The 144179-nt window shown below is 34.2% G+C and overlaps 1 protein-coding gene across 4 annotated transcripts; it reads left to right on the forward strand.

Moving 5' to 3' along the window:
* Positions 1–6350: 6350 nt before the first annotated feature.
* On the forward strand, positions 6351–94217 carry CDH9 (cadherin 9). Of its 4 annotated transcripts, none has more exons than XM_049648251.1 (11): positions 6351–6605; positions 60116–60410; positions 66989–67108; positions 67698–67865; positions 69913–70100; positions 71051–71304; positions 82387–82559; positions 82973–83094; positions 88344–88461; positions 88558–88809; positions 93730–94217. In XM_049648251.1, exons 1-11 carry the CDS (start codon positions 6378–6380, stop codon positions 94215–94217), a joined length of 2406 nt encoding a protein of 801 aa, XP_049504208.1. In that variant the 5' UTR covers positions 6351–6377. The 4 variants fall into 4 exon arrangements, with proteins under 4 accessions (XP_049504208.1, XP_049504209.1, XP_049504210.1 ...); XM_049648252.1 differs by having other exon boundaries at positions 82387–82523; XM_049648253.1 differs by having other exon boundaries at positions 82387–82523; positions 93736–94217.
* The last annotated feature ends 49962 nt before the right edge of the window (positions 94218–144179 follow it).

Raw genomic sequence — 144179 nt, forward strand, 5'->3', positions numbered from 1 at the left:
TAAGACTAATTTTAATGTCTATTTAAATTCATAGAATTTGTTCTTTACATTTGTGTCACTTAATTTTTTTTTTCAACGTTTTTTTTTATTTTTGGGACAGAGAGAGACAGAGCATGAACGGGGGAGGGGCAGAGAGAGAGGGAGACACAGAATCGGAAACAGGCTCCAGGCTCCGAGCCATCAGCCCAGAGCCTGACGCGGGGCTCGAACTCACGGACCGCGAGATCGTGACCTGGCTGAAGTCGGACGCTTAACCGACTGCGCCACCCAGGCGCCCCTACATTTGTGTCACTTAAATGAGTTGTCAGACTTGTCTCTCCAACTGATATATACATCGATATATCTCTATCTATCTATCTATCTATCTATGTAAAACAAAACACAATGCTATGTTGGAAAGATCACTGGCCAAGGAATCAGATAACATGTATATGACTTTTGCCCAAACCATAAAATAATTGTGTAATCAGAAACAGCTTTCTTCATTTCTCTTATCCTCATATATCTTACTGAAAAAATTTTAAATTATGTGACCAAATCCAAATTTTCTAAAAAGATAAGTGGTTAATATATGTGCAAGTACTTTGTTGATTACAAACAGTATAATACGATATAAGTATACAATTGTGTTATAGTTACATTTCATTTGAGAAATTACCTGAAAGACATGATTGGAATTATTAAAATACTTTATCTGAGTTTACACTATAGGGATAAGAAATAATGATACAATTTAGTTTAGATGTGGATTTTATATACTGAACATCCTACTTAATTACAATAATGCACAGTTGTTGTTTTGTTTTGTTTTGTTTTTTTTTGGATTCACAAATAGCCAACAGCCTTTTTTCACAAATGCAATTGAAATATAATTATGGGAACAAGGGAATAATAATAAAACAATTTTCAGTTTTTAAAGTTAACAAGATTCAAGTGAATTCCCTGATTACAAAATCAAAGTTAAAGCAAATTTAAAATATTGTACTTTATAATGCATCTGATGGTATTTACTTATCAACAAAAAATATGATTAAAATGCAGAACATTTAAGGCTGATAGAGATAATTAAGCATAGAAAATTTAGTAATCAGCTTGTTGCTATTGAATGAATAAAGGATAGGAAGAATTTTTAATAAACCCCATGAGATAAGAGCTTGCTAACTTTAAAACAAAGTGCAATAAAAAAACGTTTTATAATGTGTACTTTTGTCTAAAAGCAGAGGAATGTGCGGGTGTTAAATTGGCCACAGGAGGCATACACTATTATTCCTAAATGTGAAAGAATTATGCTAAGAATTATGAGGAAAAGAATCTACTTAGTGAAAGGGATTCAAGTTCAAACAAACAGTCTATAATTTATATGAATCATGTTCTAAAGTTCATATTTAATCCCACATTATGCAAATGTTTATGCACATTGCTCTTATTTTACTGAAAAAATGGACTGTAGTCCATTTGTTGGGAAGAAAACCAACAGAGTTCTTTTAAGGCATATTTCCTCCCAGCTGAGCTCTTTCCTTATCTCTATTAGCTTGTTTAGGCAATGGAATATTAAGTCAATCTCATTTGTGATCCCAGACTCAAATTGAGGATTATCTATTTAGGCGTGAGTCAACTAATTTTATAAATACGTATTAAGCACCTACTATATATCAATAACTATTTTATGCAGAATACAGTGACTTACAGAGTATCTCACCACCATACAAGTTACATCATAACTAGAAAAAACCATCAATAAATACATAATCCACTAAAACGAAAGAGATCATTAAAATCGTGGTAAATACTATATAGGAAATAAATGGATGGTATGAAAGAAATCAATAAAGACTGAAGTGGGGTAGGGTGTTTTTGAAAAAGTTGTTATAGAAGACTCCTCAAGAAAGCAGAATATGATAGAGAAACTGAAAATAATAAAACGGAGATGGCTATGGATGAACCAAGTAAGACTGTTCCAGGTCACACTGGGAGGAAAGAAAGACCCTGAATAGGGCAAAAGCAGGTGAAGGAGGCCCCAGGTGGGCGCACGTGGAGCATCATTATCTAGCAACAGTACAATTCATACCAGGAGCACTGACATCAGTCCAACAGAATTGAAATCCTGAATGCCTTCCACCTTTCCCACAGGTGTCTACCACCTTGTGATAACAGCAGGTTACTTAAACAAGCAAAGCCTCAGTTTGCCCCTTTGTCCAATGTGACATCCCTTCCTGGTAATATTTCTGTGATGGGAGTTAAAGAAACGATGCTTGAAAAAAGACTCAGAATAGTGTCTAGAACACAGAATGTACGTTAAGATAAACGTTGGTTGCCAGCCTCACAGATGTCAGGAGGCTATTTCTGGAGCAGTGCAGCCCAAGGCAAGGGGGTACCTGGATTTAATTCTCAGTTCTCCTGGGTCTGCTTATATAAACTTGGGCAAGCCAATTAACCTCTCTGTGCCTCAGTTTCCTCATCATAATATAAGGGATTATGGAAGAACTCATTTAAAATTTTTTTTTCAACGTTTTTTATTTATTTTTGGGACAGAGAGAGACAGAGCATGAACGAGGGAGGGGCAGAGAGAGAGGGAGACACAGAATCGGAAACAGGCTCCAGGCTCCGAGCCATCAGCCCAGAGCCTGACGCGGGGCTCGAACTCACAGACCACGAGATCGTGACCTGGCTGAAGTCGGACGCTTAACCGACTGCGCCACCCAGGCGCCCCTGGAAGAACTCATTTTAAAGAGTTGTCATAAATATATACATTGAATTAGTAGGACAGCGAATCATTTTGCTTCCTACGATTAATATGTTAGTAATAGTACCAGTATAAAAGTGGCCAAAAATAAGAAAAAACTTGATTCTTCATTTTCCTAATAGATCATCTTTTATAAGAGGTGTCCCTGCTATAAGCGACACCACAAAAATGGCACAATAATTTACTCAACACACAAACTAATAATCTAAAAGCTATACTTTATGTATCTTTTTTCACCTTCAATATTTAGAACATAAGCAGGTAGCATCTACTCTTATTGACGTGTCAATACTTGGATTGTATTCATGCCTTAGGTCCATTTCTCCAGAGTTGGATCCTGAAGCAAGGATTAGTATACAATTGATTGGTTAACAAATTGCTTCCAGGTCAGAAAGTGAGAAAGAGCATGGGAAAACAGAATCCAAACAGGGTGTGATTTCAAAGTTTCAGCCTAGCATGAGTCTGTAGGGGAACTCTGGGATGTAAATAAAGTGTGAATTTCCACATTTTTGCACCTGTTAGACAATGGCTCAGGGATTTCATGGGAGATGATTGTAAACTTGTAGGAACTTTAGGCACCCTGTGTGTGTGAGCAGAGTGGTTCCAGTAGCCAAAGGAAGTCCTCCAAAGAGAGTTGCAGGTGCAGGTCATTAGAGGCAAAAGCCTGAAAAAATTTTAGTGCATGTGATGTGTATGCATGTGTGTTTGTGTGTGTGTGTGTGTGTGTGTCCGTATTAAAGAATGAAGGGAACCTGAGCACAGTGTCAGTGTCCACTGGAAACCACTTCTCCATATGCCACTGCCATCTTTTTCTTAACTTGAGAGATAGACTCTAACTGATCTCCCCCTTAACCAAATTTCTTGCTTAGCCTCTAACCTACTTTCCACTCTGCAGCCAGATTGATCTTTTCTAACCATTTCATGTTAAAAATCTTCCAACTGATTTCCATTGCACTGAAAATGAATGCATTTTTTTTTACTCTAGCTTATAAAGACCTATGGGATCCTGGCCTCTGCCTAAGTCTCTGGCTCCACCAAATACAACTTAACTTTTCTGCTTAAACGCTTATTTCCATCTAAAGTGGGCATCACAATTAGAACAGACCACAGGAAATGAAGAATGCTCTCTAATTTCTCTTGCAAGAGTGGTCAGTAAAAATGATGGTGAAAAGAGATTTCCCACTGGGGGGAAAACAGGTGGCCAGTGTGGTCAACTAAGGAATTTGTCGTATTTTATCAAAGTGAGACACCAGCTGTTCTTGAGATCCTTCGGCTGCTCATTTCCTACTGCACCATCACTGTTCCAACCATGCAGGGCATGTTCTGAGCTAGTGGCCACCAGATGGTACTTTTCCATTGCACTTTTTCTAAGCACTTTTTGACACTGTAGTTTTCTGATATTTATTTCAGAGTTTTACATCTGTTGTGGTTAAATTTACCAATTTTCTGTAGTTTACAGGATTACGAATAGCCACATAAAGTACTAAGAAAGACAAGTACCTGAGATTTCAGAGTCAAAAAGTAATGGATTTTAATTTCTCTCATTTTGCAGTGTGAGGATTTGTGATTATATATGTGTATTTTGTTAAGTAAGAAGTTTTTTTAAATAATAGGTATGGAAATTAGAGTACATGTGTGCTGGACAGAGCCAATAGCTGTGGACCATAGCAAGCATCCGTACCATTATCTGCCAATCACCGTTCCTTATCTGCTATATGACTATGACTATAGTGGAAGCAACCATGGATGATGATGATGATGATGATGATGATGATGATGGCATTAACATGTTGACAATTTGTATGCTAGCACTATGCTAACTTCTTTACATATATTATCTTTTGTAAAACATTGTTTAAGGCTGTGTATCTAGTTCCAATACTTACTACTTGTGCATTTGCCAGATTACTTAAATTCTTCACATGCAGTTTTCTCATGGGTATACATTGTTGTAGAAATAAAATAAATTTTTGTGATACAAATAAGTATTACTTTGTATTCCTAAAGGTTTAAAATAAAATTAATAACAATGTTTTGTGAGTCAGGTAATAATTATTCTACCTTTCTAGGAGTAAGTAGTTGAGACCAAGTAAATATCACCAAATCTCACAGATAATAATGGAAAAGCCAAGTTAGAGGCACATGTTTGACCTTTATGCCTTGATAACAACAACTGACTCCAGAGACTTATGGTCCAGTGTTGGGCATCTGGCCTAAGCCAGGTAAATTAGAGTCCATTCCCACAATTTTTCAAACTCAAATTAGAAAACACTGTCAGTTTCTTTCTGGATTGGAAGATGTTAAATCTGAACTTTATATATTCCTATATGCCATCAGGTCGAGGAGGCTTAGTTGAAAGCAAGAGAGGAGAGAGGAGTGATTAAGAGAGAATAGTATTAAAGTACCCACGCCCCTGATTCCTGTTTTCATGAGCAGGAAAGGCCCAATTGCTTCTTTGCTCCTTTCATTTCTTCCTTTCCCCATTTAGTTTGATTTTATATTCCAGTGAATTCTTCCTTTGCCTACATTAGTTTGAGATGGGTTTCTATCGCTCACCAATATCATTACCATCAGCAGCAGCATTATTAGGATTTCACATCTTCTGAATGTTTCCAAATGAAACCAATTTGTTTTGCTAATAAACAAAATTAATTCTGAAATACCAAATGAACTAGTGTTTTTTTCGCTTCAAGAAAATTCAACTTACCATATCAACAGAGAGACAGTGTTGCAAAATTCTCGATCAAGTCATCTCATAGCTAATACCCCCATATCGAATTTTACCACATCAATTTTGTGCACTCATTTTTCCTATTATTTTAGGAAATAAATATGTGTTGTTGTTTTTAATTATCAGGTAAAGTGTGTCCATTTAGAGCATGCTCTTTTCAGCCTCAAGTAAATTTGAGTGAGTTATTCAACTGACTGTCAGGAAAAATACAGTTATCAATTATAAAGGATCAACATAGTATGGTGTTACGAATTGCAGGACACAGTCCAAAGTGTATTTGGTACAAGTTAGTTTGCCTTGAGGAAATACCTTATCATGGTACAGAAAAACAAGGAGGAAGAAGATGAAGAGGAGGAAGAGGAGAGGGAAAAGGAAAAGGTGGAGGAGAAGAAACATTGTAAAAGTTGATAGCTTATGCACTGAAAACAGTGTTACTAAAGGTATATAAGCTCATATATATGTATATATTAATAAATACACTAGTTTTTATTAGTCTTTAAGACTCAGGAACATTCAGTATGATCTTTGGTATATGGTAGAGCTTAATTTTTTTTCAAATACTTGGTATTTTAAATTACAAATATGTTCTCATTTATATGCTGCAATATAGTGATATTAAAGTCACCTGTTAAATTTCTGTTTAGTTTATTTGTGCTACACGTCTCCTCACCTCGCTATATGATATGTGAGCTATATGATGTGATATGTTTAATGATAAGTTCACTGATGTAACATGGAAAAATAATGTATATATATTATTTATAAAATCTTAATAATTAGAAAAGTTTTATAGCTTACAGGTTATGTGAAAATGAAACAACCTAATAAGCCATTTTTCTCTCTCTACTCCTCAGGGGAATTGGACAGTACATTGAATTTGATATCCTACTGAAGCTGCTTATAATGAGGACATACTATTGCCTATCACTATTCATCTGGACCTATATGTTTCATACAGTTGATGCTATTCCATTAGAAGAAAAAGCTAGTAGGGATTTGCCAAGCAAAAGGGTTGTGGATCTGACAAAAGATGATAGTAAAATGTTACATCGTACCAAGCGTGGCTGGATGTGGAATCAGTTCTTCTTGTTGGAAGAGTACACAGGTACAGACACACAGTATGTTGGCAAGGTAAGAATTTTTATGTGATAAATCTAGAAGCTGAAAGTGATGGCAATTTATTTACTTTTTACAGCAACTTCCCATATTATTAATGATTATTTTACAATATTTGACTAATTATGATGTGCAGAAGGCATAATATTGCAAATGTTTTCAGTAGGGTAGTATGGGTAATGTGATTTACTCAGGTAGCTAAATGTGGGTCAGTGTCCATAGCATTATTAGTCAGCAATATATGATTTATATTTATATGTTTATGGATGTGCATCTAAAATGTTTTAAAAACGTTCTTTGAAATTTAATTTAAAGCATCGGATAAAGAATAACTTAGTGTGCTATGTGAGGCAAAACAAAATGCAATTATAGTACACCAAAAATTACTAAACTATATTGGTGACTACTAATAAACAATTTATCATAATTAAGAATAGTCTGCTGTGTATGAGAAGTAAATAAGTATAAATACTTCTCTCTCAGTAGTCTGTTTCTTAATATCAGTCAAACTGAACGACTTCTCGCCTGTAATCCAGACCAAAGGGCTCAAGGAGAAGGAGAAAGAAAACAGAAGTAGAAAGAAGGCAGTACCTTCGGGAAGGTTAAAACCATCCTAACAGCAATAGCGGCTCATTAGCAGTCTGGAACAAACCGCGATAGAGAATACGTAACTCTCCTTCTTGTATTCAACTTTGAGAAAATAGACTCGTAAACTTTCTCTTCCTCTTTTCTGTCTTCCTCAAAATAGATGACATGATCGTTCCAACATCCAGAATTTTCTATTTATCTAATATCTACCAGCCTCACTCATACCATTCTACATGCAAGACAAATCCTTTGTTTATTGGATTATTCCAGATATGTGCCTAATGCTGAGATACGTTCAAATTCTAAAAATAAAACAAAATAAACAATGATGAATACTAATATTGCTCATAAATCACACACTTTTTTTTCTTGATTCTTTGCACATGATACTAGAAATGACTGTGATGGTCACAGTATTTTTTGAGTTACTAGCAACATGAGGCAGATGAGATAGAATGGGCCAAAAATAAAAACATAAAAAGCATCTGATATCACAAAAGTCATGCCTATATTGCTTTTAAACTAGAAACACATTTATTCTGTGAAATTGCCAAAATCTTGATCTAATTTTTCAGTGTGTGTGTGTGTGTGTGTGTGTGCGTGTGGCAGTGTATTTTTTCAACTGCAGCTTCTTTTATCAGAAGCCTATTATTTCCTCTTCTTTTGATACGTCCTCCCCTGGTTCCATAGGTCACACTCATTTTGCCCCATATAGTTCACTTGCTGATTCTTTTTTTTTTTTCCCTCTTATTTCTCCTCAGGTTAGTCATAGGGCATCCCCCAGCATCCCTCATTTAACATCACTTCTCACACCATAGTTAATAACTAACATCAGGATATTTCAAGTTCAACTGACAAATGTTTGTGTCTAAGGACTTGAAATTGCCTTATGATTCTTTTTCTAAGGCAGTGTATAAAGGGCACATTCAGTTCGCAAGGTCTTACATAGAGGGTTTCATCCTTGGAGATTCACAGATGCAGAAGAATAGCTACAGATAAAAAGAGCTGCTCAATCGTAAGGCAATCAAGACTCCACTACAAGCATTTATTTTTAGCTGTAAACAAAGATGCTTCCTTCTAAAAATTATGTGTGCATTGATTAACAGACACCATTACTGCACCGACATTTTAAAATATGCACTATGGTTTAGAACTTTTTGTACCATCCTGCTTTTTTTTAATTAGTTCTGTAATCTGTCAAAAATAGTTACTAAAATGTGTGCATAGTTTTATTTAATTAGTTTTCATAAAATATTTGATCACTTGTCTTTGGACAATAACCTGTTTTTTTTAAGCCATACACAAGTTAAGGTGTTCAATTTTTTACTGGCTATTTATCCTTGACAACCAGATTATGAGCCAAAGGTAGAAAACCGATTATAATAATAAGAATTTTTGTCAAATGAAGATAATCAAACCAAAAGGTTATGTCAACTATTTTTATATTATATTTGGAAAGCAATATATATACGAAAGAGAAGCTTCAACAAAATAAAACACTCATTACTTTTTCGAAAAAAAATGATTTCTCTGTTTTGAAATAGGGCCTTTTCTTAGATATGCCATGCACCATATATGGAGTTCACTATAAAAGTAGGCTTCCAACTACTGTTTACTTTCATTAACTTCTTAAGGGTCTGTGAACTCCTAACCTGTTCTCTTGGCTTTCAACATTATTATTCATTTGCATATGCAGAGCCTAGCTAGGACTCTACTTGGTCAAACTTGAGTCCTTCATTTAGGACTCAACTTGGTCAAACACATGAACACCAAACAGATGGTCTTTTTGACCACATTGCTCTGTTTGCCTAGTCTTCTGGGATCCACTACCGTGGCAACCTCCATGTGATGTAAAGGCCTACCATATTTACCGTGTACCGTGATTCAAAAAGAATAATGTAGCCTCTAATGCAAAGAAATTTTCGTATTTTTTCCTAGTTTTGCAGAGGCTTGGCATTGCAGACAATATTAAGGCCTATTGTAATTTATAGGTGACATAAAATTGTATAAAGTTGGAAGGATATATAATCCTTGGATGAAAAATTTAGGGTTTGATCCTGAATTTAAATGAAGAAGTTTTAAAACAAGTAAGAAAATAGTAGCAGTAAAATGTAACAAAATGTACATGCACATAAACATGCAACTTACAAGGGTCAGTCCTGGTTTTGCAATTTAGTAATCGCATAAAATTTAGAAATTAACTAAAGTTTCCAAACCTCAAATTCTTGTTAGGTTAAATTGTTATTAAGATCTCTTTAACTTTAAAATTCTGATGTTTTCTAGGATTGCGGATGGGACTGCATTTGTGTACAAGAAGGGATAGTAAAAATTTAACAAAATTTGCATGTGGATAAATCCAAGGAGGTGGGATTGCACATGGCATGATATGCATGTGAAACACTTGTGTGCACATGCACACACACACACACACACACACAGAATAGCTTAACAGGATGAAGTTAGACTACTACTGTCAAAGGCTCAGAATTCCATGCTGAGTTGTTTTATATACAGCATGGAAGCTGAACCCTGTTGAAAGCTTTTGTACTAGTTCATTATTGGTAGAGCACAAGTCTGGGATGCTTGGTTTGCTTTCATTGTTAGGATGGACTGGAGGAGCAAACAAAATGAATCACAATGATATTTTTAAAAGGAAAAATAAGGGGATATTTCTGTATGTCATTTCGTATTTTTTGCAAGACAGGACAGAAAAGTGAGGAATGTTAAAATTAAGAGTAGTTTTTGTATGTTAACTATACTGGATTTAAAATTTTTAAAGAAATGAAAAATAAAAATAAAATTAAGAGTAATTTTCGTTTTCCACAATAATTCAGTCTGAAGTTTGGTTGCTCATTTTTGATGGATGCTATCAGAGATATATTAATTCTGTTTTCTGTAATGAGGGAAATTTTTGGTTCTTACTTAAGAGGATTACAAAGTTATGACAATCGCCATGTAGCTTCCCCATAATTTGAATAGAAGCATGTGGCTGAATTACTTAAGCAAAAGAGTAATACTGCTCAAGAGAAGAATTTAAATAAATTTAACAAGAAGTATAGCAAAGGCTCCTACAACTCTGTTAGAGAAACTTCATATGCACTTGCTTTCTTACACAATAGGTCGAGATCCTGAGGAATCCCTAGTTGTCATGAATTAATAATTAATAGATCACATGCCTATTATTGAGAATTTATAATTAATATCTGATTAAAACACATTTATTACTTGGAGAGATACCAAACTTAAAAGTATAGTGTTTATTCCTTCTGAAAGAAAGCACTGGTATTTATAAAATAATTGAAATATCAGCTTAACCGACCATTACACTTTAATTCAAAGCATTTGCTTTGCTCACAGCAATCAATATTGTGCTATGGAAATGCCTATAACCAGTCACCATTTAAATACAACATATTTTTACCGAGTTAGCTCTATATGTTTTTATGTTTTAATTCAAAACCTTTTACTATACCATAGCCAAAATTACCATGAGTATAATCAGAATCTCAAATTGGAATGGGATTTTAACATTTATCAAGCTCTTGGTTACAACTGGATACAATTTACTTCTTACTAAAACAGTGGAAAACACAGGTACCAACTGGAAAATGGATGGGAGTGTGGTTTATATCAGATTGAGTAATGAAACTGTGGGATGACTCTCCTTTACACTTACAGATATTGACATATGCACTAAATATTGATATCCCCCCAAAGCATACATAAAATAATGTACTTGGATAGGCAATTTTCTCTTAGGCTTTCAGAAAATGGCACTTTGATGTGTACAGAAACAGAAATAAAGTCTCAAAGTTCCTGAAGGATGTTTGATAAATTTTTATAGTGTATTATAGTGTTTTTCAGCATCTAAATAAATTATCTTTGTAAAGCTTTACTATGGTGCAGTACATGTAGCAGCTGTTTCAGATTTATGGGCACATTGTATCCCAAAATTCTCTTTATAGGTTAGTTGTTTAAAACTGAAAACACATGAGAAAAATATTAAGCATTAAGGCTAGGTTCTCTGGAAAGTCTACAATGGCTTATTTCACACTGAGATCTCTAAAACTCTGCCTTTGTACTAGAATGCTAGTATTTAATTCTTACTGTCAAGCCCCTCATCGCTTGCACTGCATTATCACTTCCCCGAACCACTGCATTAGCACACCTAATGACTTTTTACTTGACTTCATTATTTTTTTTTTAATTCTTAAAAACCCATTACACACTGTTTCTTGAATGATACCAACCTCTTGGACAAAATATCTATAGAAAAATTGACTTAAGTAGATTCAAAGTATTCGATATCATTGTACATTCCAGCCCGTATTCTATGTTCCCACAACAGTGTAATATGGCTTTAGTTCTAGACAAAGTGAAACCTTTCCTCTTCCATAGGCTTCACTTCTATTTTATCATGGTCACAGGCACTTTTACAGGGAGTATCTAACCTGCTTTTTCATAATTTCATCTCTTCTCCTTGCTTTAAGTCCTATCTCAACGGCATCCTCTTATATAAAGCCCATCCCCATTCTTCTTGGCTAGAATTTCCCATCAAAATTTAACCACCTATCAAAATCTTATTCAAGGCATAATTTAAATTATTCTGGTCTAATATTTTACCATCTAGAATCTGTGGCCTTTGGGCTTTCAATCTGTGTTTGATTTCATTTTTTTCTTCCCCCAAATGTTTGACAAAATATATTTATTTACTCAAAATTAATATTCAGTTGCTATCTTTATTAAGCACTTATTACTCTGGATCCTGAGAGACTGGCACTTTGAAACATAGAAACAGCAGAGAAGGTTTAAAATAAATATATCTCATTTTTCCTGGCACATTTTGCAAAAAGTCAGTTCCTTTCCTGTATTTCCATTATCCTTGAAGCCCCTAATTGCAGCTGCAACCCTCTCATTTTGCTCTATGCCAAAACAGCACACACTTTAGAATCATTTGCATTCCAACAATTTCTCTTCCCTGAATACAGGTAATTCAAACAGGCATTAAGAATTAAAAGATAAGATGAAACAAATTCTGACTGATTAAGGAAACATAACTACTTCTAGAAAAATTTACATTTAAAATTTAACTAAACTTTTTTTCCCCCTGGAATATAGTAACCGTTAAACCATTTAAAATATTAGAGTATGGTAGAAATGTTTATTAGTACGATTACCAAATATATGTGTGATTTTCCCTGACATCTTCCACCAACTTCAGTGCTTGTGAAATATTTCTAATATTTTAACAGTCTCTTCCTCTATTGCCAAACTTGCAAAAGATCCACGCTTACATATTCATCAGTGTTTAAAAAACAAACAAACAAAACAAAGAAACTTAAGAAGTAGTAGAAACTCTAGGAAGGTCTAGAGGGAGGACTGTGAAAAAATATTTAAGCACAAGCATCATTTAATAATAAGCATTATTATTTTAATAAAAGTTATTAGTGTTCCTTACAAAAAACTAGGTCCATAAAATTAAAAGTTAATGTAAAAAATCTCAAAGATAACTATAATCACACTATGAAGATAAGGTTAAAAGTTTACATATTTCTGCTTATTTCCAGTTATATATTTTAGCACTGTTGATTTCATATTACTTACATATATTTTAATTTGTCTTTCTCAGTTAATTCTGTGTTTCTGCACATTGTTAAAATTTCAGTATTTGCCATATAATATCATACATATAATTTTTAAATTAAATTTATGTGTTTTCTGAAATTTCTATTTAGACTGGTATTACACACACACACACATTTCTGTGATGAAAATTTGGTAGCTAATAACTTTGAGTGTATTTTAAATTACACTTACTAGATTACTTTATTACTGAAAGTAGAATTCCAAGAGTAATAGATATGAATGGATTTTAAAGCTCTGGGTATGCATTAGTCAGTTGCATTTCAGAAAATTTATGATGCTTATCTTCCAAAAATATGCCAACGTAAGGCATTAGTGTGTTTATTTGTAAAGTTTTTTTACAAATTTATTTTACAAATAAAAAGAATAACAAAGTTATTTTACAAATAAAGATATTTATTTGTAAAGTTATGACTATGTTAATGTGGATCTTAACCCTGTGTATTATTATTCAATTAGTTTTAGAAACTGAACACCTACAATGCAGGACACCAAGACTGAATCCTAAACTAAGAGTAAATAAGATGTACTGGTCTCTATCTTAGAAATAGATAGAAATAATTTGTTGTAAATAAAATAGTCTCTATCTATAATAAGCAAAATGCTATTATTGCTGGCCTGTTGGAGAAATACCTGATAGAAGTTTCAATTTAGATGATGGAAAATACTTTTTTCCTTATCTACTAGACTGAATTCCTAATAGCTAAATTCTACCTAGCCTAATTTAGCACTAGAATCACCCTCCAAGTTAATAACGTACGCATGTTTGTTTCTTTGTTAATTTAGGACTGCCATATTTCCCTATTCCCATGAACGTAGACTATTTTTTTTACCAGATTTTAACAAAATATTCAAACTTTGCTTGTGCAAACTTTTTGTAATGTGTCCACAGTAAATTCTAATGACTCATACTAATAGTCTTATAGCTATTGTGGTATTGTTCATGGAAAAGGAATTAGGACAATATCCTAAAAGATGTTCAGCCTTTTTTGCACTGACTTCATAAAGTAAATGAGGCCACTCTAGATATGCCACTGAATATACATTTAGTGGAACTCCCTCAGTAAGTATCCTGTTTCACAGCCAGAATGTTTTAGGGATGCTATTACAATAAATCATCATACTCAGAACTATACGCTAACAGACAGAAACACAAAAGTGAGTTCAAGATCAGTAAATAAATGTATTGGCAAATCTAAGAGGAAAAAGGCCTTTCTTTTTCCTACAATGGGAAGGGATATATTTGTATGTGGCCATTTTGTGAAAGTTTCAGCTCCTTTAATGGTTACTATAACAAAAGCTTTTCTTGAAAAATTAAAACATTGCCCCACAGTTATGTTCTATTGATCTTACTCTACAAATACAATAGGATACATCGCTATTGCATATTAATGGTTTTTAAAAATGCAATTTAAAAACTATTTTCGTAAATGTGTCTTCTATATTTAAAAGGAATTATTGCATACCTACTGGGTACAGTATTTTGCAATCTTATATAAGCTTGATGATAGTATTATTCAGTTCTCTATGGTTAAAAGTTTTGTGTCTCCTTATTCCAATTCTTACTGTGAGAAGAATATTAAAAAGTTCAATATTTTAATTTCTCTCTTTACTTCTGTCAAATATTCTTTATTTGTTTTTATGCAATTATCAGATGCATGGCCAATTATCTCTTAGGTTTCTGATTAATTGATGCTCTATTATTATGAAATATCACCCTGCATCTTTCATAATACTACTTGCTTGAAGTTTACTTTGCCTGGTACAAACTTGCCACACCAATTCATTTATGATAATATTTGTATGGTTGATCACTTACATCATTTTGCTTTCAGCCCTTCTGTACAATTTAATATAAAAAACAGCTCTTGTAAACATCTCAGAAGTGGTTTGTGCTTTTCTATCCAATCTGACAATCCTTAACATTTAATTAGTGTTAAGTCCACTCATAAACAATGTAATCATTGACATAATTGGATCTAAGTGTATCATTTTCTTGTTTTCATTTGTTCCATTTATTCTTTCTACCTTGGTTTTTGCTTTCCTACCATATTTTGGGTCAACTGAGTGTTTTCTTAAATGTCTAAATTTGGTCTCCTTAACCTACTATAATATAAATCAAATAAATATTATATATTTTTAGCATGCAATGCAATCATCTTACAACAGTATGATTTTATTTCCTCTGTAGGGTTTTAGTCTATATTTGTCAGATATTTTCTCTCTGTATATATTATAAATTGCACCCTGTGTTGCTAATACTTTATTATTTAAGCATTCCATTATTTATTAAAAATTTAAAAAAAAACAATATCTTAGGTTACATTATGTTACATTATGTTGTGTTATATTTACTTATGTAGTTACCATTTCCAGTCAGTGCTTTTTATTCTTTCATATTGATCTGAATTTCTGTGTACTATCATTTTCTTTCAACCTGAAGATTTCCTTTAACATTAATTGTAGTTTGTATCTGATGGAAACAAATTTTTTGTTTTTTTTTAATCTGAAAATATCATTATTTCACAAGTGATGAATGGATAAAGAAGATGTGGTAGATATATACAATGGAATATTATTCAGCCATCAAAAAGAATGAAATCTTGCCATTTGCAACAGCATGGATGGATCTAGAGTATATTGTACTAAGTGAAACAAGTCAGTCAGGGAAAGACCAATACCATATGATTTCAGTCGTATGTGGAATCCAAGAAAGAAAACAGATGAACATAGGGGAAGAGAAAAAAAGAGAGGGAAACAAACTATAAGAGACTTTTAACTATAGATAACAAACTGAGGGTTGCTCAAGGGGAGGTGGGCGACATGGGTGATAGCTATTAAGGAAGGCACTTGTGATCAGCACTGGGTATTATATGTGAGTGATGAGTCACTAAATTCTCCTGAAACCAATATTACACTAGATGTTAAATAAGTAGAATTAAAAAAAAAAAACGTGAAACAAACAAGAAAAAGAAAAAAAAATACTTGTTTTACTTTTTATTTTTTTAAGTTTATTTATTTTGAGAGAGAGAGAAAAAGAGAGGGCAAGCAGGGGAGGGGGAGAGAGAAAGGAAGAGAGAATCCCAAGCAGGCTCCTTACTATCAGCAAGGAGTCCAACATGGGGCTTGATCCCATGAACCTTGAGATCATGACCTGAGCTGAAATCAAAGGTAGGACACTTAACCAACTGAGCTACCCAGGCACCCCTAAAAAGAAAAATATTTTAATTGAATGTAGAAATATAGATTTACCTGTTTTTTTTTTCTTTTTGTACTTAAAATTTTTGCTACATTGCATTGTGGATTTCATTACTTTTGGTAGTAATGCATGTATGTCATGTGTATTTGTCTCTGGTTGCTTTTAAAGGTCTGTGTCCTCAGCTCTCTGACTGTCTGTTTCAACAGGGGTTGTACTTTGATACCTAGATGTGTTTTGTTTAACCTGTTTGGGACTCACTGGCCTTCTTAGACCAGTGTGTCCGTTTTCATCCAATTTTTAAATTGTATGTTTATTTGTATTTTTATGGCCTGCTCTCTCTTCTTTGGAGGAGGAGAACTCCAAATACAAGTATATTAGAGCATTGTACATTGTCCCATACATCATTGAGACTGTGTTCTATATTTTTATATCTGTGTCAATATATTTTTATATTGGTGCTTTAATATGGATCATTTATTTTTGGTGTCATCAAATATATTGTTTATTTTGTTTCTGTGTCCACACCACCATTGCACATTTTTATTACAGAAGCTATAATTTCCAGTTCTAGGTTTTCTTTTCTGTTTGATTTTGCATGTAATTTATGAAATCCCTAATATATTATGTCCATTATTTTAGTATGCCATAAACATTCTTTAATATACTTATGATAGCTATATTTAAAGTCTTTGCCTGTTAAATTTAACACCTGAGTCTTATTTTCATCTATTTCTATTGACTATTCTGTTTTGCTGTATTTTTCTGCTTGTTAAGTCTCTACAAAATTTAGATTACATACTGGGTATTAAGGGTAACATATTGTGGAGATTCTGGATTTTGTTTTCTTCCTCTGAAGATTGTTGACTTTTGTCCCAGAAGGAAGTGAAATTATGGGATTCTACTTTGATTGTATGTAGGCTTTTAGGATTTTCAAGGAAGACTATTTTGTTTATTCCCTTAGCCCTGTGGTATAACCCTAAATCCTAGCATATCTTCCTGGCTCCTAAGTTATCACTTTTCTGCTGTTTTACTGGAAATCTCAAAGTGTTCACCAAACACATTTACCTACAAGGAGCTTTAATCTTAAACTCTTCATTCCTAGTAGCTGGAATGGCTAACCTCTCTGCTTAGTTAATCTTCAGACTGTTCCTTTTCTCTGGATTCCTTGGAGTCTTAGTCTGTACATGGTCAGTTTAGAAGTCAGCTACATGTTACATGCAATGTATATTCAAGGTTTAGGGCTCTCTCTTCTGTGGCTTCCTCTATTCCTGGATTTCTTCTCTCAATTTTTAGCCATTATGATGTCCCTGAATCCTGACCTCCGATGCCTCATCATAGAGACTGCTGATTTCTGCTTGAACCCTGTCTTCTTCATGACATATGAAATGTGGTATACTTGCAAGAAAAAAAGGGGTTAATGTGGAAATCACTTTATTCCCTATTTGCTAGTAAGCCTCTGAATTTTTGCTCCTGGTTCTTATCTACTACCTTTATAAAGTGTTTTGTATTTTTAGTTTGTTGTTTTTTTTGTTGTTTTTTAACTAATTTGTAAACAGTTAATTATTTCAAGAAGAGTGTTGTTCCCACACAAATTATGTTCCATGACTAAAATCAACTTCTATGTATTATTCCCTTCTTAAAACTTGTGTTTCCTTTAAATAAATGTCTTATGATTGAATATATGTATAAAATGAAGCCCTATGAGACAAAGTCAGTGATGAAAATATAATTCAGAGCATATAGATTAAAAATTATTTTATTCTAGGGCACTTGGGTAGCTCAGTCAGTTAAGTGTACAACTTTTGATTTTGGCTTAGGTCATGATAACATGGTTTGTGAGATCGAGTATGCATTGGGTTCTGTGACGATAGCATGCAGCCTGCTTAGGATTCTCTCTCTTTCTGCCTCTGCTTCACTCTCTCTCTCTCTCTCCCTCACTCAAAATAAATAAACATTTTAAAAAGGAAAAAAACTATTTTATTTCATTTTCTTTTCTTGAATAATTTTTCTTTTCCACAGTAGAAGGAACTGAAGAAGGGGCTGGGCATTCCTATAAAAGGCCCTAAGAATATCACATAATAAATTTTAATTTTCTGCTGTAAATAACTATTTTAAGATTGTTAATTGGAATAGTATTGTCAATATGTTAAGAATGAAGCAAATTGCTTGAAGAGAACATTAAGTCATTAGATAATATTAAGTCATTAGGTAATAGTAAGTCCTAACACTATACAGGAATAATGGCAGTGACAAGGCAGAAGTCTTTATATCCACCACTGTTCTTTATATCCACCACTTTTTCTGGGTGTGTTGTCTCTTTTCTTCTCTTTTCTTTTCTTTTCTTTTCTCTTCTTTTCTTTTCTTTTCTCTTTCTTTTCTTTTCATTTTTCTTTTTTTTTTTAAAAAAACATTTAACATGTATTTATTATTGAGAAACAGAGAGAGAAGAGCATGAGCAGAGGAGGGGCAGAGAGAGGAGGAGACACAGCATCTGAAGCAGGTTCCAGGCTCTGAGCTGTCAGCACAGAGCCTGCCACGGGGCTCAAACTCAGAAACCACGAAATCATGACCTGAGCCGAAGTTGGACACTTAACTGACTGAGCCACCCAGGTGCCCCTGGGTGTGTTGTTTCTTCATCTGTCAACCACTGTTGAAATTCAGTCACTATATTTAATAAATTAAAGGATAATAAACTTTTAGGGAAAAAAAACAATATTTCCAGTAATTATGTTAATGTATGTTTTAAAAACACATTTTTAAGTTCTTACTTGCAACACATTTTTAAGTTCTTACTTGCTTAGAAAATCATTCTTTGTAGTTGCTGTAGTATATTTCACTTTAATAATAATCAATAAAAATGCAACATTCAATATCTTTAAAGGCCCAAAATACTAGGTTACTGACAAAAGCTTTACATTTACGAATCTCTGAATAAAAAGTTTTATTGACTTTTCTATGCTTACCTCAATAAAGCATGTCTTAAACTGTCAAAAAAAATCTTCACTTCAAGTAAGTGAAGTCATTTTTTATGTGTATATGAAAAAATAAGTGTCTTGGTCAAACCACAGACAAATAAGTATTTGTTTAAACATGTTATGAAATCAGTTTTATAATATACAACAAAAATCATAAAGTATATTCCATTTTCCCAAAATTTGTCATTAAATACATTTTTTATAAGTTTAATTTCTAATTTACAATGAGCTAAATTTAGCAAGTGTTTTTCACATAAATGAATATGTATATTTTACTTCAAAATTAATGTGAACAAAACAATGGTGAACATTTATTATAAAATGGATATTAGGAATACAATGAAATATAAAATATCATAAATACAAAGTTATGTCACTACTATTTCCCATAAATTCTCATAATAACTCCTCTAAAGTAAGTCAGGAAACTTCAGTATCTTCAAATTATATAAACCTGAGGTACTAGAAAAATTTCATTTTTCTTCTTCCTAGTTCTATTAGGCTAATATTAGCAAAGAACTTGCTTTGTTGGTGATAAATTGGAAGATTAAATTGAAAGTTAAAATCTTTGACCAAGAGACGAAAGATAGGGACAGAGATGAGAAGGGTAGACATTCCCTTAGACATTGCCTAGCCCCTATTCCACAAAGTGCCTTGTCTGGTTAGTGCTTATGGGAGGAATACACAAAAAATGCTTTAGTCAAAAAAGTTACTTACTTACTTACTTACGTACTTACCTATTTATTTTTTTGGTGTATTCCCAATAGTTTATTTTTGCTTTTGTTTCCCTTGCCTAAAGAGAAATATACATAAATATATTGCTAAGGCCAAAGGTCAAGTATTTACTGGCCCGTGCTGTTTATGGTTTCAGGTCTCACATTTAGGTCTTTAATCAATTCGAGTTTATTTTTGTGTATGGTGTAAGAAAGTGCCCCCTTTCATTCTTTTGCATGTAGCTTTTCAGTTTTCCCAACACCATTTATTGAAAAGACTTTTCTTTTTTCCCATTGTATTATTTTTGTCTCTTGTCATAGATTAGTTGACCATTTAAGCATGGATTTATTTCTGGGCTGTCTATCCTGTTCTACTGATCTATATGCCTGCTTTTGTGCCTATACCATACTGTTGTGATTACTATAGCTTTTTAGTATATCTTGAAATCTGGGATTGTGATACCTCCAGCCTTGTCCTTTCTCAAGACTGCTTTGGCTATTTGAAGTCTTTGGTGGTTCCATACAAATTTTAGGATTATTTATTCTAGTTTTGTGAAAAATGATATTGGTATTTTGAGAGGGATTGCATTGAATCTGTAGATTGCTTTGGGTAGTATAGACATTTTAATGACATTCATTCTTCTAATTCATGAGCATGGTATATCGTATTTGTGCCATGTTCAATTTCTTTCATCAGTGTCTTAGTTTTCAGAATATAGGTTTTTCACTTCCTTGGTTAAATTTATTCTTAGGTATTTTATTCTTTTTGGTGCAGTTTTAAATGGGATCATTTTTTGAAATTCCTCTCTCTGACACTTTGTTATCAGTGTATTTAAATGCAACAGATTTCTGTATGTTAATTTTGTATCCTGCAACTTTACTGAATTCATTTATTAGTTCTAAAAGTAGCCATTGATAGATGAATGGATAGAGAAGATGTAGTCTACATATATAATGGAATATTATTCAACCATAAAAAGAATGAAATCTCGCCATTTGCAGCAACATGGATAGACCTAGATGGTATTATGCGAAGTGAAATAAATCAGAGAAAGACAAATACCATATGAATTCACCTACATGTGAAATGTAAAAAAAACAAAACAAATGAGCAGGCTCTTAATACAGAAGGGAGATGGGAAGGAATGGGCAAAATAGTTGAAGGAGATTAAGAGGTACAGTTTTCTAGTTATAAAATGAAATAGGTGAGCCATGGAGGTGAAAGGCACAGCATAGGAATACAGTCAATAATATTATAATAATGTTGTATGTTGACTTACGGTGACTATTGAGTAGTGTACAGAGTTGCCAAATCACCATGTCATATACCTGAACTAATATGACATTGTATGTCAACCATACTTCAATATTTTTTTAATATACTGAAACTGTGACATTCAGAGTGCCAGTAAGTTCAAAACAACAGTGCTAGAGTGATTCTTTGACTATGAGAATTAATAACATTTAGAATTAATTTCATAGACATTATTTTTGACCATTTCTTAGAAGCTTTAGAGGAATTGAAAGAAAGTCAGTGAGGCATAAACACAAATTTAAAAATAACTCTTAGAGATGCCAGGAAATTGGTGTTACATATTTGCCCCTCAACTTTTGCCTGCTAATGTTACTCTCTTTGCCTTGGATCATTTAGCTGTTATCTCTGTGTCCTCTGATACTCTTTAAGTTCTAAGTCAAAGGCAGTAATATAAAATGTGACGATTTGGGATGAGAGTGTAAAAGTGCCATTAGAAAATTGTAAATAATTTTAAAACTAGACCATTAATAAATTGGTCTCCTTTGTGAAATGATAACACTCCTCCTCTTAAAGTGTGCAAGGAGAGGATAAATGTACACTGAGAGTGGAAAATTTATAAATGATGAACAAAGCAAAGAAGAAAATATAACCCCCAAACTCACTGATAATTATGGTTATAATGAGATAATTTTTTTGGTATTCTTTTTTGTCATAAAATTTGTATATAGTAAATATCTGAAAATTAGAAATGGTGTTCTGCCTATGTACCTAAGATTTTATATATATACATATATATATATATATTTTTTTTTTTGAGAGAAAGAGAGAGAGAGAGAGAGAGAGAGAGAGAGAGAGAGAGAGGCAGAGACAGATGAGAGAGAGAATCCCAAGCAGGATCTACGCTGTCAGCATGGGGCCCAATGTGGGACTCAATCTCACGAACTGTGAGATCATGACCTGAGCCAAAATCAAAAGTTGGAGGCTTAACCAACTGAGCCACATAGGCACCTGGGCTGTGTACCTAAGATTAAAGTGCGAACATATTTTGATGTCCCAGAATGATTTTCCAGAAATAGTTTTCAATTGCTGTGTAACATTGTGTCAAATAAAAATAGTATTATGAAAAACCCCATTACAAGTCACAAAATAGTGACTGTAAACATAAATGATCCTGAAACAACAGAAAAACATTTTAAAGAATGCCTGTGTTTGTATGGGTATGTGTTGCCAACTTGGTTTGTTTAAGATGTACATGTGCAAACTGATGTATGCACATCTTAACTGTACAGCTCAACGAGATTTTATATTTCTATTTGCCTATGTTAATATGACCAAGATCACAATATAAAAAATGTTTGGCATCCAAGAAGACACCCTCTCATTTAGCCTTTCCTAATCAATGACCTCCCATAGGTTACCGCTTTGCTGACCCCAATCCCTACTGATAAGTTTGCAAGTAGTTGAATTTTATATGCATGGGATTACACAGTATGTCTGGATTCTGTATTTCAATTTTATACAGGATAACTTCATCCATGACATTATATGTAGAATTAATTCTTTTAATGGCTACACAGTATGCCATTGCTTAAGTATGCCACAATTTATTCTGATGATAAATGATTGATGCACTTCTAACTGGACGATTATATATAAAATGTGCTATGAAGAATCTTACACATTTTATTGTCACATGTGGATTTATTTCCTTTGGGTATATTTTAAGAGTAGGATTGCTGCATCATCGAGTGGGCATAGATTTGTCTTTATTAGATACTCATAAAGCATTTTCAAAGAAATTGTACCAACGTTACACTCCCTCCAGGAATTTGTGACTGTTCCATTTACTCCATGTATTTACTAATGCTTTTAGTTCCATATATGTTACTCCATATATATTACTAATGCTATGTAACTTTACCTTGCCATGTCATAAAGGTTTTTATACATACTAGTCATTTTTTGAGAGATATTGAAATTATTTTTCCTAATTTCAGCTCACTTCTTCATTACCATCATAGTGTATTTTAATGAAGAAAGTTTCTTACTTTTAGTTCGGTTCAGTATACCAATCTCTTCCTTTGAGGCTATTAATTTTTGTGTCCTATGATTGAATTATCATTAGGGTAATATCTTTTGCTTTTTTTCTGGATACTTCATTGTTTTCTGTACCAAGTTTAGGTTTATAAGCCAACTGAAATTCATTATGGGCCACATGTAAAGTAGAGATCAAGGAGTGAATATAGGCCTAGATTTTTTCTAGTATTAATTTTTTTGTAAAGATCATTTCTGCATCTAATTCCAATGGCCACTTTTTGCATAATTCATGTGGCTGTTTAGGTGTACATGTGTTTGCTAATCTTTTCGTTTGTCCTTATGTTTATACCAAATTCTTGTCGAAGCATTATTGTCTTAGTTTTTAATATAGCCATTTAAGTCCCCCAACTGTATTCCTCTTCTTTAAAACCACTGTGGCTTCTGAGGTCTTCTGCATTTTCATAAACTTTTAAAAATTAGTTTGTCAAATTCCACTAGTCTCAGGAACTGTTTTGGATTTAAGAGACTAAAATGACATACCTATTTTAGGAAATGTGTGACTCTGGATTGAATCCTGGATTTTGTGGCATATTATCATAAATTCTTTATTAGAACAATTGCTATATTTGAAGAGGGACTTTTGTTTTAACGTTAAATATAATTATACTATTAAATTTGTTTAATTTTATAATTATTATCATGATTATATTAGACAATTTTCTTGTTCTGAAATATTCATTTTGAAGTATAAATTGGTAAGGTGTCTACAAATTGATAAAGGCAATTTTAACATTTATTTTTTTAACATTTTTTTAACATTTATTTTTGAGAAACAGAGACAGAGCATGAGTGGGGGAGGGGCAGGAGAGAGAGAGAGAGGGAGACAGAATCTGATGCAGGCTTCAGGCTCTGAGCTGTCAGCACAGAGCCCGACATGGGGCTGGAACTCACATACTGCGAGATCATGACCTGAGCCAAAGTCGAATGCTTACTAACTGAACCACCCAGGTGCCCCATAAAAGCAATTTTAATTCATACAGTATATGTCATAATAGATATGACAAATATCATATACCTACAGAAGTATCTAAATGAAGAAGAAAATGATGAACAGGCAAAATGATTGAACAGTTATTTCACAAAAGATGATACCCAAGTGGCCAATAAGATACATATGATAAGGTGTTCAAGTTATTAGGAAATGCAGATTTAAACCACTTAAACAACAGAATGACTAAAAGTAAAAAGAAAATCCCAAGGGGAGGTGATGGTATGAACAAACTGAAACTCTCACAGATTCAGGATAAACTATAAATGCTATAAATGCGAGCAACATTGAAGGGCACTTATCTGGAAAAATACAATATGCTTAGATGATAGAAGACTCAAAAATAATCTAAAGATTAAATGCCATCCTATTGATATCCCTGTGTATTTCAGATCTCGAGTACATGAAGCTTAGACCTCAATTTGGAGATGTTAGCAGAGACAGGGGGGCTCTACTCTCTGTGATCCTCCCTAAGATTGTGCTGTACAATTTCTAGCCACTCTGGCAAACCCAAACTCTTACCACTGTCTTCTCAGCCAAATAACACTGCTTCTCTCTGTTTGGGCTCTAAACATATCGTCACTAACTCCCTAACTGGAAAGTACCTTCAGGGGAAAAGGCTGGTAATAGCATAGGCCACAAAAGGTATAACTCAAAGGAATATACTTTGCTGCACTTCCTCTTTTGATTCGTCATCAGTTTTGTCTGTCTGCCTGCATATCTATTTGTTTTGATCATATTTTATAATTGTTCCCAGCGGGTATATTTGTCCAGTGCAGCTAAATACCAAGATTGCTTTTGAGAAACACTTCATAATGTGAATGTAGGGTTCATGGGCCACTAAGGCTTGTGATATTGTTAAGATTTAAGTATTTGTCCAATGTGCCTAATAAAAATAAGATATACTTATTATTTCTGTTTCTTGTTTTATCATATTAGTTAGAACTTTCAGAGTGTTTTTTATCATAGGTAATAGTGTGAGTCGATTCCTTACTGTGATATGTCACTCTGAAGGATAAGTTGTTGGTACTTTGGGGGTTCTCTAGCATGTTAAGAAACATGGTGCTTCACTGTTTCCTTCCTGGCAAAAAACTCAGACCTTCCAATGAACATCTGCAGTGGCCATTTGTAAACATTTGCTATTCATTTCTTGTCTGGACCAGCAAGTCTATTTTAGAGTTATACTCTGCTCTTCTCATCGCCACATCTCGAATGCCCTGTGGGATTGATGATTAGTGCCCCTTCTTTCCAGGGCAATTTCCAACACCTCCACTCATTCCATCAATACCTCAGTAAGAGTGTGGGGGCAAGAAGTCAGGTGTCACTAACTAGCCTTCACCTCTTGAACTATCTAATCTTTCATACTACTTTATATATAACAGAATTATGTAAAATAAAAACCAACATCACCATTATGTTTTACCGTATTTTATAAAAATACTTCCATTATATCTTTTCAGACTTGGTTATTCTTTGAAAATATAGATTTTTTTTATTCTACTTTAGTGCCTGGAACATATTAGCACTCAAATCAATGTTGGTTTTAATCCAGTTTTTTAAGCATGGGACAGTGATATTATTATCATTGTTGTTATCACTGCACTCATTAAGGACAAGGCACAGTTAAACTAAGCAAGCAGATATTTTCCAAACCCACTGAACTGTTTTAGAGGAGTTTGCAAAGGGGAAAATTATATATCATGCTTATTTACTTATTTGTCTTTAAAAGTACAAAAATCATCATTTTGCTCACTACATATGGCCTTACCATGAAGACACGATTTTAAGAAAATGAATCAGAAGAGAGAATAAATTAAGTTTTAAAATATATTGGGTAAGATAATTAGGTAAAATTGAGTCATATTAAATACTATAAACATTAGATATTATTTTGTTGATTTTTCAATTTTAAATTATAAAAATGCAGTATTTTGGACCTTAACATCAATAACATTATGTTAAAAATGAGATCACAATATAAAAAGAAAGAAAATTAATTCAAAGAATAATTCATTAACAGACATTCCCTAAGTAGAGAGACAGACACTCAAATTGGTGAAACTTCTTGTTAGAATCACTTGAAAAACTTCAGTTATGAAGAAGTTGAAATTGATAGATAATATTCATGCTTGTGATCAATTTAAATTCAGTCTTTACTGGATATCAATAGTTAATGTGGCTTGCACTGCTAATCTTCAAGGAGCTTTTTTCAGTAAAAGAATAGTTGCCATAAAAGTGATCGCAAGGTAAAGAACAAAAGCAAATGATATATTTATGCAGATACTTAGCAAACATTTTATAGGTTACAGACCATGGTTGCTTAGGTTTTCCAAATTCTTAAGCCGTTAACTGAAGCCATATAGTATAGGGGTCATATATAGAACACATTCAACAATCAATTTAAAGCCCAAATCATGATCAGGTATCATTTCAAAGTTGTGTAAAAATATAAGGTACTATTCCTTTGCTGCAGTTAGCAATCCTAAAATTAAACCTCATCATTATCACTCCTTAGTTCCTTCCTGCCCTCCACCAGCAACTAAATGCAAAACCAAAAGACATTTTAAAATGTTCGACCATATGCTGTGAGTTGTGATAAAGACGCTTTTAATATTTAGTGTGACATGGCCACAGAAAAGCATCTAATATACAAAATAGGTTCAAGAAAAACGAATGCATGAGTTTATTCCTCTTCTGTGATTGATCTGGTTCCATTAATTTACCTTCCAGACTCATAAGTGTGGTGACATACTTGTTTCTGCCACAAGTAGTTTATCGGTGTCTCTTGTCAGCTTTCTTATATTAAATCTTTAACTGGTCCTATTCCCTCTGATTTTTGTTTTGTCTTTCAAATTGCCTTTATATACTCTGTGAGAGTACTTTTTCTAAATTATCTTATCCTCTTTGAACATCTTTAATTGTTCTTACCTAGGGAAAATGCTCAAATATGTTCAGACTACTGTTATTTTAAAACCTTTAAGAATAGGGCATTCGCTATTCTTCTTGGGACAATCACCCCATACTTAATTTCCATTTAATCCTGAAATCTCCATTGTTTATTTATACCTTCCATTTTATTCATTGCATATTAAATCCTGTTCAAATTTAAAAGGTCTACATTTGATATCATTCTTGAGAGCTGTTTATCCACCTGCCAGCCAGTGGTTGCTATTTTCCCTGTCCTGTAACACTATGTTTTATAGTATCTTTGTATCTTCCTATCACACAGCTGTATCTGTATACGTGTATGTGTGCACACGCATGGTGAGCATGGGTGTGTGTGCCTGCATATGTTGTGAGTGATTTTTGTGCAGGCTGTGAAAAGAAAAATTACTTAATCCCTTTACATTCCAATGTCCCAGCTCAGTGCTTGCATGCACACGCACACATGCACACACACACACACACACACACACACACACATTTGTTAGAGAAATAAGAACAGCCTTCTCTGTAAAGAGACTAAATTTCTGGAGTAAATATCCTAAGGAAAATCCTGTTGTCAAGTGCTTTTCAGCCATGTAGTCGATTCTGGCAACATGTACAAATAATCACTTGCATGAAAATGATTCATTCTAAATTCTTTTCTTTTTGACTTGCAGGTCTTACATTTAATAAATTTTGTGCATTGAAGGCACAATGGATAATACCATTTAAAGTTGTTCCTACTGAACAGGTACTTCTCTAAAGTTGGAATGAAATAGTGGGAGTGATAATACATTGCTGTAGTTAGCACTCCCCAGAGTATAATAATTGCCTCTTGAAAATGATGTGTTCAAGGCAATAACCTTCATTTGTATTCTATGAGATATAATATGACCAATGAGTGAATCCTAATTTTCTCTCATGTCATTTCACTCCTGGTAATAAGTGCTTCATCTTGACCATTTTCATGGTGAATAATGCTGGAATCATACAGTACACATTCTCTTTTCTGACTTTCTGGTCAAGGCTAGAAATAGAGGCTCCCATTTTAGCTTTGCATAAAGCTGAAAAGAAGCAGAGTTTGCATTTATGTCAAAAGGAACTTCATAGAATAAAAGGTAGCTGAAATGTGTGAATTGTGATAAGAATGGCCTCTTCTATGTCGGAAGCATTTCTGAGGTTTTTACTGCTAACATTCTTTTCCCCGCTATGGATCAGAAAATTTAAAGGAAATGAAAGTTTATGTTGGTATTCAATTTGAATTATATGTAAAAATCTCAGGACCATATTTATTATATTTACACTAGACATTTGAATCACTGTAGGACCTGCAACATTTATGAGAAAAAATCATCTTACTTACATGTATACAGGTATAGAAGACAAGGTCAAATTTGCAAAATGAGGTTTTTCTCAAATAAATAAGGTCTAGTCTATGTAAATATATGGAAAGAAAATTCAGTGAAGGCAGAGAAATGAAGGTTCTGATTACTAATGCAAAAACTTCATGATGTACTCAATTATTCTATCATACTTCTTTGGAGTTGCAATGATTTAGTTATTTCTATGTTTACTTTAGATTAATAAGCCTGGTAAATGTGATGTGCCTTGAAGAACAAAGGTTGATCATAAATATGAAAGCAATGAAATATTGTGAAAAACATTTACATGAATACAGACCATATATATCATGTGTATGTATATATTAATTTAATGAGGTTTATTTCTCATTACAGGTTACATGAGTTGTTAGAAAAAACATGAATAAATTGATAAGGATTATTTTTTGCTGTAAAAACAGTGAGCTTCATAATCATTTCTTCACTAAGCTATTGGAAAACGTTTAATTGATTAGTAAAACCTGTAATTTAAGGTCAATAGCTTTAATTTAAATTGTATGTGTTATCAAGAAAAAAGACAATGACTACTTAGTTTTGTGACATTTCCATAGAAACAAAAACCTGACATCTCTTGAATTATCAGAATTCAAAATTTACTACTATATTTTGTTTTGAAGAAATTTTGAAACTCATCAGACTTACTTTGAAAAAGGTGTATAAATATATATGTATATATGTAATTTATTTTTCAATCTACCAGTGAAATCAGCAGACTAAGAAAAATAAAAGTCTAGGGTTCTTGCTGTCAGAAAAAAAAAAAAAACAAGGAAAAGAGAATTAATAGAAATGATAAGTGTAGATACCAAGCAAAGGAAATTTTGAATCTTTAAAGCATCAAACCATCTATTTAAACTCTACAACTATATACTGGCATCTGCTAGTTTGAGGCTCTATGCTAGGATATTTCAGATTACAGTGAATGTTTACAAGAACCACACAATCCAATGGCAACAGGAGTAAGAACATACATACAAAAGAAAAAGCTATTTTTTGAAATGATTATCATTCTGAAAACCCTTCTCTGGCCAATTAACATTAGAACAGATTCTCTAGCCACAAAAACAAAAATAATATCAAAACAATAGTGAAATGCAATTCTTCTTCAATGAGCCTAGTAAAAGTGAAAAAGCTTGATATTTGGCAAGGGATTTTTGAAGTTCCTTTTAGCTATAAGTATCCAAAACTACCAAAAAAATAAGATAATAGTTAATAGTTGACGCAGCAATTCCCCCACTAGAAATTTGTCCAGTAGATATATTCTTAGAAATATATGAAGACATATGGACAAGACTATTCATTATAGCACTTGATATAATAACCAATGACAACAACAAAGGATCCAAACTAAATATCTATTCATTGAAGATTACTTAAATAAGAATAAACAATTCTTTCGCTGTGGAAAATGAGTACATGAAACTATATAAAATGATATGAGAAGCTCTCTAAGATAAATTAGTAAAAAAACAAAAAAGGGAGAGATTTTAGGTTTAAGGAGGATTAAAAAAACATCAGTTAATAGTTGCATACTTATATATCTGATATATATAGACTGTGTTTCTGGTCAGTGAGGGGAGGACAGATGGGATCATTCTATTTAATTTGGTTTATATACTTAACACTTCTATCTAATTCATGTGACATGAAAATCTGTCCAGACTTGGCCCCATCACTCTCTAAATTCTAGGCACTACTCCTGCCAAAAGTTAGAACCCTGACTATCCTGAAATGGTTACTGTGTTCAGACCATCCACCTCTTTGGGATATATATCTATTCATCTATCAAAAGTCATCTCTTATACCATCAATTCCAGAAAACATTCTCTCAAATATCCCCAGGTTTCTTCTCTTTCCTGAACACACTTCTATATATACTCTAATAATATCATTTTGTATTTCCATTGTTTGAATGCCTGGCATTCTACTAAAATGTAAATCCATTAAATTAATGTTATTTTTATCTCTTACAGATACTGTATTGCATAAGCTGATGGTTCACATTGGATCTATAATTTTATCTAATGAAAAGTAAAATAAAGACCATAAGAAATAAAAACCAAAGTTTTATTTAAAAAATTTTTTTAATATCTATTCATTTTTGAGAGACAGAGATAGGGCAAGTGGGGGAGGGGCAGAGAGAGAGGGAGACAGAATCTGAAGCAGGATCCAGGCTCTGAGCTGGTGGCACAGAGTCTGATGGGGGGCTCCAATTTGGGAACGTTGAGATCATGACCTGAGCTGAAGTCTGACGCTCAACCAACTGAGCCACCCAGGTGCCACAAAACAGACTTTTATACGTATAGATGTCACTTAAAATAGGATGTGAATACCTCTCACTATTTCCCCCTAGTAGAATGTATGCTCCAGTTAGCAGGCATTTTCACTTGTGTTTGTTGTTGTATTCACAGTGCCTAAAACCGTGCCTGGAATATATTTTGATACTAAACAAATGAACATTAGAACAGATGTAGAACTGTAATTGCATTCATAAGTACTCTTTCTGAGGAAACTTATAATTAAAGTAATTAAATAACTTTCTTAAGGATTTGAATTTATAATACATTTAAATTTGGATAGATACAGTTTTAATTTCAAACAGAACTTGGTCTCGAATCTTATGAGCAAGGCTACTCCTTTAGAGAAACTTACAGGTAAGTATGGGGTTTGCTGATACTGACGGTAATTAAATTACTGGGGCAATACATACAGGGAAAGAAGACCAGAGAAAAGAACATAAGACAACAGAAGAGGACTCCAGGACAGAAACTAAGGAATGCATACGTTCTAGCCCAAGGGCTAGTCATTCCAGAAAGAGTCAGAAAACCACAGATAGAGACAAGCTCTGGGAGAATTAGAAAAATTCAACATTGCAAAGCTCAAACAAGGATAATTTGCAATAATTACATGGTAAATGATGTCACAGTAATGTATTTATGTAATTGGGCTAAGAGAAATACTGGGTTTGTTAACTGTAAAAGAACATTCCAATTTTGTGGGTAGAAGCCAAATTGTGAAGAACTGTCCTGGGAATGTCAGTAGAGTAAGTGGAGAAAGTTAGTAGAGGCTCTTTCGTTTATTGTATGACAAAAGAAAAGGAAAAATAAGTGGTACCTTCACAGAAATTAAATATTTTGTTTTTTGGGTGGATAATTGGGAGAAATCAGGTGATGTGTGTTTAGAAGATCATCTGAATACGGATCGCATATTAGATTGTTTCCTACCACAGCAGATCCTGAGAGCTTGGTATGAAGCTGTAGCAGGAAACACTCTGAACCAGAGCCACAAGAAGTAAAGACTCAAGACTGGAAAGAGAAGTTGAACTGGGACATAGGGCAAAAGCCAATCCCGTGAAGAGTTCTAGATCTGGAATTGCTCTCAGAGCTACCCAACACTGAGACAAGGGACCTGGGACTTTGTACTGTGCATCAAGCATTGGATGTGGGGAGCTTCAGGGAAGGAGTTTAACTTGGGTGAGGTGGTTCCCTTTCACTGAGCTGCAGTAACAAGAGAATTTCATCAGTGACCTGGGGAAAGTGCCCTAGTTCTGAAGAGGAGATAGGTTGATCGGAACATACATAGCACTAAATTCAGTTGGCAAAAATGGTATATAATATTATAATAGTATAGTACAGTATATAGGTTTAAACCCACCAAAAAGATTTACATGGTTATTTAACATATTAAATGCTTATGGAAATATAAAATGTTTTGCTGTATTTTACATGGTCATAGAGTTGATTTAAAATCTTTAATTTTGGTGTTACTGTTACTGCTGTTCCAATGCTTTTGAATCAGCTCTACATAGAACATGAGAGAAAATGAACCAAATAATCTAGTCCTCTGGCTCATTCTATTACTATGAAGTCCACATTTCTTGGGACAAGCCCAGAAGTGTTCACATAATTAGGCTAAAATAGTGGGTTCAGTTTCTAGCTGTTCAATTACTGTTTCCTGTTCATAAAGCACACAAGGGTATCACCAACTGCAAAAGAGAGATATTTTATTTTAATGATGCAATAGGAAAACGATTTTAATGACGTAAAAGGAAAACTAGTTAAAAGTCAATGTATCCTGGATGTTTTAATTACAAGAGATTCCATTCTTTTTAAGATAGATTTGCAACTGTTCAGTTAAAAAGGAATATCATCGGTAAAAGATATTATAATAGTCTCTAGTCATTGATTAATCTCTTCATTGTCTGACCCAGGAAAATCACTGGGAGACCAACAAGAATTAGTTATTAGCTGGAAATTTTTAGCAAGGGAATAAGAGACTGGAATTTTGCTGGATCAGAAGATGTATCCTTGTATTTTACAAAATAATTACACGACTTAAATATAATGGTATTGAGAACATCTATTTGATTCATGAAGGCAAAATTATTTTATTCAATCAACACACCATTTTTCTGGGAAGAGAAAAAGATCAATGGAGAAAAATAACCATCATTTATAGTTTTATATATTTTATGACTTTGATTCCTGTGCATTCATTGGGAAAGGATAGGCCATAACTCAGTAGACCAAATTCCTAGGGAGTAGGAACAACGGTCTCCTTGTGATGCTCTTGGAAGTCTAGTCTAGTCTTTCTGCAGTGAAATATAAAATTAAAAAATATTTCTCAATCTCCACTTTCTAAAATAGGTGTGTGTGTGTGTGTGTGTGTGTGTGTGTGTGTATGAATCATCATAAAGGCTTGTTCTATATTGAACATAAGTTTTATGAAGAGAATATTTCCTTGAACAAAACAATAAAGCAAAACACAACGACAGCTCTATTATAAAGTTTATGGAAGTACTATTCACAATTTCTTGATTGCACTTAGCATGAGCACTCATACTTTTTCTTTTCCTTTTAATGGAAAACTATAATATTAGTGCTTCCATGAACCTTGAATATAATTTGGTAAAAAGCCTTCAATTTAGTGAGATGGATTCTTTTCTAAAATCATAGTAGTATTTATTCAGAATGATTTGCAAACTTTTAATCAGTGCCATTTCTTTCTAATAATCTTTAAGTTCAAGTTAAAGGTACATTTTTCCATATTCTTATTTTGTGATTCATTTAACATTCACTGAGTTACCTAATCTCTGGGAGTAACTTCACAATGTCCATTGAAATAATGTATCATTTTATAAAGAGTGACAAAGACCTAATCACCAATCTGCACTAATGTTCATGGATACATGGTAAGAGTCAATTTGCATTTGCACTCATTATTCGAGAAAAATATATACAATAATTAAATAAACATTCCCAGGCTTCTCTAGTTTAGAAACTTTTGGGAGAATAGTAATGGCTATTTATTTATTATTTATTTGATCTACGTTTCCATATCTAATTTATTTATGTAGTGCTGATTTTATCTTGTAATGTTCTGGCTGAGCTCAAAATTCAGCAACGCACAGTTGTTGTCAGCATAAACCAGGAAACATAGAACTGGCATTCAGTGTCTTTGTGCTTACCCTTATTTTTCTATATATTTTGAGAGAGTCTAAGATATAAGTGACATATCCAAAGTGACATACTTAAAAGTCCAGCAGATAGCATCTCACAGGAGATTAGAGCCAGAAGCTGTTCCACTGCTAAACTACAAAGGAATGTAAATTGCTTTGGTACTATTTTATGTTCTACATTTTCTTCTGAGCAAAGCAAACACTATTCTTGAAAAAGGACAAAATCTAAATGCTATAGATTGAAGATTATATCACTATCTGTAGTTCTAAAGCAATCAATTCTAATGTGATTTAAAGAGTTCTGATCAATTGTCATGGAGTATTTTTGTCTATTAAAGTAATTGTTTTTGCAAATAATAGTAACACAGATGATTGTTTACTTTGTTTTAAATTGTCATGATATCACTGTGCAGATTAATTTGTTCAAAGAGAAGAGATTTTTCGGGGGCAGGGTAGGAAAATATATTGACTTAGCTGCAGGAAGATTCCTTTTATTAAGAAAATAATTTTGGTGGGGCGCCTGGGTGGTTCAGTCGGTTAAGCGTCCAACTCTGATTTTGTCTCAGGTAATGATCTCCTGGTTTGTGAGTTCCAGCTGCACGTCAGGATCTGTGCTGGTAGTGCAGAGCTTGCTTGAGATTCTCTCTCTCTCTCTCTCTCTCTCTCTCTCTCTCTGCCCCTCCCTGCTCGCTCTCTCTTAAAATAAATAAACTTAAATTTTTTTTTTAAAGAAAGTAATTTTTGTTTACAAAAAATGTGATAAACTGATTATAGAGTGAGATCTTTGGGGAGAATCTAAACCAACAAAAAAATAGTTAAAAGGAGAAAGCTTGGGGTTTTTGTCTGTGGATGGGTTGTCCAACAAAAGAGGACAGAGGTCAGGGAGATTATTAGCGACAGGAAGCTACCTGTTCTGTATGGTGAAGGATCAGTAAAAGTCAGAAAGAAAATCTTGGATTTGATAGTAAAAAGGCTTTAACACAGTGAACACATAGTGTTAGATTTCTGTGTAGTAGTCACAGTGACTGTGCCTGGACTGTCATATAATAGATAAAATCTATTGTCCTCTTAGCTTTAATTAGTTTTATTTTATAATACGTTCTACTCTGTTATGATAAATCTGATTTTGAGCAACTATCAATGATGAAATGATTTAGTATGCTGTATAAGTTTTCTGAAATCAAGTAATAAGAGACTTTAAAAAGAAGAAAGTGGGACTGACAAGTTTCTGATATAGTGCTTGAGAATTAAAAACAAGAACAACAAAAACCTGGGTCTGTTTGTTTATTTGCTTTAATAATATTGAAAGTTTTATTTTCATATGGCCCAAATAATTAAGTATATGAATCAAAAAAAATCATTATGCCAAAACCAGAAATATTCTGCATTGAGGTACCTTTATTATCTCTTTGACATATGAGATGATACTAACCCTTGTCCCATTAGGTGTGAGATAAACAGAAAGATAAACAGAAAACACTAAAAGAAGAGGGTTGTTGCTGTAAAAAAGGAGACATTTTCAGAAGACATGATGAGGAAGGTTCCGCTTCCTCATTAGGCTTTTGAGTCCACATCTATAATGAAAGTTACCTGAGGGGTTCTAGAGTCTTATGTTAGTTAGAATCAGTTAGAGGGTTAGTCTTCAGTGTGCCTTGGTACATTCTTGCACTCAGTTGTGCCTGCCTTTCTTGCTTTTGATTTAATAAACAAACAAACAAATAAGTACATAAAAATCTCCTCAAATAAAATAAAAATTGCATATGGAATTGTTAGTAGATATGTTGATTGGTTCATTGGTTAGTTTGTTTGGAAATTAAGTGAGTTAATTTTTTTCTTATTTTCTTTACTTAAACAATTGTACCTGGGATGACTTGGACAGTTTGCAAGAGAAGAGGGAAGGGAATATATACTCTTGATAATGGCTCAGTGAATGTAGAGAGCTTTGCATTATAATAGTATATAGTAAAAGGGGATTTGTGCAATTTCATCTAAATTTTCAAGTTCTGAATACACCAGGTGATATCGTTTATAATTGGAGCTATAATACACAATTTAAGATTAATGTCACTTAAATGACAAAATATTCAGAGGTTCAAAATCATATCAATTTCCTTCTCTCTCTTCATATCTACCATTATTAAAACGATGTTACATTTTAGTTTGTTTTCTAATTGAGCTGGCAGTACTTTACAGAGATGTGTGTTTGAAGTCACTGGTTGTCTTCTTTTATGTTGAGAAAATTTCTAAATACCATTCTCAACAAACAGCCTCTTGTATCGTAATTATATTACTAATTATATTGTTCTTTGAAAGTTTAATATGATGTCTAAACTTGTCAGTTGTTTTATGAATGGCACATGGGTGGTAAGCTCTTTGTGTCCATGCATGAGTTATATTGATTTTATCCTTACATTTAATTAACAATTTTACTGAGTATGGAATTCAGTTTCAAAATAATTTGAACATGAATATACACATTCACAACAATGGTCACTCCTTTAGCTTTCAGTGTCCAAGACTGTTGATGATAAGTCTACTGTTTACATAATGCACATTCCCAAACAACTGATCTCTTCACTGGAAGTATTTAGGATGCCTTTTCTTTAGGTAGTATTGTAAAAGTTCATGATAACACAAAAGAAAGAAAATCAAAGAGTAGCCAAAGTCTTGTTTCATTACTTTTTTTTTAAGTTTATTGTTTTGTTTTGTTTTTAGAGAGAGAGAGACAGAGCATGAGCATGGGAGGGGCAGAAAGGGGGAGAAAATAGAATTTCAAGCGGGCTCCACTCAGCACGAAGCCCAACACAGGGCTTGATCTCATGACCTTAGCCAAAATCAAGAGTCAGATGCTTAACCGACTGAGCCACTCAGGCACCCCTTTTTTAAAGTTTTTCAGAGAAGTATTACTAACATAAAATTAACCATTTTGAAGTATATAATTCAGTGTAATTTAGTACATTTTCAATGTACAACCATCAAAAACATTTTCATTACCCCAAAAAGAAAACCCATTCCCATTAAGCACTCACTCAACTTATAGTTGAGTAGTATTCCATCGTATGAATATACCACATTTTCTTTATCCCTCATCCATCAATGGGTCTTTAATTCCACATTTTTGCTATTGTGTATAGTGCTGTTATGAACATTCATGTACAGGTATGTTTTTTAATGCCTAGAATCTGTGACATTGGTACATTATGTGACAACAGAGCATTGAGGTTGGTAATCAGCTGATCCTGAGATGCTTGTGGGGGAAGAGGGGAGGGTGAGAGAGAAGAGGAAAGGAGAAGAGACTGAGCTACAACCACAAAATCTCAGAGAGCTGCCATGTGAAAATCACTTGACCTGCTATTACTGGCTTTAAAGATAAAGGAGGGGCTTATGAGCCATGGAACCAGGCAGCCTCTAGAAACTTAAAAAGATGAGGAAATAGATTTTCCCTTAGAGTTTCCAGAAGGGAATGTGACCCTGGTGATATCTCGATTTTAGCCTGGTTAGACCTGTCATATTTCTGAGTGTAAAAACTAAAGATAATAAATTGTGTTAGTTTAGGCCATTAAAATCATGGTAAATTGAGGCGTGTGGGTGGCTCTCAGTCAGGGAAGCATCCAACTCTTGATTTTGGCTCAGGTCATCATCCCATGGTTCATGAGTTCAAGCCTTGTGTCAGGCTCTGCACTGACAGTGCAAAACCTGCTTGGGCTCTCTCTTTCGCTGTCCCTCCCCCACTCTTCCTTTCTCTCAAAATAAATAAATAAACTTTTAAAAATAAGTAAATAAATAAATAAATAAATAAGTAAATAAGTAAGATTGTAGTAAATTCTTAGAGCAGCACTTGGAAGTTAAGGGCTTCTTAATATTGTAACATCTAACCTGAACTTTTAACAGCAATCAGAAGTTAACACTGCAAAGAAGTGAGGAGATATTTCAGATGGTGAGAGCTAATGTTTGAAAAGAGAGATAGAGCCAACAGCTAAAAAGAAAAAGAACAGCTGACGAATGATAGATTAGCGATGTTTGGTTTTAGTTTACAGTGAGTATTTAACAGCTTGTTATGAAAATATTCTAACAGTCCCATATAAACTGCTATTTAGGTTGAATTTTATGAGGACACACATGACTTAATCAGCATTTGACTTTTATGAAGTTTCATCAGGATTATTATAATTTAAAAATTATCATTAATTTTTCTTTCTTATGTCACAACTTTTTATCTTCATCACAGAAGGGAGTTTTTAAGATCCAAAAAGTGGAGATATAATTTTTTGAGAATGGGAAAAATTGAGCAGTTACCAAAAAGACAAAAATGCTCTAATTTTTTCAGAAATCCAGTTAGAGAGAGAATTCATATTCATAATTGATAATCACAAATGAAGGAAGCTGTGGTGAGTGTTGTTTTTAATTGGAGTTTAGACATTTATAGAAAAGAATGAACAATGATAAGTCAGGAAATCTGTTTAAATATTTTTCCACAATAAAATTCTAACATGATCTTAAACAAGGTAATTGTCTTTCTAAATTGAAGAGTTTATTGAACTCATATAATTGAATCAGTTATATGGAAATCCATGGTGAAGAAAGAAAGCCAATGTAGATGTAATTCAATGAGTGAGGAGAGAAGTAATGACTATACAAATTTGGAGAGGTAGAAAGAGGCAAGGTCAGGTAGGTTCTTGCAAGCCACGGTAATCTGTTGATTTTCTTTGTGGTTTTTGATTATTTGCCTGGTTTTGGTTTTTGATATGTGTGTGTAACTTAGGGCAATGAAAAAACATAGATGATGTGTTTTAAGCAGGTGATTCATATAAACTGATCGTTTTTTGAAAAGATCAGTCTGGTTGTTGTGTGGAACATGGATTCTAATGGAAAATGAAATTCAAGGAGATGGAGTAAGAGGCTATTGAAGTAATTAAGGTGGTCCACAGTGCTGGCTAAGATACACTAAGTTGAACTAAGATGTTGATAAAAGAGTTTTGAGACCATGGGATTTACAGATAGACTGGATGGAGAGGTTTCAAGAAAAGAGAGAAAAGAACTTCAGTGTGATCGATCGTACAAAGGGTAGCACTATTGACCACGGTGGAAACAGCAGGTGAAGAGATGAGTAATGGCTAGTTCAGAGAGAAATAAGAGAATCTTGTTTGGACATATAAAGTTTTAAACGGCTTATTTGACACATTGATGGGTATAAAAGGCAGGCATTTACATATTAGATTTGAAAAGACTGGAAAAATTACGGATGAAGATGTCATTGTGAGAGTCATTACATATAATTTGTATGTAAAGTCATTTGACTAAACTGCTTACGAAGAAAGTATAAATAGAAAACAGGGATAAGGACTCTTATTGTGTAAAAATAAATTCATTAAAGTGGTATCCATGGATATGTCTCAGAGAGAATGCTTTGTGCGTGTACTTGCAGTACACTAGTGTATAAGCTTTATTTTCAATAACATTTTTGAAGTATAATAGAGAAAAATTAATAGAATAATAATTAAAATTTCAAATTCACTCTGTCATAACTGAACCTAAATTATATAATGTCTTTATACGTCAAGTTACTGACTTATTAGGTTTTTAAATAAGAATGTTTGACATATTACTAAGTGGGAAGTTTAATCTTTTCAAACAAAAATGAGGAAATATATTGCAAAATTATGAAAACATCTATAAACATTGAGGTTAGACAGAAGTTAATGTGGATCATCCACTACAGCCAGTATGTTCTATGCCAAGACTGCATAGAAGATCAATTCTATAGCATGCATCCTAATTACTTTCTTTACTGTTTTTTTTAAAAAAAATTTTAATCTTTCTTCACTTTTGCGAGACAGAGAGAGACAGAGTATGAGCGGGGGAGGGGCACAGAGAGAGGGGAGACACAGAATCCGAAGCAGGCTCCAGGCTCTGAGCTGTCAGCACAGAGCCGGAGGCAGGGCTCCAACCCACGAACCGTGAGATCGTGACCTGAGCCAAAGCCAGACGTTTAACCGACTGAGCCACCCAGGAGCCCCTTTCTTTACTGTTTTTAAAATTTTTTCACCATTCAACTTTGTACTCTCCTCAAACTGTGTGTTCTTTAGGGAAAGGAGAATTTTGGTTTAATACAATGAGAATTAGTCTTAGAACAACAAAATTCCTTGGGAATTTTTTTTCTCTCTTTCTTGCTTGCTTTCTTTCTTATTTCTTTAATTGAAACTATGCATTGAAGATGAAAGTTTTGAGGGGACTTTTGAAGTCCAAGGAAAAATACATCTGTGAGAACAGCAGTAGGATGCCTATGATTAAGAAATGATAAACAATTGTTCTTTCCTTCTGAGCTAATAATAAGACAAATGATAAGGAATTGTCAAATGAGACTTGCATTGATCAGACACATTACCCAATATCAAGCCTGTGATATTTCATGTATTTGAAGGATACGTGTAATCTACAGAAATATATGAAGGAGGGGTGCCTGCATGGCTCAGTCGGTTAAGTGTGCAACTTTTGATTTTGGCTCAGGTCAGGGTCTCACAGTTGATGAGATTGAGCCCAAGCTGATAGCACAGAACGTGCTTGGGATTCTCTCTCTCCCCCTCTTTCTCTGCCCCACCCCTGCTCACACTCTGTCTCTGTCTCTCTCAAAACAAATAAATAACCTTAAAAAATATATATATATATAAAGGAATATATACAAAGTAATATATATATATATTTATATTTACATATATATATTATATAATATATATATATATTTATATATATATTATATAATATATATATAAAGGAAAGAGAGGTGGGGGAGTTCAGTACAGCTCACCAGATCCCTACAGGATGCATCTCCAGCCCATATCTAAAGAATAGGCTTCTGTGTGAAATGGATAATCACCTGCTTTAGAAAACTGGGTAAATTTCGGTCACAAATCATCTCCATTTTGTACTGAAGTAGTCACATGTGACATTTTCCAGACAGCATACCTCATTAATCATGGATTTTTTTTTATTTAATTACCAAAGGCAAACCTAAACCAGGGATAGTCCACTAACACATCTAAAAGAGAAGAATTCTTCTCCTATAAAATGCCATTATTATTATTTTTTTTAGGACATCTATTCTTAGCATGTTTACATTGAGGTTAGGTGATGTTCACATGCCTTCTTTCAACCTAAGGAGGGTCTCTCTAGTAATGCAAAGGAAACACCTTGAAGGTAAACTAACTTCCTAGTCTGATCTCTGTCCTCAGTCAATATCTTCATATTTCTAAGACACATTTTAATTATCTGTTTTATAGTTTGTGCTATATTTTCTACAAAGATTAATCTTACTAACACCATGACAATGAATGGGATTTGACTCATGCAATTTTAAATAGGTATTTCCTTGCAAAGCTTGTTAAACATGATGATATCCCTTTTGAGTTATTTTAATATTCTTTTGTCAGTGCAATTACTCTTATTCACCCAGTGATGACAGTCATTTGAACTTTTTATACATTGATGCAAGCATTTATTGAATGTGTAATTTTTATAAGGCCAACCTTACTTCATTTTCTGGACAAACTGTTTTCAGAGTCCTTTCATTAAGTGATGGCTTCAGTTTAGATCATAAAATGTTTTCTCTGCCTGGAGAATTATTATTTATACAAGTCTGGCTCTAATTTAATTCTCTAAGTCATATGTTCCTCATATAGCTTTGGCAAAGAGATTAATGTAGTAATTTCTCTACATACCATACATTCCACTGATTGAGATGGTGACCAAAGACCATTATTCTCTGAATTCTGGGTTATATTTGATTTGTAGACATAAAAATATCCCAGCTACCATAGGAAAGGGTTTAGGACACTGGCTTCCAGGTGTTAGAACTATGCACTGTGTTGCCCAGTCCATCCATACCCAGTAGAGATGACTCAACTTTGCTCCTCTATTCAAAGCCAGTGGGTTGTATCATAGCGAGGACTCCTTTCATCTGTGATATTCAGGCCATTAGAAAGCAATGATAAAAGCCATACTTCTTTGTGATGACCCACACAGTTGAACTTCCTTTGTTTGCCTTTCTACACCACAAAGCCATTGCATGATGTCTGGTAGCCTTTCCTTGTAATGAATAAGCTCTTTTCCACCATTCTTGACAGCTCTGCTAAAGTTATTATTAAATTAATCCATATAATTAGGGCTTTGTTTTCTCTCAAGACCAATTTCTGGCCATTGCCAATCTCCTGGAAAAGAGCATTTTCTGACGTTCCTATTTGGATAAGCAAGATGTTTTCAGCAAGTTGGCAACCTTCTAGGAATGTTATTTCAATCCTACTCAGAGTCTCCAGGTGGACTCCTACTGTACCTACAGAACATTTAAAACAATGGGACCAGTGCTTACAAATCAGCACACATATTTTTACGAGAGCATGATGAGCGAGAGTTCAATATTTCTTCTGTGTGAATAACAAGTCCTCAGGTTTCTTTCTCCACTCGCCAATGGTCACGTTAGATCTGAGAGGGATAACTAAAAGTATTATTCTCTTGCCCTGAGATGCTCACTTGGAAATGGCATAGTTGCATCCCTACCTGGTTTATTAATCTTTTCTTATGAATGCCTTTTCCATTTGGTATACCTCCCATTTCTGTTTATTACTTTTCCACCTAAGGTTGACTTTTAAACTTAGCAGGAATGTTATTTACCTACAGAGCTGGTAATAAAAACTGCTTTACTAACACTTTTCATCCACCCCTGCCCTCATCTCTAGGCATAATTGGGATTTGCAGGTAGAGGATATTGGACAAGACCTGCTGCTTGATAATGGAATTGCATTTGTAGGTAGCCCTAATTAGGCCACGGGGGTTGGTGTTATGACTTACTCCAAAATACCTTTAAAAATATGCACTGGTAAATTCAGTGACATTAAAATTAGGTCTTAGGCATTCTTTACATAGACAAAAATTTTAAGTAGGTGTGACATCACTGGATAAAGAAGAATGGAAGAAAAATTTTCTTAGATGGAAAGATGAAGTGTTTTGTAATTGCATTCCCCTCCTTGTCCATTCCTTCTCTAGAGGCTATAAACAATTCTAGTGAAGACCTCTCTTTACCTCCTCTCATACTCAAGAATGTGTTCCTTTAAACTATTAAGACAACCCATAGACCCTTTCCAGTCACCTGTTTTGAATAACAAGTGTTTCAATTGCCTGTTGAGTAGAGCACTTCTCTCTGTGTAACAAGTACTGTGATATGCTTACAAAATTTGTTTCCTTGATTCTATCTATAGAGTAGTAACTGTATAAAAACTTGTAGTTCAGTAGAAGAAATACACCCATGCAAGCCACATGGCTGTTCTAATCCTTTAAATGTACCCTCTGATGTTATACTTGTTGTGTGATTAACAAAACTGAACTAAGAATCAGTGGCAGGCCCCCATAACACATATTTGTAACTCCTCAGGCTGCAAATAGAGGTCATGTGATATGAACTATGTCATGCCCTAGTACTTAGGAACTTTACTCACAGCCATTTTCAAGCAATTTTTTTTTCTGTTGATATTGGATGAATTTCTTGACACAATGGATATTTTGTTGGCTGCCAAGGGCATTTCTGATCTCCCAGCACATCAGTGATTGACTGAGACCCAACACATGCTTTCATTTTATAAACTCAAATAGCTAGCGCCAGAAATCTGACTAAGGCCCTGCCTTGGCATTCCATTGCCTTTATGAGCTGTCATCTGCTTTTTTTTTTGTTTGTTTATTTAAGGAACACCCTTTTATAGTAATTTTAAGTCATAATCTATATACAATAAAGTGTAAAGCTAATCTTAAGAGCTTGATGATGTCATATATGTTTATAGGTGCACACACACACACACACACACATTAGTAACTACTTTTCAGATCAAGGTATAGAGACTGTCCAGCATTTCTGAAAGTGTCATTTTTAGTTTCCCAATCAATACACCAAGACTCTGACTTCTATTATCACAAATAAGTTTTGCTTGTTTTTGAACTTTATATCAATGAAATTGTATGGCTCTTTAAAATGATTGTAGTCACTGGAAAGTATTTGAGATTCATACATGTTGTGGAATGCATCAGTATTTTGTTATTTAAGGCTGAGCAGTACTGAATTTTATCGATATACATAATTTCACGTTTCTACTATTGGGTGTCAGACTATTACAAATAAAACCTATATCAACAAATTTATACAAGTGTTTGAAGTGGGCATTGGCATATGGATACGTAACAAGAAGTACATGCACTTGGTCTAAGGGAAAGTATATAAATGATTTTTTTTAATTTTTAATATTTATTTATTTTTGAGAGACAGAGACAGAGGGTGAGTGGGGGAGGAGCAGAGAGAGGGGAAGACACAGAATCTGAAGCAGGCTCCAGGTTCTGAGCTGTCAGCACAGAGCCTAACGCGGGACTCGAACTCAGGAACTCCAAGATCATGACCTGAGCTGAAGTTGGACACTTAACTGACTGAGCCACCCAGGTGCCCCTAAATGATTTTATTAGAAAATGCAAAAGAGTGTATCAGATCTGTGAAACAAGCTTCCTTCCAAATTGAACAGTGTTTTGCACAACGTATCTTTCTCAGTTTAGTTTTTAATTTCAGGTTTTCTGGTATATGTGTAGTATTCCCCACTGAGCTTTCACAGCTGAAGCGTTTTGATGAAGAGTAATGCCGTTGAGAACATTTTTATGTTTATTGACTAGTCAAGTATCAACTTTAATGAAATGTCTGTTTTCCTTTGACCCACTTTGTATTGGCTGGATTTGTCTTTTGTTTATTGACTTGTAGTATTTTCATATTTAGAGAGATGAGTCCTTTGCTACTTTATACTCTCTCTGCAGTCTGTGGCTTGATTCTCAATCTTACATGGACTTTTTTTTATAAATTTATAATTTGTGTTTTGTTTTTAATTAATAGAGTTTATTTTTTAGAGCAGTTTTGGGTTTACTGAAAAATGGACCAGAGAGTAGAGTTCCCTCTCCATTAACACCATGCAGTAGTGTGGTACATTTGTTACAACTGATGTGAACCATATTGTTACATTATAACTAAAATACATAGTTTACATTAGGGCTCATTCTTTGTGTTGTACAGTTCTATGCGTTTTGACAAATGAATTGTGTCTTGTATCCACCATTATAGTGTCATACAGAGTAGTTTGCCCTAAAAATCCCTTGTGTTGTATCTATTCATCCCTCCCTCCCTCTCCTGAATGCCTGGCAACCACTAGTAATTTGATTATCTCTAAAGTTTTGCGCTTTCCTGAACATCACATAGAATTATACAGTGTGCAGTCTTTTCAGATTAGCTTCTTTCACTTACATTTAAATGTAATATGCATTTAAAGTTCCTTCACGTCTTTGTTTTTAAACTTATAATTGATTTGTGAAGGGTAGAGAGAAAATGGAATAAATAAAATGCTCAAAAAAAAAACAGAAAATGCAGAAAAAGATCAAATAAACAAAAAAGAAATAAAGAACCAGTAATTAATAGAAAATAATTACAAATATGGAGGATATTAAATCAGTTATACCAATCAAACTCTTTAAATGTGAGTCTAACACACCACTGGTAGAGAGTGGATAAAAAATATAAAAATATAAAACTCCACCATATGTTGTCTAAAATGAAACCACTTTATATTTAAAGTGGGTTAGATTAAAAGTACAGAGATGGAGAAAGACATTCCAAGGCAACAGTAATCAAAAGAAAGTTGGAGTAGTTAGATGAACTTCAGATACAGCTAATATCAGAACAAGAACATTTATCAGGGATAAATAGAAACATTACATAATGATAAAAAGGCCATTCCTCCAAAAAGACAACAATCCTTAATGTGTATGTACTTAACAGCAGAGTATCAAAAACACATTGTCTGTTGATGAGTATATTTTAATTTTCATTAAATAAAAATATTATTTGTATTTATTGTTTGGACCTATTGATTTTACAAAAGAAATATGTGCCTATTTCAATATCATGAAGTCAAGTTCATGTTTTTTCCAAGATGATCTTTTTGTTCCAGCTATCATATTTAAGTTTGTAATATATCTCAAATTAATTTTTGTGGATTATGTGAGGTATGAATGAAGTTTCTTTTGTTTTTAAATACCAATATCAATGGAGTTGCTACAGAATTTGCTGAGAATGTTTCCACAACAAAATTTCATTGGCACCTTTTTCTAAAATCAAGTGTATCCGTGAGTTTATTTCTAGATTTCCTATTTTGTTCTCATTTGTCTATTTAATACTTCACTCTCTTCATTATTGTAATTCTAGAATAAGTTTTGAACTTTAACAATATAAATTCTACTTTTTTCTTCTTCCAATTGTCCAGGCTACTCTAGGTCATTTGCATTCCCATGTTAATTTTAGTTTCGGCTTATCAATTTGTTGTAAAAAGTAACACTGAAATTTTGATAGGGATAGTATTCACTCCATATATTACATATTATACATGATATTTTATATATGTACATATATACATATATATGTGGGCAACAACAAACATAATACAGAGCCTACATCAATAGGCCATGGGCCAGATATTTTGGTCATCTCCAATGCAATTTAATACATAGCATAATCTGATGAGTCTTACATGTGTATGTGAAAAGAATTCATATTATGAAGATGCTGGGCTGTGTGCTATTGAAGTATTATTGGGATTGATTTGGCTAAGAGCACTGCCAAAATATTCTGTACCTTTACTATTATTTGCCTTTTTTTCTCTAATTACTCAAATTAATATGTTAAAATATCCAAATATAGATATCAGAATGAACTTTATATTGATACAACTGGTGTCATCTAGGGAGGTATATACACAGACTAGTAGTCAGCCATAAATTTCATTGTTCTGTCAGCTGAAAGGTTCTAAAAGCAACAACACCTAGTAGCAGTAAACACATCTAGCATTCTGATCTCGATTTCTACTGTCATTCTCCAATAAAGAGAACTGAGTCTTCCTGAAAAAAAAGGATGATTCTAGGAATATAACAAGAAATACAGAAGATGATTGTGGTGTATCTTGTGTTGCCAGAAATTAAGGAAATGCATATAGACAAAAACACACTACAAAGATAGGAATATGGCAAAAGGACACAAGAATTGACTGTAAGGGCTCCCAGTGGGCAAAACTGAAAAAATTGGAGCAATGAAATACACTGGTATTAGTCCCCCCCCCCACTGCAAAAAAAATCCAAGAGTCCAAACTGATATAACTAAATAACAATAGATAAGTAAAGGGGAGAGAATAAACAAGGCTCCCATGTAGAGAAATTTCAAATGATATATGAAGATAGTCTCCCTTCAAAGAGGTGTAACTCCCTACTCCTTAAATGTTGGCAGAATGTAGCGACTTCCTTTTCAAGAATATGGTAAGGGGCTCAGTCGGTTAAGCATCTGACTCTTGGTTTCAATTCAAGTCATGATCTCACCCCTCGTGGGTTTGAGCCCCACATCAGGCTCTGCACTGACATCACAGAGCCTGTTTGGGATTCTCTCTCTCCTTGTCTCCCTGCCTCTCACCTGCTCATGCATACACACACTCTCTCTCTCTCAAAATAAATAAATAAACTTAAAACAAAATACAGTAAGACAAGGGAGAAAGACCATAACTGTGTAGCACAGACACTGGACAAACACTAAGTCAACTAAGTTAGCGTCAACGGTGGTATATCATGATTACAGAATATACCCTTGAAACGTGATGAAAAGGCCACGGCTGTGGTCTTTCTCCCCAAAACACATAATCCTAGAATAATCATGAGAAAGAACATGAGATAAAGTCCAAAAAAGGGATATATCACTAAACACATGACATACACTCTCAGAACTATGGAGATAATAAAAAACAGAAAGTCTGAGAACCTGTCGCAGTACAAAGGAGTTTAAGGAGCATGAGGACTACATGTAATGTGGAGCAGATAAACGATATGCGGTAAAAAGCAAGGGACTCTGAATAAGATACACACTTTAATAATAATTTATCAATATTGGTCCATTATTGTAACAAATATACCACAATATGAGGTTAATAACTGAAACTAAGTGTGAGGATGTGGGAAGTGATAGAGATAGCTTTGTAATTTCTGTGTAAATAAAAATATTCTAAAAACATTATTAATATACATGTAGAGGATTAGAAGAACATACCTATTATTTGTACATTTACTGTACATTGTACATTTGTATGTTGCTGCTTGTATAGCTGCTTGGATGATATGTGGGCAGTATTATGACTCACTGTGATCATCTGTTCTGAAATCTCATTATTTCAATTATATGTATTCAATGTATTAGTTTCTTGTAAGAATCAAAACCTAATCATTTCCATAATAAAATCCAACTGTGATTTGGATTGTCTGCTACTTCTTTAGTTTTATGACAAGTGTTTCATTTAGAAATTTATTCTTAGCTCCATGAACAATAATGATTGTCATATCTTTCTGAGATAATGTCCCCTTCAGTGTTACTAAGTTTCTTCTGTATTATTTCTTAAAGTTTATTTTGTTTAATTTTAATATAGCCCTACATGCTTTCTTATAATTAGTATTTATGACATTTTTATTTTTTTACTTTAAATTCATTTATACTATCATGTTGAAGGCTTGGCTCTTGTAATCTACATATACTTAAGTACCTTTTTGTAGTGGATTCTAATAGTCTTACTTGAGGTTTTAAGCCCACTGATACTGATGTAATCACTAATATGTTTGTGTTTATATACTGCTGGCCTTCTTGTTTTACACTTGTTCTAATTATTCACCATTTACCTCTTGTTTCTTGCCTTTGTTTATAGAAAAATATTTCTCTCTGTCTCCTCAACTTTCTTTTTGTCTACTAATTAGCATTTCATTTTATTTCCACAGTTGCCTTTTTAGCTTTATCTCCTTGTATTATTTAGCAGTTGCCCTGAGGATTATAAAAGGAATATAAGGATACGGGTTATATCCATCCTTAACTTATTCAAGTCTAACTGGAATATGATGTCATTACTACATAGTGTTAAAACTTGGTGAAAGCAGAATTCCATCTACTTTGCTATTATTGTTATGTATGTTATGTTTACTATGCTATATAAATTTTATAATATGTTGATGTTATACAAGATTTAAACAGCCATTTTTCTTTTAAAAATACTTTAAGATAATCTCTTATGCCAGCTGTTTTGCTCTCATGAAGTCTCCTCATTTCTTTCTTTATGTCAAGGATCCAATTTAGCATTATTTCCATTCAGTCTAAAGATATCTATTTAGTATTGCTTGAAGTGAAAGTCTTATTGCAGTGAATTCTCTCAGCAATTTTTTTCTCTCTCAAAATACTATTTCTTAATTTTTGAAGGTTATTTTTACTAAACAGTTCTGGCTTCCATTATTTCTAATATGAAATCAGCTGTCTTTCTTGTTATATTCTTTTAACCTAAACTTATGTTTATTCCTTGGATGCTTTTAAGATTTTTTCTACCATTATCTCTTAAAAAATATTCTCTGTCATATTCTTTTCTCCCTTTTGCAACTGTAAGTGCATGAACATTATTCCAATTACATGTATGTCTGTTAGTAGCTCACATATTGGGATTGTCTGTATTTCTGTTTCCATTGGAGATATATATATATATATATATATATATATATATGTATATATATATACATACACACACACACATATATATGTATATATATACACACATGTATATGTAAACATATATATTTAATATATATTAACATATATATTAAATATATATTTAAAAAACACATTTTCCTAGAACTTAATAATTGATATATACTACTATATTACTATATTCTGGGAATTGTAGATGATACAGTCTTCTTGTCAAACATTGTTTTAATAACTGTTTGAATGGGTCCATTTTAGTTTGTCTATTTTTAAAGAATTTTCATTTTTTAAGTTTTATTAAATCCTGTCGATTTTTTTAAGTTAGCTCTATACCCAATGTGGGGTTTGAGCTTACAACCCCAAGATCAAGAGTCACATGCTCTACTGACTGAGCCATCAAGGCACCCTCTGTATTTTTTTTCTTAGGATGTATTCTTCACTCATAGACACAGTTGTTTCTCCCAAGGCATGGCTTTTCTCAATTCTTAACACCCACAACATTCAGTTAAGACTGAACCATTCTGGCTGTGCCCAAACTCCTCTCTTCCCATTCTTTGTAATCAGTGAAATTCTCTATTAAAATTTTAGATCCCCAGAAATTTTCTATGCTAAGCCTCTGTGGACATGTACACTATATGATTCTACCATATTTACACAGATGCTCTGACTGGAGCACTCTGTGGCTCTCGCCCCTTTGTATCCTGTCCAGCAAATCAGTGCCACAGTAACAGCCCTGAATTCCCATCTCTGTTTTTCTCTGCCCAGCAGATTTGCCACTGTCTGTACATGCTCCACATCCCTACAGTAAAATTTTTCCCAGGCAAACTGGTGGAATGAATTTATAACTCATTTTGTTGCTTCCCTTCTGTTGTGTAATTCCTAAAAACAGCGACTTCATGTAGTTTGTCCAGATTTTTAGTTGCTTACTATGAGAGGGTATGTCCAGCTAATGCTTCTTTAGTCAAAACTGGAAATCTTTATGGCATAGCTACATTGCATATCAGTGGTGTTATATGTAATTTTCATTTACCCAAAACTGCGTATTAATATATTAGTTATAAACCCAATACTTAATACAAGTAAATTTAAAGATAATTCAATTTATCTGAAATAAAGAAGAAAAATCTGCCTTGAAGACTGCTGCACAACACACTATTTTTAATATATTGGACATATATTTTAACATTTAACATCTGATGTCTGATTAAGACATCAGAAGTATTATTAATCATTATTTTTAGTAACTGTCAGCTATAGCTCTTATATCATTCCTCTTTAAAAACTGAACAGTTAGAAAATTCCACATATATATTTTTTAGGAATATGTGAAGATTGTTGATAATAAGGGTTGGATGATATACTTTTGAAATTAAAAACATGTTAAACAGGGGCTCCTGGTGGCTCAGTTGGTTCAGCACCCTACTCTTGCTCTCTGCTCAGGTCATTATCTCCTGGTTGGGAGATCGAGCCCCACATCAGGCTCCATGCTGGGTGTGGAGTTTCTCTCTCTCCCTCTCCCCTTCTCCTTATTCTCTCTCTCTCTCTCTCTCTCTCTCTCTCTCCCCCCCCCCATCTCTCTGTCTCTCTCTCTCCTTCCTCTTTTTCTCTTTTGCATGTGCGTGTGCAAAATAAAGAAATAAAAATAAACACTTTAAACAAAATTTAAAACAAGCAAGTAATTTATTCCTAATCCATTTTCTTTTAGGAATGTAAGAGTTCTTACATTCCTAAAAGAAAATGGATTAGGAATAAATTTGCTTGGATTTTGCAAATTTTGCCTTCAATTGTAGTCGTCTACAGGATATATATCTATATATACATATATATATGTATACATATATATGTATACATATGTATTTGTTTTATATAATATATATATAGATATATATTATAAGAAATTGGTTTATATGATTATGGAGGCTGGGAAGTCCCAAGATCTGCAGTTGGTAAGCCAGAGATTCAGGAGAATCAATGACATAGTTTCACTGGGAGTCTGAAGACCTGAAAGTGTTACGTTCCAGTCTGAGTCTAAAGGCAGGAGAAGATCAACGTCCCAGCTCAAACACAGTCAGGCAGAGAAAGCAAATTCTGTTTCTCAGGTTTTCAATGGATTGGATGATTCATACCTAAAATGGGGAGAGTAACCTGCTTTACCTGGCCCATCAATTCCAATATTAATCTCATCCAGAAACACCCTCAGATACACTCAGAATAATGTTTAACCAAAGATCTGGGCATTCAATGGCACAATCTGACACATAAAATTAACCATGATAAGGCCACTTCTTCTTAACTTGGCACTCACACATATCTCCTTAAGTCATGCTAATCTCAAAGAAAGACAATAACAAGGTCATAATTCTGCCTAACAGAATACAACTATTCTGCACACAACTGGGATTACACTAACCCCTTTCCAGAAGAGGTATAGTCCTTTAGTGATGTGTATTCTTCTCCTTGGTATCTTGTAACATAAATACAATAACGTAAAATTAATAATATTTAAATACTGTGATAACAAGTTCATGTATCTTATGTTACATGATAAAGGAAAAAGATGGGAAAAAACAAAGAAATTTGTTTATAAAAAACACACTGTATTCATAACAAAATAAGGAGTAAGTACTCATGACAATGAATCATTCTATAACTAGACACATTCTGTAAGTAACAAATAACTGGTATTTGTAACTGCTTTCCTCCACTACCCATTCTGTATTCCCTTTGCCTTCAGGAAGCACCTAATCTGGTTATGGCTCTTTCTCTGGCGGGGTGATTCAGACCTTGATTCCTGAAGGGTCTGGAACACTAGTGGTCTTTTATGGACTGGGTTGCTGTAGTTTTTCATTGATCTTAATCACAGGGCATAGTAATACTAAGAGACACTCTAAGGGATCTCTTGTATTCCAAGTACTGCTCCTTGCCTCCATTCCCCCATTATAGTCAGAACCAATCACCTTGGCAATACAATAACTCTATAATTTGCCTATTGATTTAGAGGCATGAGGAGTCCAACAATCTTAGCTTGCAATTCAATGAAATTATTTTTTTGTCTCCTGGTGGAAAAATTTCCCCATCTCTCTAGAACTAAGAACTCTAGGCCAGCATAGCATAAGGTCTCAGGAACAGGGAATAAAAATTTTGCTAGTGGATTACTAGGGGTAATAGTGAAAGATGCCTCTCCCATTTCCACTCCTTAATTCTTGGACCTGTGAATCCTGAAACAACACCATTTGTTGGATGCTGATTCAGAGCATATGTAGCCTTCAAGATAAACTCACCCCAGCTCTGCAAGGCATCAGCACCTAGCTGTCATAGTAACAGAGTCTTCTAAAGGTCATTCCATCATTGTGCCAAATCAGTTGCTTCAGGATGGTGTGGACCATGGACCACGGTAAGACCAGTGAATCCCAAGAGTATTTACTTATTGTTGCACTTGTTTCACTGTGAAGTGATTTGCTTGATCAGAACTAATACTGTATGGAATACCATTAAGACATGCTGTAAGTCTATGGATGGTAATTTTGGCAGAATCACTGTGTGCAGGGAAGGCAAATACATATCCAGTGTAAGTGTCTATTCCAGGAGTAATAATAGTAGTAATAATAATTAAAAAAAACAAAACAAAAACATTGTCCCAATGCACCTGGGTAGCTCAGTAGGTTAAATGTCCAACTCTTGGCTTTAGCTCAGGTCATGATCTCACAGTCTTGTGAGTTCGAGCCCCATGTCAGGCTCTGTGTTGGCAGCGTAGAACCTGCTTGGGATTCTCTCTATTCCTGTCACTCTTTGCCCCTTTCCTGCTCATGCTCTCTGTATCTCTCGAAATAAATAAATAAGCTTAAAACAAAACAAAACAAAATAACAGCATCATACCTTTCAGGATGGAAGCATTCCCGTGTAATTGACTAGTTATCAGGAAGCTGGATGATCACCCAAGGAAATGGCACCATATTGGAGGCTCAATGCTGGTCTCTACTGCTTGCACATTGGGCATTCAACAGTAACTGTAGCCAGATGGTCCTTAGTCAGTGGATGTTCAAGTTGTTAAACCCATGTATAACTTCCACTCCTGCCACCATGGCCGCTTTGTTCATGAGCCCATTAGGAAACGACAAAACTGGCTGAGGAAAGAGACTGACTTGTATACACAGACCAAATCATCCTATCTTCTCAGGTGCTGGGCCCCACTCAAAACTAGCAGCTTTTCAGGTGTTTCAGTAAATGGATAGAAATAACATATCCAAATGAAAAATACTCTACCTCCAAAGACCACGAGGTATTGGGCTTCCGTTTTGGTTGGAGGATGGGGAAGATACAGCAATTTATCTTTTACTACAGAATGGATTTAGGATCCCACTGGGCCCACTATTAGACAGATGTCAGGCAAAACTCCATCAATCACCTGACTTCCTCATACCTCTACTCTGGTTGGCAGATCACACTGATTTGGGTTTCCTGGAGTCAATGAGAATTCAGAGCTTGTGTCCAGGACTCCTCAGGTGTCTGATTACTTCCTTTTTATCCAGCACACAGTTAACTTGGTAAAAGGCATAGGCCCATTTGCGGAAGGCCAGGAGAAAGACTAATAGTATGAATGTTCAGGCATGTACTGGGGACCTTCCTCAAGAAGACTTGAGCATCCCTTTCATTCAAAGGGTCTGGGTCTGTTAACTGGCTCAAGTCTGGGGATGGACTGAGGAGTCATGACTTCCTTGTTTTTACCTTCAAGTTAGTCTTTCGTTTTTTTGATCTTGAACTCTTCTGCTTTTATAGATCAAGGGAGAACTTGGTAGACTTCTTCCTATCTATATACGCATCTATATAATTTAAATTTTTAGCTTATTTTGCATGTACATTTAAATTTTTCAAATTTCTAAAAACAACTGTATCTGGCAAAATTATGATACTGTTGATTTTGTACAAAACATGATACTGTTGGACAATAAGAGCTAGCATTTTAAAACATTATTTAGGATTTATTGTGCTATCATGGTTTTATTCAAGTTTAAAAGAGGCAAATAAGTTATTTCCAGGGAGGGAGGACTACTTGGTACATTGAGATCTGAAGAAAATAACTATATTTTGGTACTCATATTTCTTCAGGAATTTTATGTGGGCTTGGTTCTATAATAGATAAGCAATAGTCATAAGATTTCTACTTTATTTTCATTGATCCTATAAAATTGCTGAGTGTTGATTCCATATAGAAGATATTATACTTACGTTATAATAGGTTTTGCTATTGATTTCTATCAACTCTAAGTGTGTAATTGAAAATTAATAATGTACATGATGGAAAAATCCAGTATTTTAATATAGCATCTTTTGTTTTTTGTTAGATTACACCAGATAATAAATATTGTGTTTTCGTTCTTAAAATGAAATTGTAAATTAAAGACACTGCTTTAAAATATGTGCTTGATTTTATGTGACATAATTCTTTTAAAATGGTAGTTTATTTTATTTTCTTATGGCATTTTAAATTAAGAGAATAAAGAGTACACATAAAATATCATGACAGACATTAGAACGGATAGGAATAGGATGTAAACCTAAATTATGATTTCAATATAGGGATGACTAAAATATAATTCTGTTGCAAATATTTCATTTTGTAATTAAAATTCAATATTTTCAGACCACAAACTTATTCTGAAAATTTTGTAGTTCCATTACTATTTTAATTTCTCTCTGGACACCATATTCAGTCCAAGCAGCATAATTTTAATACTGAAGTTTCCTTGAAATTTTTAAAATCAAATATAAAATCATTCACAGAAAATTGTAGTGATTATGATTACCATGTTTGTCTGAATATTTTTTCAGCCTTCAAAATACTTTAAATGAGGAGAAATGTTTGAAAAGTGAGTGGTTTCCATTGGTATTTGAATCTAAGTAAGATAAAAAGATATAACTCCTGGGGCAGCTGGGTGGCCCAGTGGGTTAAGCATCTTACTCTTGATCTCTACTTAAGTCATAATCTCACAGTTCGTGAGTTAAAGTCCCACATCAGGCTCTGCTCTGATGGTGCAGAGGCTGCTTGGGATTCTGTCTCTCCTTCTCTCTGCCTCTCCCCCGTTTGTGCTCTCGCTCTCTTTCAAAATAAATAAACATTAATATGAATATGAATATATGAATATAAATATAATATAAATATAAATATAAGTATATATCCCAATGTACCACTGGTTGCAGCCTACATAACCTGCAAAAAGAAGGAAGATCTCTCCCTGCCCCAGCAACAATACACTAATCAGCACTTGCAGCCAATGAGAAGCAGCCACAACCTCAAAATTTTGTTCTTCTCCAATGAACTTTTGTTTAAAAAACAATCTTCCTCAATTTCCTCCTAAAACCTAACAAAAGCTGACCATCACTTTTTCTCAGATTTGCCTATAGCTTGCCACAGTTTGCTTGTCCTGAATTAGAGTTCTTCTTCTCTTCCTGAATAAACTCATTTTTCTAATAAAATACCTGGCTATTTTTTTTAGGTTGACATATTGGAATTATGTTAAATACATGGAAAACTAAAAAGGAATGATATACAAAAAAATAAAAAATACTTTGTATTCATGTGTATATATGTAAAATTTCCATTGACGTTGTTTTTCTCCAGTTTTGATTTAATTTCCAATTAGATAACATACAGTGTAATGTTAGCTTCAGGATTAGAATTTAGTGATTCAACTCTTACATACAACACCCTATTCTCAACACAGTGCCCTCCTTAATCCCTATCACCTATTTCATCCATCCCCCCCACCCACTTCCCCTCTGGTAACCATCACTTTGTTCCTTACAATTAAGAGTCTGTTTCTTGGCTTTCCTTTCTTTCCCCCACACCTCACCCATGTTCTTTTGTTTTGTTTCTTAAATTCTACAAATGAGTGAAATCATATGGTATTTGTCTTTCTATAACTGACTTATTTTGCTCAGCATAATACTCTCTAGCTCTATCCACATTGTTGCAAATGGCAAGATTTTATTCTTTTTATGGCTGTGTAATATTTTATATATAACTATAACTATATAACTATATAACTATGTGTGTGTGTGTGTGAGTACACACACACACACACACACACACACACATATATATTATATATGTCACTTCTTTATCCATTCATCAATAGACATGAACATTTGGGCTTTTTCCATAATTTGGCTATTATTGATCACGCTGCTTTAAATTTCAGAGTGCATGCATTCCCTCAAATTAGTATTTTTGTATCCTTTGGGTAAATACCTAGTAGGCAGTTGCTGGATTGTAGGATGGCTCTACTTTAGCTTTTTGAGGAAACTCCATGCTGTTTTCCAGAGTGACTGCACCAGTTTTCATTCCCACCAGCAGTGCAAGAGGGTTCCCCTTTCTCTGCATCTTCGCCAACACCTGTTGTTTCCTGTGTTGTTGATTTTAGCCATTCTGATAGGTGTGAGATGATATCTCATTGTAGTTTTGATTTGTATTTCCCTGATGATCAGTGATGTTGAGCATCTTTTCATGTGTCTGTTAGTTATCTGCATGTCTTCTTTGGGAAGATGTCTATTCGTGTCTTCTGCTGATTTTAATTGGATTATTTTGGGGGGGGTGTAGAGTTTTTTATATATATTGCATATTAACCCTTTATCGCAGATGTCATTTGCAAATATCTTTTCTCCCATTCTGTAGGCTGCTTTTTAGTTTTGTTGATTGTTTCCTTCATTGTGCAGAAGCTTTTGATCTTAATAAAGCTCCACTAGTTCATGTTTGCTTTTGTTTCCCTTGCCTCTAGTGACGTATCATAGCAACTTCTATGGCCCATGTAAAGAAGTTACTGCCTGTGTTCTCCTCTAGGATTTTTATGGTTTCAGGTCTCATATTTAGGGCCTTAATCCATTTTCAATATTTTTATGTATGGTGTAAGAAAGTTGTCTAGCTTCATTCTTTTGCATTTTGCTGTCCAGTTTTCCCAACACCATTTGTTGAAGACACTGTATTTTACCCATTGGATATTCTTTCCTGCTTTGTTAAAGATTAACTGACCATATAGCTGTGGCTTCATTTCTGGGTTTTCTATTCTGTTCCATTGATTTATATGTCTATTTTTGTGCCAGTACCATAATGTTTTACTACACCTTTATAATATAACTTGAAGTCCAGAATTGTGATGCCTCCAGATTTGCTTTTCTTATTCAAGGTTGCTTTAGTTATTCAGGGTGTTTTGTGGTTCCATACAAATTTTTAGATTGTTTTTCTAGCTCTATGAAAAATGCTATTGGTATTTTGATAGAGATTGCATTAAATGTGTAGATTGTTTTGGGTAGTATAGACATTTCAATAATATTTGTTCTTCCAATCCATGAGCATGGAATGTCTTTCCATATTTTTGTCACCTTCAATGAAATCCTAGCAATTTAAAAGAATAATATCAATCGTTCTCTTTGGAATTTTACAGTTTAGTGGGCACAATAAATTATTTCACCAAATGTGGTGAATATCACGATAGGACAATGAAATATGCTTTGTAACTACAGAGCTGGCATATGTATTCTAATCTAGAGAGTAGGAAAAGTCATCCTGATTTTAAATGAGATATGATAAATGTTTAATTAGGAGACAATGCAGAGAAGAGAAAGGGTGTTAAAGGGTAAGAGGAAAATATGCAAACATCAAGAATAAAAACTGGAACAGTATTCTCTGAGAAATGAAGAAGATAGAACAAGGCAATATATAATATTATATTGTATATATATATATATATATTACATATATAATATGTATGTATGTATTACATATATATGTATATGTAATATATGTATTACATATATATAATATGTATATTACATACATATAATAATATATAACAATGTAATTGGTTGGTACAGAATGGTAACGAAGTGGGTACAGGTGGCAGTGATGTATCTAGAGATGAGGATAAGATTATGGAAGATGTATAAATAAGGCGATAGAGTCCAAAAAATTAGAATAATAAAAGTAAAGATTATTTTTGTAAAGAATATTATGTCTTTTTAATAGAACAGGCTTAGATTAAACACACATGCACACATACACACACACACACACATTTGCCCAATAGAACACAAAAATTTGCATGAGTATAACCCAGGTTTGTAAGACTTTAGATTTATGTTTCTCTTGCACTGTACCTTGTGGAAGATTTTTAAGCTAAGAGGTAACATGACCAGATTTGTGACGTTGAAAATCACCTCCCTGGGGCACCTGCATGGCTCAGTTGGTTAAGTGTCCAACTTCAGCTCACATCATGATCTCAAGGTTAGTGAGTTCGAGCTCCATATCAGGCTGTCAGTACAGAGCCCACTTTGGATCCTCTGTCTCTTTCTCTCGCTGCTCCTCCCCTGATCATGCTCTCTCTCTCACAAAAATAAATAAACATTTTTTAAAATTATTTTAAAAAAGAAAAGAAAAATCACCTTTATAATGGAAAACTCTTTGGAGTAGACTGTGAGGGGTGGCAGACATTAATTAGGAGATTGCTACAGTGGTCCAGATAAGATACGATGCAGGACAAAACCAGGGTGATAGCCATAGGATGGAGGCATATAGATGGGTCGGGAAGGGGTTTCAGAGAAGACTGCATATGATTATTTTGGCATTGAGATTAAAAGTAAAGAAGAGTAAAATATGCATCCCAAGTTTCTTATTTTGGCTACCATAAAAAAACTATTTAAAAAGTCAAATAATTCAAAGATAGAATGGGACACAGAAATAGGTGGAGCCAGGAAGTAATGGGAATTTTGGGATATATGATAGAAGACAACATAGTTGTCTTCTAGGGGACAGGCTAGTTAAGACTCAAGTTTCAGAACAGTGTTAGGTTTGAAAAAATGTCAAGATTTTTTCCAATTCTAAATTTCTGTGAATACATGATCTGTTTGTCTGTTTTAAGTACTCAGTAGACTGTCTCCTACATTAAAAAGTCTATTTTTTAGTTGGTTATGTATCAGAAGGAAAATAATTTATGAAAAAATATGTATATGGCCAGTGGAAAAGCCCTGTGTTTTTTATATCAATTGAATTTTAAAGAAGTCTATAAAATATGTCAATTTCCAAACAAACAAACAAACAAACAAAGGATATCCTGATTGAAAGTGTACTCTCCCAAAATCATATAGAGAAGAATCTTTGAAATAAAATTCCATCCCTCTGGTTTCTCTGAAGACAGAGCCTCTGAATCTGCAAATATTTTACTGACGAGAGGTAAAATCAGTTTGCAGTTATGGTATATATTCTAAACTTATCATGAAAAGTTCAAAACGTCTCACATCATCTCTTAGTTTAGTGATATTAAATGTAACCAGGAGTATGTCACTATTTTATACTCAAGCTCTAGGTTTATGGATGTTTTGTTTTTTCTTGTTAATGTGTCACAGTTTAGATCTTTGAATCATTCAACACTGTGTTTCAAAAGATATATTATTCATTTTTATTTCATTGTAAATTTAGTCCCCTATGATGTGCAGATGTAATTATTTAAAATTTTTGAGAATGATAAAACTGGAATGTTTAGTATTCTCACCTGAAAATTAAGATAACAACTGTGATTGTTGTTTAATGACATTATGTGAAGAGTTGATATGTGCCAAAATTAATTTTTTTCTGTAATAGCAATGCATGTATTTATAGAACTTTTCTTTTCTGCCTCTCTGAAGCTTCACACTGACCAAGATAAAGGAGATGGAAATTTAAAATACATATTAACAGGAGATGGGGCTGGCAGTCTGTTCGTTATAGATGAAAATACAGGAGATATTCATGCTGCAAAGAAATTAGACAGAGAAGAAAAATCCCTATACATTCTTCGTGCCAAGGCTATAGACAGAAAGACTGGGCGGCAGGTGGAGCCGGAATCTGAATTTATTATTAAAATCCATGATATCAATGACAATGAACCAAAATTCACAAAAGACTTATACACTGCCAGTGTTCCTGAAATGTCTGGAGTCGGTAGGTATATGTTAATCCATGTAAACTAACATTTTTATTTGTTTGCTAAGGTAATAATTATGGACATACAGTTACCATATATGGTTCTTTCAAGATGAGAACTAAACTGAAAACTACTATTTAGTTTTAACTGTCTCACTTCTAATTATTTTCAATTGTATATATTTCAATGATTCCTGCTATGGTGTACCTTATACCTAAAATGATATCTAAAAATATGATCTAACAATATGATTAATGAGAGCAGTTATTCCATTGCATTTCTACCAACACCTTCACCTCTCCTCAACTGCTATTCAAATAGCAGTCAAGATGAATGTATTTCTGCTTGAAATAAAAAAGGGATATCAAATAGTGTCAGCAGTTTTGGACAGTTTTGCTTGCATTATTTTGCATAACAACTAATACTCGCATTTGACAAATTTCTTTTGATCATCTCATTTGATCATTGAAACAACTTCATGTGGAAAGCATGGGAAATATAACTTTAAATCCCCATTCTGTTAATTAGGAGCCAGGATTCTGAATGATTAAGCAGCTGAATTAAGATCAAATAACCTGGTAGCCTAATAACAATATTCCAAGCCTTTTAATATTATTTTAGTTGTGTTCTACTACCAAATAATAGTTTATCATGCAAACTGAAAATAATTGTTTCATTTTTTAGGGCTGCCTACAATTTAAAAAAAAAACATTTGTTATTATGTAATTTATCTGTATGTGTATGTTTAGATGTCTTAAAATAAGAGCTATTAAGTCATTACATATTTAGAAAGAAGTGATATAAACTTGCTATAGTATCCAAAATATGCACAACTGATTTTCAAAATTTGATACTATGTAGTTGGATATTATTTCAAAATCATTGTTCATTGATTAACTTTGACATTATTATAATTAGTACATGTTTCAGTCTAAAATAGTTTTTTATGAGGAAAACAAAATTATAACCACCTTTGCTGAGTGAAATGATATAAAATGTTTCTTAACTATGTGTGTCATCTAGACAGAAGAACCAGGGGTTTGCAAAGAAGTTATTTCTTTTCACCTCAAATGAAATCTCATCCATCTGAGAAAAGAGGCAGTTCTCTTATCTTTTAGGTATTCATTCCAATAATATGAAAGAGAATTATCAAATTAGACAGAAGTCCTAGGAAATCATACAGCCTAGGATGAAATATGAGTTGCTGTGTTTTCTTTAATATTTTAAAATATGTTAGCTTGGTATAGATCCATGGAAGTACTGGACTGATCCATATAGGTCGACCAGTGGGATAATGTAGATACATATGATGATGTCTTTATGGGCTTATATTTGAGATGAAGATACATCTAAAATCATACTTTCCATTTCAACTGCCTGTTGATGAGTATTCTAAAGTAGTTTGGTTTTCTGGTAACACCCTTTAACCTTTATAACACATTATTGTTTATCCTGCATATATGTTATTTTACCAGGTATTTTGACAAATAGTACAAAAACTGTCACTTATCCTTCTGGAAATAGATTTGATATACATACAGGAATAAAAAGTATAATTTGGATGACAGATATTTGAATAAGACACATTTTGATAATAACTGATTTATAGTTGAATAACTTTTAAAGTTTTCAAAGAATTAACTCAACTCATTTTAAAAACCAGAATACTTATTTATCAGAGACTATTTATATTTAAACTCAGATACCTGCATTTTCTCCCATATTATTCCGTGCTATTTAATGGAATATTATCTCTTATTCTGTATATTCCAATCATTTATCTAATTCAAACATATTCTATCTCATCTAGGTTACATTAATATTTATCAAATACGTAATAATATCAGGACTAGAGTAAGCACTTGTATATTTTATTTAAAAAAATCTTTGCTCATTCCATACCATAAAATATAGAATATATAAGTTTATACATGGAAGAAGGCTTATAGATTATTTTGTGCAAAAAGCCCTTCCTGTAAGGCAATCTATATTTATATAAACTTTAAATTACGGGCAGCACAATTTCTTATTGTTGCAGCCTTAAAAATGCGTATTTGGTGGGGTACCTGGGTGGCTCAGTTGGTTAAGCAGCTATCTTTGGCTCAGGTCATGATCTCGCAGTCTGTGAGTTCAAGCCCCACGTCGGGCTCTGTGCTGACAGATCACAGCCTGGAGCCTGCTTCAGATTCTGTGTCTCCCTCACTCTCTACCCCTCCCCTGCTCTGTCTCTCTTTCTCTCTCAAAAATAAATAAACATTATTTTTTTTTAAGTGAGAATTTGGGTAATTGTCAATTTTATTGCCTCTGTGCCTAGAATTCCAACAAAACAGAAAAACAACAACAACAACAACAACATAGAGATGTATGGCTCTGGTTGCAGCTTTTCATATTAATAAAAGAGGATTTAAAAGTTACAGATAGATCTTGATCCTATTTATGGAGGATAGTTATTATTAGTACTAAGATTGACATCACTGTATTAATTGCTTCCTGTTTGGCCCAACAATAGACTTCGTATGTATATCTAGTTTTAAATATAAATGTACATATTATACACACACATGGAAGACACTACATTTGATTTAAGCACTTATTTTAATAAATAAGTAAAAATGAGCCCAAAAGAATTAAACTGGCTTGCCCCAAAACATAATTTATTACTATACTATTGTAAACAGAAAAACAATGTTTAATAAATGCAGGGAAAGCTGGATAATTTTAATGCCTTACTATTTGTCCCCACTGTAAAATAGTTATGCTTATTATGCAAAACATAGTTTGGAACACTTCCAATTTTATTAGATTCTTAGTAATTCCTCAAAAGCAACATTTTTTAAGTTTTTATCTCTTAATTCAAATGCTCCCTCATTAAAATTAAATCCAAATAAGAGGAAAGGGAGTGAGTGCATTTTGCATTAAGATTTTAGACCTGTTAATATATAAAACATGTCTAAATAAAGTCTATAAATTTTATATTTTTGAATTATATGGTTCTTTTGTCATAAGTAATCCTGTTTTAAGGGAAAATAAATATTAACTCACTTTAATTTTGTAGATGTTATTTCTATGCTTTTACTGATATAAATAATCAATTGCAGAGAAAAACTAAAGGATGATCTTAAACTAATAGTTAAAGCCCATGCATAATCAGACAACAAAAAGTGCTTCTATAAATGAAGTAATGCACAGTCATTTAATTCTAATATTATCTTCCTTATATTAGTGATTTTCACTTAAACCAGAGCTAAAAAACTACTACCATTAACTTTGGGGGTAAATAAAGTCTTCTAAAATAAAATGAAATTTCTTTATTATTATCCTACCCTTCTCCCCAATATACCCCCTAATGGTCTCCTCGATACTGTCCCTTTCTTCCTATTTATTTTTGTCCGAATTGTGTCTCCGGTTTCTCTCACACCAACTCCTCTCCTTGCTCTCTCTCTCTGCCCCTACTTCCTTCTATCAAAACCATATGCCACATTCCATTGTGTTGCTCAGAATTACTTTTTAGTTAAAATTAAATGACTCTAATTAATTGTTGAAATCTTAAATGCATTGCATCTTCTGATCAGAACACATAATCTGGACAATATTTAAGGATATATAATGAAGGCAAATGGGATGCATTGATTTTAATATTTATAGCAGAGCCCAACTTTTTTCTCATTGACTGGGTAGTTCACCATACTGGTCTCTCAAAAACTTACCCAGTTCCTCTCCAACACCATCACTTCAACAAGAAATCCTTTTGCAGTTTTCACAGTTGGCACATATAACTCATCAATGAACCCTTTATGACTTAACCCAAGCCCTTTCTTAGCAGTCACTACCTGTGGATTCAATAACGTGTCTAATCACAGCCATAATGCCAGACAAGCCACTTAGTAAAGAATTTAGAGTGCTGTTTCCTTCCTCAGATTGTTTAGGATGCATCCCATCTCTGTCACCTACCAGGTGACCATGAGCCACTTCTATATGTCTCAAGGCCTATATCTTATGCTAATCATAAGAATAAAGTAATCATACAAATTAAGGGCTGGGTATTCTGCCTCGTCTACCTTACAGTCTATAAACGTACATTCTCATTATGACTTTCTGCTGGAAACCATGCTGGGCTTCAGTTAAAATCTGAATAAGACCAGACAGGCCCCTGCCTTTGGAGAGATTACATCATACAGGACAAAGCCTGCAAATAAATTTATCATGATACGACAAATGTCATGTCATATGATACATTTGTCATTTAAGCTTCACTATAATTTTTTAATCTTTGTTTAATATAAAAGTAAAATATTTAGATTATTTGAGAGCAAATGAAAATTATAAGAATTCCAGAAAATTCAGAGGGAGATAAAAATCAAAATCTTTTAATTCATCTTTATAAACACATATTTACGAAATTGGTACAAAAAACATAAAAACCACCTTCTAATTTTATTGCTAAATAGTACTAACTGATAATAAGTCACTGCATTTATGAAAAAAAAAAGTACAACTCTCCATTCCCTAATGTCCAACACATTAGGTACTTCTCTTTTTTCATTCTGCTATTATAAATATCATAGTATTAAGCTGTCAGTGTTTTTCAGTGTTTATCAGCATTCCTAATCATTACCATGATTCTACAAGAACAGATCGTAGTTTATATGAGTGTTTTTAACATTTTAGTTACATTTAGTTTTAGTTAAATTTAGTTACAAAATTGATTTTTATTATTTAGATTGAATTATTTTTTTCTTTTTTAGGTCAAGTATTTTTGGATATGTTCAAAGATCACATACCTACAATAAAAAGCAAACAATAGAAAACAAATTTAACAGCAAAATACATTATTAAAAGTGTCAAAAGGTATAGAGAAGTGTTTTTACCTGTTTCCACTATGAAATTATACCCACAGTAAAAGAAAAATGAAACTGGTTAGGAAAATACCGGTCATGAAATTGATGAATTCACTACTTACATTTAGAATACTGATTACACTTAATAATTCATGTTTCAAATAATCCTCAAGTATGAAAATAATTATTATTCTCACTAATATATGTTCACATAAAATTATATTTAAAAATTCATATAAGTCAGAAAAACACTTTAGTTGAACTTATAAACATTATTGTATTCTATTGTATTATACATATTATATTATAATATAACTATTATTTTTGCCTTGGTCTGGCTAGGACATGAGTGAGTGTTCTTTAAATGACAAAGGAGTACCCCTGGGATGGACAAGTGAGTTGTACTGTGTCTTCTTACAGAACATATCAATTCTGTTGCAGCTGAGGAAACAGAGGCCTCAAGAGAAAGAACTCAAGTTTTCTATGCTAATTAATTTTGAAAAAAAAAAAAAACATAAAAACGAATGCTGCTAGATTCCTGTGTTAGTATTCAGATACATTGATGGGAAATGAGCTGTTAGTATAATCTTAACATACAATTAATAATTTTTAAGCATATACATGCAAATTTTGAGAAACATTCATTACAACTAAATTAGACCAGTTCTGAGTGTGTAACGTATGGGGGTTTTAAAGTAAGTGATATGGCCAATATGGAATTTGCCCTGTCCTAAAGAATTTCACAATCTAGGTAGAATCAGAGTCAAACTTCGGAAAATTCTATGTAGTATACTAGAAAATGTCATACAAACTCATTTTGCCCAAGGGATACATGGTAGGCTTTAATCAATAGTAGTTTTACAACCATGCTTTGAATCTTTATAGCGATTAGTGAGATATCAGAAAAGCCCATTAATATACTGCATTATGTTTAGCCCCTTTAAAACCTTTTTATCTTTTAAATATAAAAAATTGTGATAAAGTTAAAAGACAGTGGTTTAAGTTTCAGAAAATAAAATTAAACAGAGTAGTGTTAAATTATAGTATTGCATGTGACAAAATCTATACTTTCTTAATTTGGGGGAAATATCTACTGATTTACTTATGTGCAGCAAATAATATGTAGCATATCAATAGATATAATCATATATGACTATGTTAACTATATTTTAAAGGGAGGCCCAGATGCTTAATAATCATTTATATCTTACACACACACAAAATTACAGGTCAATTTTATGCCCTTTTTTCCCCATGAAAACAGGGTCCCTCTATTTTTTATTCTATGTATAATATACATTTAATTTATCAGAGTAAAAAGCAACCTGGATGTTACCAATACTGGTTTTATCTCTGAATATACATTTCCAGTAAGCAAGAAATGCATTAATTGAAAATTGCATGCACATTGTATTCAGAGAAAAATTGTTCCTCACAATATTTTTGGTCAACTAAAAGTGCAGTGCATTTGTCTCATTATATTCATTTTTGTGATAAAATAGGTTGCTGATTTTTTTCTCAGATAGCTCAAACAATAAAATTATGGGGTATTTAATTTTTAAAAAAATGAAAAAAGAGAAGTGTTTTGTTTTTTGTGGTTGTTGTTTTTTTGAGGCAGCATCATTTCAACACATTTCTTTGAACATGTACCATCATCTAACACACCACATGACCCACCAGCAATAATTTTTCGGAAAGACCGTTTCAAAGTTAGAAGTATTTAAGTATCTTTGTTTGGGTGGGTGGGATTCGTGTAGGTACGTCTGTCATACAAGTGACCGCAACAGATGCAGATGATGCCAACTATGGAAACAGTGCAAAAGTGGTCTACAGCATACTGCAAGGACAGCCATATTTTTCCGTGGACCCAGAATCAGGTAATAGCCTTTCATACTTGGTTTCTTTCTCATCTCATTATGTAATACATCCGGATGCACAATTATAGATTTTTCTGTATTTTAAGAGCTATTGATTCAGTATCATGCTTCCACTTATTCCCCATAGTTATTCCATGGAAATAAAAGCAAATTTCATATTATTTAAATAGATTATTTGAACTGTTATCCTTTTAGACTATTATCTACAGAGTTTAAATTTACGACACCAAATACAAAATTTGAGATTTAGCACTTTTTGTGTCCTAGGAAATACTCAAAACAGAAAGAATGTGAAAATCATCAAATTAAGTAAGCTTATTCATCTGAATATTTTTTAATGAAGTTAATTTTTTTAAATCAAAAAATATAATTAAATTGATTTAGCCAAGCTCATTCCCTGTACAATAGCCAGTGGAAGAATTCTGTCTGTTCTGTCCATTACATTAAATTGGTTATGGATTTCATACAGTTAGGTACACCAGCTTTTTGGCTGTTTGTTATGATGAACTTCTATAAAATAGATCTTGCATAGGTTAATCTTAGAACTCAGTGATTAAACTGTAAAATATTTGTCTACTTTTTCTAAAAGGCATAATAAAAACTGCACTACCAGACATGAGCAGAGAAAATAGAGAACAGTACCAAGTGGTTATACAAGCCAAAGACATGGGCGGCCAGATGGGAGGCCTTTCTGGAACCACCACCGTAAACATCACTCTGACAGATGTCAACAACAATCCTCCACGATTTCCCCAGAGTAAGGAAGGTTTTATTTCTCTCGTGTAGGAAGCCTTCTCCAACACACTACGAATAGAGGCTTAGATTTGTACCAGTGTTTTCATTATTCGGTTGTGAACAAAGACAAATCCACAACCTATCCCTCCGACAAAATATTATAATTTCCCACAGATTGACTTCCCAATATTGGCTGTGATCATCTCACTCTTTCTCTTATCTGTTTCACGGTTTAGAGCACGGACTCTTAGTTCTGACAGCCTGGTTTCAAATCCCATGTCTGTCACTCGTCAGACCTCAGTTATCTGAGATTATCTTATACACAGTTATCCTATCTGTATATAAGAATTATACTCCCTTATTTAATTGATTCTAAAACACAGACTTGATATTTTAAAGTCTCAGATATCAGATACTAGTATTACAATCAACACAAAATGGGTTCAAATGGCAGCACTTGTTTTTCTTAATGGCCTTTTGAGTTGTGGTATGCCTTCTTTCTGATGACATCTGAGACATGTTTGCTAGTATCTGTTATCTACTTGTAAAGGTCAAATCAGTCAATACCCTTTTAGTCATCATCATTTTAGGCACGCATGTTAAATCCTGAATGCTTTGCATGCCATGAATTCCCACACAAACAGATTCCAATCCTTTCCATTTTGCAGTGAATACAAATATGAAGGGCCTATTTTGAAATGTTCAGTTGAGGGGGTCTCAAATTTAAATTTATGATATTGAATCTAATACATTAGAGCATTTTTCCAAGCTAATCAAAATTAAACTATATGATGATTCAGCTTTGGATGGTTGACATATGTATCTGATAAATGTTTTAAAAAGTTTGCTAAGAATATGAACAATAAGCCTAATTAACATAAATCTAAACTTTGCATTCAGTTTCCTTAAATATAAACTGAAACAGTATGACTTGATGAATTCTCAAACGGCTTGGCACTCTATAATTCCATGATCCATTATAATCTTAGCAAAAGGTTTAGAACAATAATAGTAGTAATAACAAAAAATGTTTAAGAACTATCCCCGGGCTAAACATATAAAAGACATAATTTCATGTAATTCTCATTAAAAAAAAACTGTGAGATGATTGCTGTCATTATCACCCAATTTTATAGATGAAGAAATCAAGGGTTAGAGAATTTAACTTGCCCAGTGATGAGAATTCAAATCCAGGCAGCTGGATTTAGAAGTCCTCCTTAATCACCAAACAAATTAGAAAGAGAAGACTTTGAATCAGAGAGACTTAGTTTTGCATGTTGTTTTTCTCAATTTTATAGGATTGTTTCTTTGAGCCCTATCCCTACCTTGGTATTATGAGGACGGATATTAGAATTAAATAAATTAATATAGAGGGCCTTTGGCCTTATACAGAATGCAGCACATTTTAAATGTTTAAAAACATTTCTAACTTTCATTAACTTTTTTTTTAACTTTTTCCTATTGATTCTTGAACAAATTGTCACAAACTAAAATCCTTTCAAGGACACCACAATGCAATATAATTGGCTGGAACTGAAGGAAACAGAAACATTCATATCCCTTAAAGGCATTAACAAGCAAAAAGGAAGGAAGGAAGGAAGGAAGGAAGGAAGGAAGGAAGGAAGGAAATTCCTGTGTATGGGTTTATTTTTCTATCTCTGACCTAGAATATAAGAATAAGTGCATGTTTTTGAAATAATTTGAAAGTTGGGAAAATAATGACAATATTGAAAGCTCCAGATAAGCGGTAAATAATTGGTTTTCTTGCCCTCTTAAGTAAAAGTTCTGGATTCTAATATCGTGCCTACCATCTGTTATGTCAATAACCTTGGAGCATCCACTTAATCTTCCTGGAACTTATATTTCTCATTTACAAAGTGAGAGTGCTCTGCCTTTATAAATTATTTTTCCAATTTAATAAATCTATAATTTTTGACAGCTTACAATTCAATATGATGAAAAACTCTCCCAGTTTAAAATTAATTTATTGAAGTAAAAAAGGCAGAGGAAAAGAAAGGTTTTTGTTATCTGAAGATGAAATGCCAAAACAGCTCTGATTGAATTTTCAGGTACGTATCAATTTAATTCTCCCGAGTCCGTACCTCTTGGAACCCATGTTGGAAGGATAAAAGCCGATGACCCTGATGTGGGGGAGAATGCTGAAATGGAATACAGCATTGCTGAAGGAGATGGAACAGACATGTTTGATGTCATCACTGACAAGGACACACAGGAAGGGATTATAACTGTCAAACAGGTTTCTTTACGCTGTCTTCATTTTTTCATTGAGTGCTTATAGTTTATTTTTGCTTTTCAGTTAAGGGAAGAAAAGCCTAGGATTTATTTTTCCCATCTTTACAGTCTTCATAGAAGGGGGTATAGTTGTGGCTTCATCTCAAGTTACGCATCTTCACCGCTGACACTTAAAAAGTGATACAAAGCCTTAATTGCTTGTGCTTTTATAGCAGACACTCAAGGTAGGACCAGACAGCCTCGAAAGTCCTTGTTTTATACTCTCCCTGGCTGAAAAAATAGGCATGCAGTCATAACTTTATTTCACACACTTTTCAAAATATTCCAATTTGTCTCTTCAAGTAGATGAAACTTGAAGATGTGTGTTTTATTTTGGATCTCTTGATTTTTAATGCAGTGTGGGAGAACATGATGAAACTTTATCTAGAATAATCCAGCTAAATATTGATCATGTTCTATTTTCCTGATTTTTCTGTTTCCATTCACATCTTGCTTTCCATAGTGTTCAGATGAATGAAATATGCTTTTTCTTTTTAAAATATCAGTTTTAGAAATGTTGGAACTAAGGGGGCAACTTATATGAGCAGTTTGCTAAATCTCTACTTCATTTTATATTTACTCTGATTTTAACTTTGTATAACTTTAATAATAATAGTAAATAATCTGTATATCCATTAGATGATACATTTGCCTGTGACCATCAAAATGTCAATTGCATTAATAAGTGGGATTCAGTCTTAATGTGCATACCATTATATTCAGTTACCCCCTATGAATAAGTGTAAGACAAAACAAAAAATTACTAGTTTATTTGATATACCTATGCAGCAATAACTGAGGAAGTTTTTTAACCATAATTCCTGGCACCGGTAACAGAGCTGGATATGCAAATTTAATATTGTCTTCCCTTGTCATATCTGCTATATTATACTAATTTTTCTTATTTAACTCCAGAATTTAGATTTTGAAAGCAAAATGTTGTACACTTTAAAAGTGGATGCAAGTAACACTCACCCTGATCCACGATTTCTACACCTGGGACCTTTCAAAGACACAGCTGTGGTCAAAATATCTGTAGAAGATATAGATGAGCCTCCTGTGTTTAGCAAACTTTATTACTTGATAGAAGTAGATGAAGATGTAAAGGAGGGCAGCATCATTGGACAGGTTACAGCATATGATCCAGATGCTATGAACAATTTAATAAAGTAAGTATTTTGTGATAATTTAAGTTTGCAGAAAAATAATCATCGTCCATTTACAAGCTGTTTGAAAAAAATAACATGGTACTATGTATGATCAAGTACAGTAATAAGACTAAATCCTTCCATAGCACGATTCTTAGTTGAACTAACTTCTAAGTGATCTCAATATATTATTGTATTTGACTCATCATTTTGCAAGGTAGATCCTATTATTATACCTGACTGCAGATGATAATATGAAGACACAGCATTTAAATTAAATAACTTGCCAAACAATTAGTCAGTGGCAAAGCTGGGTTTGAGAATCAGGCCATCTGGCTCTAAGAGTCTGTGATTTTAATCCTCCGCTGTAGTGATTCTTATCTCATTGCCTCTCTTGGAGAAGTCATAGTTCAAATAATAAATGACCTAAACAAATAAATTAGAAGAAAAATTTGTTCTAGGAATGCTATTAAGAGGTAATTTGAAAATGTGGAAACATCTTTTAAAAATAGTCACTAGGCATCAAAATTTTTGGAAAAAACGATATGTCAACCTTTTCTAATAACAGAGAATTAGTAAAGAAAGTAATGATACTCGCAAATATAAAACATATTAAAATTAGTATCATATTGTGTAGTATAGCGTAAATACTTTCCCAAAGTTTGAATATAGTATGGACCATTTCAAAGATTTCAAATATGCCAGAATCTTAAGTGATTGCTTTATATGGTTCTTAAGGGGAATGTAAATATAGTTGTGAAATTAATGAATGAATACAATGGGTGGCTGAAAATGAGTGTCTGATTGTGGCATTAAATTCATGACATGAGACTGTCAAACATGTTGCCTATCCCTTCTTCTGTAAAATAATGGTTACCGTTTATTGAGCACCTGGTATAAACTAGAGAGTCTGAAGAGATATATATTTATTAGCTCAGCTCAGCCTCAGTACAACTTTATTGGGCAGATACAACTCTTATCACCCAAATTTTATAGAAGAATAAATAGAGATGCAAAGAGTTAAGGACACAGTGTAATATAGTTAGCAGACCAAGGATTCAAACTTTAGTTGATCTGAATACATAGCCAATTCTTTAGCAGTCATACTCTGCTTTCCTAGTGACCTGTTTACTAATTAGAGATAATTAATATAATGTGCTGCATTTGTAGACTAATTTGACTGACTTCAGCTATACAAGGTAGATCCCTCAGGGACAAAATTCTGCAAAAGGCAAAACATGTATTTTGCCCCTCAGAATTTGGTCTAGTTTCTCTTCATTTTCCCCATTTCCCACAGTAGGGAGTTTCATCAGCTCCAGCTACAGACATGTTAGCTTAGAAAATTACAGCCTTTTTAAAAAAATTATTTTAATGTTTATTTATGAGAGAGAGAGAGATTCCGAACAGGGGAGGGGCAGAGAGAGAGGAGACACAGAATCCGAAACAGGCTCCAGGCTCTGAGCTGTCAGCAAAGAGCCCGACACGGGGCTCGAACCCACAAGCCATGAGAACATGACCTGAGCCGGTCGGACATTTAACCAACTGAGCCACCCAGACACCCCAGAAAATTACAACCTTTTCATTCTTCTTTTTTAACACTCGTATTAAGGTATTATTGACCAACAATAAACTGCACAACTTTGTATGATTTGAGAAACTCTTGTATATTCATACACCCATTAAAACATCATCAAATTCAAGATAATGTAGATATATCTTACCCCAAAAAGTTTCTTCATGTCTTTTTAATGCCTCCCTCCCAAACTTCCCAAAACCCACCCCTGATCCCCAGGCGAACAACGATCGGGTTTCTGTTGATATAGGTCAGAATGGATTCTGTTTTCTTGAATTTATACCAATGCAATCATACAGTGTTTATTCTCTTTCGTCTAACTTGTTTCACTTAGCATAACCATATTGAGACTTTTCCATGTTGTTATATTCCAATGTACAGAAATACCACATTTTGTTTATCTGTTCACTGATCAGTTGATAAGTACATATGCAATTATTTGCGCATTGGTATTTGTATAGTTATATGTTTTCACTTTTCTTTAAAACATACTTAGAAGAATTATGACCAGATCATCAGGCAGATATGTATTGAACGCTTAAGAAACCAGCATATTATTTAAAGTTAAACAATGGCTCTACAATTTTACATTTTAAAGTGGCTATACAGTTTAAAGTGGCTATACAATTTTACATTTTTACCAGCAATTATGATGGATTCAGTTTCTATATAGCCTCACCAATACTTGGGAGCCTCCTTAGCCATTCTAATAGGGGTATAATTGTATCTCTATGCCGATATGTTGAGCATTTTTTCATATGTTCAATATGAAATATGTTTGATTTATTTTTCATATATTGAACAAGCTCTGCATTATTGGGATAAATGCCACTTAGCCACATTATGCTATTGTTATTATATATTGTTGAATTCAATTCACTAAAGTTTAAAAATAATTTTGCACCTTTTTTTAGAAGGGGAAGGGGAGAGGGAGAGAGAATCTTAAGCACACTCCAGCACAGATCCCAAATCAGAGTCCGATGCAGGGCTCAATCTCAGGAACTGTCAGATCATGACCTGAGCCAAAATCAAGATTAATGCTTGACTGACTAAGCCACCCAGGCGCCCCAGGACTTATTTTCATTGGAACATTATTTTACAGTTTTGTTTTCATGTAACATCTGTTTGGATTTAGCGTCATGGTAAGACTGTCTCACAGAATGCAGTCATAAGTATAAGATCCTCTTTTAATTTTTTGGAAGAGTTTGCATAGAAATGACATTTTTCCCTAAATGTTTAGTACAATTTAAAAGCAAAGGATGATACTCTCTTTTTTCTATGAGTCACAACTACAAATCCTATTTCCTTACCAGTTGTAAGACTTCAGGTTATCTTAACTCTTACATGAGCCTGTTTGGCTTTGTTTTCCTTTTCCTTCATCTTTCAGGGCATTTGGTAGTTTCATCAAAGTTGAAAAAAAGTTGTTCATAATATTCCTATTGTCCTTTTGATACCTCTAATAATAATAGTCCTCTATGATACTGTTAATTTGTATCTACTTCTGTCTTTTTCCTGACCTGTGTGAGTAAATGATTTTTTCAATTGTTTGTTTTCTCTTTTTTTTCCTCCGATTATTCTTTCTTCAGCTTACATTGAGTTTCATTTGCTGTTCTTGCCTATTTCCTTGATTCAGAAGCTGAGATCACTGATTTGAGACTCATTCCTATTTTCATATGTACATTTTAGTGCTGAATAAATTTTTTATTTATATTTATTTATTTTTATTTATTTAGGTACAGCTTTAGAGGCCAAAGATATTTTTTTCTACCAATACAGTAAAACTTTTGCATTGCCCTTATCTTTATTGTTCTCTTTGTAACTTGTCAGTTGTTCCTTAGGATGCTTTTAAATTGTGTCACTACTTTTAAGTAATTTGATTATGATGCTCCTGTCTATAGTATGCTTCATTCATTTTGTATTTGAAGTTTATAAAGCTTCCTGAATATGTAACTTTATGCCTTTCTTCAAATTTGGAACAGTGTTCAGCTGTAATCTCTTTAATATTTTTTTGCCCTACATTCTTCTTTTTAAGGACATTTAATTATAATTATACTAGGTCTCTTGAAAACGTAACACAGTGCACTGGTGCTGTTTATTTAAACTTCTCTTTTCCCTCCTAGTCATTTTAAATAGTTCCCATTCATCTTCATCTTCAAGTTTACCAAGCTTTTTTTTCCCCCCCAATATCTAACCTGCTTTAATTCCATCTAGAATATTTTTCATTTTACAGGTTATAGTTTCTCCTCTGAAAGTGTTATTTCTCAGTGTTTTCAATTGCTAGGATTTTCTTCAATCATATTTTCTTTCAGTCATATTTTCTTGTTTTTTGCATGCCTGTAATTTTTGATTGGATATCAAACATTGTGCTTTCACTGTGGTTAGTGTTAGATAGCTTTGCATTTTCATAAATATTCTTGAGCTCCATTCAGATGTGTGAGTAAGTTACTTGAAACATCTTAATCTTTTTGGACCTAGCTTTTGTGCCCTTTTTCTAGACCTAATTTTACCCAATAAATCAAGCAAGACCTTTCAGGGGCACTTAGGTGGCTCAGTCGGTTAAGTGGCCTATTCTTGATCTCGGACCAGGTCATAATCTCACAGTTCAAGGGTTTGAGCCCTGCATCCAGCTCTGCGCTGATGGTGTGGAGCCTGCTTGGGATTCTCTCCCTCTCTCTCTGCCCCTCTTGCTCTTTCTCTCTCTCTCTCAAAATAAATAAATAAACTTAAAAAAAATCAAGTAAAACCTTTCTGAGTAGTCTACCAAAGCCCCCTGAGTTTGAACTTTTTCCTTTGGCTGGTGGAAACTAGAATTCTTCCCAGTGACAGGCTAGTTCACAGTTTCATTCCTTCTTATCTTTGTGATTGAATACCTCTGTTGCTTCACTCTATCTGTTCCCACGTGAGTTCTGATCAGAACTCCGCTGAAAAGTTGAGTAGCGTTCTCTTCAAATTTCAGTAGTTCCCTCTCTATGAAACTCTCTCCCCTGAATTACTCCATCTTTAAAATTCTAGGCAGTTTGGTTTCAACATGGACTATCAGCATTATCTCCTGACTGAGGGGGCTGACAGACTCCATCTGGGATCCCACTTTCTGTTTCACTGTCTGGAACCTCCCCCTGGCAGCAAACTAAGGAAGTCTTATGTATCATTTCATATCTTTCTCTTTTCTCTGAGATTATGGTCATTGTTCTCTGGTGTCTAATCCTTCAAAAATAATTGTTTCATATATTTCATTTAGTGTTAGTGGATTGTGTGTGTGTGTGTGTGTGTGTGTGTAGGGAGCTGGCAAATCCAACCCTTGTTATTCTATAGTTGTTACAAAGGGACATTCAAAATATCATTTTAAACATGTTTTTGATCAACATATTTAGTCATTCTTACACAGGAAATTTTGTGGCAAAGAAGACAGGTATAATTCTCTTCTCAATAGATACTTCAGTGGCATTTTATTCTATTTTTATCAAGTATTGAAACTTTCAATTTATCAATCACCTAATTTTAGTAAGTAGAGATCATTATAATATATAGAGGTGTATGTATTTTTATTAATTGTGAATATTTGATAATGCCATTAAACTACTCAATAAACTTCTATTGTATAAATAACACACTACCATGTAGGTGATACATGGTTGATGGAAATTTAGTTGCAAACAGTCTTTCAACCTGTATATATATGTATTAGACACAGATGTAAACAGACATAGATATAGATATATAATATGCTCAGTGTATATATAAATATATACTTTTCTATATCTGGAATTTCCTCAGGATACAATTTTAGCAGTAAAATTTCTAGCTCAGAGACTGATAAACTTGCAACCTTGCTTCATAGTATATAAAAGTGGCTGGTACATTTTAAGTTTATATCTGTCCCCAAAATATTTGTTTTATAGAGTACTCAAGTATAAAGAAAGAAACAATGTACGGTGGTTTACCTATAAAATCTCAGAAATTATGACAAAGAAGAAAAGTATTGAAGAAACAAATTTATCCTCAATTGTATTTCTAAAATATTGCCAAGCCTGTTAACATATAGGCTGATTCCTGTTTGCATAAAGATATATGCAAAGAAAACATTTATGTATCAAATTACAGTGTGAAAAACTAGCAATAATTCAACAAGGAGACAACATTGTAATATGTGACTCTTTTGTTTGCTCTTATAGAATTTAGAAGGATGACTGATCCCTAGAGCAGAAAATAGGCTATGATAAGCATCATGGACAAATATTTTCCAGGGAAATCTGAGGAACTATTTCTCACTCACCAGTAAATCTGTTCATCAAACATATTTTCTGAAATACATCTGCCACTTGCAACATGAAATTATGATTACAATTAGCAGCTGTTGTCAGTTCTGTTTCACCCCATTAGTAATCATGGATTTCTCAAGTTATAGGGTTGATTATAGCTTTACAGGTTCTGAAAGAACATGTTGTCTCATTTCACACCTATTTTATACTCAACATTTAAAGTTCAACAAATTTTAGAAGAAATCTTTTTTACTGCAAAGTGAGAAGTATGTACACAACAAACCTGATGGAAAAAAAATGCTTTTTTAGTGTTGCTTCAGGAAAATGTACATGATTCCACCCTAAGCTGAAATTGGTGAATAAGCGTGTATGTGTGTGTGTGTGTGTGTGTGTGTGTGTAACAGTTTCCTTAATAGTTGCCTGATTTTATTATAGAGTAGGATAATTATTATTATTTATTTACAAATTATGATTATTTAAAAATAATGGTGGGTGCCTGGGTGGCTCAGTTGGTTGTGTCTGACTTTGGCGCAGGTCATGATATCATGATTGGTGGGTTCAAACCCTGTGTCAGGCTCTGTGCTGACAGATCAGAGCCTGGAGCCTGCTTCAGATTCTTTGTCTCCCTCTCTCTCTGCCCTTCCCCACTTGTGCTCTGTCTCTGTCTGTCTCTCAAAACTAAAACACATTAAAAATTTTTTAAAATAAAAATAATGCCACAAATATTTGAAAAAACAACAACAAAAAGATTTGAACTATTCATTCAAGCATTATATAGCCACATTCTCATTTTGAAGGACAATGAAACTTCCATAGGTCATAGACAGAAAACACATTTCTGGAAAGCAGTGGATTGAAAGAAAATAACAAACTTATTACCTAATTGTATTGACTTAGTCAGGGAAAGATGTACCTGGAATTCAGGAAAGGAAAGGGAATGCTATCTTTGACATATTTCTGCATAGTACTGATTTGTTCTGGTGTCTGTAATTTACTTTACATATTTTATTGTGCTAGATGAAAATGCAGGGATCTGGTACGTGTTAGATTCTTAATGGGAGAACATTAAAAATTAAAAGCAAAGTAAAACCAGAGTTCACTTCCACACCTCAGTTCTCTTGTGCTTTTTACTTATTTGCTGTTTCTGCACATCCTGTTGTTGCAGAAGGTGTTCAGTTAAAAAATTATACCAGTGGTCTTTAAAAAAAAAAAAAACAAAACTTATTGCTCAAACTTAAATGTAAGGAGATCAATAAAATAGTGTTGTTTTAATAGTCCGTCTACTAGAACACAGAGATAGCTTTGTTCTGTGTTAAGTGTTTATCAGGTTCTTTCTGGTCATCTGTGGTAATCCACTGTATTTATTATTAATAGGCAAATAAAAATGCCCCATTCTGTGTTGAAAATAGAATACTGGCTGCTGGATAAAAGAAAAATATTTCTGGGTTTTGACAAATTGTGAGACATCATTTGCACTAGGGCAAATATAGACCTGGAAGTTGGCAGTATTCATGTTAAACTGAGCTATTTCTAAATTGTCAAAGTGGTTCTCCATCATGAAGTCTCAACCTGAAAAGTAGTGCCTTTCAAGATTGAATCTAAGCGTAGAACAGTCAGAAACCCAGACCTATTTTGGTCCCACATAAGTTCCAAGTGAGTCAAATCTGGACTTACATAAAGTTAGAATTGTTAGCTATTCCTCAGTCATAGAAACACCCATGCTAATCTCTAGGGCAAGTAATAATAAACATAAAGGATTTTTTTTTAATTTTGATCTGAAATTCAAACAGTAGGAAGAAATCCAATGTCTGTTTAGCCATAAGCAGATAATGGTTGCTATTGACTTTTCCAACAATGAAAAAATACATATATATTCAGGCAAATATTATAAATTGAATTCCATTCAATACATAGATGTGGTTGAGTTATGTTCTTTTACTGTGCTTTCTTTGTGTTCATTTTAGGTTTGTTTTATTCATGAGCAGAATTTGGTGTAACTATTTAAGTAAAATGGAACATTTTAAAAAACGTTCTAATGACTTTCCTAGTCCACGTTAGGAACTAAGTTATAGGAGACTTGACCTCTAGAGATAGGAAACACTGTATTTTTTTTTAGGCATGTATTAAGCAATAGAGATTAAAAAGAGAAAATTTAATATGACCGTTGTCCTCAATTTTAGTATATTAATAGTTATTTGAAAAATAAGAGTCATCTCAGATCCTTATCTGACATTGAATTGTTGGTTAAAATCTGATAGAACTTTTGTTCCTAGGAGATATATGCATACGCCATTATGTATTTTATATATTGATTTTTATATCTTGGTTCTAGTGATCTGTTTAGGAGTTCCCACATCAAAAGTATCACTAGTATTAGGCAGTGACCATATATTATATAAGGTTTTTTTCAAATCTCCCAAATTATTTTCATAACACCATGTAGAAAAATTATCATTATGATTATTGAAAAAGTGAGAAGATACTACCATTTCCATGTAGCTCTACTGCCCATTGCACAACTCTTCCAAAGGGCAAGAAGGTGACTGGACTGGTTTTATATTTTGAGACTAAGGTACAGACAAGAATCTAAAACCAACCATGCAAAGTTTTTAGCTATTCCACCTTTGAGATGAAATCCAGTACATACATATTTTTTTCCCACATGCTCAAATACTTACTTTGAAATAGTATCTGTCAGTTGAGACAATCATTTTATAAAATTTAGCATAAAATAAATTAGGCAAGGCCCATGATGTTAAATTATTATAATTATTTTGGAAATCTGAGTTTACTAATGGATCCTTTAAGTTCAATATAGGTCTTATAGCCATAGACTAAATCACAGGCTCTTTTTTAAAACAACCAAAGCAAACAAACAAAAAAATCATAGAAAACCCAAATGTATTTTCATCAAATATTTTTTAAATTACAAATGTTTCACAATGTTTAGAACAATAAGATAAAAGCAGTGTGGGTGGTAAACCATAAGAGACTCTTAACTACTTAACTGTAGAGAACAAACTGGGGGTTGCTGGAGGGGAGGTAGGCAGGAGGATTTGGGCTAAATGGGCAATGAGAATTAAGGAGGGCAATTGTTGAGATGAGCACTGGATGTTGTATGTAATTGATGAATCACTAAATTCTACTCCTGAAACCAATATTACACTATATGCTAACTAATTTGAATTTAAATAAAATCTTGGAAGCAAAAAAAAAAAAAAAAAAGGAACACTGGCTGCTCAATTTCTATTACTCATGTTTATGAAAGTCAATGTTTGATAGTGAATATATTACAGATTTACAATGGGAGCTGTAATTTCCAAATTCACCAGATCAAAAAGGAGTTCATTTGTTAAGTGACTTTAATAAGATATTTAGAAAAATGAGAACTACATCAGATGTTGATTAGTTTCTTTGTTGTCTGTCATTTTCTTCCTTTTTCCATCTTTATTCTGAACAGTTTATCCCATGGTATATAGCTTTACTATATTAAGTCTTGTCTAAAGTCTTATAACATGGGATTGACCTAAGATGTTTGTTAGAAATACAAAATCCCAGCTCCAACACCTGACCCACTGACAGAATCCGTTTTTAAAAAGATCCCAATGTAGGGGTGCCTGGGTGGCTCGGTCAGTTAAGCATCCGACTTTGGTTCAGGTCATGATTTCCTGGTTCATGGGTTCGAGCCCTGTGCTGGGCTCTGTGCTGACAGCTCAGAGCCTGGAGCCTGCTTCAGATCCTGTGTCTCCCTCTCTCTCTCTGCTCCTCCCCCACTCGTGCTCTGTCACTCTCTGTCTCTCAAAAATGAATAAACGTTAAAAACAAATTTTTTTAAATAATTAAAAATAAATAAATAAATAAATAAATCCCAATGTAATTCATATGAACGTTAATGTTTGAGAAACACTTATTTTCCTATATGGCTTAATTAGATACTCAGCAGCAGAAATCTCAAAGAGGTGTGTTAGTACAGCCTAACATGGCCTGACCTAAGGTATTTTATTATAAGCTAGCCTTTTAAAAGATCTTTCTTATGATTACATTACAGCCTTCTATTGCTGCCATAGCAAATTACCATAAACTTAGTGCCTAAAGTAACTTAAATTTATTATCTTAAAGTTTTATGGGTTCGAGATCTGGGATGAATCTCACTGGGCTAAAGATGTTACTGTGGACAGGGCCATATTCCTGTCTGGACACGGTAGGAGAGCAATCGTTTCCTTCCTCATTTAGGTTATTAGATTTCAGTTCCTTGCAGTTGCAGGACTGTAATTCTTATTTTCTTGCTGTCTTTCAGCTGAAGGTTCATTCTGAGTTTCTAGAGGTGGCCTGCATCCTTTGGCATGATACCCCTTCCTGCAATCCTCAAAGCCAGCAATAAGAGATCAATTCCTTTCCATACTTTAAATCTCTTTTTTTTTCCTCCTGTCTCATTTCTCTAGAGCACATCTCTGCCTTCTTCATCCACTTTAAATGGTTTGCATGATTCATTTAGGCCTATCTAGGTAATTAAGAATAGTCTTCCTTCTCAATGACTTTAACCTTAATCACATTTGCAAAGTTACTTTTACCATGTAAAGTAACATATCCATAGGTTTCAGGGATTAAGAAGTAGGCATCCTTTGGGGGACATGAGGAGGCATTATTTTGCCAATCATAGAGTGTCCATAATCCAACCCTGATGAGAAAGAGTCATGGAACTCTGTGTAATATGTCATTTCATTTTTATCTGGAATAGGTCAGAGGAATAGATTGGAGGATGACCTTTGATTCAGCTGATATGTTCCCTAAAAGAGAGCCATTCAAGAGCAAAGTATTTTACAACAGTTTCTCTATTCACTTATAGCCATAAGGACTCTGTGGACAAGTTCTTATGTTTCTTTTTAACATAATTTCAATTTATCTATGCAACTGACTCCATCAAATTTAATATGACTACTTAATATGTCTCAAGCACTGCAATAGGTCTATGATAGGATAAGTAAATCAAGTGACAATTAAAAACTCACTCAAAGGCTGCTGCAAGTATTCCTGAGTATAAATAATAACTCTAAAGTCACACAATCATAGAATAGTAATGATGGAAAAGGCCAAACATATCAAATCGTCTAAGTGACAGTTACATTAAATAAAAATTCAAGAAAGTTATCAGCATTTTACTGTCATGACTTTATGAGAACATTGTTTGAATTGCCTATAACTTTTAAGAAATAGTAGATGAACTAATAATCTTAAAATAATGCCTAGATTCATGAATCTCTTTTCTGCCAGATACTCCATTGATCGGCATACTGATATGGACCGGATTTTTAGTATTCACTCCGAAAATGGCTCTATTTTCACTTTGAAACCCCTGGACCGGGAATCATCTCCTTGGCACAACATCACCATTACAGCCACAGAAATAAGTGAGTGGGAAATACATATATCTGAACACCAAAGTGGTAAAATAACAGCAATAAGTACACTCTATTTCTTGAGTGAAATAATTTTATCGTTAGCAGCCTGAGCGTGTGTTGGATATTATATTATTTAATGATTATCAAATATCCACTTTTTAAATTTAATTTTCTCTTATAGCTTACTGTAGGATGGAAATATAATCTAACCTCATAAAAATAAGTAATCTAAGAAAATTATGTCTTACAAATAATAATACTTCATTCTCAATCATATTCTCCTCTTTTTAATCATGCTTTCCATCTGGACCATGTAAGCAAGCTGAGATATTCATCAGCAATCCAATTGAGAAAGTGAATACCACATAAATGATCTGTTGCTAAGTTACAAATGGGGAGAGTGGTGTCACCGCTTCTCTGTAAATGAGACTGAAGTCTTACACATGTTCTTGTTGCAGATAACTCAAAACAAAGTAGCCACATCCCTGTCTTCATCAGAATTCTAGATATAAACGACCATGCTCCGGAATTTGCCATGTACTATGAAACATTTGTTTGTGAAAATGCAAAGCCTGGGCAGGTAAATAAAATCATTATAAACTTAAATTTGTTTTTTCCTGTTTCCAAAGGCAGGTACCATTATATTAATTCACTTGAACAAATCTTTTTTTTTTTTTTTCATGCAAACTATTGCCATTCCTCTTTGTCACCTGTTTATCTCCCCTTACCAGAACATTCACAGTGATCTAAAAAGGTAACTTTTGAAGTGGTTTCTATTATGGAACCCATGATATATTAGAAAAAGTTGTAACATATGCTTTAATATATATACTGGTATATAATAAATATCTATACATATAGATCTATCTATCTATCTATCTATCTATAAGAAATAGTTTCTACCTGGATTCATAATTATGTTGAAACTGAGTTATATTCAAGAATAGAATGGATATTTGCAAATGACATATCAGACAAAGGGCTAGTATCCAAAATCTATAAAGAGCTCACCAAACTCCACACCCAAAAAACAAATAACCCAGTGAAGAAATGGGCAGAAAACATGAATAGACACTTCTCTAAAGAAGACATCCACATGGCCAACAGGCACATGAAAAGATGCTCAACGTCGCTCCTTATCAGGGAAATACAAATCGAAACCACACTCAGATATCACCTCATGCCAGTCAGAGTGGCCAAAATGAACAAATCAGGAGACTATAAATGCTGGAGAGGATGTGGAGAAACGGGAACCCTCTTGCACTGTTGGTGGGAATGCAAATTGGTGCAGCCACTCTGGAAAACAGTGTGGAGGTTCCTCAGAAAATTAAAAATAGATCTACCCTATGACCCAGCAATAGCACTGCTAGGAATTTACCCAAGGGATACAGGAGTACTGATGCATAGGGGCACTTGTACCCCAATGTTTATAGCAGCACTCTCAACAATAGCCAAATTATGGAAAGAGCCTAAATGTCCATCAACTGATGAATGGATAAAGAAATTGTGGTTTATGTACACAATGGAGTACTACATGGTAATGAGAAAAAACGAAATATGGCCCTTTTTAGCAACGTGGATGGAACTGGAGAGTGTGATGCTAAGTGAAATAAGCCATGCAGAGAAAGACAGATACCATATGTTTTCACTCTTATGTGGATCCTGAGAAACTTAACAGAAACCCATGGGGGAGGGAAAGGAAAAAAAAAAAAAAAAAGAGGTTAGAGTGGGAGAGAGCCAAAGCATAAGAGACTGTTAAAAACTCAAAACAAACTGAGGGTTGATGGGGGGTGGGAGGGAGGGAAGGGTGGGTGATGGGTATTGAGGAGGGCACCTTTTGGGATGAGCACTGGGTGTTGTATGGAAACCAATTTGACAATAAATTTCATATATTGAAAAAAAAAGAATAGAATGGAAATACATTACTAAATAACACATGAAGTATGAACATGAAATTGTTCTGTGTTAGTATAATGGGAATCAAAATAATTATCTTGTTGATTATATTTTCCTCTTTTAATCTCTCAGGCAAGACATTTTGGTTTGATAATTATACTTTGTGCTTTTTCAACTTTAATCTTATTGAGATAAAAAGAGACTGTTTGTACAAGAGTTACAAAGTCCTCTTGCAAAGTTCCCTCATATATAAGATATCTCTAAAGTAACTTTAAGCAACTGCAGAATATGTTCATTTTTGACACTAATATAGTATTTTACAAATGATAGTAACCGTACAAATTTCAGTGAAGGAAATTTTAACAAGTTAACTTTTAAGATATTTTTTAAGGAAAAAGTGGGTGGGTGTTAAGAATCATATATAATTTCATCATGTTTTTTATTTTATTTTACTTATTTTTTTAATATTTATTTATTTTTGAAGGAGAGAGACAGGCAGAGTGTGAGCAGGGGAGGGGCAGAGAGAGAGGGAGACAGAATCTGAGCAGGCTCCAGGCTCTGAGCTGTAAGCACAGAGCCCAACTCAGGGCTTGAACTCATGATCTATGAGATCATGACCTGAGCAGAAATCGGATGCCCAACCAACTTAGACACCAGGCACCCCTCCATCATGTTTTTTTAAACACAGAAAATAAAAGTGAAATACAGTCTTTTTATTCCAATAAAGATTGCAATGGACGAAATGTTCATTTGAAACCCTAACCCCCAGTATGGAGATAGAGCTTTTAAGGAAGCAAATAAAGTTAAATGAGATCATAAGGTTAGGGCTATGATCTGAAAGGATTAGTGTCCTTTAAGGAAGAGACAACAGATAGATCACTCTCCCTCTCTCTCTTTTTGTGGGAAGAGGCATTGTAAGGACGCAGCAAGAAGGCAGCTGTCTGCAAGCCCGAAAGAAAGCTCTCACAGACCTTGATCTCAGACTTCCAGTCTCCAGAACTGTGAGAAAAATAAATTTCTGCCATTGATGCCATCCAGGCTGCATAATTTTTACGGCAGCCCAAGCAAGTAGACTAAGACAGAGATATGTACCATATTCCACTTGCATACACAAAAGATAGAATTGGGGTATTCTTATTCTTATTCTTACTTGCCAAAAAAGCATCATTACATAGTTATCTGGATTAAAAATTGTTTTTCTTTTTTCACTTTGCAACATGTAATGGACATACTCTCAGTTCAGCAAATGATTATTTTTAAACCGATGCTGAATTTTTACAGCATAGCTATACATTCATTAGTTTATTCAACTACCCACTTAAAATGGAAATTTGGTTTACAAACAAAATATTAACTTAGCAGACAGCACTATAATGAGCCTTATAGTACATTTATATTTATATACTACCTGGTATTCTTTTCCTTTGATACAACCTTCAAAGTAGGAATAAATTTGATATGTAAATGTGCATCAATGCCTCCAAATAGTTGCCTAAATATGTCATATATCTAGTGGATGACTGCCTATTTATTGGGCAACACTAGATTTTAAAATGTCTACCGAAAAATAATATCTCATAATAATTTTAACACGGATCCTCCCAACATTATTTGAGCTGAACATTTTTCATAAATATGTGGCCATTTTCACAACTGTATGAGTTTCCTAAGGCTACCATGAGAAATTACCACAAACTAGAAAGCTTAAAACAGAAATGTGCTCTCACACAGTTCTGGAGAATAAAGTCTGGAATCAACGTGTCAGCAGGCCATCCCTTCTCTATAAACTCTAGGAGTAGACTCTTTCTTGCCATTTCCTAGCCCCTGTGAGTGCCAGAAACCATTGGCATCCCTTGGTTTATAAGAATTACTCCAATCTCTGCATACACTGTCCCGTGACATTCTATCTGTATCCCTATTTCCCTCTTCTTATGGGAAAAATCCAGTCATTGGATTAGGGTCCACACTAATCCACCACGGTTTCATCTTAACTTGATTGCATCTACGAGAGCCTGTTTCCAAATAAGATCACATTCACAGGTACTGGAAATTAGGATTTGAACATATGTCTTGTAGAGAAAGAAGTCAATTGACAACAGTGTATAGATATTCTTTACTCGTTTGTCTATTAATATGCTTTTCATGTGAGTAATTGATATGTATTACAAATTAATATTTGATAAAAATAATTGATCTGAACTAAAAATTATTTTAATAGTAATATTAGTATTAAAATTTCTGTCGTTGTTTCTATACTTGACACATAACAATTTGCTTGTTAAAAGTAACAAGGTTAAAAATGTATTTTAAGCTACGGATATGTATTCTCTGTTAAAATATGCTTAAACAATGGCTGATCTAATCACTTCAAGAACTCTGCCGTATAACCAGAGGACCTACATTGCTTATGATTTAAAATATTGCTAAATATCATGGGGCGCCTGGGTGGCTCAGTCCATTAAGCGCCAACTTCGACTCAGGTCATGATCTCGCGGGTTTGTGGGTTCAAGTCCCACGTCGGGCTCTGTGGTGACAGCTCAGAGCCTGGAGCATGCTTTGGATTCTGTGTTTCCTCCTCTGTTTGCCCCTCCCATGCTCATGCTCTGTCTCTGTCTCTCAACAATAAATAAACGTTAAAAAATAAAATAAAATATTGCTAAATATTGGATATACCATTGCCAATATGGAACAGGAGGTTAAGCAAAAGTGCTGAAGTCTTAAAAGTATTTTTTTCTATGTCATGACCCAATCTTCTAAGGAGAAAATGTGCATTAAATTTCTCTTAATAATTATACACATACAGAAGAATTATATAAAGAAGCGTAAGGTTACATGCCACTCTGTCAATAAAATGAATGAAATCCTACTTAGTATTAAAACAGGAAAAAACATTGACTAGTGAGTCATCAGGTTAGTATGGCTACAGAAGGTTCACAGTAACAAAAACTGTGGATATGCCAAACTACTATGAAATTCCAACAGTTGTTCATCACAGAAGTCGGACTACTATGCCTCTAAGCGAGTGGCGCAACTGTTTTTGTAGAAAAGAAATCTGAAAGTAAGAGTAATTAAGTGGCTGTGATTTCAAGCCACACAGATGGCAGACCCAGGACTAGGAAAACAGGCACCCGATGTGTAGCTTGGTGCTTTTTCCACTGTAAAATGTTCAATAGAATTTTTTGTGTGACCTGTAATTTGCAGCTTCGTCTTCACACGAGGGCACACCTGTAACTTACAGCAAGCACAGCTAAGAGGTGTCATAATTTCTCAACGTCAACACTGATTTTATGAAACCTTAAAAGCATTTATTTGTATCTCTTTCTAAGCTTTGCAAATACCACTAAAAGAAAAACAAAGAAGTTGAATAAACTATGCAATGTGATTGTAGTTATGGTGCCACCTAGCTTTAAAATCTTTTGCTTTCTGGTATCATGTGGCATATTACTCATTGTTTCAAAACTATATTCATAGTGTCCTTGATCTGTAAGAGTGGCTGTGCTAAGCACTTTTGTTTTTGAAAAGTGCATCTGTTATGTTCTCTGCCTTTGAGACAATCGTTATTTAGTGGAGGCAACAGATTGGTAACCAATTATTATTAAAACACACTGGGACATTCTAACAATGTTAAAAGAGGAGATGTTGGAGTGATTGAATTTTTCTTTAAGGTTGGATATTGCAGCGGCTGGGAATTGGACAATAATTCATAGAGATACCTTGCATGGTAATACTTGATGGACATTTTTTTATCCTTAACTAATTGTTATATTATACAGAACCATAAAAAGCTTTGCCATAATTTCTGAAAATGGGCTCTTTTTATTTATTTAATGTCAGTGATATTTTTAAAACCCAAACACTGATTTAAAATGTCCTATAAAAACAACATGCATTGCTTTTTCTTGTGCTTTATTTCATTTATTGACTTGGTTTCAGCTGATTCAGACTGTCAGTGTCATGGACAGAGATGATCCTCCCCGAGGCCACAAATTTTTCTTTGAACCAGTGCCAGAATTTCCTCTCAATCCGAACTTCACCATTGTAGATAATAAAGGTATAGAATATTTTTAAAAGTAAAATTATAAGGCCTTATGTTCTAAAATTAAAGACTGGACTCAATTGTTTCCCCCACTTTTTTTTTTTTTTTTAGATAATACAGCAGGAATCATGACTCGAAAAGACGGGTATAGCCGCAACAAAATGAGCACCTATCTACTACCGATTTTAATATTTGACAACGATTATCCAATTCAAAGCAGCACCGGCACACTCACTATCCGTGTGTGCGCTTGTGATAATCAAGGAAACATGCAGTCCTGCAATGCAGAGGCCTTGGTCCTCTCGGCCGGTCTCAGCACAGGGGCTCTGATCGCCATCCTTCTCTGCATCATCATACTCCTTGGTAAGCTCTGCCTCTGAATGTTCATTTGACTCAAATAAGTCTCTCCTGCACTGTTCAGTGATGGGGCTACTGAAAAGCACACTTCTCTAGAGTGAAAGATTGACATTTTTAACTCTTTATTGAAATTGTTCTTTCGATTTGAAAAAAAACCTAGTTGTCTCTGAGGATAGGACTAGCTTTCTAGAGATGAAAAACAGAGCTAACAGCTCATGCCTTATGCATGTATACACACACATTTTAAAATCTATTTTGTATTATACTGTTTAGTACTAGCTAATCATGGTCACTGTTCTCAGGACATTTACTTTTAGAACTGATTTACTTTTTGTATCAACTCCATAAGATGGATACTCTGGTTCTTCTCAAGGGAGACTAAGTAACTTACATAAATTCAGTCATTTAGAAAGTGTTTTAAATAGTGTTCAATATATTAGTCTATTTCAGAACTCTCCTTCTAAACCATTATTCTCAAAGTCAAAGACTACCTTTACAAACAATATATCTAACAAATACCAAGTTATGTATATTAGACACCTAGTTGGCAAATGCAATTAAATTGTCAATATAAGATGAGCATTTTATTGATACAATTTGAACATAGGTGCAAATTAAAGGTTTAAGTTCATTTTTAAAAATATCAGTATGGCATTGTGGTCTACGTAGTCCTGCAGTATTTTCTAAATAAAGTCATGCTTGCTATAGCAAATGTTTGATTTGAGCATGCCCTAACAGGACAACGATTTAATTCAATTAAACAGTTGTTCCACTGTAAAACATTCCCCCCAAAATTGTTTCCATCAAATATTCATCCAAAATGCTTATGCTTAGGGCATGAGAGCCAGCCAAATTTATGTTCCAATGCTCATATGTGCTGGCTCCTTTTCACCGCAAATCCTTTCAAGCAATCTGGATGAAATCCCTCTGGCCAGATATCCTTATGCGACTTCAGTGGGGGATTGATAAAAGTGAGGGGAAAACATTTGTCTCAGTTCAAATGATCCAACTATTTAGAAAAACATTTTTTCAGGGTGCTTTAGAACATACATACACCAACACCAGTCCACATCTCAGAACTGCTGCTAGAAAGTTCAGCTCTTCTGTAAAATATTTTTTGTATCCCCATGAAGTATCAATTTTGGCTTACCTTTCAGCTAAGTGCTACTGATATTATATTGTTTTATTTGGTCACAAAGCTCTACTTTCCTAATTTAGGACAACATGGAAATATGCATATTTTAAAATTGACTTTTAAATTTCTATATTAAGATAATACACAAAGACACACATGCATACATGAGGAAACAAAAGCACCCCCTAATAAGCTTACATACTATGTCTTATGACACTACATTGTTTAACAGTTTTTTCTAAGCAGAAATCCTACAAGGCTGTTTATTTTGAGAACTCGGTCACCTTCCTGCCCTATACAATATAGAAGGCACACATTTCTTGTTTTCCACCTTCCCGACCGACTGCATAAAGATGGAGGGATTTTCTATTATTTTAGTTAAAATTGTTTCTAATTCAGAAGGTTTCATTATCAAAGTTCCTAAAACATTTTTTGCTGTGATTTCATCTTTTTAAAAAGTTTTTGTTTGAATTCCATTTAGTTAATGTACAATGTAGTTTTAATTTCAGGTGTACAGTATCAACACTTCCATACAACACACTGTGCTCATCACAAGTGCACTCCTTAATCCCCATCACCCGTTTAACCCATCCCCCCCCCCACACACAGTTCCCCTCCAGTAACCCTCAAGTTGTTCCCTATAGTTAACAGTCTGTTTTATGCCTCTCTCTTATTTCCCATGTTGATTCCACATATGAGTGAAATCATAGGGTATTTGTCTTTCTCTGACTTATTTCACTTAGCATAATACTCTTTAGCTCTGTCCACATTGTTGCAAATGGCAAGATTTCATTCTTTTTTATGTCTGAGTAATATTCATTGTGTGTGTGGATATATATATATATATATATATATCCACACACACATACGTATGTATATATGTATATATACATACGTATGTGTGTGTGTATATATATATGTATCTCCACACACATACATACGTATGTATACACACATACATATGTATACATATATGTATGTATGTATATATACATATATGTATGTATATATACATACATATGTGTATACATATGTATGTGTGTGTATTTATTTATTTATTTATTTATTTATTTATTTATCTTCTTTATCCATTTATCCATTCATCTGTGGATGTACACTTGGGCTATTTCCATGATTTGGCTATTGTAGGTAATGAATTAGTATATTTGTATTCTTTGGGTAAATATCTGGTAGTACAATGGCTGAATCATAGGGACTTTTATTTTAAACTTTTTGAGAAACCTCCATGCTGTTTTCCAGAGTGGCTGCACCAGATTGCATTACCACCAACAGTGCAAGAGAGTTCCTTTTTCTCCACATCTTCACCAACACCTGTTGTTTGCACACAGTTACTAAATTTCTATAGTTAGAAGAGTTGCCTCTTTGCAAGACAGTGATATAGCATGGACAATAATATCTCAGACCTACCTTTACAGTTTGAAGAAATATAGTTATTAGAGTTTGTCTATGTTACAAGGCAAAGTCGAGGATTAAAACCTGATGCAGGACTTTTTAACTGTTTTAGTTCCTTAGACACCTTGGGAATCAAACTATGGGAACTATTTAGAATAATAAATTAATAATAATAGGATATATAAAAAAAGGAAATATGTTTATCCAAATTAAATAAGAAACAAAAGCAAAATGTGTTTAATTATTGTCATATGTGCCTTATTCTAGTGCAAGTCTAATGATTATTTAAGATATATCATAACTAAAATGCAATATAAAATATCTATGATTTCTGTTGGTTTAATAGTCACACATACTGTTACTATCACTACAGTACTTGTATATTCTGATATTCATAATAGAAATACTAAATTCCAGTAATAGATTAATAAAAATAATGACATACTTTTTTCTATTCATTATCTTTACCTTTCTAAATTTCATTCACATAACCTCAGTCTAGGGAAATGAAGCAGGTAATTGTGACCCAACAAAGGAGAAAAAACAGAACAGGTTCCAAGGTCCATTTGTGGGAATTAATAAATATTATATTAGCTAAGAACCCTTAATATAATTTGACTATGTTGTTCTTATTTTATAGTAAGAGTTTATAAAAATTTTGAGGAAAGTAGATAATTTATAAATTAATTCAATATTAAATTTATAAAAAAAAAACCTTTTTTCTACTTCATGATTCACTAAATTGGTGGATTTCAGATCTATGCTGAGTTAATTAACTTATGTTCATCCTTTAATAGGGGAAATAGAGATACGTCTCATTTTTATTGAATAGTTTTTTGTTTTATTGTCTCTAAGATGATTCTGAATATAGCTCAGCACCCAGAGCCTATTCTATGGAGGTTAACTGAAGATGTTACTAATGATTTTTTTTTTTATTCTTTCTACCAATTATTAGGAGCTAAGGAAAGTGTTTTGGCTGATATGACAATAGCATTGGGCAGACTTTAAAGGAGTTACAAGAAACTCAAGGGCCATGGTGAAGTGTGGTTTCAATGTAAATGAGTTTGCTTTGTGTGATTTCAATACAAAAATCAAGAAAAGAAATGATAGATTTTTGAGCCAACATGTTCTTGTTTTTTAATAAAACCTAAATAGTATTAGCAAAACATTTAGCTGCCTAAATTAAGGAAAAGCTGTTTTTTATTTCTCTCATGCAATGTCTAAGTGTGTTTTGGGAAAGTTTATCTTTATTTAATTTTTAACTTTTCTTATATACAAAATTAGGAACTTGTTCCATTTTCAATGAAAAACTTATATTTTGGAAATTATGTATTTTTTCTTACTTTTAAATGTATTTGTAAATTGCAAAATGTATTTATTTTGCATACAGACATTCATTGTCACATATATGCATGTTACGTTTTAGTAACATAACAAAAATAAGAAAGTATATTTCATGTGGGGAGTTCACAATTAATTTGATAACACAAGTATATAAAAAATAAAACGATACAGCAAATAGAGGGATTACAAATAACAGGTCAGCCAGAAAGTTCCAATGTACTTCTATAAGTCAAGGAAATCCTCAATAACAAGATAATTAGTCTGAACTATCTTTAATCTGAACTATCTTGTAAGATGAGTACAGGTTAAAGATAAGTAAGAATTTGAATTCCATATCAGAGCTTATAGAGTGATGGCTCAGATTTTAGGTAGGCTTTCAAAACCAGGTCCAAAAAGGAATTTAAATAGATAAGAGCTATTAGAAGGATTAGATCAGTAGCACATATATATTTTTGTATATATTATATACACACATATATTGCACTTTTATGTATATATGCATGTATATGAGTGATGTTTTGCATATATTGAGTCATTAAGAAACTATTAAATTATTGCTCAATTTATCTTGGGCTAATAATGAGTGTAGCTTCAGAATTTTAGTATTTTTAAGCAAGTTTGCTGTTGGAAGGAATGAGATATCACATAATTAACAGCTGGCTAAATGAATTAGCCATAACTGAATAAGGATTTTTCAATGCCAGAGCTCTACAGGAGAGTGACTCTTGAAAGTAAATAAATGGACTGTAATATCTGCTCTTTTATCAATACAGGACATTTACTCATTGGCCCAAGGCACTGTGTATTTGTGTAGGATAGTCACTTTTTATCCAAACAAATCTTAGCATCTCTCATACCACACAAACTTCCCTTTCCAAAATGTGCTATATTTAATTTAAACCTGAACCATGGAATCTCACTATTTTCTCTTTGTTGTTGTTGTTCCAAAGGGTGCTATATTTAATTTAAACCTGAATCATGGACTTTCACTATTTTCTCTTTGTTGTTGTTATTGTTGTTGTTATTACGAATAGTTTTAGTTGTGCTGTTTGCTGCACTGAAGAGGCAGAGAAAAAAGGAACCTCTGATAATTTCAAAAGACGATGTCCGTGACAACATTGTGACCTATAATGATGAAGGTGGTGGGGAAGAAGATACCCAAGCTTTTGACATTGGCACCTTAAGGAATCCAGAAGCAAGAGAAGACAGTAAACTTAGAAGAGATGTAATGCCTGAAACTATTTTTCAGATAAGGAGGACTGTGCCTCTGTGGGAAAATATTGATGTACAAGATTTTATCCATCGAAGATTGAAAGAAAATGACTCAGACCCAAGTGCACCACCTTATGATTCACTGGCAACATACGCCTACGAAGGCAATGATTCCATAGCCGATTCACTCAGTTCTTTGGAGTCTCTCACAGCCGATTGTAACCAAGATTATGATTACCTCAGCGACTGGGGACCTCGTTTTAAAAAGCTTGCTGATATGTATGGGGGTGATGACAGTGACCGAGATTAAGAGTATCGTATGACTTGATCCATGTTAGTGGAAGTACGCTTCTTGTTACTAGATTGAGTGGCCTGCATTCTCTTCCTTGGAGGAAATTTTTTAAAAATTGAAATTACAAACAATACGTAGGTGTTGTCTTAGTAAGGGTTTGCTTAATCAGTAAGTTTCTGTGAATGAATATGAATGATATAGATTTTAAAAAAAGTAATAATAACCAGTTCACTCTCTTTGCCTAGCAATCTCTGAACGAAAGTATATCACATCAATAATCAATACAAATTACATAAAAGGCTTTTTGTGCCTTTCCTTAAATATAAAGACTTTATAAATGTTTTCTTAACTGACTTATAGTCACCTTTACTATTAAACATTGTGCAACTGCTTTGTAAATTAATATGAAAATATATCCCTAAAGAAATAGGAATGACTATTACTGCCATATTTATTTAGTTGAAGAATGTCTTTGTGTTAATTCATTCATATTTTTATAAATGTATATTTATATTTTTGTATTTTTATGAAATAAACTAGTATTTATAAAAATAAATATCATTTTATTTACTTCCTAGAAGCAGTTCTGATCTCACTTATAACAGAAATTTTTTACATCTTTATAGACAAAACACAATTTACTCAGGGAAAAAACAGCTAAGTTACTGCATGTGATTTGGAACTAGAATGTAGCAAAACTATAAAAGAGCTTTAGTGTAAGTTATGATTTTTTGTTTCTGCCACTTGAATATGGACAAATGCTTATTCAACCACTGATATCTACCCATCAATAGGATATGAGACCTTTGAAATATAAACTATTATAAATATACTTGTAAATGATTATGGTTTTTATATAATTTTTTCTATAGAATCAGCCAGTGAATTTTATTTGAGAGTATATGAAGTATGTGTAAGAAATGTTATGTGTATCAGGGGAAAAAATGTAAATCACTCTTTCTCCTTCAACAGAAGTTTTCAGAATGAAAAGGAATAGTTCTGATTTTGTTCTCCTCATCAGATAATTCATGGACTATATAAGCCAGGTGACATTTAAAATGAGTATCAACAAACTAGAGGGTTTTTTTTTTTAATTGAAAACTTTATTGCGTAGATTCAAAGTCACTGTATTTGAGGAAATCTTGAAATAACTGGTGACATGTAGGCTGAAGATTAAAAAAAAATTAGGGAATGTGTGGTTTTACTAATGATTGGGATTGTAAAAAAAAATCTGTTTTTGGACAGAATTTGGACCCTTTAAGACATGAGAAAGAGGAAGAGAGTGGCAGAATTGTGCATAATAATCATTAGCAAATCTCTGAGACTGCTATGCAGAAAACCTGCCTCGGTTTAATCTGGAGAATAAAACCTAAACTAAAATATGGAAACTTCACAAGGAGATTGCATACTATTCATTTCCTGTGCCATGAATTATCTTTTGCTTTCTCTTTTATTATTCATCCTTTAAGGAGTAAATATCATACCCAGGGTCATTCTTAATGTGGAATTTATTTAGAAATTTAACACTGACTAGTCTGTTACCAAGCCTTTTTAAATAGCAAATACCAATTATAGACAAATTTGTGTATTCTGTTACTATGTTATACAATTTTCAAAGACCATTCAAGAACTTTAGCACCAGTAGCTGACACATATTACAGATTTAATTTGATGCTGAGAAAATAAAATATACTTTGCACTTAAGAAAAATTTGAAATTTTTCTAATCATTGGAATTTTCCAGAAAACAGAAAGTTTTTAAGTTTTAGGTTTAGTTTAGAAAGTTTTTTTTTGTTTTGTTTTTTGTTTTTTTTTACTTTAGAAAGTAATTAAGTTTTCCCATTGCTAGAGCTATTCCAGCATGAATCAGACAAATATTTGAGGAGGATAACGTTGAGTGGCTTAAAGCAGTCGGCAAAAATGAATTAGATATCTATTAAACTTCTTATCACTTTATTCTATAATCACTAGAATAAGTGGCAAGAAGTAAACAAATTAAGAAGAGGCTATAATGACTGTACGTGTAACAGCTGTCTAGAAATGAAAAAAAAAATCATGTTGAGTCATAAAGGGGAATTGGTAGTTACATTGCATGCCTGGGTTTACCACACTTCAAATACTAAGCGCATCACAACAAACTAAGCTACCTGTAAGTTGTAAACCTACAAATGCAATGAGGAAATCATATTAATACCACATAGAATAAGACACATTAAATTTTTAAGCTTGATTATGAAGAAATATTCATTTGATTACCATTTTTCAGCACTTTAATAAAACTGGTTTGAGTTCTCCCTTTCCTGGATCTGAGAATGACTGATATACCGATGTCTTTGTGAGGACAGAGCTAATAGATTTCATACTTAATAAGTATATGATTGTTTTTGCTATCAATCAAGGAGTCCTATTTGGTCAAAGAAATTACCAGTTTCATGAAATATTAATGCTTTTCATAATTTTCTAATAATCTATGAAATTCCTGTAGTAGGAAAATGCATTTAGAAGACTGATCAGCTTTTTTGTAAATAAAAAAAAAAATTTCCTAATTGAGAAGTAAAAAATATATATATATATATATATATATATATATATATATATATATATATAACTTCCCCACCCATACCCACACAAAAAATAGAGATAATAATATTTACTCTATTGTATTTGGATAATTTTATTTCATTAAGATGCACACAATACATTCAATAATATTAGTTTCCATCACTTGATTCTCATGGGACTGAGACACTGGTAAAATCTGAGGAAAATTAATTCTTAAAGTGTGTTTACTTTCCAAACAAAATAAATTAGTTAGCTTTGACTGTTTAAACTTAAGATAAAATTGAAGCTAGTTGAGTAAACATTTTTTTCCAAATATAATTAAAACAATCATTGTTTTATATATTCAATAAATTCAAAATAATATATTGTCTATATTTATATCTGAAGTTTTTTTCAGAGAGAGGAACCTATCTACATTATTTGCACTTTAAGATATGGACTGGGTGGTAGGATCTTCAATCCTGCTCTTAGACACGTGAAATAGATTCCAGTCACTTAAAAAAATCAATTTAGTAAAGAAAAGAAAACAGCATTACCAACACAAAGCAGTAAACAAATAAGGGGAAAAATCCTACCATAGCCAGTGGTTGAACTGACCTCAGTTGATTATTCCTTCCACTTTGGCGTAACCACTATAGCTGGCTGCCAGGATCCTTTATTATATTGGGTATTCTTTTATTTTACTCAGCCTCCCTGACTGGCTTCTTCCGTCTAACTCTGTATTTTAGAGTAGACCAAGCCCTCTTTTTTCTTTTCTTTTCTTTTCTTTTCTTTTCTTTTCTTTTCTTTTCTTAACTTAAATTCTGGCTCTTGATGATCTATCCACTTTTCCAGTTTCTATACATTTTTACATCAATATCCATATGAACATATAGATATATCAATATAGAGATAAATTGAAAATTCTCAAACTTAGACCTCCATCTTTGGAGGTCTACAACCCCCTATCTTTGCTTCATTCCTATAATCCAAACATATTTCCAATGAACTGTTCTAAATTTCCACATGAAAGTTTAATGAAGTGGGATATGTCCAAATTTTAACCTCTAATTTTTGCCCCCAAAATCTGTTCTACTCTAAAAGTGGCCCAAGTTGATGGAAAAAAAAAAAAAAAAAAAAAAAGACCACAACATCTTCCTACCTGTCCAGGTCAAAAATCTTGCAGTCATCCTTCATTTCTGTTATTCTATAATCCTTCATAGGCTATACTTTAGGAAATCCTATTGACTATACCCTCAAAATCTGTCTGGTATATAATAAATTTTCATCACATCCCCGGCTACAATCCTGGCATTTTGTGCACCTGGATTATCACAGTATACTTCTAAGAGTTCTTTCTTACTCACCTTGGCTCCTACCATCTATTTGAAAAGACTGAAGAGAGAATACAGACTGGTGTGCATTTCTTTTTCTTCTTTGTTTTCTTTTCCTTCCTTCCTTCCTTCCTTCCTTCCTTCCTTCCTTCCTTTTCTTTCTTTTCTTCCTTCCTTCCCTCTGTTCAATTAGGTAAGCATGAACATCTCATTTCTCTATTCAAAACCTATCAATTGTTCTTTACAGTGAAAGTCGGTCCTCACGAAGTTATCAACTACCCTTTATCTCTTTGATCTTACTCTCCTCTAATTCCTTAACTCATTTCACTTCAGTTATTCTGGGCTCCTTGTTCTTCCTTTAAAACACTAAGCATTTTCCCTTTGCACTGACTGATCACTATCCTTGAAATTAGTTTTCCCCAGATATTCATGAAGTTAACCATTAGAACTTCTTTCCAGTCCTGGGTCAAACGCCACTGAAAACTACAACCCCCAAAACCCATTTCTCCTTTCCCGATTTATTTTAAAATAAATATTTTCCACAGAAAATATCACTGTTGAACGCAATGCATAATGTGTTTATCACTTAATTATTTCATTTGCCAAATTCTACTAGAATGATTGTTGGTTCACAAACTGGCCTTTCCACACACAGGGCAAGGGGAGGTGGAAGAAGGAGGAAGGCCCCTCCAGACTGTCCAGCGGCAGGTTTAATAAGCAAAGGAACTTGCATACGAGGCTTGTCTTGAGCAGCAACAGGACAAGTTACATTTCTGCACCTGCCAGCCAGAATCTTAAAAGTTTGTCAAAGGATTTAACTGGATTCAGTCACCTACTCAGCCTAGATGGTCTCCACAGCTCCTTACTCTCTCAAAGGTGCAACACTGAAACAGCTCCTAGTGTGAGAATGGTGGGCAAAATGTACATTGCAAGGACAGGGGAGGGTTGTGAGGAGCTTCTGAAAACCCAGGGTCTAGTTTGGGGGTCAGCCTGAGGTCACATACTCTCAGTGACCTCTTCCAACAAGAATTCTTCCCAAATCATACCTTGTTAACGTGCAGCAAATATTTGTTAAAAGTTAAGTGACATGCTCAATATTTAGATATGATACTTTTCTTAATTTGGTAAAATATTATCAACACATAGGACTTTAAATAAAACAAATGTAAACAAAAAAGAATTATATTCAAATTCATAACAAAGTATGTGCCTTCAACACAGTATTGATTACAGCCTAGAGTATTAAATCTAAGTACTGTATGCTGAATTCTGGTTGATCATGATTAGGTCACTATTTAAAAAGATCTTTTCAAAATTACAGAAAGCATGACTAAATTTTTTCCAGTTTTTAAAAAAGCCTCCCTAAATTAAAATTGTATTCAATGATCCGTGCTTCTAAAAGTATACGGTAATGGGATTTTACTAGATTTCAGGCCATCAATTCTAAATGCCAGAATCAAAACACAAGCCAACACAAATAAGGAATCAAAGAAACAGCCTTCTCTGTGCAGTTTTAATTATCTTTATAATCACCTAATTATTGGATTGGTTTTAGCCCTCTTTTCTCACATTTGGATAATATTTTGTGAATAAAGGCAAGCTGAACAACCTATGAAAATGTTTTCTTACTTAAATATGTTTAATTACTTTCCAAATTTCAGTAATGATGTGTGACTATTTTTTAAAAATAAGCATTGTTTGGGGGCGCTTGGGTGGCTCAGTCGGTTAAGCATTCAACTTTGGCCTAGGTCATGATCTCACCATTAGGAGTTCAAGCCCAGCATCAGGCTCTGTCCTAACAGCTTAGAGCTTGGAGCCTGCTTTACAGTCTGTGTCTTCCTCTGTCTCTCTCCCTCTGCCCCTCCCCCACTCTTCCTGTCTCTCTCTTTCAAAAATAAATAAACATTAAAAAAATTAAAATAAATAAACATTGCTTAATAACAGTTCATATAAAAAAAAAAAACACCAGCTATTTATTATGTTCAAACTTGCAATGTACAGACATTGGGCCTTATCTTACCTGCAGTTTTTGTTATTGTTGTTGTTTGATGGAATATTATTACCAAATAGAGTGTTAAAAAGGACAACAAAAATCACCATAGTATTACCAGCATTTAAAGGCCAAGGTATTTCACCTATACATAATTCCCTGTGGATTTTCTTGTGGAATCTAGTAGTGAAATTAGGTAGTTTTCTGCTATATTTATGTATCACTCAGTAAATCTCAACAACTGCCAGTTCATGTCTATTATTTTCTTATTGTTTCTAAACACATAATCATGTAATTTTGATAGTAGCCATTTTTCAATAACATATAAATATCTTTCACAAATATGTGGCTTGCATTTTCACTGTAATTAATTTCAATGTAACCAAAATTATGTATACTATGAAGTTAACCATTAACTATGTCTTATGGTTTCCCTGCAATTTTTTGCTTGGTTTTCTATGTATCCTTATTACTAATTCAGCTCCAAATTCTGTCAGCTGTGTAAATTTTCTCTCTCGAGGTTCAGAAGCACAAAAAAAGTGGAGAGCTAATTTCATCTCCTTGAAGAAATATTTCCTTCAGTCACTGAACTGCTCTACTGAGTGAGATTAACTGTCTTCTAAGCCAGATGCATCCTGGTACCTCCTCCCACCATCTACCTGGGCATTCCCTGAGTCTCTCCTCCAGAACTGGAATCCAGAGTCCTATGTCCCATGTCAAACACTTTCAGTCTTTTTTTCTTGTTCCTTCTCCCCATTCATGTTTAGGATAATTTTGTCTACATATCTCTTAAATGACATTACTACACATTTGTGTCTAATATTATACTTCCATTGTGTTTTACACAAACAGAAATGCTTTAGTAATCACTTGTCTTTTGGCTCTAACTGTATTGGTGTCGTGAAGTTTCACTAGTTTGAAGGAAGTATTTCAACTCCTTGGTCACCAGAAATTTCTCCAAGGACATTTACACAGCAGCTTCATTAGTTTATATGATCTGCCTATTCCTCATAGGCATTAGGCATTTGAGTTTGTAACAATGTTAGTATACAACCTTGACCAGAATTCTAAAAAAAAATTATGAATGCTATTATCAATAAATCTTATTTATTTGATTTTAATTATTATAAATTTAGTATATGATCATTACTTATATATAATAGCCTCACATATATGCATTATAAGGAAATACATTTTGGGTAGTCATATTCTTGAAATGAATATATAAACATTCAGATCTGGTTTTGTCTGTTTGGTTTTATTACACCAATTCAAGTCTACTTTTCAGTGTATATAATCCTGAAAAATGCATTTAAAACCCTTCACATACTTGGAAATTCAGTATGCACACATTGATTTAATAATCAAGTACAACATGATCTAGAATAATATGCACAAAATATCAACTAAAGCCAAATAAAGTATATACCTTTATATATTTATTTGAATCAAATGTTATATTCATCAGAGTATATCACATTTATAACCTCTCTCTCCTACCAGCTTTGTAAGAATGGTTCAGTTGTGTGGTCTGTTAGTTTCAAATTTATTTTTTTATAGGAAACATATTGGTGCCTTTTTCTATTAATTACAGGAATAGTATACTGAGAAAAGTAATGCTTTTAATGGAAAGTATTGGTTCAAATTATAATTTACTTTTTTCAGGATGCTATAGCAACAAAGGAACTTCACTGATAAAATCTTATGTAAGTTAATGATTAACTTATTAATTTTATAAATCTCAATTAAATGCTAGGATTATGTGAATCTAGGTGAAAAAAAAGCAAAAATAGTACAGCGCAGAACCCATTTCTTATAATACTTCAAAATTCAATTCAATAGACAAAACATTAACATGAGTAACTAAAATATAAAGTGGTATGTGATTAAGGCTTAGAAATGGTATAAAAAAAGGGTAAAATAGTATTTCTTGGCTTCACATGTGTTTCACAATTATATCATTTAAAAACTGGTAAACAAAAATTACCATATCCAGTAAAAATCAATCAAAGTCACCTTTGAATAAAATACGGTAAGGAGCTGTTTCTACTTAATTTAACTCAGTCAATTTTGATATTAAAATTTAAGATCACAGTGTAACGAGGACACAGACACCATTTTTTGATATTTGACTACTGAGAGCTTTAAAGCCTTACCCTTCCCTCTTTTCCTTGAGCCCCAAGTCTGGACAAGCTGATAAAAGTCTGGGTGTTCCTTCTTTGGGCACAGACAGGAAATTCAATTCACATACGTCCTACCCATAGGAGCAAAGTTTCATCTAGCCCCACCCTCTAATCACAATAAAAACTTAGCCATTTTGGAATTACTTGAGAGGCTTCAGTGTTCTCCCAAGAGGTGTCAATTATATGAATAATAAAGCTTTTCATACCTTATTGGTGTGTGTGCATGGCATCTTTGGTCTCTATATTCAAGTCACACTTTGAGTGGGAGTCCATCTACCTGTGCAGAAGACCACAAGAAACAAATTACAATTAAGTTTTAGACATCTAAAAATGGTAGTTTGGCAAGGTTAAAAACAGATAAAATATGATTTTATAAACATTTAAAATACTCTAAAATATTTCACATATATTTTATAATGGTCCTCTTAATCATGAAATTACTCAAAATATCATTGTATTTATTTATTAAATGCAATAATTTAGTATAGAGCATATTTGTGGTTTTAATTATAGGGTAATGCACACTTGGTTATTGATAGACTAAGGAAGTTGGTAAATAGAAGAAGAGAATAGCTACATTAAGATGTATTTATGCTCCCATGTGCTAGGTGCTGTACTCAGCATTTTACAGGGATTACTCACGTAAGTCTCAAAAATCTTTTGAGACAAGTATTATCCTTCTCTTTATATATAACAGGGAGCTAAAATTTATTTAAGGTTAAAGGTTAGTAAAATATGAAGAAAAGCTTTAAATCTAGGCAGCCTGACTCGATATGGTAGGCTCAGCTTTTTAACCAGTATCCTAGATTAGGTCATCATTTTATGAAACGGAAAGCATGGTAGTAGCATCGAGTTAGGAACTTTTAATCATATATTTGTCTCAGAAAATATCAATCATATTCAATTTGATTAAAAATATAATGAAATGGCTGGCTCAGTCAGTAGAGCATGTGACTCTTGATCTCGGGATTATAAATTCAAGCCCCGCATTGGGTGTAGAGATTACTTAAAAATAAAATCTTTAAAAAATAATAATAAAATGTCCACTAACAATTTGGGGTTTTGAAAAACTAAAGGATATAAAATATTTTTCTTGTAAATGAAAGGATCTGAAATTACACAAGCAAGTTCTAGATAAGGGTAATACCAGAATCTGAAGACATATAATATCTAATAATAAATAGCAAAAGCTAACAAAACTGCAGCACATAAAACGATGTATTAAAAATTGATACTCTGTGGGACACCTTGGTGGCTCAGTCAGTTAAGCGTCCAAATCTTGATTTGGGCTCAGTTCACGATCTCACAGTTTGTGGGACTGAGCCTGGGTAGGGCTCCTTGCTGACAGCATGGAGGCTCATTGGGATTCTGTCTCCCTCTCTCTGCCCCTCCCCCACTCATGTGCACTGTCTCCCTCTCTCTCTCTCAAAATAAATAAACTTAAAAAAAATGCCACAATATGGGCGAGATTTCTATTGATTATTTCTCCTTAGATGGGGAAATCACTCTGTGATTAGGAGAAATTCCCACAAAATCTTGTATATTAAATACATTGCATTGGATAATAAGTTATATGGAGTATATGTAGAATTAGATATGTCTACTTTCCTTAAAAATTAAATGTTTTGACTTTATTTTTACTCTTCGGTTAATGCTAATAATAATAGTTAAATTTGTATTCATACTTCTTTAAATTCTTTTAAATATTTACTTTTGAGAGAGAGAGACAGAGAGCGAGTGAGGGAGGGGCAGAGAGAAAGAGAGATACAGAATCCAAAGCAGGTTCCAGGCTCTGAGCTGTCAGCACAGAGTCTGATGTAGGGCTCAAACCCACAGACTACAAGATCATGACTTGAGCTGAAATCGGACGGTTAACCAACTGAGCCACCCAGGTGCCCAAATATGTATTCACACTTTGAAGCCAGGTAATAGTGGGAAGCTTGTCACATTCTCTCAGATAGGACTGGGACAGAGGAAGCAATAGAAAGCACCAGCACTAAAAACAAAGATTTGAGGTCAGAAGTGAGACCTTATATCCTGCATTTCCATATCACACTTTTAAACCTTTGAAAGACCACTTTTGAATTAATCTGCAAAGCAAGCAAATTAAAATGGTGCCTGGCAGCAATTAAGTCTAAAGTCAGGAAGGAATATTGAACATCACAGTTATCATTAGCCACATTCATTCTAAAGTGGCCAATTTGGAAATTAGGAACATCTTACTAGGATGAAAGAATAGAAGAATGGACGATGGTGACACTAGTCTGATTACTTTTTCCTCTGGCCACTGAATAAAATATATGGCTTTCTTTTCCCATGTGTATTCATTTAAAACATGACAGAGGTGAGCCAGGGAGTCATTTTGATGACTGCCCACTCTGCTCCACACATATATCCACCCATTCCCAAAGCATGACTTTTTTACTTTTAATTTTTTATATTTTGATTATTTGAATATAATTGACACACAATATTACATTATTTTCAGTTGTACAACATTGTGATTCAACTTCCCTATGTGTTATGCTATATTCACCACAATTGTAACTACCATCTGTTACCATACAATAGCATTACACTACCATTGACTATATTCTCCACACTCTGCCTTTTATTCCATGAATTTTTCATTCCATAACTGGAAGCCTTTATCTTCTCAATGATGGAAAACTTCAGACATTGTCAAGGATAAAACTCAAATACATTTAATCTGGGTAGACAGATAGACAGATATAATACTTATATCTATAATATATTTAAAATGTAGCATCTATATCACAATATCTCCTGAAAGTGTAGAGGGTCATTCATATATGTCATCCGAGACTGTTTCCATACTCAGATTTTAATTTTTATAGAAAAAAATCATACTTTGAGTTACAACTCACCCAATAAGAAAGAACTAATTGTGAAGTTTACAGTATTCTAAATATTCCCCTATGTTCTGGATGAATGGTGGCTTCCTGTATTGATTGCATCATGCTAATAAATTGCCTAACTTACAAAAAATGTCGCTAACAAGTGCACACTTGTTTCAGTTTTAGGATTGTTGATGTATTTACGTAGCGAAATAAGGCATCTTATCAAGAAATAATCATGTAATATGATGTAGTTCTTACTTGAGTATTTATTTATCGAATTATGTTAACCTAATGAACTGATGGAAATGTTGATCCAGTGCTACTAGATCAGAGGACAGACATGCTCCGAATAGGAGAGTTGATTAGACTGATCTAAGCGTCAGTTAATAAAATAGTGGGGAAGTTATTTCCATTTCATGGTCTGTAAAATTAATTCCTTAACCTTCCAGCTATAATGAAAGATCGTATTTTGCATTTTTTCATTATTAATCTACTCTCATACTTATTATCATGAAATTATATTAAATATTCTCCACCTTTATTCATTAAAACTTTAATGCAATAACCATCAGTTTTACTCACTGAATAACAAATAATTTAGAAACAATGTGAAAAGATATTTAAATGCAAATCTCTGTTAAATGAGTGATCTGAATTCCTAAAAAAATTATTTAAAAATCTAATCTAATTCAGTTGAAACTAATACAGCTAAACTGCTTGCCGTTAGATCATATATGACAAATTAATTAACATGATTTGTTTTTATCTTCAGCAGCTTAACAAAATATGTTTTATTTATTCTCTAAATACTATATTCATCTTCCTTTTAAGAATAAATATACATGCTACCAGGCAGCAGAAACCTATAAATAAAATAACATTTCCCAAGAAAACTAATGTGTATTTAACAATTTTAGGCATATATTTTTGGTGAATTTCTACATATGCAGCAGAAACACCTTTGTGAATTGGGACCAAGAAAGTGAACTTAAGATTAAGAGGAAATTCTGCTCATCTTTGAGAGAAAAGCTCTTTTTATAGATTCCTATAAAAGGTCTAAGAGGAAAAGCATAAATGTAAGTGATCAAAAAGAAAAGCCCCAAGCTAAAAACTATGCTATGAATCTCAAAGGGTAGTTGCATTTTTAAGATTTTTTTAAGTAGAATTCTATTTTGAGGAAAAAAGAAGAAACTTCATCCTTATTCTTCTTCAATTTATGAGGAAAAGAAATTACACCTCATTAAAATTTAATTTAAAATTAAATCCCAAGTAGAACAAAATCAACCATAGAAATGACTGAAGCTCTAATCCACTGAGAACAAAGATGACAATGATTTAAGGAATTATATGCTCATATGAAAGTTCTTATGTGCTCCTACAACATTCATTATCTTTCATTATATAAATGTCCTTTATCAGTACAAAGCCTAGCAATGCATCTCGATAGGAGAAAAAAACGTAGCCAGAGAGACAGTAAACAAGAAAGCACACACACACGTTTCCCTGGTCTATCTTACTTCTCTTATTTAAATTATAGATATATATTTTTACTATTTCCACTTTTGATATTATCAAGCATCCATAATCACTAATTTACTTAGTCCTAGTTCACTATGAAAGTATTATCTACTTGCCTTGCGGCACTGAGTCAGTTTTTGCACAGTGTCATATACTGATTTGACCAACTGCATTCATGCTCACAAATCAAAGTTTTCTCTTTTTCTAGGGATCATCAGTCTTTTTAATATAAGCACATTTTCTCTGCTTTCTGTGCTCATTCACATGGTATTTCAGAAGTTCTAAGATATTCTTTGCCTTCTGCAGGTCATGGAAAATGCGAGGGAAGGATGCAGAATTGAGGAACTTGGAGATAGCTTCCATCTTTTCCATGGGTACTCTATTATTCCATACTCTGCTCTTAGCCCACTATCATGGGCTATTTTATTATCAAGGTTTTAAGCATCTAAACAGTAATGGAAAGAGCCTCCAGAATATCGCCCAACATTCAAAATTATGAGACACATGTTGCATTTTCCCAAAAAGGCATCCTGTTCTGTTCTCTCTGTTCTGCTTTGATGACAACAATAAAGCAACTTTCCTATTCAGGAACTCAGTCGGCATCTAATTAAGAAGAGAAGGGATGCCAGATTATATTTTTGTTAATATATCTCTGATATGTTCAGGTGAATTTTGTTTGATTCTTATGGAGCAACACTTCACCTGACTCCGGGAGATAGGACTACGTATGGTACCTTAAAAAATTGGACAAAGATTGTCTACAACTTCTCCCATCAATAATTACAATTTCTTAGGGCACCTTCAGCATGCTTCATGCCTAAGTTCTCACAGTTAAGCATTCAACTCTGATTTCGGTTCTGGTCATGATCTCACAGTTCATCAAGCTCTGTGCTGAAGGCACAGAGCCTGCTTTGGATCCTCTGTCTCCCTTTCTCTCTGCCCCTCCACCGCTTACTCTCTCTCTTTCTCTCAAAATATATAAAAACAAACTTAAATAAAAAAAGAATTATAATTTCTTTCCCCATGCCATGAATTTAGGCTGTTGGTGTTTCTACTTGCTTTATTCTAATAGAATATAGCAGAAGTGATTTGTCCAAGTTCTGAGCTTGCAGTTCTGCCCTTGCCCTGAGAAACAGTCTGCCCTCAAATGAACAAGCCTGGCTACCCTCCTGGGGAATAAGAGAAAATATTCACGCGTAGTTCAAATGAATAAGGAGACAAGCAGTGTGACAGGAAAAAAGTTTGGAATAGGGTCCCTGTGGGTAGAGAAATCTGTCCAATGCCACACCCATGGCAAACAGAGAGGGACATCAATATTTAGAATTACAAACTCCTATATAATTTAAAATAACATTCTGACTAATCAAACATATATTTGCTAACTTATATCTATAGACGACTATTTTTATAAAACATTCTGAAGATCAAACTACAATTACACAATTATTCCGCATAGCAAAAAAAAATAAACAAATAAACTATACTAAAAACAAAAGATCATTTTGGGTAGTATTAGACCTTATTAGCATTATGGCAATAAACTTCTAATGTTAATAAACCTGTAGATATGCAAAGGCTTCTGGATTCCTAAAGTCTGAAAGTTAATAAATTCTCATGAAATGTGATCATTTTGATGATTTAGTAGGCTTTTGTAGTTTATTAATCTTGGCACTGTTTCAGTAAAAAAATATGAGAAAGAAGGATTTTTTATGTCTAAAAGAAATGATTCTGATTTCTTGGTAACATACTGTCTTTGAAAATACAGTGACTGGAAGTAAAATAAGGACATTCAAAGTTCAAGAGTCAACCCAAATAATATGCTGGATGAATGTATACCTTTTCATTTTTCAAAATGTAATAAATTTGATCTCTTAATACACTAGCAACATACATACAGAGACTAAATCCTACTTATCCTTAACACACAGCGTGTGCCAAGACTCTGGAATTAGTAATACATAAATTTGTTGGTTACCCAAATGAAAATATTTGGGATGAATATTCTTTGCCTTCAAAGAGGAGAGCAGACTAGGAAAACCTTATCTCATAAAAGTCAGAGGGTATTCAAAAGGATTCTGTAGGAAGAAAAGTAAATGGATGACAACAGTTTTTCCAAAGGGACTGTCTCCACTAAAGACTCACTGAATAATAATGATAAGGTCAAAGCTCCTTTTCTTGTCCTTTGTCAGTGAGAAAAATAACAAAAGGACAATAAGTGTCAAAGAATCTGTGAAGATCTTTCTTAGCAACAGTGCCTACAGAAACAATGAACCCCTGCCTAAGAGAAGTACTACTATTGTGTGACATGATGGCAAAAAATAATTCATTTACATGAAGAGGATGTCTGGACGAAGCCACGTTTCTGAGAGGTTACTGAGTGGCAGCCCTGTTAAACAATATCTCTTTTCAGAAAGAAAGACATGAGTAATTGATCACAGAGAAAGTGGCTTGCTTGATTTTATACCTAAAGAACACTTTCCCTAAATCACTAGGATGAATCACCAGTTGGCATTCATTGCAGTCATATACCAGTGAGAGCAGATGGAATATAAAATGGTATGAAACATGTCTACTGAGAAAACAAGCATTTTAAAAGTTAATGAAAGACAAAATAACAAGGGTATAAAGTAGGCTTAGTGAATGTTAATGTAATTACAGCATAAAGAGAGCCCCTACACTTTTAATGATTATCCAAATGGGAAGTAATAATAGTAGTAAAAATAATACCAGTAATACATTTATCATTTTTCTAATCATCATCTTAAACACTTTAGTTATACCATATTACTTGATCCTTAAATAACATTTGAGAGGTATGCTTTTAGTAATCCTATTTTATTGAGAAGGCAAATGTAACTCAGAATTTAAACAAACCTTTAGGGGGTTGAAGATCCAGCATTCAAATTAGACAGATGCATCCCAATATGTTAGTTCACAAATGTTATGCTATATCAATTACATTAAACCATATTTTGAGTGTTAGATTCTTTGTATTAACAAATAAATAGATGTAAGAATATTTTGTGGAATGCCTCAGTATTTATTAACTCTAACATTTCAGTGCTTACTATTTACCAGGCCCTTTGGGCATTGGCAATAAAACAGTAAACAAACAAATAACAAAAACCAACAATATCTTACCTTACTTTAAATTACTTAATATTTTAGTAGACAGTACTCAGTATTCCTTATTGAGCACTTACTATGGCTTTGCTACTTCTCTAGGCTCCTTAAATCTATTAATTAATATATCATTGAGGTATGATTATTATAACATACATCTCTGTATGAGTAAACAGACACAGAGCCATTAAATAGCATGCTTCATGTATGAGTTCTCACAGTTAATAAGTAATAAAGCTGAAACTATCCCTCAGGTAGCCTGCCTCTAGATTCTACAGATGTGACTATTATAAAATAATCCAGGAGTATTTTATCAGAAGGCTCTGACAGTTTCTAAACTACTCACTTTAGTCCACCTTAAAATCTGCTTCCTTAAGGATGGATTAAATAATGAACTCTAAAGATGAAAAAAGTTTCTAAAGAAGTTAAATATAATAGTCTATAATGGGAAGATAAGCTAGCTTCAGACATCAGCCAGAATTTGTGGAGCTGGAGATCATGGAGAACAGAGCCATGCTCCTGTGGAGTAGAGTTGTTCAGCTAACCCTAATACTGTCCGTGATTTACTATGTGAAAGAAAAGAAATTCCTATCCCTTTTAAGTAGCTAAATTATTGTTGTATCTCTGTTATAGCCTAACTTTACCATAACCCCAAAAAAGATGATTATTAAATAATTTAATTCAAACTTCCTCATCATAAAAGGGTATAATTAACTACCAACGAAACCATGTATTTGAGAAAAAAAAAACTGAATTTAGCTTATGTATTAGCTGTCCTCCAAATTTAGGATAGGAGCAATTTTAGATTTGTGAACACTCACCAAATGTTATCCTTAGGGGAACTGGAATCCTAATACCACTTAGATGAAACGTCCCATACTTAGTAAATTCTATCTGAAAATCCAGCCAAGGCTTTAGTGTCCTATTCAGTTTGCTATTTCCAAGTCTGTATTTTTTATTTAAATATCAGAACAGAGACCAGCATTTCTACTGAATTTTTCTTAGAACATTTTTTTCTCTTTTAATATATGCTGCATTTACGAAAATGATACATTAGTTCTGTTCTGATTTTGATCCAGACTGAGGTCATTCAGGAAATCTGCCATGCTAGAAAAGGGCTGAGTTCAAGCTGTGTACTTGCTACCCAGAGTCAGATCTTTTGTATTTTTCAGAACCATAGGTATTTTTTACCATAAATATCTCATGAACTATGTGTATGTTTTCAAAATTACATAAAATGGGACTGAAGACTCTGAAAGGCAAACATTATTGGTATTGGCTAGCCATTGCTTCTGAATTTTGAGGTCAGAAATAGAAGTAGGGGCAAAAACAGCAGATGTAGGGCACATGTATTCTAAGCTTCTCATAGCATATAGTCAAGGCTGTATTGTGGTTTTCATGAACCCCAGGAAGTTTTGCCTCTGTGGGTCCCTACTTCTATAAAAAAAAATTAAATGATATTTTGCATCTTGAAATAAAGATATATTTCATAACCATAAAATTCACCCATTAAGACTGTATTACTCAACGTTTTTTAGTATTTTCACCAAATTGTGTATCCATTACTACATTTTGCATCTAGTACCACATGTCCAAGAAATTTTAGGACATTTTTATTATCTCCCTCAAAACCCCACTCCCCTTAGCCATTACCCTTCTATTTCCTGTCTATCATGTGTTGTTTAACCACTAAAATGGCATTCCTTTACTATTCCACTGCCTCTAATGTAGTAAAGGTGGAAATACATGTATGAGGGTAAATTACTAGGGACAATGATGCAAGAAATAGATGAACCAGAGCCAGTATACTAGCTCAGATCTTTATATGATAAAAAAAAGAAAACTCTATCTTGCACAAAGTTACATAGGTAATGTTTTCCTCCCAACACTAGGCAAACACTACCATACTTTCTGTCTCTATAAATCTGCCTATTCTGTACCTTCCATATAAATGGAATCATACAATATGTGGCCTCTTAACACTTGTTGATTTCACTTAGCACAATGTTTTCAAAGTTTATCCATGTTATAGCATGTTATCAGCACTCATTTCTTTTTATTGCCAAATATTATTTCATTGTTTGGATATATCAAAATATGTTCATCCATTTGCCAATTAATTCATTTCCACTTGTTGACTATTATGAATAATACTGCTATGTACATTTGCATACAAGTTTTTGTGTGTGAATATGCTTTATTTCTTCAGCATGCAAAGATTTTTGTTAGTTTTTGGTTTTTCTTTTTATTTTATTAAAGACTATTTTTAGAGCAGTTTTAGGGTCACAGCAAAATTGGAAACAACTACATGGACTGGATTTTCTCCCAACCTCTCCTTCATGTACACACGCCCAGATACACAGTGACTAGCCAAAAACAAGTTCATGGCTTATATTTATTTTATCTTTATCACTAGTGACAACTATCCTCAATACAGCTGTAACACAGAAGATTAGATGGAACATGAGGTGGAAACAAGAGATTTTTGTTTTGTTTTCATGATTGTAATATCAGTAAAATAGTGTCAGTAGGACCATACCACTGTGAATTAAATAAGAAAAAAGATGAAGAAGGAAAAACAACACAGGTTGCAGATTCAATCAAGAAATTTGGGAAATAATTTTAGTAAAGGTCTTTTGTTGTATTTATTGAGTTGACATTTTTTTTAAGTTGTTTCTTAGTATCTATTAGTTTATTAAAGGCAGGTGACCTACTGGACATAATAAAAATGCAATTGCTTCTTTATAATTAATTTAGTAGAATATGGACCAGACTGCTAATTTTAATCTAATATTTATTACTGCTTTCCTTCAGAGTAGTAACATCTTTGGCCTAGCCAATGGTCATGCATAATAAACACCTAATCCTAAAGCCTCTTGATGCTAGTGTGGCCATATCATTGATATCAACTATTAGAATATGAGCAAGATTCATATGCTTCACCACTAAAACGGTACTCTTTGTCTATTCCATCACCTCTAATGAAATACATAAAGATGGAAACACATGTATAAGGGTAAATTACTAGAAAAAATGATGTAATAAATAGATGAAGCACAGCCAATATACTACTCAGACTTATATAATAAAGAGTTAAATTTCTATCTTGCACATGGATGCATAGGTAAGAAGTTTTCCAAAGGTTAGCGTTAAAAACATAATCTATATTTAGTTATAGGTTTTGGAATGTTCAGTTCCTCAAAATTATCAAACTCTCAACTTTTTTTGATATCAAATACCCTCAAACACCCAAGCCAGAGTCTTGTGGATTAATCACTTGCTATGAAGCTTAGTCCATCCTATCTCTTTGGGCATTTCCTCCCTCAACCTGGTAGCTAATATTTTTGACCTTTCTAGCTTTGAATCACAGAAGAAATAAGGAAAGGAGAGATAAGACAGTTGTTATAAAATAGCTAATATCTTTCTCTGCTCTCTGCATGGTCCACATCTCCTATAAACACACTAGTACACTTGAAACTTTGGTAGCAAGTGTTTTCTTTTTGATTTGATAGGATGTTTCTCCATTATATCTCTCTCAAAGCATCTGATCAGTGTAACTCTTGTTATCTCCAAATGTCTTAGGCAAAAATTACCTTCTAGAAGTTAATATGGAAAAAAAAAACAACCTTCATATCCTAATGGCTTAATTCAGTATAAATGAAGTTTATTTTATATTCATTCAATCGTTTGAAGTAGTTGTACTGAAGTTGATTTTCTGAATAGCCAGCCATTCAAGAACTCAACTGGGTCCTTCCATTTTGCAATTCCACTATTCTTTGCATTTGCACTTGCATCTGCTGTCTTCGCTAGACAGCAGAGAGAGACACAGAGAGGGAGAGAGACAGAAGGAGAGCAAGAGATTCGGGCGCCTGAGTGGCTCAGTCAGTTAAGTGTCCGACTTTGGCTCAGGTCATGATCTCATGGTTCCTGAGTGCGAGTCTTGCTCCGGGCTCTATACTGACAGTTTGGAGCCTGCAGCCTGCTTCGGATTCTATGTCTCCCTCTCTCTCTGCCCCTCCCCTGCTCACTCGCTCGCCCTCTCTCAAAAATAAGTAAACATTAGAAAGAAAGAAGAAAGAAAGAAAGAAAGAAAGAAAGAAAGAAAGAAAGAAAGAAAGAAAGAAAAGGAGAGAAATTAGGGCCTTTTATGAAAGGCTTGGAAGTATTGTATCTAATTCCCTTCCACACTGCAGTGGCCAGAATGGAAAACACACAGCCACATGTATGGGAAGTTGGGAACTATGACTTAGATATAGTTTCAGGAAGAAAGAGACATGATTTGGGTGAACAATAGCATACTCCTCCCCCAGACCACTGTGGCTCCCTAACTTTAGTGATACCTATTACTCCCTTCCACTGGTCCCACTGAAGTTTTTCTCTCTAGACCTGCACTGGAAAAGAGCATTTTCCATCCCTCTTCATTTGTAAGGATGATTTTGAAAAGATCTTGAATAGAGTACTCCAAATATATCTCCAGAAAAGTCCTTGCTATAAAATCTGTGTGTTTTTTTTTTCTTTTGTTTGTTTTGGCGATTTTATTACTTCAGGTTTGGTTTGGAATCTCTGAGGGATTCTAGACTCATGCCAAAGATACTAGGGCAAGAATTTTGTCAATCTGTACTTGAGACTGATATCATATAATCGTGCCTCTGGTAGAACTCCAGTTCTAAAATCCTAGGGGAGAGTAAATTCTTAGAAGAGAAGAATAAAAGTGAGCAAAATTGGAGAGGCTGAAAACATAGAAAAGAACTGAGTTGGTGGATAATTCTGAGAAGATGGAAGTCAATGAGCTCAGAGCATGGTTGGTGGTGTTTCTTTAGGTGGGAAAAGAATGAAAAAAATTGATGCATATATAAATAATTCTGCTGGATTTCTGATAGGAACTTGGGTAAGTTTCTATTTATTAGCATCTGCTTTCTACTGAATATTAGAAAGGGAGTGTTAGAAATGGGAAATTCAGAGAAAATGGAGAGGCTTTGAAATAGCTGATTGTAGACTATATCAAAGTATATTTCATGGAATATCCAACTTGCAAGGTGCACTCTAAATAAAAAATTCTGTGGTTAAATATAGAAAGCATTATTTGCATGGTCAATGAAGATTCTCACACTATGTTGGCATATGATAGGGTCCAGATTTTGGTGCTGAGAATGAACATGTCACCTAATGTTTAACCAACTGATTCATCAAAAATATTTAAAACTATAACTTTCTTTGACCACAGTTGATCCTTGAACAACATGAATTTGAAAAGAACTTATTCATTTGTAGGTGGATTTTTTACAGTTCAGTATGGTAAATGCATTGCCTCTTCCTTATGACTTTCTTAATAACATTTTCTTTTCTTTGGCTTACTTTATTGTAAGAATACAGTATATAAAATATATAACAAAATGTGGGTTAATTGATTGTTTATGTTATTGGTAAGGTTTCCAGTCAATAGTAGACTACTAGTAGTTAAGTTTTGGAGGAGTAATAATCTATACAGAAATTTTTAACTATGTGGGAGGTCAGCACTCCTAACCCATGTTGTTCAGTGGTCAACTATGTATCTATTTAAATACCACTGAATTTAATATAAACTACATGGGAAAGCATTTCATATAAACCACATGGGAAAGCAGCCTTAACATATTTTCTCAAGAACTAGCAATTATGACATTCTCAAACATTAAAAAAATTAGATTGTATGTGTCCAATTTGTTCTCTCTCTAGATACATAAACATCAAACACAAAAATTATCTCAAGCTGTAAAACTATCAAGCTGAATGGAAAAGTGGATGATTGTGGACTGACTCACTTTCAGTATGTGAGAACATACTGGCAAGAAGAAAAAAAATACATAGAGGTTATGTTAAGTGCAAGCTTGTTTTCCAACATCTAGGAGATATATGTTTGCTTCTGAACATTTTTTCCCTAGATCCGACTGGAATAAATTCACAATTTTCCCATGTGTTTAGTTTATCAGAGGCCCTTGGTGAAATGATTGGCCCATTACATTTCAAAGTGAAAAAGAAAAAGGAGACCAAAGGTAGAACCCCTTGGGGCTTACATGATTTTATGACTATTCATTGAAGTAAAGGTTCTTAACGTATTCATTCAAGAAGACAAAAAATACTTTACGACCAGCTGAAAGAAAATGTTTCCTCAAAGGATTTAAAAGTAACTGCATAGGTCTACTTAATAGCATCATTTATAGTCACATGTACATTCAATCTTTTTGCATAAGTCCACAGATTAATTTGCATAATAATCACTTAAGGCAATTATCCCCATAAAAGGGATTGTGGGGATCTGTAATATTTCTCTGGGTAATAGAATCTGAAATTCTCATTTTCTTCTAAATTCTGAGAACTATGTGCTATGTCAAATGATACTGTATAATTTATTAATTCAAGTTTACAATAAAATTCCACATTTGTCTTTCTAGATGCCAACCTGACAATTATTTAGAAATAATAGCTTACATTTTACAGAATAAATAGGAGAATTGTATATCAATCTAACTAATCAACAATTCCAAGGTTGAAAAAATGCTTCAAAAACCAAACAAAGCTGTTATTCATCATGGTTTGGGCATCAGAAAAATAGGACTATTTAAGGTAATTTTCTCAGTTTAACTCAATTCCATAGACATAACATGTGTCCCCACTTTAAGCCAACCAAAATGTGTTGTATGATCTACCCAATATAAAATGAGGGGCAACGGAATGAATTTATGATAGAATTTATAATTAAATTTATAGTCATTATATTAAATATTATATATTTTGTATAAATAAAAAATAAGGGTGTGGTCAGAAGGTACAAACTTCAGTTATAAAATAAGTTATGAGGATGTAACATAGCATAGTGCCTACAGTTAATACTGTATTGCATATCTGCAAGTTGCCAATAGATCTTAAAAGCCCACATCACAAGACCAACAAACAAACAAAACAATAAAGACACACTTATCATGGCAGTATGTTAAAAGTGTAGACATTTAATTTTGTGTCAAGCTAGATAGTTGGTAAGACTTATTTAGGCATGAATTTTATACATTTCTTTCTAATTATTTGATCCATGTTCATTCTAATTGTCTTCTGTTTCTCCACTCTCTTTTGACATTTTTCTGATCATCTGAAAAGGCTCTCTGCAATGCCTCTCTCTGAAATGATCCAATGTGTAAAAAGGATTACTTCCATTAAACTTCCATTGTACTCAGCAAGAAAATTTATAAGCTTTCCGTATCCTTTGCTCCCCTTTTCTTTAATGCTTTCATTTTCTTCTTTGAAGATTCTGCTTGTGTCACTTATTGGGTCTCTTTTCTCTTCCTGCACCTCAATTTCACTTCTTATAATATATCAATGCAAACTAGATATTCCATTATGTACTGTGATTCCTTTAAAACTTCACGTTTGAAGGATAGTTATTTTACCTCTTTTGCACACTAAGAACATTATATATTTTTTTCTTAAGGATTCCTTAATCATATTTGAATTTAAAAAAGGATTCTTGGCAAAATACCAGAAGGATGATCATACCCTCAGGAAACAAAATTACCCTCCTGTCAATGAAACTTCCGGTTATCTCACTCTGAAGTGTCCCAATTATAGCTTCTGAGCAAGATCAAAGAAACCATTAGAGTCAAGGAAAGTAGGAAATGGAATCAGAACACTTTCACTTTTAACATTTTATAGCCCATCACGTGTAGATTTAAATGGTACAACATAATCTCAGATCTGCATTGGCAGATGTCCCTACTGATCAGCATTCAGTAGTGTTCTTTCCAGTTTTTAGATAAATGTACTCATAAGCATTAGATAAAAGGCATTTGTACTGAATGTATGGTAATAAAATTAAAGATACAGGCTTATCCCTAGATAAATGTAGCTGAAGCCCTTTGTGATCGTGTCACTTTGAGAAACAAGACAATAGAGGCAATTTTAAAACTTCTGGAAGGCCTGGGCATCAAAAAACTTAATACATTCATTTTTGTAAGCGGCATCTTTGGTTGGCTGGTGCTGCTTTAAGCATGTGTTTAGTTTACGTGATAGTTAAGTCTGTAAATCCTAGAATAAAGGCCATGTGAAATGCCTCTGCTAAGCATACTTTAACACTATGCTCTCCAATCATAGCACTCACTTTTCTCTATAGAAAATGCATGATGATTGTTCTCCCTGGTCAATGATATTTAGTTTTCTTCATTCATTTTATATACCAATTACTTAATGTTATTCCAAACACATGAAAATACTCAAAACTATTTGTTTATATCAGGAAACCCTAAATGAAATAGAGTCCTAAGGTTTTATAGATAAACCTAGAAAAATAATAATTAATTATTTATCTGGTAAAACAATAATTAGCCAGGGGGAGGAGCCAAGATGGCAGAAGAGCATGGAAGTTTTTTGTGTGTCTTGCATCCATGAAATAGAGCCACCAACACGAAACCATCCTACACACCTAGAAAACTGATCGGAGGATTAACACAACAATCTGCACAACCTGAACCACAGAATTCAGCACGTATGTGTCTCGGAGAGGTAAACTTGGGGAGAGAGAAGCCGTGGAGGGCAGGGAGGTGCTTTTGCATATAGAGAGAGGACGGAAACAGTGGGGAGATTACGAGAAAAGCACCCCTCACCAAAAGCAGCTGGAGAGAAAGTGGAAAATTGGAAACAGCCTCAGGGACTAAACTAAAAAGGGAGAAAGGAGAAAGGAGAGGGTTTAAATTCCATGAAGACTGTAAACAAGGGGAGTACAAAGGCTGCATCTCCGCAGCTCCATACCTGGCGGTGCTCTGGTGGGAAAGGTGAATCCCCAGGAACAGAGTGGGGTCCGGGAGGTTCTCGGGCCACACAGGGAAAAGCGATTCCACTGCTGGAAGGACATTTGGTAGAGACTGTTGAAGCCACCTGGTCCCAGCAGACCTGGAGGCAGCCACATTCGCTGGTTCTGGGGCAAGGTTGCTGAGGGTGAAGCCTGGTGTCAGATGTGTGTTGTGATTTTCCATGGTCCCTGAAACGCTGAGGCTACACTGTCTCGTGATCTTTTTGGGGGGCGGGCCAGCACCTGGCCACAGTCTCTGGGCACCGGCAACAGCAGGGTCTAGCGGGAGTACCTGGGTGCAGCCGACATTCGGCCATTGCTCAGTGAGACCCTCCCGCAGAGAGCTGGAGTGGGTCAAAGCCACAGTCCTTCCGAAGTAAGAGGCCGGGGAAAACAGCTGCGTCTGAGACAAAACATGGGAGAGAGGTACTGCCTGGGGCCTGGTCACAGAGAGTGGATGAGAGCTGAAGTTGGAGGACCGGTGTGCGATTGCCGATCTGGGACAACAGACTGGGTGGCTGGGTGGCGCCATTTTTAACCGCTCCCATGCATGCACACCCACAAGCACTGCAACAATCCACCCCAGTAGGCTAGCAGCGCCATCTAGTGGAGAGCGGAGCTTTTACACCAAGCCCTGCCCAACCCGGCCAACTTCGCTCTTCAACAACACAAACCTCACCGCCAGCTTAATTTATGGACTATAAAGGGCTACATGGACTGACCTCTAGGGGAAAACGAAGCAATTTCAGTCCTACTTCAATCTGTTAGCAGGTTCATCTATTCAATTTTTTTCCCCTCTCTTTTTCCTTTTTCTCTTTTACAATTCTTTTCTTTTTCTTGAATACAGAAAGAGAAAAAACTCATTTGTATTTTCAATTTTTATTAAAAATATCTGTCTTTAATTTTTATTACCATATTTTTTGCTTTTGTGTAAATTTTTTCAAATTCTACTTTACTTCCATCATTTTATTTTGGTCTACTTCAGTGTACTCACCTTTTCAAATTTTCAAACAATTTCTTTTTTCTTTCTTTTTTCTCTTTTTCATTTCTTTTCTTTTTCTTGAATGCAGAAAGAGAAAAACTTCATTTTTTCTTTCAATTTCTTTTTAAAAAATCTTCATTTAATTTTTATTACTATATTTTTTGCTTTTATGTAAATTTTTCAAATTCTATCTTACTCCCATCATTTTATTTCAGTCTACTACAGTGTATTCACTTTTTCAAATTTTTAAACGATTTCTTTTTTTGTCTTTTATTTTCTTTTTTCTTTTTTTATCTTTTTTCTTGTTTTTGTTTCTTTTCTTTTTCCTTAAATACAGAAAACGAAAAAATTCATATTTCTTTTTAATTTTTATTAAAAATATTTTTCTATAATTTTTTTCTATTATATTCTCTACTTTTGTGTATTGTAGTCTACTTTAGTGTATGTATTCATTTTTTCAAATTCTAAAACGATTTTCTTTTTTTTGTCTTCTCTCCCCCACTCCTTTTTGTTTTGTTTTGTTTTTGTTTCTCTAATCTGTCAAACCACTTTCTACACCCAGACCAAAACACACCTAGGATCTAGCATCCTCTATTCAATTTGTGTGTGTTTTTTTATTTTTAATTTTAATATTTTTTAATTTTAATTTTTTTAATTTTAATTTTTATACCTTATTAATTCCTCTTCTCCCTTCAAAATGACAAAATGAAGGAATTCATCCCAAAAGAATGAGCAGGAAGAAACGACAGCCAAGGATTTTACCAACACAGACACAAGCAAGATGTCTGAACCAGAATTTAGAATCACAATAATAAGAATACTAGCTGGAGTCGAAAATAGATTAGAATCCCTTTCTGCAGAGATAAAAGAAGTAAAAAATAGCCAGAATGAAATTAAAAATGCTATAACTGAGCTGCAAGCACGGATGGATGCAGCAGCGGCAAGGACAGATGAAGCAGAAGAGAGAATCAGCGATATAGAGGACAAACTTATAGAGAATAACGAAGCAGAAAAAAAAGAGGGAGATTAAGCAAAAGAGCACTATTTAAAAAATCAGTGACTCATTAAAAAGGAACAACATCAGAATCACAAGGGTCCCAGAGGAGGAAGAGAGAGAAATAGGGGTAGAAGGGTTATGTGAGCAAATCATAGCAGAAAACTTTCCTAACCTGGGGAAAACACAGACATCAAAATCCAGGAAGCACAGAGGATTCCATTAGATTCAACAAAAAACCGATCATCAACAAGGCATAGCATAGTCAAATTCACAAAATACTCAGGCAAGGAGAGAATCATGAAAGCAGCAAGGGAAAAAAAAGTCCCTAACCTACAAGGGAAGACAAGATGAGGGCAGAAAAGGGGCAGAAAAGATGAAAACAAAAACAAAAACAAAAACAAAAACACCAGAGACTCCAACTCTACAAGCATCATAATGGCAATAAATTCATATCGTTTGGTACTCACTCTAAACGTCAGTGGACTCAATACTCCAATCGAAAGACATAGGGTAACAGAATGGATAAGAAAACAAGACCCATCTATATGCTGTTTACAAGAGACCCACTTTAGACCTAAAGACACCTACAGGTTGAAAATAAGGGGATGGAGAACTATCTATCATGCTAATGGTCAACAAAAGAGCGCCGGACTAGCCATATTATATCAGACAATCTAGACGTTAAAATAAAGACTGTGTCAAGAGATGCAGAAGGGCATTATATCATAATCAAGGGGTCTATAGACCAAGAAGACCTAACAATTGTAAACATTTATGCACCAAATGTGGTAACACCCAAATATATAAATCAATTGATTACAAACATAAAGAAACTCATCGATAGTAACACCATAATAGTAGGAGACTTCAACACCCCACTCACAGCAATGGACAGATCATCTAATAGAAAAATCAACAAGGAAACAATGGCTTTGAATGACACATTGGACCAGTTGGACTTAACAGATATATCCAGAACATTTCATCCTAAAGCAGCAGAATATACATTCTTATCCAGTGAACATGGAACGTTCTCCAGAATAGACCATATACTTGGACACAAATCAGCCCTAAGTAAGTACAAAAAGATCGATATCATACCGTGCATATTTTCAGACCAGAATACCATCAAACTCAAAATCAACCACAGGAAAATATTTGGAAAGGTAACAAATACTTGGAGACTGAAGAACATCCTACTAAAGAATGAATGGGCTAACCAAGCAGTTAAGAAGAAATTGAAAAGCATATGGAAGTCAATAAAATGATAGCACCACAACCCAAAACCTCTGGTATGCAGCCAGGGCAGTCATAAGAAGAAAGTATATAGCAATCCAGGCCTTCCTAAACAAGGAAGAAAGATCTCAGATACACAACCTAACCTTACGCCTTAAGGAGCTGGAAAAAGGACAGCAAATAAAACCCAAAACCAGCAGAAGACAAGAAATAATAAAGATTAAAGCAGAAATTAATGCTATCAACGCCCCCCACCCAAAAAAAAAAAAAAACAGAAGAGATCAATGAAACCAGAAGCTGGTTTTTTGAAAGAATTAACAAAATTGATAAACCATTAGCCAGTCTGATCAAGAAGAAAAAGGAAAGGACCCAAATAAGTAAAATCAAGAATGAAAGAGGAAAAATCACATCCAACATAACAGAAATAAAAACAATAATAATAGAATATTATGAGCAATTATATGCCAATAAAATGGGCAATCTGGAAGAAATGGACAAATTCCTAGAAACATATACACTACCAAAACTGAAACAGGAAGAAATAGAAAATTTGAACGGACCCATAACCAGTAAGGAAATTGAATTAGTAATAAAAAATCTGCCAAAAAACAAGAGTCCCGGGCCAGATGGCTTTCCAGGGGAATTCTACCACTTAAGGAAGAGTTAACACTTATTTTCTTGAAGCTATTCCAAAAAAATAGAAATGGAAGGAAAACTTCCAAACTCTTTCTATGAAGCCAGCATTGCCCTGATTCCAAAACCAGACAGAGACTCCCCTAAAAAGGAGAACTATTGACCAGTTTCCCTGATGAACATGGATGCAAAAATCCTAAACAAGATATTAGCCAACCAGATCCAACAATACATTACAAAAATTATTCACCACGACCAAGTGGGATATATACCTGGGATGAAGGGCTGGTTCAATATCTGCAAAATAATTAACGTGATTCATCACATCAATAAAAGAAAGGACAAGAACCATATGATCCTCTCAATAGATGCAGAGAAAGCATTTGACAAAATGCAGCATCCTTTCTTAATAAAAACCCTTAAGAAAGTAGTGATAGAAGGATCATACCTCAAGATCATAAAAGCCATATATGACAGACCCAAAGCTAATATCATTCTCAACGAGGAAAAACTGAGAGCTCCCCCCTAAGGTCAGGAACAAGACAGGGATGTCCACTCTCACCACTGTTATTCAACGTAGTATTGGAAGTCTTAGCCTCAGCTATCAGACAACAAAAAAGAAATAAAAGGCATCCAAATCGGCCAGGAGGAGGTCAGACTTTCACTCTTCCCAGATGACATGACACTCTACATGGAAAACCAAAAGGTTCCACCAAAAAACTGCTAGAACTGATTCATGAATTCAGCAAAGTGGCAGGATATAAAATCAATGCACAGAAATCGGTTGCATTCCCATACACCAACAATGAAGCAACAGAAGGAGAAATCAAGGAATGGATCCAATTACAATTGCGCCAAAATCCATAAAATAGCTAGGAATAAATCTAACCAAAGAGGTGAAAAATCTATACACTGAAAACACAGAAAGCTTATGAAAGAAATTGAAGAAGACACACATAAAAAATGGAAACAGATTCCATGCTCCTGGATAGGAAGAACAAATATTGTTAAAATGTCAATACTACCCAAAACAATCTACATATTCAACGAATCCCTATCAAAGTAACACCAGCATTCTTCATAGAACTGGAACAAACAATCCTAAAATTTGTATGGAACCAGAAAAGACCCTGAATAGCCAAAGCAATCTTGAAAAAGAAAACCAAAGCAGGAGACATCACAATCCCAGACTTAAAGCTGTACTACAAAGCAGTAATCATCAAAAAAGTATGGTACGGCACAAGAACAGACACTCAGATCAGTGGGACAGAATAGAGAACCCAGAAATGGACCCACAAATGTATGGCCAACTAATCTTTGACAAAGTAGGAAAGAATATCCAGTGGAATAAAGACAGTCTCTTGAGCAAGTGGTGCTGGGAAAACTGGACAGCGACATGTGGAAAAATGAACCTGGACCACTTTCTTACAACATACACAATAATAAACTCAAAATGGATAAAAGAACTAAATGTAAGACAGGAAGCCATCAAAATCCTCAAGGAGAAAGCAGGCAAAAACCTCTTTGATCTTGGCCGCAGCAACTTCTTACTCAACACATCTCTGGAAGCAAGGGAAAGGCAAGCAAAAATGAACTGCTGGGACCTCATCAAAATAAGAAGCTTCTGCACAGCGAAGGAAACAAACAATAAAACTAAAGGCAACCGATGTAATGGGAGAAGATATTTGTAAACGACATATCAGATAAAGGGTTAGTATCCAAAATCTATAAAGAATTTACTAAACTCAACACCCAAAAAACAAACAATCCAGTGAAGAAATGGGCAAATGACATGAATAGACACTTCTCCAAACAAGACATCCAGATGGCCAACCGACACATGAAAAAATGCTCAACATCACTCATCATCAGGGAAATACAAATCAAAACCACAATGAGATACCACCTTACACCTGTCAGAATGGCTAAGGTTAACAACTCAGGCAACAACAGATGTTGGCGAGGATGCAGAGAAAGAGGTTCTTTTTTGCGTTGGTGGGAATGCAAGCTGGTGCAGCCACTCTGGAAAACAGTATGGAGGTTCCTCAAAAAATTAAAAATAGAACTACCCTATGACCCAGTAATTGCAGTACTAGGCATTTATCCGTGAGATACAGGGATGCTGTTTTGAGGGGACACATGCATCCCAATATTTAAAGCAGCACTATCAACAATAGCCAAAGTATGGAAAGAGCCCAAATGCCATCGATGGATGAATGGATAAAGAAGATGTGGTATATATATATATATATCCAGTGGAGTATTACTCATCAATCAAAAAGAATGAAATCTTGCCATTTGCAGCTACGTGGATGGAACTAGAGGGTATTATGCTAAGTAAAATTAGTCAGAGAAAGACAACTGTCATAGGACTTCACTCATATGAAGACTTTAAGACACAGAACAGATGAACATGGGGGAAGGGAAGCATAAATAATATGAAAACAGGAGGGGGACATAATATAAGAGACTCTTAAATATGGAGAACAAACTGAGGGTTACTGGAGGGGTTGTGGGAGGGAGGATGGGCTAAATGGGTAAGGAGCACTAAGGAATCTATTCCTGAAATTATTGTTGCACTATATACTGACTAATTTGGTATGTAAATTCAAAAAGTAAAACTAAAAAATGAAATAAAATAAAATGACACAAATAAAAAAACAATAATTAGCCATGTTAATTTTTCTCATATAAAAATTATAGCTATAATTGAAGTCGTATTAAAGTTGCATGTTTTTAGGCATACTTGGGTCCCTATAATATCTAAAGCCTTTCACATTGTTCCTTTCATTTATTTATTCTGTCAGTCCATTGTTCTTTCAGCAAATTCTATTATGAGATTAATATTGTTAAACGCAGTCTTGTGCATCATTAATATAGTTGTAAGTAAAACAGACAACTTGACTGTAGTCATATCTTACTGATATAATTTATATTCTAGTGGAGAAAGTAGACCAGAGAAATACATAAATATAGTGTAAAGGAGGGTTGACTAGGTGCTAGGAAGAAAATAAAGCAGGTTAAGAGAGACCAAGATTCTTAAGTGGTTATATAGTATTTTATAAAAGGGTATTAGGTAAAGATTCCTTGATATGATAATATTTGAGCAGACACTAGAAGGAAAATAAAGGGCAAAAGTGCTTGAAAATTCTGGGAGAATACTTCCCAGGCAGAAAAAAACAACCCCAAAAACAAAACAAACAAAAAGGAACCTAAGTCACCAAGGCAGAAATTTGCTTGGCATGATTTTGGGGACAACAAAAAGCAAAATGAGAGAAAATATGAATGAGAATGAAGGAATGAGGTTAGAGATAGGTTATAAATATAAGTGGTTCAGATCACATACATCCTGGAAGGCCATTCATATGGAATTCGGATTGTAGTCTGAGTAGGAGTGGAAAACCCTGGAGAATTTGAGCAATATGATGAGACATATTTTTACGGCATCAAATTTGGTATTGTGGACAACGATGGCTGAAGTGAGGTGGTGAGAATTGGTGAGACAAGGTATATTTCAGTGGAACAACCTATAGTATTGTTGGTGTATTGAGTGTGATATATCATGGGCAAAGCCCAAGGATGATTGCATAGATTTGGCTTGAGCAAGTAGAAGAATCGAGGTATCTCTTCATTAAAATTGGAGTAGTGCAGAAAGTGTAGGTTTGATAGGGGAATTATAGTTTCACTTAATACACATTAAATTTAAAATGCCTTGTAGAAACAAAGTGGAGTTCCTGGAGTTAGGAATAAGATCTTGGTAGGAGATATGAATCACAGCTGATCTATATAGAGAACATTTAAAAAGTTAAAAGATTGTATAAGATCACTTAGTTTTGTCAAATGCTGCTGACAGTTGAGAAAGATGAAGTTTTCTAACTGTCCATTGAACTTGGCATCCCAGGTCTATTAGTTACCCTGAGAAAAGCTGTGTCAGTGGAGTCATGAGAAATGAATCATGCCATAAGTGTTTCCAAAGGAGAAAGAAGTAAACCAGAAGATTTAAAAATGGAAAAGTTTATGTTACTTGGAAGGGCTTCAGAGTCAAAAGAGAATTTTTAATATGGTGAGATATATAAGCCAAGATAGATGTTAATGAAATGATTTAACAGAAAAAAAAAAACATACTGTTAGAGGAAGTCGAAAGAGGGAACAATTTCTAAAGTGATGGTAAAGAAAGGAAGACATAAAAATCACAAGTGGGTATTTCTAAGAAACCCAAGGAGCATATCCACTGTGATGGAAAGAAAGACAAGAAAATGGATTCAGATAGATTTGATAAATTTACTGGTAGATATATGTGGACATTCTCTTCTGATTGCTTCTATTTTCTCTGTGAAAAATGCTAAAGATATCTTGGATCAAGGCAGGAAAAGGAAGTCTTAAGTGATTTAGGAGAGAGGAGAAGATGTGACATAGGCATCTAAGAGAGTGCAACTTTGCCATCAACTGCACTTAAATTTAATTCTGTCTGAAGCAAGGAACACTTAGTCCTTTTCACCCCTTTAAGACTCTAACCCTCACCTATAAGTACAATGGACTACAATTTCTTTGGGTTACTACTTGACCCTGAATACTCTTCTCCTCTGATAATACACTCTAGCACTTTAGCTTTCTAGTGGTCTCACTCTGAGAGACTGTTAAGTACCACAAAGAATTCCTGGCTTATGGTTTTGGGCATTCCAAGTGATTTTTACACAATACTTTCTTACTATATATTTTGTTGAAAGAATAAATGGTAATTCATACAAGGATGAAGTCTTAGTTAAGAGATTCACTTTGAAGCCCTCATTATAAGCTTTATACACAATTACCACAGCCTCATAACTGAGGAATATTCCCAACTACACTATTTACATGGTCCCAGAAATGTAGCGTACAAGCACTAATGTCTGACAATCCACTTGAAGTAATTAAAATGTTTATCGGTGCTTCTGAAGCCTAAATCTTCACTAATAATCAGATGGCTTTGTCTTGGGTGCTGAACTTTATTTTAGCATATATTTGAATCTGTAAGCATTATAAAAAAAATTCCATTCAGATATCACTATTTGTTTTCCTTCAATTAGGTTGTAATTCTTACTTGAAATTTCAATACGATCTTAAATAGTAATTTAAAGACCAGCATTAATTTCACAATAGAGGCGGTATTTACTCATTTGCATAACAGTCATATTTGAGAGTGGATTTTTGGATGTGATATTACACTAAATTGAGTTGGGATGAACACATATAACACACATAACAGTTTTAATAACTGTTCTATATTGTCAGCCAAAAGTACTATTTTTTTAAATAAAAGTTACTTCTATCCAGATCTGCCTCCATATATAAAACACTTTATCATAAAATACTCTCAGCTCCAGGCCTACAACCTATATACCTACTTGAATCACTCCCTGGCTGACTCAAAGACAAATTAAACTCAACAAGACCAAACTGAAGTCATGATTTTTCTACTCTCAAAAGTGATTATCTTCTAGCCTTCACTGTCTTAGTAAATGAGAACCGATTCCACCCAACTATATAAGTCAGAAAACACACTATCACACTCTCCCACACTCTTCATTATCTAATCCATCAAAACATTCCAGGCCATTTTTTTTTCCTACTAAACACTGTTCAAACACTGTGTCTACTTGTTTTCCACCTGCAAAACTCCCTTCTTACTCCAAGATATTTCCATATAACTCCTGGAGTCAGCAACAGCCTTTTAATTTGACACCAAGTGCCTTTAGCACTTTTAAACCATTATTTATGCTGCACTCAGGAATATTCTCATAGAGTTAAAATTTTATTTATGTTGCTCCATATCCTTAAAAATAAAAATTAGAAACAATAATCAGGGCATTTCCATTGCTCTTAAACTATTTAACGTGACATAGATCTGTCTCCTATATGCCTCTTTAGCTTTGCCTCAAATACACTCCCCATTTTCTTTAGATATTAGCCATTTTGTCCTTCTCACATTTCTGCAAATGGGACATGCTTCTGCTCAAAGTCACTGTCAGTTGTTCCTTCAATTGCTTGGGACAATATTAACTGGACCTCACACATCCTTTCACTTTGTGAAATCATAATCTTCCTTCCAATTTCAAATTAAAGATCACAGGGGTGCCTGGGTGGCTCAGTCGGTTAAGCATCTGACTTCAGCTCAGGTCATGATCTCAGGGTTCGTGAGTTCCAGCCTCGTATCAGGTTCTGTACTGACAGGCCTGGAACCTGCTTCAGATTCTGTGTCTCCCTCTCTCTCTGCCCCGCCGTTGCTTGCACTCTGTTTCTGTCTTTCTCTCTCTCTCTCAAAAATAAATAAACATTAAAAAAAATTTTTTTAAATTAAAGATCACATCCTTGGAAAATATTTTTCTGGTCTATCGAATGATTAACTCCTCCTCTTACACCATGTCAAGGTTATTTATTTTATATTTATTCAAGGTTACATGTACTGTTTCATCAGAGCTATGGTAGTTTACATATATTTGTATATTTTTGTGATTATTTGCTTGATTACAATCTATTCCATTAGATTGAGACTCCACAAGGTTAAGAACCCTGTGTGCTTTGCTCACAATGATCCCACTAATGTCCACTTTGAACCGAACACATCCTCATTAAATACTAGTTGAGGGAAAAACTGAATAAAATACACAGACACTCTGATATAGAACAAGAGTGCTCAGGAGAATCATATAATAATTTTCCAAAGATAGAGCGATTAGAAGCTTACTGGAAGCATTCTGGTTTTAAACTAACTTAATCATGGTTGTTTGTTTGTTTGTTTGGTTTGGTTTAATTTGGTTTTCCTTTTTAGAAGTAAAGTGCCAGAGGCAATTCTGGAACCAATTATTCAGAAATGCATAAGCTAAAAGAGGATTCTGGAAACATCTTTGTTTCTTGGTTTGTTCAGATGGCAGTTACTCCTATAACAAAATGCATGTTATATATATTTTTAAAAAAAGAAAAGAAAAAAGAAAAACAAATGAACTAAAGTCAAATAACAAAAAACATATCTAGGTAGATGATATATCTACCTACAGAGAAAATGTTTATTCTTCAAATGATTGCTTATAAATTATTAGTCAAGTTTTTCATTTTCTTGGTCTAATTTCAATTGAGTTCCTTTTTCAATTGATAATAAGAAGAGGATTTTTTTCTTTAATTTTAGAAAGATAGAGGGAGACCTGGGGAGAGGGAGAGAGGGAGAAAGAGAATCCCAAGCAGGTTCCCCACTCAGCACAGAGCCCAACACAGGGCTTGACCCCACTACCCTGGGATCCTGACCTGAGCTGAAATCAGGAGTTGGATGCTTAACCAATTGAGCCACACAGGTGCCCCAAGATGAGGAATTTCTTATATGTAATTATTCTGTTTTGTTTTACAAGAAATAAAATATAAAGGTATTACTTAATAAACCCAATTTAACACATATTAAAGTTTATTCACTAGACTTTTAAAATTAAGAATCATGCTTCTAATCAACATGAATTTGAATATTAATGGAAATTTTCACAAGGGAGTTATTCTCTAGAATCAAGTCTTTTTTAAAAAATAAGTGCATGCTAGAGGGGAGGAGGGTTACAGGATGAGCAAATGGGTGAAGGGGAACAGGAGGCACAGGTTTCCAGTTATGGAATGAGTAAGTCATAGGAATAAAAGGCACAGAATAGGGAATAAAGTCACTGATATTGTGATAGTGTTCAATGGTGACAGATAGTTGCTACGCTTGTGGTGAGCATAACGTAATGTATACAGAAGTTGATTCACTATGTTGTACACCTGAAACTAATGGAACATTATTTGTCAACTATATTCAAATGAAAAATATCAAAATAAATACCTGCTGTGTAAAAGTATCCTTAATTCATAATTTTATGGATAACTTTCAATTTATATTTTGTGTTTGTAACAGCTTAAGTAAAATAGTCCCTGAAAAGGAAAAGGAAGATTTGTATTTCCCTGGAGGCTCTCCTCGCACTAACTACTTGGCCTTGGGCAATGCACACTGGCATTCTGGATCTTGCTCTCTCCCTGTCTCAAATGGATGTGCTAGTCTTGATTATTTCTAAGGGAACATTCAAAGCCATGATTCTGTGGTTTGATTTTTCTAATTCAAATAGAATACAGTATTAATGTAGTCATAGATTTTTATCCCTGGAGTTTCTTTAATGGGGAAATTAAAGTAGCTTAAAGAAAATCACAAAAGTATAAGTAAAAAGGATACATAGACCTGGGGATTATTTCCCAATTTGGACAATTTTGTTGCTGAGAGATTGTTTCCATGGTACAGATTCTGTCAAAATCCCTCAGAAAAGATGTCTATATTACCATTATTTGCTCTGACAATATCAGCTGTTAATAGTCTTATACTTCCTTTTCAAAACAGAGTTTGAAGCAAGGACAAAGAATGAAATGGTGTAAACTCATTACTGTGCCAAAATTTAATTCAAACTCATTATCATTTAAAAACTATAATCTTGTGCTCTCTCAAGATGAGATACTCACTCAGGGATACTGCATCATTATCTTTCCTTAGAGACCATTAAAAGAAAATTCTCTGCAGGGAAGTGAAGGCCAACAAAAATTACCATCTCATCTATTTAGAACTGGAACATATTTCATCTTTCAATGTGTTAGATTTACTTAAAAATTAAATTTTTATTTAAAAAATTAAATTAATTTTATATTGCAAGTCAGAAATAAATTACATGTTATGTGTATATATGTAGGTACACATATGTACATATGAATACATCTACATACACATTTTACAAAGTCAGAGCATGTATCATTTAGTAAAATTGTCCTCTGACATACTCTTGCCAGGCTGTAATGAATCATGGATACCCATTAAAATTTATTACTCAACATATCACTTACTCTTTTCAATAATTATTCTTTACATAACTTTTTTTTCCCTTTAAAGTACACACTTGGAGCAAGTAAAATTAGGTAACATATTTTTGTATTCAACATATTTTTGTATACTACATATTTTTGTATACTACATGTAATCAAATTGCTGAGTTCTGCTGATCCACCATTTTGTTAAAACTAACCATAATAATGGAACTTGTCATGCCTTGACTATTTATAAAGCTTTTCTGAATTTGAGTTTTTCTAATATATTGTGCCATTTTATACTTGTGGTATATACCAGAATACAGAATCTGAAGCAAGAAACAGTCTGCTTTAGTATAATATATACCTTTTATACAACAGCATATTCAAAAGGTACATTGCATTATGTTAATATTGTTAATTTTATTTTTTATGTGAGATATTGAAAAGTTATAGTTAATTATTTAGATTTAAAATGTTAGGTAGGTGCTAGACATGAACAGTGGAAGGAACATCTGGAGGCCAAGTTCCAAGTCCTTGAAGGGGAATGACAGAGGCATGAGCTGGAGGCAAGGATGGTGATAAATAAACTAAACATTAGAAGCCCTGGGACAAAACATCCTGACCTTGTGGCTCCCAACACTTTGGGGCTGTCAGACCAAAGAGCCATAGGTATGACTGTGGGCTCTTCTCTCCCATCTCTGCTCCACCTTAACCCCAGACTCACTTTAATGCATTTGCATTGTGGGCACAGGCCTCCCTTGGAGAAAGGCTGCCATGACATTTTTGGTGGAAACCTTGTAGGGTCAAAAACTCCCCCTCCCAACCTGTGAGAAGAGTCCCTAAATGATTCGAAAAAGCCTCATTAGAGGCCACCCCACAGCACATCACAGCTCCTCACAGACCAGAGAGACCCAATAATATCCAATCCCAAAACAACCTAGGGTCATTTGCACCTCCTGGAACCTGATGTTCTCCCACCTTGGCACTGTACTGTCGCTTTAAAAAAACTGCTTTGTGTTTGCTACTTTCCTTCTGGCTGTCTTGACTTGGGCGTGGGCCTGCATGTAAACCTTCTTGTGGGGAATCCAAGGACTGAGACCTCCATTCACACAATGGGGACTCTATAACTGGCAACAAAAGTATTTTTCCATAAAACTAGTATATGATTTTAATTCATTCAACTAATTCTAAAATAAAATATTTTAATGTTCTACTCCAGATTCCTTACATTTAGTCATCTACCCACATGCAACATAGCAGTTGGTGAATAATTGCTTTTTAATAAATAAATAAATAAATAAGCAAACAAACACCTCAGACATAAGCATTTCTTTTCATTTGAACTTTGACCAAAATAACCACATCTGGGAATATTTTTTGGTTTGTTCTTGACTTGCTAGTTTCTGTTCTTATTCATTGGTTTCTATATTTCAACACTGTACTTAGTACTGGTGTTTCCTCTAATTTATCAACTTTTCTGACCTTTGTTCTGAGTGTTTTCTTGTCTTACCACTGTAGTCATAGCTTTACCTAAATGCTGATTTCGAAATCTAAATCTAGATTTGAAATCTAAATATCAAGAGAGATAGCACCTGGATTCCCCTATTTCTGAGGATGGATAGGAGCCTAACTACTGTGAGCACCCATTCCAAATTCCAAAATCATCACCTGTATCATAAAGACATAAGAAGTTTTTCTTCTCATAAAGCCAATTCGCTAACAGAGGTGGTCACCCCGCTTACAAGGTGGATCTGGCATGAACTATGTGTGAAAAGTGGTGCTGCCAACTGCTCTTACTTCAAAACTAATTACTGTTCATCTTGAGAATATATTTGCAATGTGTTGTAACTGCTCAACTATATAAAAGGCTGAGATTCCTTTCTATCTTTGCAACCTCTTCGTGGATTGCCTGTTAGAGCATCACATTCTGATTTCATGCTTATTCAATAAAAAAAATTACTTTTAATGCTTATTTATTTTTGAGAGAGAGTGCAATCAGGGGAGGGGCAGAGAAAGAGAGAGAGAGAGAGAGGCAGAAAACCCTAAGCAGTCTGGTGCTGTGAGCACAGAGCCCAACATGTGGCTTGAACTCCCAAACTGCAAGATCATGACCTGAGACGAAGTCAGAAGTTTAACCACCTGAGCCACCCAGGAACCTAATAATAACATTATTTTCTTTCTCTGCTACTTTTATGGAAGGTCTCTGGGATAGCATATAATTTTGTTTTTAATTATATTTCCCAAATAACTTAACAGCCCTCAGAAGAAAGGAACACTACCAATGCTTCGATTTTGTATTTCGAGCCTCTAGAATCTTAACACAGTAAATCTCGGTTATTTAAACCAACCAGTTAGTGACACTTTGTTATGGTAGCCTTAGCAAACTAATCATATGTTTAGACTAGGGTTTGAATTTAAGGACTGGAAAAAAACTAAAAACCTTAATCCCAGGTTGTTAGACTTCTATTAAAAATCTGCCTACTTTATCCTAAATACACATTTCCCTGTAATTTTTCATAGGAGTGGGAAATGTCAATAATAGGATTCTGATATGTGTGAACTTTAGGAACATAATACTTCCCGAATACACATTTTACCATTATTTAACACATATTTGATAGCATTACATGTTTCACCTACTGTGTTAAAGATTAATATCTCAGGGGGCGCCTGGGTGGCTTGATTGGTTAAGCGTTCGACTTTGGCTCAGGTCATGATCCCACGGTCTGTGAGTTCAAGCCCCGCGTCGGGCTCTGTGCTGACAGCTCAGAGCCTGGAGCCTGTTTCTGATTCTGTGTCTCCCTCTCTCTCTGCCCCTCCCCGTTCATGCTCTGTCTCTCTCTGTCTCAAAAATAAATAAACGTAAAAAAAAATTTTTTTAAATAAAATAAAAAAATATCTCAGAAGCATATCATTGGCCTCTGTAAAGGAATTCTCTAAGTTTTCACAAGTCCATAGTCTGCTTGAGCTTTAAACCATTCCAGAATCTATTAAAAATTGAGCCCCAGTTTTAATATCTACCCAAATAATGTCAAGATGAAAAATAATCAGTCAAAAGAGAGACTTTAGGATTTTAGATTTCATTTAGTAACCAATCAAAAATGTTGGGGTGCCTGGGTGGCTCAGTAGGTCAGGTATCAGACTTCAGCTCAGGTCATGATCTTGCAGCTTGTGAGTTTGAGCCCCGTGTCGGGCTCTGTGCTGACAGCTCAGAGTTGGAGCCTGCTTTGGATTCTGTGTCTCCTTCTCTCTCTGTCCCTTCCCCACTCACCCTCTGTCTCTCTCTTTTTCAAAAATAAACATTAAAAAAGTGTCTTCAGAAGCCTGTCATAATTTAAAGTAATTTTGTTAATTTTGGCCCTGTATCTAGGAATCACACTATCAGAGTGAACCACTGAACTCTCTCCAGAGTGATGGGAATCTCTTTCCTGCCAAATTAATAAATTCAGGTTTGATACAAATTATTTTGTTGTAGTAGGTTTTTTTGTAACTCTTGAATACCTCTGTTTATGGAGATCAACAGACAGACAGAGATGGCTTATGTCCCTCTCAATCCATGATAAGGTAGACCACGGTAAAAGGACATCGCAGTTTTGGCTGAGACGTTTCTACAACTTTTCACTGTTTAATGGGTCTTCATTCTGAGTGTTAACATGTAGAGGAATCCAAGCAATCTCCCACCCACCCCAGCTCTACCGGCCCAATAATTTAAAAAAAAAAAAAAGTATCATGGATAAGGAACTGATAAAAGCAGAAAGAGCCACATCAGTGGAAATCTGTTTGAATTTCTTGTCTGAACAAACAACTGGCATTATTCTGCCCCTGTCTTTTCATCCTAACTCAAGCCACGGGGTGCTGTGAAACAAATACAAATCTAGACCTAGATGGGGAAATCCTTTACTCAGAACAAAGTTTATTATAAAGGGGAATGCCTCAATCTTAGAAACCTACCAAGTGTCTCAAAATCAAAAGGAAAAAGGCTTTTCTTTATGTGGTGGGGACAGGTAACAAATATCAGCAAAATCTTCTAAGAGAAAGTTGGACAACTAAGGGAAAATGATCATTACAGTCTGACAGGAGGTGTTTCTTGCTACAATCAGTGGATTCCTGGGATAAGCGGATAAGAGGGCATGTTCCACTTTTTTAGCTCTTGCTCAAACTTGGGAGCAGTTAGAAATCAGGGACCCTTAGGGAGGAGAGAAGACTGACAAACGGTTGGTCAGGACAAAGCAGAGGGTAAAAAATAGTCAATGATGTTGTAACAGCATAATAAGGGGACAGATGGTTGCTACACTTGTGGCCAGCATAGCTTCACATATAAACTTGCTGAATCACTATGTTGTACACCTGAAACTACTGTGGCATTGTGCATCAACTACACAAAAAACCCCACAACATTAAAGAGAGAGAGAGAGAGAATTGGGCAACTGAGAACATTTTGTCAGTGGGAATGGAAGCATTCTCTATTCTAGTAAATGTGATTTCTCTACTCAGAACTGAACCTCTGTGGACAGGGGCTACTTGGTATTTTGTGAATCAAAGTCAATTTTATGAAGAGTAACCCCTCTAGCATCCCAACCCTTTCCCTACTGGGAAAACATTCCCTTTGGAACATTTCAATGCACATCTTTGGGAAGCCACTTAAAAGCCAGTCTCCAGGGAAACACTCTGCCTTTTAAAACTCAGGTATTAAGAATCTTAAATCTATTTGTGTAAAAACAAAACAAAACAACAAAAAAACAAAAACAAATACAAAGATAAGCAAACATATATTTATTAATTAATTATTCAAATACACTATCCTTTAATGATGTTTTATTTTCCATACATCCTAATGTTATTTAAAAACTGAGTTCATTTTATAAACTGAAGCATCATAAGAAAACAAACTACAAAGCACTTTCAAAAACTTTTATTTATTATGGGTAAACATCAATGTGGAAATATGAAGCTTTATATGGTATGTTTTTTTAATATAATGTTATGAAACTTATTTATATTGGTTTTAAAGACCCATTTTAATTATTTAATATGATTATATTTACTTATATTTGAAACATAAAAGATAACATAGTATTTAATTAGATGTCCTATATAACACATAGGACAGTAGGGTACAATCCGAAAGTTTAGTAATTCAGAACATGACAATAAACCATATGAATAGAAGTATCTATATACTCCATTTGTAGGTTTCCATTTACTATGGCACCTCACTATACATAATACATGAGTATTTGGCAAGTTGCTTAAATATGACATCTCCTCATTTTTCTCTTATTTAACTAAAATATACTTGAAAATTTACAGGTGACTCTGCAAGCAAGAAAATATCTTTGATTCTTAAGTTTTTGTGAATAATGTTAAAATCATCATGCTTGTGACTTGTATTTACCACTGATTTGAACTGATGTGACGTTACCTTTAACTTAACAGTCCGTAAACTTGTTGAAAACACTTCTGTATAGAAATCTGACTGAATAAACTAACACAAATATAAAAATATAAGGCTTTCCAGTCAACATGGTGGAGAAGTAGGGGGAAACCACATGTCCCACATCTCTCAAACAAAGAAGTGTAAAAGCCAAAGGACTTTGATCACCAGAGCCTGGGAGGAAAAGAGACTGAATCTACTAGGAATAAAATGGAAAAGCTGGAAAAAAAGATAGGTGGGTAATTGCGAACAGGGGGAGATAAAAAAAAAAAAAAAAAAAAAAAAAAAAAAAAAAAAAGGCCGCATGGGCATGGAGGGGAGGGACCCCTTCTGTGGAGAGACAAAGGGAAGAGAAAGAGTGGCTAGGGAAGTGCAGGAATGTATCTGAACAGGAGAAAGACTGAGACTCGGACTGAGACTGAGAGGGATCTGATCTCTAACAGTGGGGCTTTCTTTGGACTGGGGCCAGCTCCCTGTTCGTGTACCTGGGGAGGGGGGGATCCAGGCCTGGGTGCAGGTGTAGGTCAGGGGCTCAGTCCACAGCTGGAGAAAGTGGTTCCCTCCCTGGAGGGCTGTGCCATAGTACAGAACCTGCCTGTGTCCGCCACACCCGGGGTGCAGTGACTGGGCCAAGGGCACAGTCTACAGGAGGATAAGGCGGCCATTTCCCTGGAGTGCTGTGGGAAAAGACAAAGCCTGCCTGTGTCTGCCACCCTGGGGGCTCGTGGTGAGGGCAGCAACTCAGTTCGCAATAGAAGTCGTTCCTCCCTGAAGTGCTGCGACACAGACAAAGCCGGCAGGGACCACATATCAGCGCCCTGAGAGGCGCTTCCCCAGGGCCAAAGCACACAGAGCAGGACTTTGAATCCTAGCCAAGTGCAGGGTCAGGGGAGATGGCGGAGAGAGAAGGACCACCCTGTCTGTGCCCACAGTACAGTGAGGAAGACTCAAACAGAGTCCACCTGGTCTGGCTCTGTGGAGAAAAGACTGGGGGATCCCCATCCCCCCCCCCACCACCACCAAGGCAGAGTCTTAGGCATCACTCCCGGGACCCATAGTGGAGGTGGGTTCAGACTATGCCGAATCACATCCCCTTGCACTGGGTAATGGCATATGCACTGGAGCGGCACAGACCCTGCGGACGGCTACTACCTACAAGGGATGCAGCCTTGCCTGGATTAACTGTAGGTCAATTCAACTCAAGAGACACATTCTCTTCCTCCCTCCCCCCCCCCCATTTCTCCTCCTTATCTCTTTCCTCCACTAGGCTGGTTACTCTGGATATTGGTCTGTCTAAACAGACATATTTAATCCATTGTCTTGATACACGTTCTACACCTCCTTCTTTATACTCCTTTCTCTCTCTCTGGAATAATCAAGCCATATAGTTTCTCTGTCTAGGTAACTTTATCTTCGTTTTATTTTCCCCGCCTCCTTCTTCATTTTCCTTTCTCTCTCTCTGGATTAAGCCTATTAGACTCTCTGCTTAGTCAAGGTTTATTTTTTCTTCTCCCCGCCCTGTCATTTCTCGCTTTGTATGTGCCCTTCCATCACCACCGCCTCCACCCTCTTCTTTATGGTGGTTTTGGTTTTTTTTTTATTTTTAATCTTTAGGTTTTTGTTTATTTGTTTGTGGTATTTTTGTGTTTGCGTGTTTTTGTCTCCTGTATGTCTGTTTTCGTTTAAAGGGCTACTCCAAGGAACAAATCAAAGCACATTTACTGGAGGGTCCAAACTACTACTAGGAGTAGGGTAATAAAATAACCAAACTCAAAACAACAGAGAGCAAGTAACAATCCCCGAAAAAACACCTCCTGAAGGGCCAGATCCTGGACAGTGTTTAATATAGCAGTGCCCACAGGTGCAGAGCACACAAGCTTTTAAAATGTATAAGGGACAGAAAACTAGCCAAAACGACAAATCAGAAGAATTTTCCTCAAAAGAAATTCCAGGAAGTAGTGACAGCTAATGAATTGATCAAAACTGATTTAAGCAATATAATGGAACAAGAATTTAGAATAATAGTCATAAAATTAATTACCGGCTTGAAAAAAGCATAGAGGACAGCAGAGAATCTATTGCTACAGAGACCAAGGGACTAAACAATAGTCGTGATAAATTTAAAAATGCTTTAAATGAGTTGCAAAATAAAACGGAGGCGGCTACAGGACGGATTGAAGAGGCAGAGGAGAGAATAGGTGAATTAGAAGATAAAATTATGGAAAAAGAGGAAGCTGAGAAAAAGATAAAAAATCCAGGAGTATGAGGGAGAATTTGAGAACTAAGTGATGCAGTCAAACGGAACAATATCCATATCACAGGAATTCCAGAAGAAGAGATAGAGAAAGGGGCTGAATCTGTACTTGAACAAATCATAGCTGAGAATTTCCCTGATCTAGGGAAGGAAACATGCGTTGAAATCCAAGAGGAACAGAGAACTCCCTTCAGACGTAACTTGAATCGATCTTCTGCACGGCATATCATTGTGAAACTGCCAAAATACAAGGATAAAGAGAGAATTCTGAAAGCAGCTAGGGATAAACAGGCTCTAACATACAAAGGTAGACATATAAGGATAGTAGCACCTATCTACTGAAACTTGGCAGGCCAGAAAGGAATGGCAGGAAATGTTTAGTGTCATGAACAGAAAAATATGCAGCAATAATCCTTTATCCAGCAAGTCTGTCATTCAGAATAGAAGGAGAGATAAAGGTATTCCCAAACAAACAAAAACTGAAGGAATTCATCACCGCTAAACCAGCCCCACAAGAGATCCTAAGGGGGACTCATTGAGTGAAATGTTGCAAGGACCACAATGTACCGGACACAGCATTATAAGCATGAAACCTACGGATTTCACAATGACTCTAAACACATATCTCTCAGTAATAACACTGAATGTAAATGGACTAAACGCTCCAACCAAAAGACATAGGGTATCAGAATGGATAAAAAAACAAGACCCATCTATTTGCCGTCTACAAGAGACTTGTTTTAGACCTGAGGACACCGTCAGATTGAAAGTGAGGGGATGGAGAACTATCTATCATGCTACTGGAAGTCAAAAGAAAGCTGGAGTAAGTAGCCATACTTATATCAGACAAACTAGACTTTAAATTAAAGGCTGCAACAAGAGATGAAGAAGGGCATTATATAATAATTACAGGGTCTATCCATCAGGAAGAGCTAACAATTATAAATATCTATGCGCCGAATACGGGAGCCCCCAAATATATAAAACAATTAATCACAAACATAACCTTATTGATAAGAATGTGGTAATTGCAGGGGACTTTAATACTCCACTTACAACAATGGATAGATCATCTAGACACAGGATCAAGAAAGAAACAAGGGCCCTGAATGATACATTGAATCAGATGCACTTGACAGATATATTTAGAACTCTGCATCCCAAAGCAACAGAATATACTTTCTTCTCGAGTGCACATGGAACATACTCCAGGATAGATCACATTCTGGGTCACATAACAGCCCGTCATAAGTATACAAGAATTGAGATCATACCATGCATACGTTCAGACCACAATGCTATGAAGCTTGAAATCAACCACAGGAAAAAGTCTGGAAAACCTCCAAAAGCATGGAGGTTAAAGAACACCCTACTAAAGAATGAATGGGTCAACCAGGCAATTAGAGAAGAAATTAAGAAATATATGGAAACAAATGAAAATGAGAAGACAATAATCCAAACGCTTTGGGATGCAGCAAAGGCCGTCCTGAGAGGAAAATACATTGCAATCCAGGCCTATCTCAAGAAACAAGAAAAATCCCAAATACAAAATCTAACAGCACACCTAAAGGAAATAGAAGCCGAACAGCAAAGACACCCCAAACTCAGCAGAAGAAGAGAAATAATAAAGATCAGAGCAGAAATAAACAATATAGAATCTAAAAAGGCTGTAGAGCAGATCAATGAAACCAAGAGTTGGTTTTGTGAAAAAATAAAAAAAATTGGCAAACCTCTAGCCAGGCTTCTCAAAAAGAAAAGGGAGATGACCCAAATAGATAAAATCATGAGTGAAAATGGAATTACTACAACCAATCCCTCAGAAATACAAGCAATTATCAGGGAATAGTATGAAAAACCATATGCCAACAAACTGGACAACCTGGAAGAAATGGACAAATTCCTAAGCACCCACACACTTCCAAAACTCAAACAGGAAGAAATAGAAAACTTGAACAGACCCATAACCAGCAAAGAAATTGAATCAGTTATCAAAAATCTCCCAACAAATAAGAGTCCAGGACCAGATGGCTTCCCTGGGGAATTCTACTAGACACTTAAAGCAGAGATAATACCTATCCTTCTCAAGATGTTCCAAAAAATAGAAAGGGAAGAAAAACTTCCAGACTCATTCTATGAAGCCAGCATTACTTTGATTCCAAAATCAGACAGAGACCCAGTAAAAAAATAGAACTACAGGCCAATATCCCTGATGAATATGGATGCAAAAATTCTCAACAAGATACTAGCAAATCGAATTCAACAGCATTATTTCACAGCAATAATTCAACAGAATCATTCACCATGATCAAGTGGGATTCATTCCTGGGCTACGGGGCTGGTTCAACATTCGCAAATCAATCAATGTGATACATCACACTAATAAAAGAAAATATAAGGAGCATATGATCCTGTCAATCGATGCAGAAAAAGCACTTGACAAAATTCAGCATCCTTTCTTAATAAAAACCTTGAGAAATTCGGGATAGAAGGAACATACTTAAACATCATAAAAATCATTTATGAAAAGCCAACAGCTAATATCATCCTCAATGGGGAAAAACTGAGAGCTTTCTCTCTGAGATCAGGAACACAACAGGGATGTCCATTCTCACCGCTGTTGTTTAACATGGTGTTGGAAGTTCTAGCATCAGCAAGCAGACAACAAAAGGAAATCAAAGGAATCAAAATTGGCAAAGATAAAGTCATGCTTTCACTTTTCACAGATGACAGACTCCAGCAACAGTCTGCTAGAACTGATAACTGATTTCAACAAAGTCGCAGGATACAAAATCAATGTACATAAATCAGTTGCATTCTTATACACTCATAATGAAGTAACAGAAATAAAAAGAAACTGATCCAATTCACAAATGCACCAAGAATTATAAAATACCTAGGAATAAACCTAACCAAATATGTAAAAGATCTGTATGCTGAAAACTATAGAAAGTTTATGAAGGAAATTGAAGAAGATATAAAGAAATGGAAAAACATTCCATGCTCATGGATTGGAAGAATAAATATTGTTAAAATGTCAATACTACCCAAAGCAATCTACACATTCAATGCAATCCCAATCAAAATTGCACCAGCACTCTTCTCAAAGCTAGAAGAAGCATCCTCAAATTTGTATGGAACCACAAAAGACCCTGAATAGTAAAAGTAATATTGAAGAAGAAAACCAAAGCGGGAGGCATCACAGTCCCAGACTTTAGCCCTTACTACAAAGCTGTATTCATGAAGACAGCATGGTATTGGCACAAAAACAGACACATAGACCAATGGAATAGAATAGAGACTCCAAAATTGGACCCACGATTATATGGCCAACAAATCTTTGACAAAGCAAGAAAGAATATCCAACGGAAAAAAAAAAGATAGTCTCTTTAACAAATGATGCTGGGAGAACTGTACAGTAACATGCAGAAGAATGAAACTAGACCACTTTCTTACACCATTCACAAAGATAAACTCAAAATTGATGAAGGACCTGAATGTGAGACAGGAAACCATCAAAACCCTAGAGGAGAAAGCAGGAAAAGACCTCTCTGACTTCAGCCGTAGCAATTTCTTACTTGACACATCCAAAGGCAAGGGAATTAAAAGCAAAAATGAACTATTGGGACCTCATCAAGATAAAAAGCTCTGCACTGCAAAGGAAATAATCAACAAAAAAGGCAACCAACAGAATGGGAAAAGATATTTGCAAATGACATATCGGACAAAGGGCTAGTATCCAAAATCTAAGAAGAACTCATCAAACTCCACACCCGAAAAACAAATAATCCAGTGAAGAAATGGGCAGAAGACATGAATAGACACTTCTCTAAAGAAGACATCCAGATGGCCAACAGGCACATGAAAAGATGCTCAACGTAACTTCTCATCAGGGAAATACAAATCAAAACCACACTGAGAAACGACCTCACATTGGTCAGAGTGGGTAAAATGACCAAATCAGGAGACTATAGATGCTGGAGAGGGTGTGGAGAAATGGGAACCTTCTCGCACTGTTAGTGGGAATGCAAACTAGTGCAGCCGCTCTGGAAAACAGTGTGGAGGCTCCTCAAAAAATTAAAAATAGACCTACCCTATGACCCAGCAATAGTACTGCTAGGAATTTACCCAAGGGATATAGGAGTGCTGATGCATAGGGGCACTTGTACCCCAATGTTTATAGCAGCACTTTCAACAATAGCCAAATTATGGAAAGAGCCTAAATGTCCATCAACTGATGAATGGATAAAGAAGTTGTGGTTTATATATACAATGGAATACTACTTGGCAATGAGAAAGAATGAAATCTGGCCTTTTGTAGCAATGTGGATGGAACTGGAGAGTGTTATGCAAAGTGAGATAAGTCAGGCAAAGAAAGACTGACACCATATGTTTTCACTCATATGTGGATCCTGAGAAACTCAACAGAAGACCAGCAGGGAGGGGAATGGGGAAAAAAGTTACAGAGAGGGAAGGAGGCAAACCATAAAAGACTCTTAAAAACTGAGAACAAACTCAGTTTGAGGGTTGATGGGGGTAAGGGGGAGGTGAAAGTGGGTGAGGGGCATTGAGGAGGGCACCTGTTGGGATGAACACTGGGTGCTGTATGGAAACCAATTTGACAGTAAATTTCATTTTTAAAATAAGACCATTAATAACTCGTCAACTAATCAATACATACATTGTTTAATTTTTAATTTTTTTAATGTTAATTTATTTTTGAGACAGAGAGAGAGAGAGAGAGAGAGAGAGAGTGTGTGTGTGTGTGTGTGTGTGTGAGCAGGGTAGGAGCATAGAAAGAGGGAGACACAGAATCCAAAGTAGGCTCCAGGCTTTGAGATTTTGAGATGCCAGCACAGAGCCTGATGTGGGGTTTGAACTGAAGAATCATGAGATCATGACCTGAGTCGAAATCAAGAGTCAGACGCTAAACCGACTGAGCCACCCAGGTGCCCCTATATATATATATATATATATATATATATATATATATATAAAGCATATAAATTAATCATATATAAAGTGTAAAGAGTAGCATTGTGAAATCCTGTAGCATTGAATTGCCTAGATGCACGAATCAGATTTGGGGTTCATGCTGCTCTTCTGTAAATGCCAATAATGGAGTCACATTTTTAAAAATGTATCTCTTCCATGGGCTTTGTCATGTTGCTACATTATAGACAACTGAAAGCTGCTGATAAAATATTGATGTTTTCAGAAGCCATTGTCACCTGTAAACATCTCA

Source organism: Panthera uncia (assembly GCF_023721935.1).
Source record: "Panthera uncia isolate 11264 chromosome A1 unlocalized genomic scaffold, Puncia_PCG_1.0 HiC_scaffold_17, whole genome shotgun sequence".
Lineage (NCBI taxonomy): Eukaryota > Metazoa > Chordata > Mammalia > Carnivora > Felidae > Panthera > Panthera uncia.

What these genes read in the sequence shown, in the direction of transcription:
- CDH9 (XM_049648251.1), top strand. Translation starts at nt 6,378, where the DNA reads ATGAGGACATACTATTGCCTATCACTATTCATCTGGACCTATATGTTT. An exon ending in TATATCTGAACACCAAAGTG is followed by an intron (nt 82,560 to 82,972) that starts GTAAAATAACAG and finishes TTCTTGTTGCAG; the next exon opens with ATAACTCAAAACAAAGTAGC. An exon ending in CTGCATCATCATACTCCTTG is followed by an intron (nt 88,810 to 93,729) that starts GTAAGCTCTGCC and finishes TATTACGAATAG; the next exon opens with TTTTAGTTGTGCTGTTTGCT.